This window comes from Ceratotherium simum, chromosome 30, assembly GCF_057802395.1.
Source record: "Ceratotherium simum simum isolate JZ-2026a chromosome 30, ASM5780239v1, whole genome shotgun sequence".
Taxonomy (NCBI): Eukaryota; Metazoa; Chordata; class Mammalia; order Perissodactyla; family Rhinocerotidae; genus Ceratotherium; species Ceratotherium simum.
In genome coordinates this window covers 2,258,195-2,401,116 of record NC_141929.1, presented here as the reverse complement: position 1 = coordinate 2,401,116, position 142,922 = coordinate 2,258,195, and positions in this window count along the sequence as shown.

Sequence of the window (142,922 nt, the reverse complement as noted above, 5' to 3'; positions counted from 1 at the left end):
AAATCTGTCCAGTGGACAGCACTTCAAGGGAGGGTTTGGATAAAGGGGCCCCTTTCTAATGGGAAGAAGGGAGTTCAAGGGCAGGGCTGGGTCAGGGACGAGGGCAAATTCCCCGGGGGCAGCTGGCGTCTGCTCAGGTGGGGAGGGTAAGGAGGCTTTTTCCTTTTGGGGAGGAGCTGAGTGGAAAGAGGTGGGGAGGGGGTGGCCGTGCTCTCCCCAAAAGGTCTGCAGGGCTCTGGACCAGCCTGGTGCCCTGCACATGGAGCGGGTTCTCTCTCCAGCACCCGGGGATGGCGCGGCCGAGGCTGCAACGTGCCTGTTGTGACTGTCATTTCTCATGGGGCTGGTGTCCATCGTCACCCCTAAGACCACGCCCAGAGAATTTCCCGTGTGTGTGCATGCGTCTGTGTGTGTGTGGCGGGGTGAGGGTTCTAAGCATCTTCCACCTTGTTAAAGTCCTGACTCTTTTTAGACAGTTGTTGTGGGTTGAACTGTGTCCCCCAAAGGACATGTTTGGTCCTAACCCCAACTGTGAATGTGACCTTGTTTGGAAATAGGGTCTTTGCAGATGTTCACATTTAGATGAGGTCGTTAGGGTGGGTCGTTTAAGAAGAGCAAATGAGACACGTGGAGGAGGCCACGTGGCGATAATGCCGGCGTCAGGGTGAGGCATCCACCAGCAAGGGCTGCTGGAGTTGCCAGAAGCTGGGACATGCAAGGAGCTGTTCTTCCCTCAGAGCCTCCAGAAGGAGCCAGCCTGCCCACACCTTGATTTCAGACCTCTGGCATCCAGACTGTGGAAGAAGAGATTTCTGTTGGTTAAGCTGTGCAGTCTGTGGGCCTTTGATACGGCTGCCCCAGGACTCTCCCAGGACAGTCCTTTCAGAAAAGCTGATGCCCCAGCTGGAGATGGTGTTAATTATCCATCGGGCCCTACGTGCCCCAGCGTCCTCCGTGGGTGAGGAGCTTGCGAGACAGCCCCCCCCCCCCCCCCCCGCTGTAGTCCGTGTCTTCTTGTTTACTTCTCTTTCTTTTGGCCCTTTGGTCATTTCACATTCTTATTTCTCACCTCTACTCACTTCACCTTGGAGTTCAGAAGTGTGGATTTCAAAGCAAAGGACATTTGGAAAATAATCACCCCGCAAGGATGCAAGTTGAAATCCCCGTCCTCCACACAAAACTGGGAGAGGAGTTCTCTCGCCGTCCAGACGTGCCTGGCCTCCCTCCTTCCTGGAGGCCCAAGCTTTGCGATTACTGCTCAGATGGCAGCAGCAAGATCTTCTCGTGGGTGTTTCTGAAACCCACTTGGCAGCCATGAGGATCCGTAAGGGCAGGAACTAGGCCTTGTTGACCCCAGGGCCTGGGACAGCGCCGGACACACGGCTGAGTTATGGACACGTCTGCAGAGGGAGGGAGGGAGGAGGAACAGATCTGTTCACAGCGTTCAGAGCTGAGCCTGGCTCTGGGCTCTCCCCATTCCTCTCTGTCTCCCCATACCAGGCCCAGGTGGCCGAATCAGGCCCCAGTACCCTCTCTAGTTCCTGCTCTGACCCTATTTTGGCATCTACAGGACCCAACCCCTCACTCACCAGATGCCCATAGGGGTTGAGAGCGGTTAATGTACCTGGGGCTGCCCGAACAAATGGCCAGTAACTGGGGGCTTAAAACCACAGAAATGTCTTCTCCAGAAATTCCAGAGGCAGAAGTCCAAACTCAGAATGTTGGCAGAGCTGGCTCCTTCCAGGTCTCCAAGAGAGAGTCCTTCCTGCCTCCCCAGCTCTGGTGGCCGTGTGAGCTGTCTGAAACCTCAGGCTGAGAGTCTCTGGGCCTTGTCTTCCTTGTCTGGAAATGGGGGCCACAGTGCCTATGTGGTAGGGCAACCGCGGGATTCCCTGTCCCTGGGCCCCAGCGGGGGCTCAGCAATGACTTGATTCTCCCTCTCCTGTGAGCTGGTTCAGCTGGTAGCATATTTTGGAGGCTGACCCTGAACTTTCTAAGCTTGCCACTTGTGTTTTTTGTAACACATTCTCATTCTAAGAAATTTGGAAAACACAGAAAAGTAGATAAGAGAGCAAAAAGATGCCTAAAGACAATGATTATTCGTGTTTCAGTGTATTTACCTTCAGTCTTTCTTTTGTTCCTATGAATGGTTTTAATAGTTGAGATTGACCCAGAGAACAGTTTTTACACAGCCCTTGGGAGGTGCAGCTGGGTCAGATATCCTACATGGGTTTTATTTTTAGTGAAGACACACATGTTTGGCAGCGAGTCCTGGTGTGCATCTGGCGACTGGTGGGCATGCGGGCTGGTGCGGAGCACCGTCCCGGCGCTGGCCTCCTGGTCTGGGGAGGGCCGAGCCACCTGCCTATACCCAGCCACTTCTCCAAGGAGGGCAGTCTTTTTTGAGACTTCAGACATAAACTATTTATTTTGCGTCTCACTAAAGCGAATCGACCAAAAGGAAAATAAAAAGCCAAAACCAGGACAAAGACACAAAATCCATGTAAATATTTTAACCAACATCTTCCTCATGAAGAAATGCCTGAAAGACTACAGGGGCCTTGACTGGGCAGTGTGTTTGCACTGAGGCCCCCACCTCCCCTGAGACCCTGGCCCGTCCACCAGGGAATAACTCACTTCTGGAGCAGGCAGGCCGTTGGCGGGAACCGCCCCGCTTCTGTGGACATGGCGAGGACACAATTCGCGGGCATTGGGAGGAAGGCAAGCAGGAGGTAGTTTGAGGCCGTGTGTTTCTGTCCCGGCGATGGCCACAAGGTGAGGTGAGGCCTTGTCCACAGGACCAGACGAGGCAGTGTTGATGCCGACATCAACTCAGCGGACGAGTCAGACAGCAGAATTCTTGCCACAAGAGCTCGTGGCATGTCGTGGCATATCGTGGCATGTCGTGGCATGTCGTGGCATGTCGTGGCGTGTGGAAGAGCTCCCGCTGTGGGTCCCGTTTCAACTCTTAGTTGTCTCTGAATGAAAGGGGTTCTTCCTGCATGAGCTATGAGCTGCAGTGGGGGGGCCAGGGCCCAGCACAGGGCTGGCGGGAGTCTCCACGTCGAGGGTGGGTCTCCTGTGATGCAGAGTTGTGTGCCGGAGAGAGTGTGTGTGTGTGGTGTGTGTGGAGTGCATGTGTGTGTGAGTGTGTCTGGTGTATGTGAGCATGTACGGTGTGTGCACAAGCGTGGTGTGCGTGACCATGTGTGGAGCATGTGCATGTGTGAGTGTCTGGTGTGTGTGTACATGTGCTGGTGTATGTACGTGTGTGGCATGTGCACATGTGCTGGTATGTGTGAGTGTGTGTGGCGTGTGCGCGTGTGTGGTGTGTGTGTGGCATGTGCACGTGTGCTGGTATGTGTGAGTGTGTGTGTGTGTGTGTGTGTACGTGTGCTGGTATGTGTGGCGTATGCACATATGCTGGTATGTGTGAGAGTGTGTGGCATGTGTGCATGTGTGGTGTGTATGATGCAGGACTTCGGTCTCTCCTCCCCTGGCCTCGCCAACACACTGCTTCCTGCAGCAATGGCATCTCTGTGTGTTTCTTCCTGCTGCTCTCTGGTGCCAAGGGGTCCTGTGATGGTCCAACCGCCCACACATCTCAGACCTGCTGGCCCCATGGGTCCCCAGTAGGATCGACAGGGTGGTTGGCCCATCTGGGGGCACTCTGCTTTGGAGAGCTCTGGGCTGTGTTGGTTGAGGCTGGGATCCGCAGCGACAGGTATCCTTCCTCGGGTCCTTTCCACTTCTGGTCCTGCTCTTTCCTCCATTTGGAAGGGCTCGTCATGCCTTGTGTCTCCAAGTTTGGGTGCCTCTAAGTTTCATTGATGACAGAATTGAGATTTTGGTTTCCAGCCCTGTTTACTGTTTTTCCCTGAGATTTCGGGGAGGAGCGGACAGCAGCACTGTCTTCACACTTTCAGCTGAAACTTGGAAGTGGTCAGGAGGGGCCCGTCCAAAGGTGCCATCACCTATTTGCAGAGAAAGCGCCATGGTGGTTTGTGTGGACTCGTAAGAATGCTCTCCTCGGCAGCTGTCTCTGGCACGTGCGGCAGTGTCGCCCAGAATGCAGCTGACGTGCTCCTGGGCGAGGTCATTGTGGTTTCCCTCTGGAGCCCTTGACCGCTTGGTGTTCCAAGCTGCTCCCAGGCTCCGAGCACGTCACGTACTGTGCCTAAGCCCTTCTTAGATCGGAGACAGCCAGGAGCGGGGGTGGATGAGGCCGTGGTCTGGCAGCAGAGCGGACCTGTGTGGCTGGCTGGGGCCCTCGCCCGCCCTCCTTCCTCCTGTCCTGCTGCGGAGCTCCCTCAGCCTCCTGCAGTCCCGCCCCTTCCAGCCGTCCGGGGAGGAGGCTTCCAGCCCTTGGGGACCTGAGCTGGCACCGCTGGAACGGGCCGCTCACAAACACTGCTGCACGCCTTGGGCCACAGCCTGGGTGAGCATCTTCCCCTGCCCGCAGCAGTCGACACCGTGGCTGCTTCCGAGTCTCCGCACCTGTAGCGGATTTCTGCTTCTCTTTTCTTCGTGTGGCTTGAGAGAAAACCCCTGACCTTCTCACCCGGTGACCCCGTGGAGGCCAACGGTCTGTTAGTTCCCTTCTCTGCCCTGCCTGCGTCCAGAGTCTGAGGCCGCATGGGTCCAAGGCCACTCGGGAGCCTGGACTGTGTGCTCTCTTCTTCAACTGGGTTGTGGAAATAGCCGCCTTGGATGTTCCCACGCTGTGGTGGGAGACACTGAATGCCCTGTTCTGGAGGTTTCCGCGGGAGGGAAGGCCTGCACACAGGCATCCAAATGCACGGCAGTTAGTCTCCCCAGCTTCAGGTGACTTGAAAGAGTTTGGTTTGATTCAAGAATTTGACTAAACTTAAAAGAATCCCACATGGCTGAGGTGCGGACTCGGAGCCCAGAGCGACAGCTTTGATCGGCCACCTGCTCCCAGGGGGGGCGCAGGCCTGCCGGGCAGCTCTGGCCTGGATGTGCCCAGATGCTCAGGAGACACAACCGCTCTCAGGGGAGCATCAGAGCCTCCATGTTGGGGGCTGTCCCCACAGGGAGAGGACGGCGCCTGGCATGCGTTGGTGTGGGAGGGTGCGCAGTTGGTTTTCGCTTTGACGGACCTTCCGCCTTCACAGCCTCTTCTCTGGCCGCGGGCACCGCCAGCGCCTGTTGCGAGGTTGAGCTTCGGTTTGGGGACTCAGCCCGCTTGTAAGTGGGTTTTCCATGTGTGGTTTCCGCAGGCACTTTTGCTGTTTAAGTGCTTTTTTGAAATATGAAATTATCTTTTTCCTATCCGGGTGAGCTCACTGGCTCTGGTGGGGGCTGGTTCATTGGGGGGGCTGTGCACTTCTGAACCCAGAGGAAGACGTGCCGGGGCACCGAGAGGCGGCAGGGTCTCCGGGACACCCACCCCTGTGGAACCTCTGACCTTCTGAGACCACTGTGGGTTCCTAATAAGGCCCTGAGGAGGGTTAGCATTCGGATGCTGCCAGTCCCCGCCTCCCTCTCAAGTGAGCCAAAGGGTTTAAGAACCGTCAATTTTAAGTATTAAAGATGGGCTGAGGTTACATCCCACAGCACCAGCCTTCCCAAGGGCTGAGGAACAGTGTGACTCTGGTGGGCGGGGAGGCCTTCTGCTCAGCAGGGCGCAGCCCTGGGTCATCCACCAGGGCTCCGGAGGCACTGGCCTGGGCCAGCCTGTGGGGCCGGGCGTCCTCTGCTGGGGTTAACAGCCTCCAAAGGGCCCCTCTGGGCCTATCCGTCTGGGGAGGTGGGACAGCACACCCCTGCACCGATGGCCATTGTTGGGCTCTTCGGCGCCTGTGTTTTCCGAGAGAGCGCAGCCCTCCCTTACCGGAATGTGGAGCCACATCATCGCTGCTGTTTATCTCTCCCGAGTCCTGAGGCCTCCCAACCCCACGTGGCTGTGAGCAGAGCCTCGTTCCAATCAGATAAGGGCCGGGATGGTCTGGACAGGATGCAGACTTATCCCGGCCTGACTCACGAGGAAGGTATAAAAACAGGAGTCTGGTCAGAAGTCGGGGTGCTTTCCTGGGCCCAGGGAAGCATGTGAGGGATTCACAGGCGATGCTGGGAGCCTGCACCACGGCCTTGTGTCTGCCCCACCTCTCTCCTCCTTCTGCAACTCTGTCCGTCTGAGGAAATGCCTGCCATGTGCCCAGGACTCTGGGGAAGGAAAGAAGCATCAGCCAAGGACTCAGGTCCCGAGGGGCAAGGCCTCCTGACACGGCGACCAGCCGTGTAGTCACACAGGCCCACGCAGGAGGGCCCCACGCTACCGGGACACTCTGCTGCACCATCTTGGACGTCTTGGTGCCTGTTGGCAAGAGGCCCACATGCTTGTCTGCACCACGAACGCTGTAGCTGGCCCCGCCTCGTCGTATGGAAACTCGGGAGCCCTCCCCAGTTCCTTGCTGTCTCTGCACACCCTCCTTCTCTATGGAACTTGGGGTATGAGCCCCCATTTCTTTCCTTTTAATAGCTCATTTCTTTGGGTTTTTGTCCTCTCAAGACTGGCTTCAGAGCAGACCTGGTCTCCCCAGGTCCCTGCTGTGAGTCGCCACCCCCACCCCCACAGCACACGCTGGGGCCTGGAATGGGGAGCACCAGCACACACTGGGCCCTCGCAGCCCTCCTCCCAGATGCCTCCCCCAGCCAGGCCCTGAGTTGGAGTCCTCGCATCTCCTGGTTCTTCCAAGGGTCAAATCTCCTTACCCCAAGCCAACCTGCAGACCTCGTTTGAAACCAGCCCTGTGGGACTCCAACACTATTTATCCTTCAACTATATCGGGGGGTCTTCAATAGAGGGAGAGGGACCTCTGAAGGGTGCTCCATCCCTCTCCTTGATTTCTGCCACCCGAGTTAGCATTCTGAAGGCAACGTTCCAAATAAACCTGGTGTCTGAGAAGAGAAAGACATCAAACCATTGTCTCCCGTTAGAACTTACAAAATGAATGGACTGTGGCTCAAACCACCATCCTTCTAATTTTTTTTTTAATTAATAGACTTTATTTTTTAAAGCAGCTTTAGTTTTCCAGAAAATGGAGCAGATAGTACAGAGAGTTACCATGTACTCTCTCTCGTTCCGCTTCGCCACCCTCCCCACTCTGTTTCCGCTGTTATTAACATCTTGCATTAGTGTGGTATTTTTGTTACAATGGATGAACCAATATTGACAGATTATTATTAACTGCAGTTCATAGTTTACATTAGTGTTCACTGTTGGTGTTGGACATGCCGTGAGTTTGGACAAACGTATAATGATATGTATCCACTGTTGTAGTATCATGCAGAGTAGTTTCACTGCCCTAAAAGTCCTCTGTGCTCCACCCGTTTGTCTCTCCCCTTAACCCCCAGCAACCACTGATGTTTGTACAGTCTCCATAGTTTTCCCTTTCCCAGAATGTCACAGAGTTGGAATCATACGGTATGTGGCCTTTCAGACTGGCTTCTTCCACTTGGTAATATGCGCTTAAGATTCCTCCAGGTCTTTTCATGGTTTGATAGCTCATTTCTTTTTAGTACAAATAATACTCCATTGTCTGGATGTAAACAGTTTATTTATCCACTCACCTACTGAAGGGCATCTTGGTTGCTTTCAGTTTTCGGCAATTATGAATAAATCTGTCCCTCTAATTTTCACCTGTCTGCTTCCCTGTGGCCCACATCAGACTGGGAGCTTCTGGGGGAGGGATCTCTGCGCTTTCGTGTCCACATGCCCAGCAGCTCCACTGAGAGTGATGTGGCTGCTGCTTCGTCCATATGTGTTGGACCAGATGGTGCGGAATTGCCGAGAGGGCAGATGCTGACGTGAGGAGGGAGAGAGGAGTGGGCCCCGTGCCCTCGTGTAGGGATGGAGAGCCACAGGAGTGACACCCATAGCGGGAGGCAGGAGGAGGGAGTCTCGAAGGGAGGGGCAGACCCTAAGTGTACGCCGGTGGATCCAGGCCCATCTCCAGCAGCTGCTGAAGCCTCTCAGCTCAGTGCCTCCCTTCTGATCTCTTGGGGTTTGAGGCTAGGGTTACAAATCTCCACTTAAGTTAAACTCTTTATAATGTACCTATTGGAGAACCATCAGGACCCAAGGGCAACAAAGTGAAGTCGATATTTTCCTGTTGGTCCACTTAAGACCACTTAGATCCCAATCTTCTCTAGGAATAGAGGGGCAGAGCCGGGGTCTGTGAACGTGATGTAGCCTTCACAGTTTCTAACTCACCGGAGCCTCCAGAAGCCCATTGTCCTGTGTCAAGAAAAGCAAAATCCTCTGCATTTTCAATCGTTGAATAAGGAACTAGTGGCTGAAGGTTCCTGTTCGTTAGTCTTCTACAGACCGGGGCACCATTCCCTTCTCGACCATTGCCCTCTGCTCCTCGTCGGGAGACAGGTCCAGCCTCGTTTGACAATCATCTCCCCTTTCTGACCTTCATTGATTCGGGGTCAAATGACGGATGAGTGATATGTTTCATCTTGCAAGTCAGCTGGGATTGATTGGTAATGGCTGCCTGGAATGCTGTGTGCACACTTTGTGGTAGATTAGACATGTCTGCCCTGGTGCAGGGGTGTGGAATGGAGTTGCGATCAAGACTCTGCCATGTGGTGCCCCGTGCTCTCAGGACTTTTTCTACGGGTCCTCCTGATTTTTGTTTATTTTACAATCCAGAATTGTAAGTTGGTTAAGTAGGCCAGGAAAAAATTGAAAAGTGGTTAATTTGATTTCATTTTATCCTCTGACATGGTTAAAAAGAAGATGAAGAAGATTCTTTACGTTTTTGACATTGACTTGTGAAAAAAGTGTCCAGAGGACTACAGGATTCTTTCATCTACTGCCTTTGGCTTTCGATAAGACCTGGAATGTGCCGATGCGATGCTTGGGAATTTCTGCCTTCTCGACGGCCACTGGCAGGCTTGGAGCCCTCCCTCCCTTATGTCATTTCAGGCTTGAGGTTACTCAGCGGTACTAGGAGGTCCTGATACAGAGTAGGCGGGTCGGCTGGACAGGCCAGGAGGAGGGCCTGTTCTGGAGCGTGGTCTTCCATTTCATCTCTCTGAGCCATTTGCCCCCCACGTGCAGTGGAGCGAAAGGCCTGTGCCCATGAGCTGCTGGCCCCACGCCTGGTGATGCCAGCTGCCCGTGACCATCTGAGGGACTCTCAGCACCTGGTCTGTCCGGCCTGTCCCCGTCAGCTAGGGGAGGTGTCGCAGGTGATCTGCTCCCAGTCGTTGCTGCTCCTGATGTTTAGAAATGACCCTCTTGAGGAACCTTAGGACAGATCCAAGTCATTCCTCTAATAATTGTGTTACGATGAGGAAGAGAGGGAGGTGAGGAGGGACAAGGGGGGGCGGTCATCTAGCAGCTGGCAGATGCAGGGTTGGGGGGCCAGGTTTTGCTACTCACGGCAGCCCTTGTGGACACGCTGACCACTCGGCCTCAAGGTCCGTTACAAACCCTCTGTGTGCCAGGACTGACGGGGACGGATAGTGACAAATACAGTGCAGAACTTGAGGTCCTTGGGGCTGTAGATGCGTCCACCAAAAAGTGCAGAGAGCATCGTCGGAGCTGGGTCAGCCAGGCCTGTGAAACCTGGGGCAGTGCAAAGGGGTCTCTGCGGACTCCAGAGCCTTGAGGAGGAGGCAATGAACCCTTCCTGGTGGAACGGGGCTCGTGGATGTTTTGGAGACAGGGCATCATCCAGCTGTCGTCTGCAGCCGTGCAGCTCCATCTGGCTGGTCTGGAGGCTTTGGAGAGAGAAGAGCACTTGTGGTGTAGAAAGCCCCCGTGTTCCTTGACCCAGGGCCCTCCCCTGTTTGCACCAGGGACCCTCAGTATGTCCAAGGCACGGCCACCGGCCTGCTTTCAGTGGCATGGGAGGGAGAGACGCACCAGCCACCTTCAGCCCTGGCCAACCCCGGGGGCTAGGCCAAACCTTCTCCTCCGGCAGACCCCAGAACAGCTGCTCACGTGCACATCTGCTCACACATACCTCTGCTCCCGTCTCGCACATGCATGTCTGCTCACACACACATCTGCTTACATCTCACACAAGTACATCTCCTAGTGCACATGTCATACACAGGCTCCCTGGCCATCTGCTCACAGGCACATCTGCTCACACACGTCACACATGCTCATCTGCTCACGTACACATCTGCACACCACATGTCAGCTCACACTCTCGACTGGTGAACCTCCCTTCACAGGGCAGTGGCGCAGCTGATGGTGCTTTCATTGCTTCCTAAGAGGTTTGTTTATTCGGCACCTGGGAGGCTCAGGAGAATGCGTGCAGACATCATGTGCCCTCTGCCTGTGGCTGACTCGCTGTTATTAGGGAGGTGGACTTGGGGCTCAGATGAGGGCCAGGGACATGGCCTGAAAGACGGACATCCCCGTTATGATGGTTATTTCTCTCCATTGCACACACAGCAGACTGAGGTCCGTGGCGGGTATGTGCCGAGCCCCTCGGGCAGGGAGAGGTCTCCCCAGGTTACCAGGCGTCCTTCTCATCTCGTGGCTGATGTCTCACCACGTCCTGCCGTGACACCGCGCAGGCTCTCTGATGTGCAGACCGGGACCTGGAGAGAAAGAGGCTGTTGCCAAGGTGGAGAGGAGGTGACAAGGAGCAAGTGCTGGGCCAGATAAGTGACTGGACAGGGGCTGAGTCCCCTTGTCTGCCCCTTGGGTGGCAGGCCAGGTAAGGGACCCGGGTCCTGGGATGCAGGCTGTGCCCCCTCCTCGCTTAGGAAGGTTGAGAGGTGTCTGCGAGGGTTCAGAGCAAATGCATCCAGACTGCTGGGAGGACAAGGCTGAGAGGAGAGGCCGTGAGGCCAGGGAGGAGAGGACGATGGTGACTTAATGTTCTAGAAATGCCTGGAAGTGTGGGATGCACAGGAGATGGGAGGAGCTGTTTCTCGCCATTGCTGTTGACAAGACAGGAGGAAGTGAGCTTAAGCTGCACCCCGCCTGGGGATTTGGGGAGATAAACTGAAGACCTTGTGCAAGGAGCCGCGTTCCTGGGGCTCCACACCTTGGACGGAGCTGGCGTGGGCCTCCCGAAGCAAAGGTGGACCTGGAGCCCCAGGGGACCTCTCCCCTGTCATCCCCAGAGAGCAGGCAGACGCCAGAGCCGTCCCAAGGGCCCGCTTTCAGGAATGGCTATGAGGAGCCGGGCCCTCTGCAACCCGTCTCTGGGTGGTGGGTCAAGGATGAGGAGCCTAGACCAGCTGGCTAGGGCGCTGGAGGCGCCGCGGCCACCTCGTCCTGGGGCTCTGCTCTGCGCTTCCCCCTCCACAGTGAAGGGGTTCACTTGGAGGCCCTCAGTGACATTCCATGAGCATCCCCGTGTTTCCCTGCAAGCCCACGACCGTCTGCACCCAGCAGACCAGAGGGAGGTGAACTCGGAGTCTTCCTCTCTGTCTCCCAGCCCGCACCCCGCACGTAGGGAGGCTGCTGGAATGTGGCTTCGATTGCGCAGCCGTGGGAATGGAACCTAAGTTCCCTATCTCTGCTGCTGCAGCCCAGACTGGGGAGAAGACCGGAGGCCAGGCCTGCTGCCCGGTCCCTGACCACAGGGCTGGCGCAGCAATGCCGCACATGGGACGCGAGCACCCTCTGTTCTCCCTTCTGGCCAGGACCTCCCTTGATGCTCAGATGCATTTGGATGGGACAGACCGTCTGCCCCAAAAGGGCTCCACAAGCCTTGGCAGTGTCTGCAGGCGTTTTGGTGGTTGTAACTTGTGGGGGCGGGGGGTTCTACTGGGATGTGGTGGGCAGCGGCCATCCCTGTGGCTGCCATAACAAATTAACACAAACGGGGGGGCTTAAAACAACAGAATTTATTGTCTCACAGTGTTGGAGGCAGAGTCTGAAATCCTAGTGTCCCAGGGCCGTGCTCCCTCCAAAGGCTCTGGAGGAGGATCCTTCCTGATTCTTCCGGCTTTGGGAGGCTCCAGGCGTCCCTTGGCTGTGACTGCGTCACTCCAGTCTCTGCCTCTGTTGTCACATGGTCTCTCCTCTGTGTGCGTCTGGCCAAATTTCCCTCTCTTTATAAGGACACCAGTCATTGGATTTAGGGCCCCCTGTAATTTAGTATGACCTCATCTTAATCACATCTGCAAAGACCCTCTTTCCAAATAAGGCCACACTCGCAGGTTCGGGGGTTAGGACTTGACTGTGTCTTTTTGGGGGACATAATTCAACCCATAACAGGCCCCAAATGTCAGCAGCACTGAGGTTGAGAAGCCCTGCCCCACATGAAAAACCTTGTTCCCCGTCTCTCCTGTCACAGATGGCCCATCTGTGCGTCCTGAGAGCCTGTCCATGGCGCTCCCCTCTCTGGTCCACAAACCCACTTCCCTGACCTGTCAGGCCTCTGCCACGGGGCCACCACCTGCAGCTCAGACCTGGCGTGGAGCATAAGACCCGTTGTCATCCTCACTCTGTGACTTTCCTCAAGGAGGGATAAATGGGAAGAACGAGTTTTTGCAGTTTTGTATTTTCTTTTGTGGCCTGTGATAGCGGTAGGTGGTGTTTTGGTGGAGAAGATGGGTAACAGTGAAGAAGATCCTTCAGTTCTCTTTCCAGAACTTCTAGCTCTGTCAGTGGGGGACTTCCCTAAAAGGGCAGCTGAGAGGAGCGGTGGCTGTGGCAGATGCCACGTGTGAGACAGAGCCTTCATGGGAAGCCAGTCTCTGTGCTTCTAGCTATTCGCCCCTGGTCCTGCACAATGCTGCTTCTGAGAGCAGAGTGCCAGGAGCTCCAGGTACCTAGACCCAAGGGGACAACAAGGAAAGCCAGGGAGTATGAGTCCCCCCAGAACACGGGGCAGACTGACACAGGCTGCTTCCTACCCGCACTCTCCATGTGGGTCTTCCGCCGGGCTGAGTCGCCCACCTGGGCCTCTCTGCTCCCCCATGGTTCCCCCTCTAGGGCTGTTGCGAAGGTAAAGATACACCCCCCCAGCATCTCCCCAGAGCTGGAGCACCAGGGGACGGGAGACTATCAGCCTCACCCAGTCGGGGCGATTTACCACCTGGTCGTGTGTGTGGTGAGGGGCCAGGAAGCTCCTGTCCCGGACACAGAGGAGGGAAGGATGCTGTATAAGTCAGCTCAGGCGGCCGTGACAAAGCACCACAGTCCAGGGCCTTAAACCTCAGACATTCATTCTCTTCCAGTCTTGGAGGCTGGACATCGGAGATCAAGGTGTCAGCAGATTGGTTTCTCCTGAGGCCTCTCCCCTTGGCCTGCAGATGGCCATCTTCTCCCTGTGTCCTCACGTGGTCATCCCTCTGTGCTTGTCTGTGTCCTAATCTCCTTTTCTTATAAAGACACCAATCCTAGTGGATTAGGGCCCGCCCTGATGACCTCATTTTAACTTAATCACGACTTCAAAGACCTTATCTCCAAATACAGCCGTGTTCTGAGGTCCTGGAAGTTAGGACTTCAACATATGCATTTTGAGGGGGACATGATTCAGCCCATAACAGACAGGAAAGAAGTGCTGGCACGGCCACCACCACCTTTCCCAGGCCAGGGTCCTCGACGGTTTGGTGCGGGGCAGACCTCTCCAACAGGGTCAGCCCAGTTCCCCCAGCGAGGATGCCAGCTATTGCCCAAAAGCAGGAGAAGTCTCCGACACGGGGTTTGGCAACCCATCTCTAAAAACCCAGGGTGTTTACACATTCCTGTAATGAAGGAAAAAACCCAAGCAGCAAAAACCAGAGCAATTATTCACTCTTGCTTTCTCAAGCAGCAGAAGGAGCCAGCTGGGAAATCATGAGTCAAGAGAAATCTTTCACGGAATGAGCAAAAACAGGAGGAACAAAAGCCACTTGACTCACTCACTGAGCACCCCCCACCCCCGCACCCAGGAGCCACTGACTGGAGCTGGGAGCCTTTCCCATCCCCACTGCCCCCCAGCTCGCTGCCCTGCCCTGCCCTGGCTGTCTGCATTCCCTGGTACCCACTGTCCAGATGCTTAAGTCACTGCTTATAATGGCACAAGATGTCAGGAGGGGGCCTCAGAGGCTGGAAAAACAGTGAAGTGTCCTCGGCCAGCAGCTGACTCATTGGCTCCACACAGAAGCTCTGTCCCAGGGCACCCGCCTGAGGTGGTCCGTGTTGGTTACGTGGACACCGGTGCTGGGCGGGTCTGTTCACAGCCTGCAAACACTCATTTGTGAGCCTGTCCATTCATTCATGCCTGTCCAGCTGAGCAGTTCTGTGCCCACATGGACAGAATCCAGGCCCTGTCTGCAAGTGGCTTCTGACCTCAGTTGGGATGCAAGGCATGCACAACCCCTTCTGGAGCTTTTCCTCAGTCCCTCCAGGCAGAGAGGGTACCCATTTGTTGTGTTCACACTGGCACTTGTCCCCTGCTCTGCTGCTGATGAACCGCCCAAAGACTGTGCTTCTCAAGGAGAGAGACATATCTCATCTAACCTGTGTTCCCAGGTGAGCATAGGCAATGGAGCATTTCATTCAACCCTTTGCTCTCAGTGTAGGTGTAGGGAGTGCCATAGAGTAGCTGCTTCATATGTGTTTTTTGGGTGGATGGGTGGATGGATGAATGGGTAGATGGGTGGAGGGGTGTATGGATGGATGGATGAATGAATGGTTGGCTGGAGGGATGGGTGGATGGGTGGGTGTTGTTGGGTGGATGAATAAGTGGTTGGACGGATGCATGGTGGATGGATGATTGTTGGGTGGGTAGTTGGATGGATGGATGGATGGATGGATGGATGGGTGGATAGATGGATGGATGGATGGATGAATAGGAGGTTGGATGGATGGATGCATGGTAGATAGATGATGGATGGGTAGATGGATGGTTGGGTGGATGCGTGGATGGGTGGGTGGATGGATGGATGGATGGGTGAGTGGATAGAAGGATGGATGGATGGTTGGGTGGAGGGGTGGATGATTATAAAGCAGTCACCTAACTGTGACAACCAGGCCATGTTATGTGCCCAGTGGTGTGGGTTAGAAAGCCTGTGATCTTTGAAAGCAGAAAAACTGACCATCCCCAGGAGACCTGGAATTTACTGCCAATGACAAGAAGAGATTCCTACCAACACATCACTGCTAAAGGGAAGACGATGAACCAATAAAAGGACTTTCCAGAAGACTAGACTTTGCCTTCAGTCCCAGGCATTTGGTCTCTGTGTGATATGGTCAGTTTCACTGAGAGTCCTCCCACTACAAGGGAGGAAAGGGAGAGGAGCGTGTTCTGAGGGGACTGCCACCCTTCCTGATGAGGATGTCCCTCTGGGATCTGCAGAGGCACAGTTGTGGGTACACGGTGCAGGCTCACTGCAGCATGAAGAACTCAGGGCAGACACAAGTAAGAACTTCAGGATGTGAGGATGAGTCAGTAGTGGGGAAGACCGTGACCAGTCTCTGCAGGCTGTGGAGGCCGGACCATTTCTCATGGTCCAGAAGAGTAGGGGAGAGGATGTGTCAGCTCCCGGCCTTTCCTACTGTGGACTGAGTCCTCCCACGGCTCCCTGCTGTCATCTCCTCTGTGGGTCCTGGAGATGTGTCCCAAGGCTGGGAGGTCAGCTGCCTGGGAAAAATCAAAGGCTGACGGGCAGTGGTCGCCTCCAAGAGTTCCCAGATGAGTCACCCGTGACAGTCACCTTCCTCATCCTCCACAAGCCCAAATAAGTCAGCTCCGAAGAGGGGAATTCTCATCCCCAAGTGTCCCTCCGCCTGTGAGTCAAGCCTCCTGGCCTATTTTTAGGCCGTTTCTCCGGATTGTCGTGGCCAGCAAGGCTTGTTTACCCTGGATCAGAGCTTCTCTGGGAACTCTCCATCCAACCACTGACTCCAAAACAAAGAGCAATGAGGAAGGATGAGGGCCATGTGCCCTGGTGACAATGGCAGCCTGGCCAGACCACGGGGGCTGGGGCTGGAGCAGCCACATGACACCTGGACATCCTCCAGCCCGCTCGCTGCCAGAATGATTGCTTTGGCTGGCCCAACAAAAGCAGATAGGAAGTGCCCGTCTGGGCGCAGTGCAAAGATCATTGACATGGAAGGGTCAACTGGTGCTCCTGGAACATCTACCTGCAGCCGTCAGCCCTGGGCCCTCAGCCCGTGAGGGCCCCATCTGTTTCTTCTCCCCATCCTGTGATGGCCTGAGAGTCATCTGAGGGTAGGAGCACCACCTTGTTCACGTTCATAACCCATTTCTCCCGGAAAAGGCTGGACAAAGTCTGTCTTCTTTCGCTTATTCATTCATTTAACATTGGTTATGGACCTGCTGTGCTAGGTCCAGGTTCCATCCTCACGCGATTTGCCCCTGGAGACAGGCACAGGAGGGACAAGCATCATGGTGGGGGGAGCACGAGGGCTGGGACAGGTAGTCATGGAAGGCTGCTGGGAGGAGGGGTGTCAAAGGCCAGTAGGCATCAACTGGCAGAGGTGCACGGGAGGAGATGTTCTGGCACATGTTTCCCACACTGGAACATGCATCTGAATCTGCCAGAGGGCTTGTTAAGCACAGGTGGCTGGGCCTTACCCCCAAGCTCCTGATTCATAGGTCAGGGTGAAGCCAAGAATTCACATTTCTAGTGAGTTTCCAGAGATGCTGATGCTGTGGGTTCAGGGACCTCATTTGAGAACCGCTGTTTAGGGAGACGGAGCAGTGTGTTCAAAGGATCAAGGTGACAGTATGGATGAAGGAATGAGTTCATGAACGTGCTGGAGTTGCCTTTCTTATGATGGAGTTTGGTCTACGTGGATGAATCGTCTCTCTCATATCCAATAGCCAAGGCCCTGTTTCTTAGGCTGGAGGCTGACGACCGTGTTAATCACACAACTGGAAGGAGAGGCTTGACTGGGTCTCCTGACCCCACAGCGAAGGCCGGGGGCAAGCTTCCCCGGCCAGGAGTAGAGAGGGTGAGCAAGCACGTCTATGACCCCCAGAGAGGAGGCCGTGTGGGTGACCCTCGAACCTGTGGCACCCCTCCCTGGGTCCCCCTCAGCCTGCCTCCAGCCCTGTTCATCAACACCTCCCTCCCCACACTCCTGACTTTCTGTGCCACCAGGTTCAAGGAACATTGTCATCAGCCACCCGGTAGAATCTGTGGAAACACTGCTGCTCCAGCTTCTGGAGAGCAGAGGCCATGCTGCTTCCCAAAGACACCAGTGCCCTCGCCCCAAGACAAAACGATGAAGACAGAGAGGCTCTGGTGGAGCCAGTAGTTAGGGGCCCCCCCGCCCCCGCCCCGGGTGAGTCAATCCAGGGTACTCCAAGTGCTCCAGGCCACAGGTTGTTGCTACTATCAAAATTCTTCAATTATTCCCACTGTAATCTCTGAAGCAGTTTCCCTCCGTGAGCTCCACAAGTTCCCAATCGAACCACTCAACAAAAATGGAGATTAAGTGCATTTCCGATGGTGAAGTCTGCATTGGCCTAAAATAAATGCTCATTTGGAAAACTGGAGGCAGAAGAATGTACCAGAACTTTTGTCCAATGGCTGTGTTGGGGCACTACCCACTTGTCCCCTCAGAACAACAGAGCTGCCGTCTTGATCATTGGCCATTCTCAGCGTCAGAAGCCGTCACAAAGCTGGGACAGGCGTCTGGGCAGAAGCCCCCCCCACCCTGCCAAGCTTCCGCATCTGCTAGAAGGGTTGGCTCGGAGCTGCTGCTGTGGGGCCTTTGTTTCTTCCAAGTTCATTTGACTCTGAAGGTCCCCAGAAGCAAAAGGGAGGCCCCTCAGTGGAGGAGGAGCTTCTCTTCTCTCTGGATGCCTTCACATCTGGACGGTGCACAGAGGTAACATAGGTTTGTTGAGCACTTGCTGTGTGCCAGGCACTGGGAATGCAGCAGCGACATATCTCTGCCCGAGTCATGCCGCTTACCTGCGGGCGAGTGCCGAGGAGAGCCGGAGAGTCACGCCGATCGCCGACTAACCGTAGCAATTACTGTGAGGTCCATGACATTTCGACAGGACCTCATTTGGGTTGTCAGGGTAAAGGATTTCGATATTGAAGCTGAGCCCTGGAGGAGGAGCAGGATGGGTGAAAAGCGGGGAGGAAGCAAGGTGGCAGCACCCAGCACGCTGGCGACTGTAGGAGAGAGTGGGTTTGGAGCTGGTGGGGAGGCAGCGTGTGGCCCGCATGCAGGGGAGATGGGGCAGTGTCTCAGGACGCTTTCCTCCAGAGCAAGTAAGAGGAAGCCGAGACTCAGCTGCCTACCCCAGGACAATGCTTTTGCCAGGCTTGGCTCATGCAGCAACAAGGGCCCGGGTCTGCACACCCTTCCCCTCACCTCCTGGCCTGCCAGCGCTGAGGTCAGGCCACCCCTGCTGACCCGAGGTGGCCGTCACGGTACAGACCCAGACCCCACCCTCTCCATCCAGGAGGAAACCTTTCTCCGGTGCCCCAGCGGGTTCCATCACCTCCCATTGGCCAAAAGTGTGTGGCATCCATACCACACTAGTCGCTGGCCGGGGGTTGAGGTTGACATGTGTGGATGATGGGGATTTACAAAACCAGAAATACATCGGGGGGAGGGGGTGACACCCAAACTACATCAGGACGCTGCTGGTGAAGAAGTGTGGGTGGCCAGGGGCTAGGCAGCCTGCGTGAGGGCCAGAGGGAAGGATGAGAGTTTATCCAGGGAGCGGGGAGTCCACGAGAAGTTTCTAATGAGGTTCAGTGGCAAAGCAATATCCACGGTGTATCGCTCCTTTGTGCTGCTGAGCGAGAGCGGAGGGTGGGTAAACCAGGAGGCTATGGCTGGTTTCAAACCTGTCACACCTTTGAGACACGGGTCTAGTCTGTGTCTGGGTCTTCTCCCCTTGAAACTGGAAGGGCGTGTGTCTTCTTCAGTCGAGTACGGCAGGAAAGATGCACCTGGACCTCTGAGGCTGGACATAAAGGGCTGGCTCCCTCCCTGTTTGCTGGAACTCTTTGCTGGGGCCTGGGCATCTGCATGAAAAGCCTGAAGCCGCCAGGCTCAGGAAGCCATGCCGTAAGGAAAGGCTGCGTGTGGGGAGGATGGATGTCCCCATCAGCTAGTCTAGTCTGTGGGCGGACTAGACCAGCCCAACTCCAGTCCCCAGAGAAGGAACTGCCCCACTGATTCCAGCCCCACAGGTAAGTCATCCCCAGACTCTCGTCTTCCCACTGAGGCCCCAGACGTCCACCTTCCTGACCTCCAGCATCCATGTGCATCGTTCCAAGGTGAGTCTAGCCTGTGAAGTAACCAGGACGACGGCTACCACAGCCGTCCAGCCTTGATCAATGGGGAGGCCACTTGCACTGCCCGGATAGAGCCAAATAGACTGCTCAACAGCTGAGTCCAAATCCGAATGAGGCCCGTCCCTGACTCCGGGGGTGTATGGACCAGCGGGATAGACAGCGAGAACATGATTGGCCACTCCTCAGGGACAGAGAAAGCACTGTCAGGGTGAGTGAACTTCACTGAGACATGGAGAGGCATTCAGAAGCCACTGTGGAAATTATCAAGAGAATATTTCATGGATGAATCAGGCCAGATACGGCCACATGTGAAAAAGTGGGTCAGCTGGCTCCGTTTCTGACAAAAGCCCTGAGCAGACAATTTCGGATTTTGCAATATCCCCAATTTTGCTCCAGTTTCTCTCTCAAAGAGTTGCAATACTCTTTAAAAACTCTCCCGAATTAATTTTAATGTACGTAGAATTTATAAAACTGAGGTATGCTAGCACAGTGCCGGGGAGAGGAGGTGACAGGCTAATTTGAAGTCAGAAGATAAAAGAGAAGGTGTTGTTCTAACACATTGACGAACTCAGTACAACAACACCCTGGAGCTGGAAACCTCTGCCATCATTATCTCGACACATGCACGTTACAGAAGGAAACTCAGGTCCCAGAGACATGGCTCCCGAGCAGGCAGACAGCCGAGCTATTACGGGGCCAGGTCTGGAGCTGGGCACCCTTCTCTCCGCAGTACAGGGTCTTGGGTCTGTTTCTCTCTGCTCCAGCCCCCAACATCTTGCCGGGGGCCCACCAGCACCCAGCCCTCTTTCCCTCTGTGTGTGTGTGTGTGTTTCTGTCCCTCTCCCTCTGTGTGTGTATGTGTGCGTATGTGTGCGTATAGGTGTGTATGTGTCTTAGTCCCTCTGTCTCTTTCTCTCTGTCTCTCTCTTTCTCTTTCTTTCTTAGGTCTTCAAAACATCGCAAACTAATTTGTGTACAGACTTAGGCAGAGGTTCAGTTTCTTCTATTTGGGTGTCCAATTGTCCCAGCACTATTTGTTGAAGGGACTTTCCTTTCCCCATTCAATTGCCATGACACCTTTTTAAAAAATCAATCAGTTGTATATGTGTGTGTTATTAATGGATTCTTTTTTCTGATTTTATTGAACTGTTTGCCTTGAACTATTTCCATACCCCATACAGTTGATTACCATAGAATTATAGTAAGACTTAGAGCCAGATAGTATAACTCCTCCAATTTGTTCTTTCTTAAGATCGTTTGGCTGTTCTAGATCCTTTGCATTTCCATATAACTTTTAGAAACAGTTTATCAATTTCTTCTAGAAAGAAAGTCTTCTGGATTTTTATTGGGACTGCTTTGAATCTATAGATAAATTTGGGGGAAGACTGACTGCCTTGAGTATTTGAATCCATGAACATGGTATGTCTCTCCATTTATTTAGGTCTTCTTAATTTCTTTCAATAATGTTTTGAGTTTCAATGTAGAATTCTTCAGCAGCTCCTTAAGACATAGACATGTAAGATATGGGCCCTGTTCTCAGGCTGTTAGGGTCTGGTACCAGAGAGAAGCCCAAAACTTGGCCATCCACCCCAAGCAATTGAAGGTCAGTTGTCACTCCCAGCTGAGTCTGGGCTGCTTTTGTCAGTATGTGGATGCAGGCTGTGCACGTTGTCCCATTCATTCCTCAAACATTCATCAAGCATCAACCCTGTGTCCAAACATGGAGATTATAATGCTGTTCCAGGTGCAGCCCCGTGGGGAAGGAACTGAATAATAACAGTAGTTAAATCCCATCCAACACTCCTTATGTGCCAAGCATTTTCCACATGCTCCCCCTGTGTTCCGTTGTTTAATCTCCACAACACCATAAAGCAAGGGGTGTTTTTATGCCCATTTGACAGATGAGGTTTTGGGACAAAGTTGTCCAGCTGATCAGCAAAGGAACCCAAAACTCTGCTTCTATCTGTAGGGCTCAGCTGGGCATAGCTTTATGGAAACTGAGCTTCCTATAAGACACCAGGGAAGGCTCTAGAATCTCTTCCCTATTTTAACACATGACCTTCCTGGACTCCAGAATGAGAAGAACAGAAGGGATGGCTCAGAAGCTTCCTTCTCAGTCTGCATTCTCTCATCACTGTTCTCAAATGCCACGAGGGCTCTGGTGCCCTCTACGGAATATAAGGAAACGCTCATAAAATAACTAAATGTGTAATTTTGCCCCAAGCAGAGGTTATTTCAATAGACTCTAATACAGACCAGTGGAAAGAGGCATTGACAGTGTACAGAAAAAATTGTGGGAGACAATCACAATAAACAAAGGTAATTTGTGTGTGTGGACTAGAACAGTGGCTCTCTTATCCCTTTCGGGGAACGTTGTCAAGGTCTCTGAATTGTTGGGTCACAGAGGAAGGGATTTCAAGACCATTTGGATGATGTTTGATTATTCTGTTCAAGGAAGGCTTCCTGGAAGGGAAGGGTCACTTCCACGTGACAGCACAGCTCAGCGGTCAGAATGCCTCACCTCGCCACCTGGGAGCTCCGTCCCACATCACCAATCAGCTTTCACGGTCAGGGCTGGGGGCCCTGCAGCCATCGGTTGGAGGAGGTCCAGCCCAGAAGTAGTCCAAGTTCATTCGAGGTTCTGGGCTTGAAGTTTCAGGTAGTAATGTGGGGGGCAGGCCTCCTTAGGGGCAGAGCTGGCTTCGGGGATGCGAAGCATTGTAGCATTTGGCATGAACCCTCTGTTTCTTTTAGAAACTTGAAGACTGAAGAGTTTGGGTTAATAATAACAACAGTAGTCATTGTGGTAGTGATGAAGCAGCTGACATTTCGGGGGGCTTTCAGCCATGAATGGAAACGACGTCAGCCGGCCCCATGGAGCTTGCGTCCCAGCAGAGGGAGCTGCATGAGTAAACGTCTCCCGTGACAATCCTCCAGCACACGGGTCCTCTTACACCTACTCTACACTCAAGAGACTGAGCCTCGGAGACGTCCCTAACGTGCCCATGTCACACAGCAGCTAACAGTGGAGCTGAGTTGGCAGCCCTGTCCTTGGGGCGAGCAGGGGTGCAGGCTGAGGACACACGCCCGCCCCTCCCAAACCACTTTGTTCCCGGGAGGGACTGAGCCATTGCTCCTTGACCAGCTTGCTCAGCCCTTATAAGGACCAGAGGATGGGACATTGGTTTCTTTCCCTTTCAGCAAACTTTTCCTAAAAACAAAGCCATGCCCACGAGGCAGAAGACAGTCTTGGGAATAAGCCTGTTTGAGTTTAGGCCTCATGGGCCCCACGGCCTGCAGAGAGGACACTTATGAGATCTCCTCTCAGGGGACAGCAAGCTGGCCTCTCCAGAGGATCTGCAGAGGTGTCCTCGGGTGGGGAAGGGTGTCGGGCTGCTGGCTGGCACCCTGGTCTTCCCCGCCTGCCCCGCACCCCACACCCCTTCTCCCTCCAGGAAGCCAGCCAGGGCAAGTGGGGAGTTTGCGAAACAAAATCGCCATTGTTTCCAGGCAAGCTGCGTTTAGGAAAAACAACAGGTTTTTCCACTTTTAGCCTTTATAGATTTAGACATACCGCGTGCTTTCTCCTTCACACGCAGAAAGTTGTGGTCTTTTGTCCATTTAGTGAGGAAATAGTCTTGGAACTTGGAACGACAGGGCCCCCAAAGTGTCCCAGGGCCACAGCAGCTGGGGCCCCTCCTACCTCCAAACAGCCCTGCTCCCCAACCCCCAAGATGACCACAGGACATGACCCTGTTCCCTGGACCCCCAGGATGACCTCAGGATCCCCGTGACCCCCAGCATGATCCCAGGATCCCCGTGACCCCCGGGATGACCCCAGGATCCCCGTGACCCCCGGGAGGACCCCAGGATCCCCGTGACCCCCGGGAGGACCCCAGGATCCCTGTGACCCTCAGGATGTGGGCCGCACCCTCAGCACTGTGCTCCCGTCCCCTCTGAGGCGTCCTCCCTCCTACCTGCCATCACTCGCTCCTCCCTGCTCACTCACTCTCTCCTTTGCTCACCCTCTGCTCACACCCACTCCCCAGGGTCCCCAAGCACAATCCTGCCTGAAGGGCCTCCCCAAACTCCTCCACATGCAAACACCATCCCCTCGGGCCATAGAGACATGTGTCCACAGCCTGAACCCCGTGGGTTTCCGGGGCCCACTGAGCGAGGCAGGAAAGGTGACCCTGGCTGTCGCTGTCACTGTTGTGAGGACATTGTGCCGACTGCCTCCTCCTCCCTCGCGCCCGGACTGTGCTCTGGGCTGCTGCCTGCGTGGAGTCAGTGCTCAAAAATACCCAGCTCCCCAGAGGATAATGCACATGTCCTGGAGACCAGCTGAGATCAGCAAATGATTGAACAAATAAACACATGGGGAGAAGAGACAGACCTCCTGTACAGAAGAATTCCAAAAGATGTAAGTAGTGTGCCCCCCAGGAGGTGCACATGACCCCAGCGCCAGGTGGGGCTGCGCAGAGTGACGTCCTTCCAAAGAGCAGAGGGGGGAGGGGGAAACTGTGACGTGACCGTGGAGAAACCTGACCAGCGCGACCTCAGCCAGGAGATCAAGGTCAGTCAGCAGTGAGGGGTCACGGTGACAGCTCGCACCCTGGCTGTGATGGGTGAGAAGGCGCTTCACCTCTGGGGTCCTCCTCCAAAACCCACAACCCCGGTCTAAGTGGGAGAAAGACATCAGACAGATCCCCACTGAGTGCATTCTACAAACGCCTGACCAGCCCGCCTCAGACGCCCAAGGTCTCCCAGGACGAGGCACGTCTGTGAGCTGTCCTGGCCCCGAGAAACCAGAGGAGCCATGACGACTGCATGCAACGTGGTGTCCTGGAAGAGAAAAGGGAAACTGAGGAAATCTGAGTAAAGCGTGGACTTGAGTTAATAATAACGTGTCGCTCTTGGTTCACAAGCTGAAACAAGTGTACCGCACCAGCCCACGATGTTAACAGTTGGGACGGGGTGAGGTGTGTGGGAACTTTCTGAACTAGCTGACAAGTTTTCTGTAAATCTAAAACCACTCTAAAATTTAAAGTTTATTAAAAAACCATTTGGCTAAACAAAGGATGGATGTTTCTGTCAAGCTCTGCCAATGGCCTTGGACGCAGAGTGTCCTCACCAGGCATCTGCTCCTGCTACCTGCTCGTAGCTGTATTTCTGACTGCTGGCTTCGCTGGCTTCTCACTGTCCCAGCTCCTCTGGTGGTCAGTGCCGCGCTCAGCATCTCCGACTCTGCCCTGTCTCAGGTCTCCCCAGACCACGGGGCCTTAGACCCAGAGGAGTGGAGAGGGCTCGAGGCCAGGCGAGGAGTGGAGAGGGCTCGAGGCCAGGCGAGGAGCTGGCCCTGGCCTCAGGCTGGCCACAGCTCTCTCTGGGGCCAGAGATCAGTTGCAGATGGGCCCTGGGGCCTTTCCTGCTCTGACGTGCTCTGGCGTTCTCTGGCGTTTAGCAAGACCTGGCCACAGCGGCCATGCTGTCCAGAAGGACACCCGACAGTCTGGCTTTGAGCCATCTCTCCTGGGGTCCATCCGGTTCTGAACCCCACACTGCGACCGTCTAAGATGGCACGCCCATTTGGGTGTGTACACTTGCCCGTTGAGTTTGAGGCTGGAAGGACATCTCAGAAAGCCGGCATCAGTAGACGGTGGTGGAGGGAGGGACAGTGCAATCTTTTCTGCATCCAGCATAGCAGCTTTCCTCAGATCCCATGGGAGTCTGGAATGGCCGAGGCTCCCCCAGGGAGCCCCCAGGGCTCTCTCCCCCCTTTACTCTTCCTGGAAAACCAGCGCCCTGCTGCTCGGAGGGGCGGCCCCTGTTTTTGTGAGACATTGGCTAGAATTGGAATAGAACAGAGAGACTGCAGTTTTTTATAAAATGTCTTGGTTTTTGACATTTTTCTTCTTAATAATGTGCAGTGGCCTCCTGTTTACTATAATATTGAGCTAAAAGCCATCATTTCTTTCCTCCATTATCAAACCCCAAACCACCTGTAATGGCCCCAAAGATCCCAGGTCCTAATCCTTGTGCGAATGTGACCTTATAAGAAAGAAGGGTCTTTGCAGATGTGATTGAGTTAAGGATCTTGAGATGGGAGGGGGGGTCCCTTATTAGAAGGAGATAGAGAGAGATTTGAGACACACGTGAAGACGAAGCCAAGCTGGAATGTTGTGGCCACAGGCCAAGGCTTGGCTGCAGCCTCTAGAAGCTGGAAGAGGCCATATTTGTCGGGATCCAGCTGGTAATGGGGGTCTTTGGCCAGCGTGTGGAGGGTCTCATGTCTGCAGGGCCTTCCTGGTTCTGTAAGCTGGGAGGTGATCTGGAGAGGTTTGAAGATGCTATGACCCAGGGGCCAATGGGAGTTCTCATGCATAGTGGGCAGGGAGGGGGCATAGGTGGGCCTTTTGGGGGCCATGGCAATAGAGGCAGTGGGGGATGCAGGGAATCCAGAAAGGTACATGTTTCACAGGGGTGCCTTTTTTCTGGTGAGAAAAGCCCTGGACCCCACCTCCCTCCCACCAGCACCTTCCCGCTCCCCCTGTGGCCAGCGTTCACCCACACCCTGGTCAGCGTGACCTCCACCGACTCCATTTTGGGGGGAGGGAGGCTTGCAGCACACAGCTAAGGGAGTGAGTGTGCATCCCCCAACCCTGCAGGGGGCTTCCTCACAGCCCACCGGGTGAGAGACAAGGTTGCCAGAGGCTTCAGGGCTCATCTGACCCCTCCCCTCATGAGTGAGTCACAGACGTTTGGAGAGAACCCCTTCCTGCCCCCACAGACGACCTGCCTCAGGTCACCCCAAGTCCTGGACCTTTTGGAATTCTGAACCTCCCATACAGGAAGGAGGCCGGGCAGTGCCCAACCCCACAGCACGGTCCTGGCCTCGAGACCGATTTTGACAGGACTGAAAGCACAGAGGAGTAAACTTAACGAGCCGAGTGCTCTGTCCACATGCCACCCCTCCCCACCCTTTGGGGGCCTTCTCGGGGAGGAGCCCCCTACTGCGTGCCCAGAAGGGAGAGAGTCTGTTTGGGGTGGGGGCTGCCTACGGATCGCATGCTGTTCCTTCGGCTGCAAACGGGACGCCGGAGCGGGCGCAGGGGCCAGGAGTTCCGCTTGGGTCTTTCTTGGAGGCTCCCTGCCAGCTGGGAAGGGGGTTTTGTGGGTGCCTCCAAAAGCAGTGGGTGCCTGCGGACTTGGGGGCTGTCCACTCTGTGAGCCAGGGGAAGGCCTCACACCCGAGAGAACCACGGAACAGAGGCCAAGACGCAGCTTCCAGCCCGACACCCACGTGCGGTGGCCTCTCGGCCCAACCAGCGCCCAGAGTCGCCAGGGCCGGTCCGTGGACGACGAGGCTTGTTGCAGCCACCATGCTGGGCAACCTCAGTGCTGTGCCAGCGTTTCCGACCACACACAGCCACCCACCCGCACATTCTTTTGGATCATATAGGCGATTTCTGCACCAAACCGCACTCGGCTTTGTTGGAATCTTGGGACCTCGGGAATCAGATGGAGGAGGCCTTTTCTGTACCGGCGGTAACAGGATGGAAATCTGTGCTGGAAATAAAACGACCTGAAATAACAAAAGAACTGGGCACGCTCCAAAGGCTTTTGGAGAAAACATTACACAAAGCGAGAAGGGGGCTGGTCGCTCAGAAGAGCCAAGGGGTGGAGCTCATGGGAGCCGGTCATAATCTCAGGGGCTGGAGAGGGCAGTTGCCCTGTCTCACGAGGCTGGGAGGTGGCTGGGCTCTAGTGGGGGTGGTGGGAGCAGACGCTCATCCTGAGCGTGTGTCAAAGTCAGGACTGGTTGCAAAGTTCCTCATATAGGATGGAGGAGAATGGGCCCCTTCCAGATAGCTGTCCAGGCCCAGAGCAGAACTCGTGTTCTGGAAAAGGCAGCCACATGCCTGTAGGGTCCCTGAGAGGCCTCCCCTCCACCCTGAGGGCAAGGCTCCGGTTTAGGGGCTCTTTCTTCAGGCCGTAGATCCCCACAGACCAAGGACAGGCTGACTATTTCACTGCCCAGCCAAGCTCCCCCAAGTGGGGATGGTGGGCGGGGCAGAAGCTTCCACGAGTTCTAAACACTCTTAGCGGATCAAAGATCCTCATAAACAAAGGCCTAAGTGCTTACAAAGAAACTCTTGAGGGTTTATCTTGGGAAATTATTCAAAGTGCAATAAAACGGAGACTTTTGGCCAACAAGGTCTGGTCGCGTGGTGGCATGACTGGCGTATGGAGCCCTGTGTGACCCAGCTCTGGCCCACGTAGGGGCCGGGTTAGTCAGGAGCACATTTCTTCAGAGACAGCTGGAGGACCGTTCTTCAGAAAACATAGGTGTGGCACCCTGAGAGACTCAGGCCCGAGAGAATACATTTCCGAATGGAAAAAAAAGGATCAGGACTGTGGAAGGGCTGAAGTCTTTTCAAGGATTCGCCGTGCACTCCCTGGGGGAGGGAGCTGGCTGCTCTGTCCCCCACCCCAAGTTTGCAGAGACCTGGGGTCCTCAGCCAGGGCATCTCCACTGCATTGAGCAGGACCCTTCCCTGGAGAAGGAGACGAGACGGATTCACTGGCTAATTCGACAGATGCGTATCACACACCTTTGTTGGCTGGACTCTGCCAGGGCGCTGCCTGGCACGAGAAGTCCTGTTTCAGGTTAGGGAGGGCTGCTACACATCTTCCCAGAGGGTGGCCCAGGCCTGGGTCCTGCTCAGTGAGTTGCCTGGGCACAGGGACATTTTCGGGCCACTGCATGGAGGACGGCGAGGTGGCCAGAGAGGAGGTGGGTGTGGTGGGAGCGTGGCCCGTGCGCACAGAGCCGGGGACATCCTGCAGTCCTAAGGCACTTGGCTTCCGTGGTGTCGGCAGCTGGGTTACTCAAGAGTTCAGGGAGCGAAGTGGACAGCTTAAAAATGGCCTCCCAGGAGCAGGTCTGGAATCTATCAGATGGCCTGTACCCCATCCAGCAGGGGTAGCAGATGGACACGAGGTGTCATCTCACACAGCGGAGGCTGAAACAAGGAGGGAGGAGGCCCCAGGACCAGATCCCAGAGCCCTGGCCACAGGAAAGTGACTTCTGCAGGAGCCTGGCGGAGCCCAGGCTTCCTCTCCAGAGAACCTGGACACAAAACTCTGGCCATGAGACTGGGGGTGCTTAGGGAAAGTTCTGGACCTTGGGAAGCCCTGGCCACACTCAGCAGCTTCCTCAGAAGTTCGTCCGCACACGTTTCACCCTGGAGCATTGCATTAGTTTGTCAGCGTGAGGAGCCGTGTTTTTCTCCAGAGCTTGGCAGCAGGTCAGCCTCCCTGATTCCCTGTCTTCTGCAATGAAGTGAGGTCCCTGTGGTTAGGGGTGGCTGCAGTTCCCGAGGGGGGAGGAGCGGCAGGGCCTGGGACCTGGCGCTAGGTGGACATGCACCAAGGCGGCGGGAGGACAGAGGACCCCGGGAGGGGCGCACGTGGGGAGGCCTGGCCCATCCAGAACCTTCCTGGTCCCCATAGAGCCTCCCGTCCTGCTAGCCTCCCTCTGATGAGGGCCCGGGGTTGATGCTGTGTTCTCCCAGAGCTCAGGCCCTACAGTGGGCTTTGCCTGGCCCGAGGCCCAAGGCCCTCTCCCAAGCTCTGGTACACCACCTGGGGACAATCTCCCCGGACCACACTGCTCCTGGCAATCCCAGTGCCCACAGGGCCCCCAGGTCCCTTTTCTTCCCAGGGAGAGCTCCCCCACTTCCCTCACAGAAATCCACCCCCTCCCTCCAGCCCCCTATGGGGCTCGTGGCACACGCTCTGCGTCTCCTGCTCTGGCCGCCTCCCCGCCTCCCCACTGCCTGTTGATCACCCCAGCCCCCAATTAAAGCCGCACCTTTCCCACCTCAAACTCACCACCTCCAGCCCGAGAGTCCTCTCTTGTCCTCTGCACAGGCCAGAGGCAACCGGACCTCGTCCCGCCCACATCCTTGAGGACAGGCTCTCGTCCCAGAGGCCTCCCTCTCTGACTCCAAACCCCCATTCATCCCGAGCCTTCTAGAACTTGGTGCACCGCTTTGCCTGGGCCTCAGGTCGCCTACCCAAGATGGCTCTGGCTCCTGCACCCTCGCCCCATACACACTGGTGCTCCATCGATGCTCTCTGGGCTGCATTTCCAGTGGGTTTATAGGAACTGGGTGCTCCAGGAGACTTTGGGGGCTGGGAAGCCTAGCCCAGGTGACAGGAGCCATGGGCCTCTCGTCCCTCCTTCCTCATCGGGGGACAGAGGGCAGAGTGGACCTTTCTGTCCACTCAAGACAGAACTCTCGCTCTCCTGTGAGGCTTTCCTCCAACACTGACCGGTCAGAGGGGTGAGGGTCAAGGGCTTGGGGAGGGGAGAGGAGACACTGCACACTTCAGCAACCACCGCCTCCATCCCTGCAGGGACATCTCAGGCCAGACACCGTTCTGGATTCCAGTGGAGCACTGAGGAGCTTCCCTGCTGGTGGGCCAGCCCCACCCCCATCTGGAAGCAGCCAGTCTCTCGTGCGGCTGAGTCACTGGCTTTGTCCTCCAACAAACCTTGCGTGTGACGTCACCCAGTTTGTCTTTGGGACCTGACATCCTCCCAAGAAAGAGACAATCGCCTAAGGATGAGGATCCACGTAGACTGGGAGCACACCAGGGGCATCTCGGGACCCTCCCAGATCCTAGTGCTCTGGGGAGACGCCCCCAACACCCGCCTGCCAGCAGACCAACCCCAGCCTCATGCCCGAGGGCAGGGGGAGCATTGCTCGAACTCAGCCCCTCTAAGCCTCAGGATTCCCATCCGAGAGGTGGGGCAATGAAACCCGCGCAGCCTGGCTCACGGGCCACTGTGAGCAGTGGTGCGCCGCAAAACTATGCACTACCACGGGTGTTGGGGAGGCGAGCACATCACCACCCAGCCCCACCGGGCGTACTGCAGCCAAGCTGGGTGGACCACCGCCTGGCATCTCTGCTTCCCACGCTGCATCCAGGCCTCCCAGAGGAAGATGTGTGTTCTCGGGTTTGGATGAAGTGAAGGTGCTTGTCTGCCAGTGATTTGCCCGGAGTCACACCTGTGGGTGTCCCTTCCCCAAGGCTGAGCTGCCACTCTCCCCGGTCAGGCAGGCCCCTCGGCGCCTCCTCCTGTCCAGGCCACCTTTTCTCCACCCAGGCATCAGCCGCCTCTGAGTCCCGGCCACATGGCAGCCCACGTTCACTGGCGATGCGGGTGTCTGCTGTGATCCCCCAGCCTGCGAGGAACTGGCCACTCATGACTTTCCGGCAGTGTTTGAGGTCAATGTGTCAGCCGGGGTGACGCACCTGATGAGGACGCGGTGGCCATTGGCGAGGACCGCCATTGACACTGACCACAGCAAGAACGGCACCCTGCAGCTGTGCAGTGGGGGAGCCCCAGGAGCAGAAAAAGCACACACAGTTTCCGCTGGCCAAGCTCCTCCCGCCTCCGAGCCCTGTGATGAGGGGCGCCTGCTCCAGGATGGTGGCGTTAGTCCGTTGTGCACAAGGAGAACCAGGCTCAGAGAAGCGCCCTAATTTCCCTGAGGACACACAGCCAGCTTGAACTCAGCGACGGCTGTGTCCTCCCACCTTCCACTCTGGGATCCCACGCAGACGCAGTTCACCGTTCCGTCAATAAACAGAGATTGGGCAGTTACTGCCTGCCAGCCACTGGGCTCTGGGGTTGTGGAGTTGGTGAGGAGCAATCCTGCCATCAAGGAGTGGTGGTAGTTTGACTCTTAGGATGGCGAGGTCAAGGAAAGAGGCGGGGGAGTGGATGGGGGTGGGTGTTGCCAGAGTCCTCGGGGCAGGGGGGAGCTGGCTCTCTCGGAATTCAAGCACAGGACTACAGAGCCCCCCAACGGGGCAGGGCAGGAGGTCCCGTGTCTCCAGGTTCTCAGGGACTCCTGGTGTGGCCCATCCTAGCCATCAGGGCTATTCTGGCAGGTGTGAGGTGGTGTCTCGTGTGCTTTAATTTGTGTTTCCTTGATGGTTAATTTTGTGTGCTTATTGCCATTCATATATCTTCTTTGGTGAAATGTCTTTCATGTCTTTTGCCCATTTTTTAAGAATAAATTTTTTATTTTGGAAGAATTTTAGATTTATAGAAAAGTCGCAACAACAGTACAGAGAGTTTCCTGGCTCTACTTTCCGTTGTTAACACCTCACAGCACCGTGGTCCGCTCCTGGAGACTCAGAGAACGACCTGGGTGCATTTGCTGTGCACCGAATGCCAGACTTTGTTCAGGTCTCAGGAGGTTCTCCACTAATGTCCTTTTCCTGCTCCAGGATCCCATTCAGGATCCCCTGTCATCTTAGAATCCTCGGCCTGCTCTGGGCTGTGACAGTGTCTCAGACTTCCCTTGTTTCTGAAGACCTTGGCAGTTGTGGGGAGCCCTGGTCAGGTACTTTGTAGAATGCCCCTCAGTTTGGGTTCGTCTGATGTTTTCCTCGTGGTAAGTGAGATTATGGGCTTTGGGAAGAAGACACAGGAGCCGAGTGCTCCGTCACGTCCTTGGGGGAGCTGCCAGCTCCAGGACTCCCGCCCTTGGCCCTGACCTTGACCACCCGGCTGCGCTCCTGTTTGCCAGGTTCCTCCACGTAAATTGCTCTATTTTTAGAAGAAGAAAGTCACTAACTCCAGGTGGCCCTCAATGTTGAGGAGGGGAAGGGGATTAAGCTCCACCTCCTAGAGGGGAGGGACCTACATAAATTATTCGGAATATTTTTGTGTAGGCCATGTGTGTCTTCTCTCCTGCATACTTATATATTCAGTTGCTTATTTATCTTGGTATGAACTCATGGGTGTTTACTTTGTACGTTGGACCCTAATCCCACGCCATCTATTCTGTTGCTCAGTTATTCCACCCTTGGCCACTGGCAGCTCATGGGCTCCAGTGTCCCTGTGACATGCCACATCTTTTTGTCTGTTGAGCACTTCCGCACTTTCTGGAGCTACAAGACGCCCCAGGCTCATCTTGTACATCCCTTTTATTGGAGAATGGTGCTAGAAACCACGGTCTGGGCACTGAGTGCATTCGTTGCTACTGGGATGTTGCTGTTTCTAGGCCTTCTGAGCAGACGGAGCCAGGGAGCGTGTATGTGTATGCTGACCCACAGGGACACACAGAGCTGTACTTATTTCTCTGTCTACCCACGTGTATCTCGATTAAGCTAAACACGACTTCATACTGATGTCTCTGACTAAGCCCCACGTGGACCATGCTAGCCTCTCCTCCTTGTATATCTCAACCTCCTACTCCAACAGGGCTACATGCGGCTCCCCCATCCACCACACATTCACTTATTTGTCCAACCCCATACCCATGTAAAACAGTTTGAAAACTAACCCACCTCCCTGCGAGAAGCAACTCGGCCAACTATAGTCTTGATGTGCATTCGGGTTCTTTGTCTCAGCATCAGCGTCCAGCCTTTAGTGTCCACTCTCCAAAGTTACTCTGGTCAGCTTCTTTCTTTCCTGCTCCACTCAGTGAGGTGGTGTCGAGGTTTGTAACACAGTTAGTGTCTCTGGTCGCAGTCTGTAGCCCATCCTGGGATCTCCCGCCATCTCAGTTGATTTATTTTTAATTTGCCTACATTAAAGTTCACTCTTTGTGGCATGAAGTTCTTTGGGTGATAAACACCTGGAGTCGTGTACCCACCCCACAGTGCACCCCCGGTGCATGCCTTCTGTAATCAACCACTGTCTTCTCCCCCAGCCGATCACCGATCTGGTTTCCACCCGTAGAGTTTCACCTTTTCCAGATGTCATAGGAATGGAATCATATAATACAGAGCATTGGGGTCTGGTTTCTTTCACTAAGCAAAATACACTTAAGATTCATCCATCTTGTTGTGAATCACTAACTTGTTCCTTTTTATCGCCAGATACTATTCCTCTGTGTGGATGTACCAAGCTCCTTTCTCTACAAACCTGTTGAAGGACATCTTGGTTACTTCTCGTTTGGGGTGATTATGCATAAAGCTGCTATAATAATTCACATACAAGTTTTTGTGTGAACATAAGTCTTCAGTTCGTTTGATTAAATGAATTAGGTGTGCGATGCCGGGTTGTATGGTGTGTCTACACGTAGTTTTGTAAGAAACGGCCAAACTGTCTTCCAAGTGTCTGTATCATTCCCCATTCCCACCAGCGACGAGGAGAGTTCCTGTTGCTCCTCATTCTCACCAGCATTTGGTGCCGTCAGTTTCTTGGATTTCAGCTATTCTGGTTTTTTCTGTTTTTCGGTGAGGAAGATTAGCCCTGAGCTAACATCTGTTGCCAATCCTCCTCTTTTTGCCGAGGAAGATTGGCCCTGGGCTGACATCTGTGCCCATCTTCCTCTACTTTATATGTGGGACGCCTGCCACAGCATGGCTTGATGAGCCGTATGTAGGTCTGTGCCCAGGATCCGAACCTGCAAACCCCGGGCTACCTAAGCAGAACACCCGAAGTTAACCGCTACGCCACCGGGCCGGCACCTCAGCCATTCTGATAGGTGTGTTGTCATATCTCCATGTTTCAGTTCACATTACCCTACTGATGAATGAGGCTCAACATCTTTTTGTTTGTCGTCTGTATATCTTCTGTGGTACGGTGTTCAGATCTTTTGCCAATTTTTAAATTGGCTTATTTATTTTCTTGTTGTTGAGTTTTAAAGTTCTTTGTGTTCTAGAAATGAGTCCTTTATCAGACATATGATTTGCACATATTTCCTCTTGGTCTGTGACTTGTCTTTTCATTCTCTTAACAGTGTCTTTCACAGAGCCAATTTTTAAAATTTTGATAAAATCCAATATATCAATTTTTTTCTTTCATGGATCGTGCTTTTGGTGTCACATCTAAAAACTCATTGAAGTTCAAGCAGATTTTCTCCCTTGTTTTCTTCTGGAAGGTCCCTACTTTGCATTACACGTTTGGGTGTGTGACCCATTTTGAGTTGCCTCTGCACCTTTGCCAGCATTCAGTTGACCCTGGATTGTACGGCTCTGTTCCTGGGCTCTATGTTCCGTTCTGTGGATCTCTGTATCTACTCTTTGCTGACACCACGCTGTCTGAATCACCGTAGATCTGCAGCTCAGAGATGGTGACCTGGCATTTCTTTTGCTAGGAGTGAGAGGAACATCTTTTTATCTGTTTGGGAGCCCAGGCTCCCAGGCTGACTCCCATCTGCTGTATCATTTGCCCCCTTTTCCACTCGGGATGCTTTTCTTATTGATTCTAGATGCTTTTTATATATAAAGGGAATACCTGTTATCTTTAGATTCAGGTAAATTCAGCAGCCCGTTATGAGGCTCCATGTCCTCCACAGTAATGTCACAGTGACTCAGTGTCAACTGTTTGCTCATCCAGCAGGTGCAGGACACAGGATGGACGAGAGTCTCACTTTGCAAAGAACACACATTGTTTGCCGACATAGTCTCTCTAGCCGAAAGCTTTCAAACATAGCATGTCCTTTATAAAAGCTGACACAGAGCACCAAAACATGAACACTGCTGCTGTCCCTATGCTGCCACGGGGAAATGGCGGCCACGGCCGTGTCTGCCCTCTCCACCCAGTGCTGGGTAGCAGACACCTAAGCGAGAGTCAGGCCAAGATTGGGGCAGTACCGCTGCGTCTCCCAGGCTGACTGTAGCGTCAGGCCCGGTGCAGAGGTGGACACAGGGACCCACAGGAAGCGGGGCCGTCTGGCTTTTGGCTTCAGCAGAACCCGTGGGGCTGAGGCCATTGGAGGCATCTGTCGAGTGAAGGCAGCGTGACAGACGTGTTTTCTCAAAGACTCAGTGGTGTCAGGGAGAGGTGTGACATGCCCCGTTCATGAGCGTGTGTGCCCTTCAACCCAGCTCAGCACCCAGCAGTGGGGCTTCTCCAAAGCAGCTCCGGGAAAGCTGAGCGAGGCCTGGGAGCTGGTTCTGCTCTGCTCTGAGTCCTGCCCCAGCCCCCACTGCCCTCCAGTAACCCCTGCCCACTGGCCACCTGCCCACTTCTGGGACCCCAGCCCCACCGCGCACACCCGGGCTCGCACTGCGGCTTCCTGGGGCACTCACACCCTCCAGACTAATTCGGGAAAGCCAGGAGAGGAAATGGCCGTGGCAAATAATTGTCGTACTAATTTTTTTAAACCAAATTGACCACTGGGCTTCAGGCCAGCTCAGCTACGGGGCGAGGGAGGAGGAGAGTAATTAAATGGAAGCGAGATCCAGAAGAGCCTCGCCTGTCCAGGACTGACATGCTCACTGGTCCCCGTTCCTCGGCTGCCAGGCCTTCCCGGTCCATTGTCCCTAAATAGCTCCACCTTTGGGGACCGGGCCCTGGGGTCCTGCTGGGGGCAGGCGATAGGGGAGTGTGTTGGACACAGGGGTAGTCTTGTGCGGCCTGAGCAGTAACGGGCGTCATGGGGAGTCCTAGGGAGGTGGGGTCCTTGGGGTTCCCAGGAGGGAGAGAGTGAGTGACTGCTCCAGGAGAGGGCAGCCCTCGGCCGCCTGCTGCCTCGCCAGCCCGACGCCCTGTCCGTCTGTGGAAGGGACTCCGTGCCTCACGCCAAGTCTGCCTTGTCTGAATCCTCTGAGTCTCCGCCTGGGGCCCCCGACCTCGGCAGGCTCCCGCCAGACTCTGGCTCCAGCGCTATTGGTGCTGCCTTCCAACAAAGGCCCTGCGTGGCTCTGCTGTGGTTCATCCAGCTGGGCCTCGAGGGTGCCTTTTAACTTGCTTCCTGTCTCGACTGTTTGAAAGGCTGCTGTTAGGTGACGAATCTTTGCAGCTCTGGCGTGTTTACTGTGCACCCCCCTGCCCTCACCTCCAGGGAGAAGGGCACGGTGACTCTCCCAGGGTCCTCGGCTTGGCGAGGTTTGGCAAGTGCCCTCACGCTTGAGTGATCCAGGTCTTATTGGCTTCCCAGACATAAAGCTGCCCAAGACCCCACCTCTGAGTCTGAGCGGGTTGGCCCCAGTCAACTTAGAGCCCATGGGCACATCTGTGCTGGGGACTGAGCAGCGGGGACCTACTGGGGATGAATGTCACACTGCACAGGCCTCTCCCCTCGACCTCCCTGGGTTTCAACTGTGGTTCATTTTTTTTTTCTTTTTCTTTCCAATCCTCATCCTTATTTTTATCTTTTCTTATCATCTTACCATGAAATTTTTCAAACATACAGACCCCTTGAAAGAACCACGCATTGAACGTCCATGCACCCACCACCCAGACTTGCCCATCACCACCGGGCAGTACCTGCTTTGTTGCTGGTCTGTAATCTCCACATTACCCTGTCCATCTGTCTGTCCACCCCTCAGTCCATCTTACCTTGGGATGCTTTTCTAAAATCATTTCTGTTACATTTATTCACTGACATTCTACTGTAAGGAAGAGCCAGCCTGTCTGCCCTCCCATTTACAGGATGGACTTGTGGGTCACTTTTGTCGGGGCATGTGATCCACTGCCATGCTCGCCTGGTGATTTGCTCAGACCCTGCCCGGCGCCTGGAGCACGGCCCTGCTTCCAGACACAGGTGCCCGGCTCCTCCTCCATGTTCCCTGCCCAGCCTGGAGGCAAGGTTCTCCACGCCCGTTTCTTTCTGCAGGATGTTTTCTAGAAACCAGGATCGGGGGTCTAGAATGCTCACGTGTATTTTTAAGTACGTTGCAGACATCAGTACGCTTCTACCCAATGACTTCGGCGTGCCCTTCGTCGAACCGTGGTCGGCATCTGTTAGTGGTTCTTTTCCTTCTATGGTGGTAAATTGAACATACAGGGAAATGCCAGATCTTAACGGTCCTGTTGGACAAGTTCTGACAAATAATACAACTGGATAACCTCTCCCCCATCGAGGTACACTGTCACTTCAGAACATTCTTCCAGTCCCCTTTAGAGACAGAGACCATTATTGCAGGAGGAGGCTGGCTGGGGCCCTGTCCCCTTCAGCCCCAGACCTCCGACCAAGTGCGGGAGGGAAGGACACCCCATCATCTCTCCCACACGAAGGCGGGAGGCTGGGCAGACACCCAGCTTCTCTTAAAACACACAGCTCGGACAGTGCCCTCGAGGGCATGTGGACACACAGACCAGGGCCGACCCTGGAGCCTCTCACTCGGAGGCAGCTCCGAGGCAGGGTCTCCTTTCCAGCAAGCTCTGCGGGAGGCTGGCGTGGTGGTGCTGGAAACCCACTTTGAGAACCATGGCTCTAAACAACAGCTCCTCTCTAGTATGAGTGGCAGAGGAGAGCCCCTGCTCAGAGGTGACCTGGACCCTAGAGAGAGAGAGCCCCCCTCCAGCCCACCCTGATGGGCCCACTGAGAAAGCACGGTCAGTGCACTGTGTCCCCACCCTCAGGTCCCCACCCTCATGTCCCTACCCTCATGTCCCCACCCTCAGGTCCCCATCCTCATGTCCCCACCCTCAGGTCCCCACCCTCATGTCCCCACCCTCAGGTCCCCACCCTCAGGTCCCCCACCCTCAGGTCCCCACCCTCAAGGTCCCACCCTCAGGTCCCCCCACCTCAGGTCCCCACTCCCAGAGTCCCCACCCTCAGGGTCCCACCCTCAGGTCCCCCCATCCTCAGGTCCCCACCCGCAGGGTCACACCCTCAGATGGGGAGGTGCCCAGCAGAGCGGAGGAGGGGGTGCACAGGTGTGCCTGCCCGGCCTCCTATCCCAGATGATTACACTTACATCATCTGTGGGCAGCCCAGCCTTTGGTTCTGCCTGGGGTGTGCCACAGCTGGCAGTCCGCAGAGAGTGCTGGGGATCCCTCACTGGATTATGGGGTTCTCCCCACACTCAACCTACCTCACCTCGTGGGTACAAAGTTCCTGTGCCTTGTTGATCCGGCTGGCCCAGCTGGAGTGGCCCCCAGAGCCCTCTAGCTCAGTGCAATCCTTCTACCCTGGGGGAGACTGGGGCCCAGCCAGGAAGGGTCTCCCCAGGCCGACCTGAGGCTCACACCCCAACCTCCCAACCTCCCGACCCTGGCCACGGCTCCTTCCCGAGGACAGATGCACTCTGTAACTGAGACAGACAGCGTGTGGGCCCTGGGAAGGCTCACAGCCACGGATCCCCCCTGCCTAGAGGCCCTGCAGGAAATGTGTGCTGATGGCTTTGCGATGTCCACGAGGACAGCCAGCTCCGGGAGCCCCGAGAACACGAATGTCCCTGGAGAGTGAGTGGAAAGCAGGGCGGCCACGGGCACAATCCAGGCTCCAGCGTCACGTGGGTGCCGGTTTATCGGGACGACTTCTCTGCGGCCTCCACGTGGCATGCTCCCGAGCAGCTCCAGACGCCAGTTCTTCCGTCCGCCTGCAGCAAGTGAAACAAAACACTTATCACACCCCGAAGTGTCTCCAACTGCACCCACACTCCAAATACCCAGAGCAATCACACTCGCTTCAGGGGAAATGTCGAGGCTGCTTTTCTCTGCTTGTTGTTTTTCTCTTGGCTTTTCCCTTCTTCTTATTGTTCCTTTATAGGAAGGAAGGTCTGGGTCCCTGGGCTGTATTGGAAGGCCCCCACTTAGTGGTAACTGCTGAGTCCTTCTGGCTTTGTGATCGGTGTTGTTTGCTTCAGCCTTCACTCATTCCTTCATCATTTATTCTGGTTTCTGGCTCAGGAACGTAGAGACCTTCAGGTGTGGTGTCCCCATCCGGGGCTGGCAGCCAATCTGGCATCGTGGAATCAGCTCTGTCACTTACTCGCTGTGTGGCTTAGGCCGAGTTGCTTTGCATCTCTGAGCCTCAGGGTCCTCATCTGTAAGACGGGATAATAACAGAACCAGCTTTCCAGGGCTGTTAGGAAGAGTCAGTGAGACACTGCACAGAATGTTCTGGTCCAGGGCTGGCTTCCTGCAGAGCTCAGCAACGTCAGCGACTATCATCTGTGTCTGCGTTAATAATAACAGACTCCTCAGTAAAGCTGCTGTGACAGGCTCAACAGAGCACACGGGAACGCAGGGACAGGTGTGGCTCATTGTCACCAGGGAGGGGGCAGCGAGGGGCTCAGACAGCTTCACGGGCTGTGGAGGGTGAGCTCACGTGGAAGGAGGCCCAATGGGAGCAGCACAGGCAGAGGTTCGAGGCCCGAGTGCCCCCAGCCCCTGAGGAGGGGTGTGAGTTCAGGGGTGGCGAGGCCCTCGAGTGCCCTGGGAGGGAGGCTTGTACAGCATGTGGAAAGGAAGCCCCTGGCGTGGCGGTTGGCACTGCTTGGTCTCAATTGTGTCTAAGGCCAGAGCAGCGGTTGGAGGACGAGGGGGTCTGTGTCAGGCTCTAGACATGGCAGATGCTCTTGACCACAGATGAATGAATGAATGAATGAATGAAGTTGCTAGAGGAAGCCATTTGCTGCTCCGCATGATGGTGTGTTAGGGAGAGAATAACCTTTGGAGAAAGACAGTCGCGGTTCTGTCCCTTACAGCCTTTTCTTGATCCATATTCATCCAAGAGGAACTTTATGCAGAAATGTATTTTTTAAAAACTCCTACAAACCAATAGGAAAAAGACAAATACCCAACAGAAAAATGGGCAAAAGCCTTGAACATATATTTCACAAAGAAGAAATCTAAATGAACAAGAAATACAGATGAACATGCTCAGTGTTATTAGCCATCAAGGCTAAGCAATCAAGTAATTAAACTCCCCACAAGATATGGCTGTCCATCGCCAGAGGGTCTCAGGTGAAAGTGCCTGAAGGTGCCAGTTGTCCAGAGAACATGAAGCCACTGGAAGGTGTGCACAGTAGGAGCATGTCAATGGGAAACCATTCAGCTATCTTTGCCCACAACCCGGCTAGTCCTCCTTGGTGGGAATGCTCACGTGTGTGCACAAAAGACACATCCTAGAACATTCTTCTAGCACTTTTCATGGTAGCCCCAAGCTGAAAACTACCTATATGCTTATCAGTCATAGATGGATAGATAAATTGTGTTCACACAATAGAATTTACACAAAAATGTGTACAAGTCTTGCACATGAAAAGCTGCTCAACGTCACTAATCATTAGGGAAATGCAAATCAAAACCACAATGAGATCCACCTCACACCCATTAGGATGGTTACTATCAAAATTAAAAAGAAAATCACAAGTCTTGGCAAGCATGTTGAAAAATTGGAACACTTGTACACTGTTGGTAGGAATGTAAACAGTACGACAGTTCCTCAAAGAACTAAAAATAGACTTACCATATGATCCAGCAATTCCACTTCTGAGTATACCCCCCAAAAAAGTGAAAACAGAGTCTTGAAGAGATATTTGCACACCCATGCTCAAGCAGCATTATTCACAATAGCCAAGACATGGAAACAACCCAAGTGTCCACCAGTGAATAAATGGATAAACAAAATTGGTATATACATACAATGGAATATTATTCAGCCTTAAAGAGGAAGGAAATTCTGACCCATGCTACAACATGGATGAACCTTGAGGACATTATGCTATAAGTGAAATAAGCCAGACACAGAAGGACAAATACTGAATGATTCCACTTATACGAGGTCCCTAGAGGAGTCAAATTCATAGAGACAAAAAGTAGGATGGTGAGCGCCAGGGGCTGGGGGAGGGGGATGGGGAGTGGTGTTTAATGGGAGCAGAGTTTCTGTTTGAGAAGATGAAGAGTTCTGAAATGAAAGGTGGGTATGGTTGCACAACAATGTAAATACACTTAATGCTACAAACTCTACACCTAAAAATGGTAAGGATGGTAAACTTGATGCTACATATGTTATACCACAATTAAAAATAAAAATATGATGAATCTCATAAATAGAGTGTTGAGTGAAAGAAGCCACACACTGTGATTCCACCAGTGAAAGTTAGCCCACCGACCAGCCCTCTGCTGTCAGAGTCAGGCCACGCTGGGCAAGCCCGAGAGAGGGTGCCACATCTGACTCTCACAGTGTTCTGCTTACAAGCATGTGCTCAGCGTGTGGTGGCCTAGTGAGCTGTATGCTTATGTGTTCCCTTTCCTGTGCATCTGTTATACTCCAGGAGAAGTTGTAACAATTTGAAAGGACTATCTTGGAAGAAAGACCTGTGCTCCGCGGGAACTTGCCGTCTTGCCTTCAGTCTCCGCGTCACCTGGGTCCCGAGCATTTCCTCGTGGCCCCGCCATGGCCCCAGACCCGCTGGAGAGGCTGGCTGATGGGCACCAGCAGCCCCAGAGGAACAGCCAGGCTCGTCTACAAGTGTGTGCACATGCATCCATGTGCACCAGTGCTCTCCAATTTAAAGATTAAAAAGGAACAAATGCACCTTAAAGAAAGAGTGAGCATAGGAGGCGTCTCCAAGAGCCTGTCAGCCCCACTTCTGCATCTGTGGGTTAGGGACACAACGGGGCCCAGATGTTGCCACAGGCCATGGCGACCCGGAAGCTGTTCATTAGACAGCAGATGAGACAGGAGCCTGTGGGGTATTTGGCCTCTGAAGGCCGCTACTTTTTATGTTTTGCTGACAGTCCAGATGATTCTAGATCAACCAGAGGGTGCAAGGAGCCGGAGGGCACCTGGAGAGGATGAACTCATGGGGTTCACGGCTGTGACTGTGAAGCCCCGTCCTAGGGAGCATTCTTTTTTAAATGTAAAGTGTCACTGGGGGGCAGGAAGACGTCTCTCTTGGGGACACTTCAGAGTGGCGAGAGTTAAGTCGGATAACGGGCACTGTGGGGGCGCAGAGAATTGAGACAACCATCCCGAGGATACCCGCAAGCCAGTAATTGCCACAGCCATTGGCAGCCTGCAGCCCTGACGACTGTGGGCGGGGAGACGCCTCCAGAGCCTGTTTTGCTCAGAGCTTCTCACGCCCTCGCAATTTCTTTTCATCTTTGTGACAATCCTGAGAGGGAAGCGTGAGTCTTTATCTTCGTCTCCTAAACAGACCAACCAAGGCTCCGAAAGACAGGGCAGGGCCCAGGGCCCCTCAGGAGTCAGCCCAGAGGCCCGGACACACCCAGTCCGTGACTCTGAATTCAGTGCCCTTTCTGAAGAGGTGTTTGTCACAAGTTCTGATTCTTTTCTTTGCCGAAAACCTACTGGGACTGTGGACGGGGACAAAGGGTCCTGGTTGGCATCCGGCTTCTTACCACTTTGGCTGTCTGGTGAAAAGGATGAGCAAGTTAACAGGCAGAGGACCAACCAAGAAGCCTGGGGGGGTTGGGCACGGGGAGGGGAAGGGAGCCCCAGACCACAAGCTGCTGGCCGATAGGTCCAAAGTGACACACAGAATCCTGGAGGATGAGGACAAGACAGGCTGGAGAAAGCGGCAATGGAGACCCAGGAAGACAGGGTTCCACTCCTAGGATCCCACAGGAGGGACCCACCAGGACCTCAGCATCCCAGCCCCTCCCAGGCAAGGTGCACAGGGCCGCAAGTGGATGCCTGTGGTTAGGGGGAGAAACAGAGTCACCCCCTCCCCTGAGTGACACCCCCTCCTCCCAGGGACACTGTGCAGTGACCAAAAAGAACACATTAGGATTCTACCCATTGACTTAGAGGAATTCCTGGGGGTACACAGGCTGAGAGAACTAAGGTAGATCATGCCATGGAAACCTGGTGGGCACGCCCAGAGATGACTGTGACCATGTACATCTGTGTATGACACGGGAATGTGGAGGGACGTGTACACACACACTGGAATGCTGACAGGGGTCTGGGTGCGTCACAGGGAGGGTGATCTGGGGGGAAGGGGTGGGAGGAGGGCATCAGGCAGGGACCTTCTCCTCCAGGTGGCCCAGTAGACACCCCCCCTACCCTCCATGCCTGGACCATGGTGGTTTCATGAGATGAGCAATGTCTTCTTGAGTGTTTCAGTCTAAATGCTCGTGTGTAATTTGCAGAGTCGGCCAGTGGCTGAGAGAGAAGAGCTGTGCGGAGGGTGGACCAGCGGGCAGACTGGCGCTTCCCCTGGAGTGGAGATAGCGGCCTGTGACAGGGATCGCCAAGGTAAGGGGCAGCTTCCTCTTCTCTTTGCAGTATGATTTGGCATCACATCCGGCCTTATTTTACTTATGCTTGTTGTCGCAGGCTATATTGTGCATGGGTGTGTGTGGCACCGAAGTTGGCGCATGGTTAGTATTGCACCAATGTTGCTGCATGGTTAGTGTTGAGGTGATGTTGGTACATGGGTTAGTATTGTATCGATGTTGGTGCATGGTTAGTTAGTGTTGCACCGATGTTAGTGCACAGTTAGCATTGAGATGACGTTGGGCTGTGGGTTAGTACTGCACCGATGTTGGTGCATGGTCAGTGGTGCACCGATGTTGGTGCACAGTTAGTACTGAGATGACATTGGGTCATGGGTTAGTATTGCATCGATGTTGCAGCATGGATAGTATTGAGGTGTCGGTGTATGGGTTAGTTTTGTATTCACATTGGTACATGTTACTATTGAGCTGATATTGGTGCGTGGTTTGGGGTGATTGTGGGTGAAGAGATGTGATCCAGGCATACAAGTGGTCCTCTGAATGGACCGAGGCAGGGAAATCGTCTTCAGCCAGGTCCATAGCGTTTGATAGGAAACGGCTGGTAGGGCAATGCTGGCTGTGTCACAGGAGGGCAGCAGCAGCCCTAGGTGAGCGTTGCATGCTGTACGTGGTGGTTAGAAATAGTGCCTCTGGGTCTGCATTTTCACCTGTGCCCCAGGCTGAAAAGTGGGGTCACATTGAAAGCCAGACCTGGGCCACGGATGGAGAAGCTCCCCAGGGCCATCTCTGGGCCCCTGGTGGCCACAGAGAGCAGGGCTGCATGTGGAGCATGCTCGTATCGCCCGTTGTACGCTGGCCCTCAGCCCCGCCTTCCGATTTTCCTCAGGAAGGGAATGATCTTCTGAGGTCCACACTGAAGATGCTATGGGAACATCGGGAGCCAGTGTGTGCGGTGGGAGCGTGTGTAACAGGCGCGGAGTGTTACCGCGTCTGAGCACAGCACACAGCCAGCACTCGTCCAGACGTCAGCTCTCCGACCCAGACCCCTGTCTGCAAGCTGGTCTTGAGCGACGGCCCGGGGTCTGTGGCTGAGCCCCACGAGAAAGGACCTGACCATAAACTTGTCAGGTTGTGCTGCCCACGATGGCAACCCCTATTTTGAGAACCAGCCACATCTCACGTTCCCCAGTGGGACAGACAGAGTTGTTTACTACGCCTATAAAACCTCGCCCTTGGAGAGCGGCTTCCTGGGCTTGTTTCTGACAAGGTTTGCAACGGGGTCGGGTGTTCCAGGAGTGCACCTGGTCCTGGCAGCCCTTGAGCTCTGCGAACAGGCATGCGGAGTCCAAAGCACCTTGACATTTGGCTTAAAGGGAACAGCAGGGCCGTGCAATTCCGTCCGGAATGTGGCCAACACGTTGCGTCATGAAATCTGCCAACCATTTTCCCACTGCTGATGATTCAAGACATTGCTGCACAAACTGTCCATTTTAGCCTTGGACACTATTGGAGCAAACATTTGATGGTGAGCAGTCGGCTGTGTCAGGGGCCGGGGCATTGACTGGGAGGGGGCACAAGGGGACTTTCTGGGGTGATGGAGACTGTCTGTATCTTGACAGGGTTGGACACAGGGGGGTGCCTTTGTCAAAACCCCCTGACAAATGTGTGCATTTCCCCGTATATAAATTTTCCCTAAAAAAAAACCCATGAGCAAACGCTGAACTCTAGTTCATGCAATGCATGCTGACGTATTCAGGGATGGTGCATGTGAATGTCTGCCGTTTCCTTTGAAATGCATCGAAAAATAAGATGAATGGAAGGATGGAGAGGTGGACAAATTTGGAATAAGGCAAACAGAGGAAGTGTGAGTAATTGTGAACCAAGGTGGTTAATCTACAGGTGTTTGCTGTGCCGTTCTTTCAGCTTTTCTGTGTGTTGAAAAGTTTTCCTAATAAAATGTTGGAGAAAAGTTCTGGGTGGGCATTATGGGTACATATCATGTTATTTCTAGCATTATATTATATTATTTCTATTATAACGTTGTATTATTTCTATATTACATACATATTTCTATAATATATCTATATTCCATATTTCTGCATTATATTATTTCTATTTTCTAGGCCTTTCCGTGCTTGTGAAATATTTGATGATCCACTGGGGTTCATGGGATTGGTGTGGGGTCTTGAGGCGAGCACTCTTCCCGACAGCCTGCCGAGGGAGCCGCGGCCCCAGGTTCACTGTGACTGCCGTGGCGAGGTGGCCCCTGAGTGCGCCCCGGTGCCCCGGGTTCCTTTATGCTTTGAAGACGCTGTGCAGCTCCACGCGCTGACAGAGCTCAGGCTAAACCCGAAAACTAGCTCCAGTGAAAACAAGCAGGAACTCGACCGCTGACAGTCCTGGGCGGGGGGCTCCAGAGCCAAGAACGTTGCTGGGCAGGCGCAGACCGGCGGGGAGGTCAGTGCCGCGGTGCCACCCTGACGGCATTTAGCAACGGGCCCAGCGTGGGGTGAGTCATCAGATGCTCGGGGGGCAGGAACTTGCAGCTCAACCAGGTGGACTGGGGCCTGGGCAAGGAGCCGTGCTCTGCATTGACCTTGGCCAGGTGGTCCAGGCAGGTGGATTCACAACCTAGAAACGCACAGACCCTTCCCCTCTGTGGTGGCACCTGGGTGGATCCACCCATCCCAGCTCCACATGTTTCATGCTGACTGGCCAAGTCTTTGTCCCCCCAGTAATGACTATCTGCAACCTAGAGGTGTGGTGAGCCCCCCAGCTGACTCTGTGAGGAAGGTTGAGGGTTACCTGGTCCCAAGTTTCAGATCCCGCTGGGATGAGGCATGGTGCCTGGCACCCAACCTGACAGGCTGCATCACAGCTCACTTGGCTGGAGAAGACGCTGTCTCCTGGCCTCAGGGCCCAGGGAGCCAAATTCTGTGACTGTGGAGTCATGTGGCTGCCACTGGGGCCAGAGGGCCACGGTTCTGGAAATAATTCTATTTCCTGCCCTTTTTTCTTTTCTTTATTGTCCTTTTCCAAATTCAAATAGGTTATTTTTGCAAACCCAGATAATCTCGTTCACAGGCTCTTAGGATTAGGAGGGATGGTGGTTATACCCACGGGACAATCCAAAGGCTGGTTGGAACAGAACTGGGCCCGGACTCTGACCTCCTGGCTTTGAGGCCAAGCATCTCAGCCAGGTCAACTTTGGGGATGAGTAACAGAAAGCCCACCTAGGTGACTTGGGCAACAAGAGAGTTTATTGACCCACATAAGTGAACTGCCCAAGTGCAGACGTTGCTGCATTCTGAGGCCAAGCAATGCATTCAGGGTTTGGTTCTTCTCCCTCATCTGCCCCTGAGCTTTGCTCGGGCCAGACATCACCACCACCCCAGGGCCAGTGGAGAGGGCCATGGGCCCATCCTTGAACCGACCTGAACCAGTGGCCGGGGTGGAGGGGCTGCCTGGCTGAGCTGAGGCCGGGTGCCTATTCCTGCATGTGGATGGGGTCTGCTGCACGCACCAGAGGGCCTGAGGGTCAGGCAGGGCTGCAGCCACAAGAGGGCCATGGCTGCAAGTGTCTATAGCAAAGACTCTAATCCAACAGATGAAGAGCTTCCTGCTGACTCGTAGGGAAGGCCCTGTGTTCCAGTGTCACCCTCCGGGGTCTCGCAGTGTGGAATGCCAGCATTTCATTTCTATTTCTGAACCGTCTGCATGTGTTAACACCCGGTGGTCTTGGTCTGTCTGCCAGGGATGGAACTCTTTTCCTGGGAGGGCCATGCCTGTGGTCCTTGGAGGTTCTGCTGATCTTCTCCCTCCTGGGATGGATGAACTTCTCAAAGCCACGGGCTTCCAGTTGCTCCTCTAAGAAGCCCCTGTCCTTCCCCATAGAACCCTTCACAAGTTAAGACTCAGGGTTCAGCCGTGGCACCCGCAGGGCAGAATCAACATGCTCCCAGGAGTCCCAGGGCATTGGTCCTGGTGGCAGGCATCTGCTGTTATCAGTGGGCTCAATCCCCAGGTGTGTTGGGGCTTTCTGCACCTGATGTTTGCTCTGAGCTCCTCTCCCTTCCCCTTCCTCTGCCCAGCACACCTGTCCACAGGAGCTGGTTCCCACATCCCGTCCTCTGGCCGCTGGGCACGTGGGGGCTGCTGATCTGGCTGCAGACGGCCGTGCTCTGGCCTGGGCCCCTGCCAGGGCTTTGTCTGGAGCAGTGTGGGAGGGAATGAGATGTCAGCACCCACAGGATGCCATCTCTCAGCTGGGGCTGAAAGGAAGAGGCTCCTGAAGCACAGGGGAACTTCTGTGAGCTCGGGAAGGAGAGACAGAATGCCTTCCCACTCCCCGTGGGGCACAGGCCCAGGGACTGGCTCTTTCAGCCCTCTCTGTTATAGTGTATTTGCTGCATTCAAGTGAGTATGTGCACCCGCCTCAGCTCTGTGGACATTGCCTGGCCTGCCCTGGCTTTGGCCCTGGGGAAGCTACACTCCTCCAGCTGCTCCTGGCCTCTGGCTCTTCTTTACAGTTTTACCGTGTACCAAGTGTCCCTAAACACTGCCGTTTGTCCTGCTTGTTTTTGAATTTTATTCATGTGGTGTCATCCAGGGTGTATTTTCTTCTGTGACTTGCTTTCTCCCACTGAACGTTCTGTGTCTAAGGTGCGTCTGTCCATAGGTGAGCGTCTCTTGTTTTAATTGCTGTATAGTCTTCCCTCATGTAAATGTGCCCCTATTTGTTTGCCCCATTCTCCTACCCATGGACACAGGGGGACATCCTGTGTTTTACCAACGAAGCCTCTATGAACATCCCAAGCCCCCGATGTGCAAAGGAGTCTCCAGGTGCGAGTGTGCACATGGATGCTGCGTGTAGAGGACGTGCATGCACAGCTGCAACAGCCAAGCCAGGCCTTTCCAAGGGGCTGCACCAGTGTCCACACCCTCCAGAGGGCAGCCCAGGCTCCAGGGGCCACCGCAACGCCGCTTACTGTAGTTAAATCTCCTCCTTTTCTTCAACAGTAGAGTGGCAGAAAAATTGTCTTTCACTTTTTATTTAGTTTATCTTTTTATCACAATTATAAATACACATCATTCAGAGCGTGGAATGGTTCTATAAACTTATGTGAGAAACAACGTCCCTCCCAGGTCCTCCATCCCCTTGGCACCAGGTCCTGTCCTCGCATAATTATGCTCAACTCATGGAGGATTCTCAGGGCCTTTGCCTCTGGCTCACTATGAGTATCCGTACGTTGCTACCTCTTGATGCTCGGGTTTAGACGTCATGTGTTCACCCTCCACTCAATTCTCCTGCACCGCCCTGGTTAGCTCCGCCGTCAGCGCGGACTTCGTGAGGATTGTATAGCTGCGATTCATAGTCGAGTCTTGTTGTAGACCATAATTTTCTTTTCTTTATTGCACGTATTGTTATAAGTGTCTTGGGCTTTTGTTGGTTGGTTCTGGTTGCCTGGCTTGCTCTTCTGTGCACTTATCACTAACTCCACCCCAAACTCTCTCCTAGCCGTGTGAATCTCCTCCCAATACTTTCCAGCACGTTAGATCATCTATCCTTCTCATCTCCGTGAAGAAATCTCTTCTGGAGCCTTCTGCTGCTCCAGTCTGGACTGGTGTCCTCCGTGGCTGGTGCCCAGCTGACGTTCTTGGCATCTCCTTTCTCTAACATCCCGAGAAGTGTCTTCACTTTGCTCTTGTGTTGGGTCCACTGCTTCCGAGATCCATATCTTTCACTTTCTTGGCTTACTCCCTTGTTTATCTGGAGCACATGCCCTGGTAGCTTCCTGAGAGACGGTGCTAGGGAGCACATTTGTTGAGAATGCATGTCTTCAGATGTATTTATTCGACTCTGTCGCTCAGGCTCCTAAGTGGCAGGACCTGTTGTTGATTCATCACGTGCACCTTTGTTCATTCCACTTCTCTTGCCTAGAACATCATCTGTCCCCTTCCACTCCTCCAAATCTTTATTAATCTTTAAGGCTAAACTCAACTGCCACCTCCTCCAAGAAGCCTTCCTATCTCCTCAGTCCTGAGTGATCGTGTCTTTCTCCTAACTCTCGTGATACTAGCTGTCTGCATCATGCCTTTGGCGTTTATACTCATCACATTTATTCACCAGTTCAGCACACGTTTTGTGAGCACCTACTATGTGTATTGGAGGACTTCACAATGAATCAAAAGCAAGCCTGGCCATCCAGGAGAATCCTAGAGTATTGAAGCTAGACGGGAACCCCGGTGCCATCCCACGTCATCCCCGCCACATAGATGGAGAGACTGAGACCCAGAGAATTACAGGACTTCCTTGTCCAGCAAGGACCTGACCCAGGCCCCCTCTTGTCCTCCCTACGATGACATCTATGAACAAATGCACCTGCATATAAAGATGACAGATACGTCGAGCCCCAGCCCCAGGCCATGAGGGAAGAGGAAAGTGAGCCAGAGAGAAAAGCAGCAGCCTGCGGGTGGTGGAGCCGGCCTAGCTCCAGGCAGTCAGGCTCCAGAGAGGCGCACGCTGCGAGGGTGCGCCGGAGCCCTCTCGGTCCATGGGCCTCAGGATCCTGAGAACAGACGTTAGAAACACACAACCCAGCGGACGTTCACGTTAGTGTTTATGGACCAAATACGCACCTTCCAGAGCCCGTGCCTGTTGCACAGTTTTTTTTTTATGTGGAGGGGAGGGGATCCCTTGCAACATTGCCTAACCAGGAAATAGCTGTCTCTGGCCAAGAAGACTCATTCTGTCGCTGAGGGCGATGGACATTCCTGAGTGTCCAGAGCCTGGGGCTGTGTCAGAGCACAGGGGAGACAGACTCTGTCTCGGCACTGCCTGTCCCCAGGCACACCGTGAAGGGCTCCCATGGAGCTCACATAGCAGCAGTGGACACAGGGACGGGCTGTCTACGGGTGGCTCCGTCCCAGAGAGATGAGGTATTTACCACAGACGGGAGCCTCCGCCACGGGCTTATTCACACCAGCAGGAACTAATATGTGCTCTGAGCTGCTGCCGAGCCATCTGCCTGGCTCTGGATTTCCTCTGCAGCTGATGGATTTTCAGATGAAAGGCAAAATTTCCTGTGCCCTTGATCTCAAAGTTGTCTCTTGGATACTTCCCACTTCCTCTGAAACTGTGTCCATAAAGAGGACATGAAGATAATTTTTTTGCAGAAAAGGGGTGGACGTTGGAAGTTCCTTGAACAGCCTGCATCCTGCACGGTAGGCAACGCCCCTTCCTCAAACAGACTTGTTACCACTGCAGCACTGGGGCCATGACATTTCAGGGCCACGTTCAGTTTCACGCAACAAGCTAGTGGGATTCGGTTCAAAGAGCCCCACCCAGCATCACATTCGAGGTGTGAGTCATTCCCTTCCTAGGGGATTCCTAAAAATTCTAGGGCTCTATCCTTTTATGCATGATTTCACATTAATAAATGTTGGGAATCTACGCAGTTCTCGCTCGGAGCGTTCCACAGTAAGTAGAATTGTTGATGTTGGTTCCTATCTAGATCTCCCCACTCCCAGGCCCAAACCGAACCACAGCAGACGCTCAACCAGGCCTGGTCTGGCATAGCTTCACAGTCATCACAGGGCTTTGCACCCTGTGGGGTTTTAATACACATCTGCTGAATGGATGATTGAATGAATGAATGAGTGAGTGAATGAAGTAACAGCAAGTAGGCACCCAGTTGTTCATGACACTGAGCAAAAATAACCTAGTGGACACCAAGCCAAACTTGTTTTCGGGACACAGCATTTCCCCTGGGTGCCCGTCTGGCGTGGGTGCAGAATCATATGTCTCCCACTGAACTGGACGCTCTCTGGGGTCCTGACCCCTGCTCCCTCCCTGATGCCCACGACAGTGCCTGCCCCACAGAGGGCACCCAGGAAATGCTTGTTGAGAGACTGAATGCGTTCCAGGTGTTTTTCCATCCAATGCACTTCTGTTTCTCTCTCAGAGAGAGGCACCGCGGGCTGGGCAGGCCAAAGCGTGCCAACCTCTCCTCTGTGAAAGGGGCTGATAGAACCCACCTCCCCGGGCTGTGGTGGGACAAAAGGGGGCTCACGCCCTTGACAGCGTGTAAGAAAGCACTGCGCAGAAAGTGAGACGCCATGAGGGGTCAACAGATGGACTGTATCTCAGTGAGGGCTTGGAGAAGGAAAAGAGTGATATGGAGAATTGGGGGTGGACGTGGGCATGCACAGGAGCCAGCAGGTCTCGGGGTGCACCGGTGGAGAGGTCAGACCCACTGCTGAGTTCTCTCCTGCTGCAGACCGCAGATTGCCACCGCTACCTGTCAGGGAGACATCCAGCTCTCCTGTCACCTCCCGAAGTCATTTTTTCCACATATTAGCTGCTTCCGGCCTGTATTATAAAATAAAATTGTTTTCTAGCCGAATTTAATTTGCATCTAACCTCCTCTGAATTTTAATTCCCCGGTCCTGGATCCTATATCCGACACTGGTCCACTAGACACAGTCTTTCTGAGGGGTAATGCCAACAGTTCCATCCCAAATGTCCTTGGGCAGAGACCCTGGTTTCTTCCTCATCCTTTACACAGAGCAATGGAGATCAATGGCAGGAGCCCCACCAGCAGCCAAAAACACGAACCCACTTCCCTTCCATTCTCCTTCATTGACTGAGGACTCTGGGTGGGTAGATGGAAGAATGGATTGATTGATGGATTGATCAATCAATTGATAGATTGATGAGTGGATCAATGGGTGGGTGGATTGATCAATTAATAGACCAGTACATGGATGGATGGTGGATGAATTGATGGGTGGATGGATGGATGGGTGGGTGGGTGGATGGATGGACTTATTCACTAAACACATGGGGAAATGATTATTTCCCCATCCTCCACCAAGCTTCTGGCCTTCGTCCAGGCATTCCACCTCAGATGCTCTGTACTGGCCATTTCTTCTCCCTAGAATACTACCCCCAAATCTTCATAAAGGTGTGTTGTTTCCTTCTCACCCTAAACGTCACCTCTTCTAAGAATTCCCTGATCCTGCAGGGAGACCAGCATTAAATAAATGACCCTTCAAACGCGTCAGCAGTGTGGAATCAAGAAGAGCGCATGGAGGAGACTAGGACTACAGGAGCACATGAACAGAGTTCTCAGGGAAGGCTTCTCTGAGCCTGGTCAAGGTCCTAAAGCAAGAGTCAGGCTAAGTGAGGAACAGGTGACCCTGGGAGGGCAACACCATACAGGAAGGCTGTGAGGCCTTAATCTGAAGGGAGAAAAACATTCAAGTGCCCTTCTCCTGTGGCTCAGAGCACTGGGACCTAGAGCCCTCCGGCCTTAGGTGGACAGAGGGAGCAGCTCCATGACTTCAGGCCGATGTGGGCAGAATCTCCCACGTTCTCCCAGGAAACCTCTGGCCCAAGTCCCTCTGGCCAAGACACGTGCCACTCATGGCTGAAACACCGTGGACAGTCACAAAGATCACCTGAAACTGTCCTGAGACTGAAATGCCAATCAGGATCGACCGTGCAGACCCTGTGCCACCTCGCCCCTGCCACTGACCAGGACAGTCTCCTGCCAGCTTGTGCTCTGCCCGTTTGGGCTCCTAAGACAAAGTCCAACATTTCCCTCCTCCCCGCTCCCTCCTTCCTTCCCTCCATCTTCCTTCCTGCCCTCCTTCCCTTCTTCCTTCCCTCCTTCCTTCCTTCCTTCCTTCCACAGGTATCTGCCTCGTGCTGTCTCACTGCTTCCTCTATGGTTTAGGGGGTGTAAACTTGGTCTTCCCGCGTCATGTTGCAGACGCTCTAGTCCAGCGTCCATCGAGTGCTTTTGCCCGGCACTCTGCTGGGTTCATGGTCCTGCCTCCAGAATGCCCGGTGTCGTCAAGGACCAGGAGAGACAACACAAACTTGCATTACTGGGCGGCACTATCTTTGAAGGAAGAGGCCACCCATCCATGAGCCTTTCCCCATGAAACTGACAGTTTTCCAGAGCATCTTTGAGTCCAGGCCCTAAAACAAACACGCCCACTTCTTCTAGATGGACAGTCGGCCCTAAGCCTGGATCTTGGCTATATCTGTAGACCAGTGCTTAATAAATACATGTTTATTCAATGAAGGCCAAGGGAGTGGTAAACGAGTAATGTATACTGAAGAGGTTCGTTTATGCAGGTCTCTCGACCCTGGGGTCATCACAGAAAAGACTGGGAATTCTCTCTTAAGGGTAGAAACATGGGGTCTTGGTAACAACTGAGGAGTGATTTACCATCAGGCACAGTCTGTGCCGTGGAGTCATCGTGGACACGGTGACCAGCGAGAGCCCTCCATCCCCGGGATCAGGATTGGCAGGGCTGAGGTCCGAGGAGTACACCAGCGGCTTTAGCTGACCCCCTGCTAACGAGGCGGGCTGTGGGGTTCTGCTGTTTGTGGGTTTTGATTGGCATTGCTGACTGAAAGCAATGATCTGCGACTGAGCTGTACAACCGTGTGCACTGATCCTGCTCCCAGTGCCCACACGAGGGACACACGCAGGGAGGGACCGACCCATGCCGGCGGGATCCACCTGGTCCATGGCTGTGCTCTGTGGTGCTGGAAGGGCTGAGTTCCAGAGGAGTCATTTCTCCGGGAGAGCTCTGTGAGGGCGTCCTGTACTGACCGTCTGTGCTGCCTGCACGCACGGCCACACAGCAGACGTGGATCGTGCTCGTCGATGCACACATGACGTTGGCACGGGTCCTGCAACCTGCGTTCAGCCAGCCCGGAAATATGGAGGCAGCTGTGCAGGTCGTAGGAAACGTCTGACTGCACGCCGCGCCGTCCCACTGGGGCGCCGCGTGGGTAAGCCTCCCCTCGGGCTCTGCTCTGCAGAGGATATTGCCTCTCGCGGGCGGGCGAGCAGGACGCGGCCTCCCTTCTCTCACAGATCCTTCCTCCGACAGGCAATTTCCCCTCGAGAGCGGCCCCACAGACCCCCACGTGTTGCAATAGCCTCGAGGCCGTGGAGCGGGGCCTCCGCTGACTGCTCCCAGACCCTGACGGCCGGAGTCCTTGGAGGGCCCATGGGTGGGGGCAGGGGGGCTCCAGCCATGTGGGGAGGGCAGGGTGGGCTGCTCTACCCCCAGGCAGAACAACGGCTCTGCTGTGGCTCCTCGTGCCACTATTTTGAGGTAGGGATGTTTGGTGCCTGTTGGGTCAGAAGTAAAGACGATGGCTGTGAAACCGGGTGATGTGTTCGACAGCATGTCTCCCAGACTCCAAAAACCCGTTTCTCCAGAAGATCTGGAGCAGACACCCAGTGCAGGACCGTGGCAGCCACAGCCCCGGGCGCCATCCTGCTCTTCCGCCTTCCCGCTGTGGAGGGCTGGCCGCCTGCGTCCAGTAGCTCCAGAAGACCGGAGGCGGCTGGGGCACGGGGTCAGCGACGGGTGAGATGGGGCGGGCCCCCTGAGGGTGTTCACCGCCCACATGCTGACGGCGTGTCTTCCGGTTCCCATCGGAACTCGCTTCGGTGCTGGGGGAGCTCCCGGGGTGCTCACCTGTGTGGCAGGCCCGCCGTCCGCACCTATTGTCCCCGCTTCTCCTCCCCAGCACATTGTTTTTGCGATCTGTCCTAACGCTCCCCCTGGGGCGCCTGTGTCTGCCTCCAGCGTGGCCTGGGGGTCACAGGCTCACCTGGGTCCCCAGCGCGTCGCCCGCGGCGTGCAGCGAGCTGGCAGTGAAAGCTGCTGAGGTGAGTGGCCCTCTGCCCTGCGCCCGACCCCGGTTTACACCCACCCGGGGAGACTTGGCACCCGCCCGAGGAGAAATAGGGGACGGGCTGGAGAGGAAGCGGGGCTCTGAACAGAGGGAGGAGGATGGAATCGCGGTGGGGCGGGCGGGGCACGCGGGGCCCGCAGCTCGGAAATCAAGTCCTCGTCTGTCTCCTCAGATTTATAAATGGTCCAAGTCCTTTAAAACCACAATTGCGAACATGACTCGACCAACTTCTTGACCGTTCCCACCGCCACCACAGCCCACAGGTGGAGGCCGGGGGCACCAGGCTCCAAACGCTTGAGTTCCGGCCCCTAGTCCTGTCACCATTCCTACTGCAGCTTTGAGGACGGGGCCTCTGGGCCGATGGCTGTCCACTGCCGAAGGCGGCGGCTGCCCACTGAGAGCCAGCCTTCCCCGGGGGACTGGCCGTCGGGGCGCCGACTGAGACTCTTCCTCGCAGCTCCTCCTCCTCCTGGTGTTGCCACACAGGCGCCTTTGGGAGATGGCCAAATCCAGCACACTGAGCCAAGTCTCACCGTGTCCAGCCACCGTGTTCCGACACGGCCCAATCCCTCTCCGCGTCCCCCACACAGGAAGTTCTGTTTGCAGCAAGGCCGGCGGAGCCACGGGTCCAGAGCAGCCCACACGGAAGCCATGGAAGGCGGAACCCGGAAATGTCTCCTGTTGTTTTTAGCTTTTCATGTTAGGAAAATGTAATGAAGCACACACGGGACGTGGAAACACTTGCGGTTCTTATTATTTCAGCTTTATGCACTCTGAGCTGTTGGTTGTGGCCCTGGAACTCAGAGGGAGGCAACCCTCTGAAAGGTCATGGTGCCCCACCACACTCCCCATGGCCAGACCTCCTCTATCCCACCCTCCTAAGTTCTCAGACCATATGTGAATTCCTTCTGAGGCAGAGAACTCTGCAGGCGGGAGAACATTCCGTCTGTAAATAGATAGGTCTGCTGGAACTTTCTTCCATCTTTGAAGCCAAACTCCTTGTCCCTGCAGGGTCCACCCACTGGGCCCTGTCTCTCCTTTGAGGGGCATTCCCTCTTCTGCATCATGGCAGCCCTTCCCACACTGGGCCTTTGACCGTGAGCTTCTCCAGAGCAAGCTGTGCAGCTGCGGGGGCGGACACAGACGCACAACAGGTGTTTGCTGAGTGGGAAGAACCAGGCCACCCTCCAGGAGTCTCCAACCTGCAAAGTAACAGGCAGACGAGCTAGAGTCGAGGTAGGGGAGCCCGGCGAGCTGGGGGCTTGGGTCCCCCAGGAGGCTTCATGAACGAGCCTGAGGGGTTCAGGAGCAAGGGGGCTGGAGCATGAGAGGATCACACAGGAGGGGGCGTGGTTCAAGGTGCTGGCAAAGATTGCTCTTTGGAGAAAGGAGGGAGAGTAACAGGGCCCAGACCCCGCAGCTCCAGCTGGCATGAAAAGGCAGCAAGGACCGTGTCTTTGTTGATCTGATGAAGGCTCGGCTTGAGGCGGCAGCTTTCTGGGGCCAGAAGCCGAACCGAGTGAGAATTTGCTGTGAGTTTAGATGGTGGGAGTCTGAGCAGAGGGTCCCAGAGGCCAGCAAGCAGAGCTCTCTGCTCCTGGGCAGTGGGTGTGTGTCAGGTCCTGCAGGAGCCCACCCAGCTGGGCGCCAACCCCTCCGGATGCGCTGGGCAGTCTCGGGGCTTTGGGTGGGCTGTGCCCAAGCCCCAAGGGGTCCCGCCAGCTCTCAGCGTGCTTCCCCTGGATGAGGAAGAACAGGCTGGAGGCCACAGGTCCTTCCCTCTGCTGGGGACCGGTGCCAGCGAGACGCCCAACTGCAAGCTGCACAGCCTCCTCCATCGGGGCCTGAGCGCGCTTGGAGCCCCCCTCACGGTGTGCATGGCCTGCACTGCCCAGGGCGGAGCTGCAGTGTCACCGGGTGTTTGTTTGAGAGCATCATATCTTTATGTGGCGGCTTTCACACAGTCCCTCTGCCAGATTTCTCGCAGTTGTGATGGAGACAGTGCGCCTCAGCAGACCATCAGGAACGGGGCGGGTCCCGGAGGCCTCAGAGCCCCGCGAGGAAGGCCCAGCTCCAGGCCGTCTGGTTTACGCCAGTTTTGGGTTGTTTGACCCGGGAAAAGAGGCTGGAGTTTCTCCACTCTCTGCGGTCGGATCGACTTCCCTTGGCCTGAGGTTGCTTTGATTTCAAGGAGGCTGATTCTACTCCAAGAGCCAGTGAGTCTTCTGGACACACGTCTACTGCTGTGCAGAACGGCCCTGCCTTTAGCACTGGGTGAAAGGTGTCTGTGGATGGGGCGAAGTGCAGAGCCAGGGTCCACCCCCGGGCTGGCCCTCTTACGTGTTTGGCCTGGGTTGTTGGAGATACGACGCCTTTTCTTCTGCTGCTGAGCCAGAACCCGCACAGAGCAGAGGGCATGCGCCCCTCAGGGAACTTCGACAGCACTGGAGGCTCAGCTTGATGGTGTGGCCGGATACTTCATTCACCCTGGGGTAACCTCCACCCACCATCAGGTGCTGTTTTCCCAGGGGACCCACCACGACACATGGGGGCTTTGGCAGTTGGCCGCAACTGGGTCTAACACTTGCAGGGAGGACTTAGGTCCCCTGGAATAATTAGCAGGTGAATCTGCAGTGGTCAGCCTTTGAAATCCCGGTCCCACAGGGGCCTCCACGTGACCCCTAAAACTCATTTAGAGCAGGGCCATGGGGAGCGAGCCTCATACAAGAGAGACCGGATGGTAACTCGAATGGGGTGGGGGATACAGACATGGCCCATGTAGTCGGGAAGATCGTCATTCGTAAGCGGGGCCTGCGCGCCGCGTGTGGAGAGTTCTGTGGTGGGGAGTTCCCAGGAGCGTCAGGAAGAACCTGTTAGGTGTCAGCCGTGAGTCAGGGTGGCATCCCCTCAGTGTCCCCAGGGCAAGGCTGGCTTTGTCTCTGCCGTCCCGTCTGTCACTTCTGTCTCTGTGTGTCTTTTTTGTGGGCTGGCAGGAAACAGGTCTCACTCTCTGCCTCCTGCCCCATCCAGGTCCTGCTTGGGGCTCAGCCTCCCAGGCGAGCAGGGGTTACTGTCAGGGTGAGAGCTGCTGCCACTTCCTAGGTCACCAGCTACATCCAGGCCCTCATCCTCACCATAGCACTTGTGATGTGGGCAGAATTGTGCTCACTTTAAAGACAAGGAATCTGAGGGTCAGAGAAGCCCAAGGCTCCACCTCGGCGGGGCTGAGCCCACCCCAAGCTCAAGACTTTCCAGGCGGCACCTGCGAAGAGCAAATGCCTGGACACCTCAGTCGAGAGGAGTCCTGGTTTTCCTGGGAAACGAGAGAACAGAAGTCGGCCACCTGCGGTCTGACCTGCTATCCTCGCAGCCCGGCGGCCCCAAGCTCTTAGGAAACAATCACATACGTGCCCAGACAATATTAATGGTAAAAATATTCATCTCTGAGTCTGGCTGATGGAGTCTCTCAAGATAAAGTCCATTCCTTCTTTGTTTTTAAGAGCAAATACATTTAAATATCGTACTTCCTGTGTCTTAAAAATCTGTTTCAGTGGTTGCTTCCTCTCGCCGAGTAAGCCCAGCCCAGCCTGCCTGATCCCCAGCGCTCCACTTCTCGGCTTTCGTCCGCTAGGAGGAAAACGCGTTCCCGCCACCTCCCTCTGCTCACAGCTGCTGGTGCTCACTTGGGTCTGCAGATGGGGAGATGCTCCATTGTCTTTCCGTTGGAGGAGACGCTGGGTCAGGGCTGTGCATACAGAAGGCGCTCCATAGAAGCGTGCTGGCTGAGAGTTAGGATCTTAGGGTGTGAGGAGGCGGACCCCGTCTTCTCTTCCCCAGCTCAGGCTAATGTTGTGTCTGGATTCCAAGGGCCCTGGCCTGCCTGCTGCTTCTCAGGCTCCCCATCTACCCACTTTCCAAAGACCCCAGCTCTCTGCCCTCCCACATTTCTCATCTGCCTCCCAGTTCAACTCTGTGCTGTAGGAGCCGGGAGTGGGGGACTCCACCGCAGAACCCTCCACCCCGGGCTGCTACGGGGCTGCCATGAGGGGAGGCCCAGCAACGATCCCAGAACACTGCAGAAAAAACAAATGGTGTGTGAAGGGTTTGGAACCCAACAGCACCAGCCACCTCTGGCCCCCCGTGCACTCCTGTTTCCAACACTGGCCTCAACGCAGCCTCCATATCATTGTCCTTACAGTTAAACTTGAACCTGAAGGTCAAAGGTGAGTTTCCTTATTCAATCCTTGGTGTCCGCTGGTCAAGCCAAAACTTCAATCTCCCCATGAGTTCTGGGCCTGATAATAAAGCATGAAATCGTGTCTGAGGATTCCGTGTTCCCAGGTTGTCATCATCCAAGTAGCCAGAGCTGTACTCTAAATGTGGCAGCCATGGGCCACATGTGGCTTCTTACATTTAAATGAGTTACAGTGAAATAAAGTTAAAAATTCACGTCCTCGGTCACACGAGCCACCTTTCGAGAGCTTGGTAGTGTAAGTTGGCTTGAGTGGCACTGCTGAGATCTTGGGGATGTGCGCTTTCCTGCTCTGTGCCTTTGTGAGTGCCGTCCGCTCCAGTGGGGCCCTTCCTGACCCCAAATCTCAGCCTGCAGCCCTGCACCCAGCTTTCCGGAGCCCCCAGTGCCCACCTCCTCCAAGCCGCACCCCCAGCCTCAGCTGCTTCCCCGCCTGCCTGGCGTGGAACTCCCCTGCGGCACGTTCTGCTCAGGCTTCTTCGCGGCATCTCAGAGGAAAATCTCAGAACCATGGAGCTGGGAAGGACCTCCAGAGGGCCTCAGGCTCAGCCGGTCTTCCCAGATGGATGTCTTCTGGTGGCATCTACAGCTGCCAGTCTGCCCTGAGCTGTTTTCTTTCTCCCTCACCTTCCCGGGCAGACTGCAAGCCCCTTGCAGACAGACACGGGATCCCTTTCCTTAAGAGCTTAGACCCTCTTGTCAAATCTCAAAGCTCCTCTTAGGGGCGGGGTTCCTCTTCTGGAGGGTGGGAACAAGGGCAGTCTCTATCTCGTGGGGATGTTGTGCTGTTTAGAGATGATGGTGGCTGACACTCGGTGTAGTTCACCCTTAGCAAAAGTTGCTGATGCCTTTGCAAGGAGCTTCCGGCCAGTGGGGCAGCTTTCCAGGGTGACGGGGTGACTCTGTGGCTCCAGAGCTGTTATGCGGGCTGGAGTGAGCCCAGGGAAGGCTTGTCGTGGGAGGGGTCTTCACAGGCCTTTGAGAGCAGGTGGGAACCCTTTCAGAAAGCCGGGGTGTGGGGAGAGGCCTGGGGAGGGGTGAGACAGCAGATCTTTGGCCCATTTACCTGGAGGTCACTGGTGCCCCGATAGCCCAGCGCCAGGGACAGGGTCCCACACCAGTGGGCAGGGGCGATGAGCCCACACCTCTCCCCACGCTGCTGGGCATGAGTCAGCACAATAGCTTGAAACTGTCCAAAAATGGGAAACTGCGAAGAGACAGGACAGAGGACCAGTGAGCCTGACCTCCGTCCGGAGCTCCCTTTCCGAAGAACCAGCGAGAGCAGCAGGGAGGGCATTGACTTACGGCTCCGGAGTACCCCCGTCCCCCGTGAACAGCGGAGCCAGCTAGTCCCCACATTCGTTAGACTCAACTTAGGAATGTGCGTGTCCAGATTGGGCCCAGCTGCTCTGGTCTCCATGGCATAATCAGCCTCAGGAGTTTGAAGCCAAGAAGCATAAAAGGCGAGCACCAGCCCAGCGCCTTCTTCCCGGCCTTGTTAGTGTTTTATTCCTCCCGAAGAGTGTCTGCTCCTGGATGTTGCAAAATCAGATTGTGTCTTTGGACTGATTCTTTGAGGAATCTGCTCTGTCTCATCCGGCAAAGGAGGAAAGTGTATCACGCATCAGCCATGGATGGGGGGACCCCAGTGCTGCCCGCACCCTGGAGGCCCTGCACTTGCTTCTCCTGCAGGGGTTTGGGTGTTGGGTCTGGTTCCCCTAGCAGAGGTTCTGAATCCCTGTTCCATTGAGGAGCCCTCCCACCAGCTGCTGGGTTGTTTAGGGGCCTCCTGGATGCCAGGGCAGCGTGGGCTAAGCTGGGGACAGGTCGGTCTCTGACATCTACACCAAGTGAACTCAGAGTAGTGAACATTAACAGGGGTGACGTCATGGTGGGAAACCTCAGTTCTTCTGGAAGCCTCTGATGTGCACACCTGGCCCAGAGCAGGCCAAGCGAAAGGGATTTCTGCACGTCCAGGAAATGAGAGTGCAGCACAGTCACACACACGCACTCACGCAAATACACACTTGCACACATACACTCATACACATGTGCACAATGCACACACATACACTCAAAAACATGCCCTCATACACATGTGCACATGCATGCACTCAAACGTATACACACACGCACACATGTACAGTGCACTCATGCACATATGCGCACTCACATACACACAAGCACACATACACATACACTCATACATATGCACACATGAACACACATGCTCGTACACACGCCTCATGTGTTAGTAACACACGTGCCGAAACACAGGCTCACAAGCATACACACACACGCACACACTCACGCACGTGTTCACACCCCCTCACACCCCATGCATTCGCATGTACATGAGTATGAATGTTATGCACCTTGTTTCCACTTCCACGTGGGAGGACCTGGGGACGCTGGGGTTGGAAGTTCCCACCAGACCTGCCCGGGCTGAAGGGAGCATCATGTCCATGGGTGCTGACTCTGTTGGGCGCCCACAGCATGCTGGGCATGGTGCTGTGCCTCGCTGCCAAGTGCTATGCATGCGTATTTCCCTGAGTGTCCACACACCCTGTGGGGAGGGGCTGTCTTTCTGTCTCCTTCACAGATAAGGGAACTGAAGAGTTATGGTAGGTGCCACGGTCTGGCCTCTTGTGGTTAGAGTTCTCAGACTGCTCTGTCGCTGTCTGCCCCTCGGGCTCTCCAGCAGTTGCTCTCTATAGATTAGACTGGCCACAAACCTCCCTCCAGCTCATGGGGTCTGTGGGTACCAGGTGGGTTTACAGCACAGCGTCCCACTTGGTCTCCATGACACCCTGGGAGGCCAGAGCCAAAAATTAAATGAAGGAGGTACAGTAAGGCCAAGCGCCACAGCAGCTGATGCGTGGGGAGCACTTGGGAGGATTCCACCTGCACCCCGGAGCATGGCGGGGTGCAGTCCCCACAGCCCTGCGGCCAGCCAGCCAGCACCAACAGCCTGAGGGCCCACAAGCTGCCCTACATCACTCAGCTGGTCCCAGGCAGGGTGGGTTACCGCTGGAACCCAGCTCCTCAGCCTCCAGGCTAGGCAAGGACGGGGCGACCCCAGGGCCCTGACCGGCCCCAGGATCTTTGCTCCAGAAACAAGTTAAAGGGCCTTTGGCCTTATTCCATCTTTACTCTGTTCCTTCTGCAGACAGAGTGGAGGGAGAGAGAAGTACGACTTTTTTCAAACAGCTTTGTTTAGACATAATTCATGTATCATACAATTCACCCTTTTAAAGTGTACAGTTCAGTGGGTTTTACTGTAGTCACAGGGTTGCGCAACTTTCACCACCATCTAATCCTAGAACACTTTCATCACCCCAAAAAGACACCCCGTACCCTTTAGCCATCACCCCTGTCCCTCCCCTCCACCTCCACCCCAGCCCTTGGCAACTTCTAATCTATTTTCTGTTTCTGTGGGTTTCGACATTTCACAGAAATGGAACTGTATAGTATGCGGCCTTTTGTGGCTGGCTTCTTTTGGTCAGCATAATGTTTTCAAGGTTCTTCCACGTTTTAGCCTGTGTCAGCACTGCTTTTAAGCTGAGAAATACTTCATTGTGTGGACAGACCACAATGTGTTTATCCATCCGTCTATTCGTAGATGTCTGGGTTGTTTCCACCTTTTGGCTATTGTGAATAATGCTGCTGTGAACATTCACAAACAAGTTTTTGTGTGGACAAAGGTCTTCATTTTTCTTGGATGTGTACCTATGAGTGGAATTGCTGGATTATATGATAACTCCATGTTAAACATTTTGAAGAACTGTGAGACTGTTTTCCAAAGTGGCTGCACCATTTTACATTCCCACCAGCAATATGAGGGCTCCACTTTTTCCACATTCTCGCCGACACTTGTTGCTTTCTGTTATTTTGACTCTAGCCATCCTAGTGGGTGTGAAGTGTATCTCATGTGGTTTTGCTTTGCATTTCCCTGATGATTAATGATGTTGAGCATCTTTTCATGTGTTTATTTGCCATTTGTAGATCTTCTTCAGAGAACTGTCTATTCAGATCCTTCGCCCAGTTTTTAATTGGATATTTTGCCTTTTTATTGTTGAGTTGCAAGAGTTCTTTATATATTCTAGATCCACGTCCCTTATCAGATATATGATTTGCAAAAATTTCCTCCCATTTTGTGGGTTGCCTTTTCACTTTCTTGATGATATCATTTGCACACAAAAGTTTTAATTTTGATGAAGATCTGTTTATTCTTTTGTTGATTTTTTTCTTTGGTCATTTGTTCTTTTGGTGTCACAGCTAAGAAATCGTTGCCTAACTCAAGGTCACAAAGATTTATTCCTGTTTTCTTCTAAGAGTCTCATGTTTCAGCTCTTATATTCAGGTTGTTGACCCTTTTTGAGTTAGTTTTGCATATGGTGTGAGGTAGGGATCCAACTTCATTCTTCTGCGTGTGCATGTCCAGTTGTCCTGGCACCATTTCTTGTAAAGATTATTCTTTCCCCATTGAACTGTCTTGGCACCCTGTCAAAATCAATTGGCTGTAAATGTGAGGGTTTATTTCTGGATTCTCAGTTCTATCCCATTCCATTAATCTATGGATCTCTTCTTATTCCAATACCACGCTGTCTCGATGACTGCAACTTTGTAATCAGTTTTGAAATAGGGACATGTGAGTCCTCCAACTTTGTTCCTCTTTTTCAAAATTGTTTTGGCTAATCTGGGTCCCTTGCATTTCCATATGAATTTTAAAATCAACTTGGCAATTTTGGCAAAAAAGACAGCTGGGATTGTGACAGGGATTGCCTTGAATGAGAAACGGGGCTTCAAAATTGTGTGATTCTTTGGGTGATTTTGGGGGGGGGGTACCTGGAGAATCTCTCCCCAATAATGGGTTAAAATTAAGAGGTCAATTCTTCTCATCTCCCAAAACACAACCCCTCATTTAATCCTCACAACCCCTTGGGGTGGGTGCTGCTGTCCCGTCTCAGAGCAGAGACAACGGAGGCCCCAAGAGGCCAAGCCAAGTGCCCATGGCCCATGGGTGCAAGGTGAAGGGGGACCACTGGGGACAAGTGGTGCCCACAGAGACAGACCCAGCAAGTGGTGGCCACTGCCATTTCCACCATCTTGGCCACGTGTGTGCCTGACACCTGGCTAGACTCTGCAGCGTGGCGCTCACCCCTCGACAAGGGGCGATGGAAGCTTCCATTTACTCTGCAGAGCCTACTCACCCCTATTGGCTCATTTTTATCCCCACTGTGACCAAGAGAGTGACCAAGGGAATTTACAGGTGAGGAAGCCAGGACCCAGAGGCTCTCAGGCTTTTCTGTGGCCACAGAAGGGCAGCCATTCCAGTGTGGGGATGTTTTCGTGGCTTCGAGCCTCCATGCTAAAATGCACAGCTGTGTGTCTCCCTGCGTGGAGGAGAGAGAGAGAAACGACCCTGGACTGGTGCTCAGCTCTAAAGATGCCAGGGTTCTAAAGGACGCCGGCCCCGCCTCTGGCCCGGGGAGTCAGGTGCCAGGCCGAGGGGAGAGGCCGGGCGTGGCGGGGTCCTTGGAGGAGGAGGGGTGGGGGATGTCGGGCAGAGGACGCAGGAGCAGCCGCTGGGCAGCCAGTTCTCCTAACCAGTAGCCTCCTCCTGAGCCACCGAGGGGACAGGTTAGGATCCTCTGGGTACAAGGGAACGTCCACACATGGCCTCCGCTGCCCCAGGCTGCCTGCTCCGGACATTCCAGAGGAGACCTCCAGGTGCACACGGAGTTGAGCTGAGCAAGGCTGCACCACCGGGGAGGCAGCGTCCAATCGGCCGTGCACCTGCAGCTCTGCAAACTCGTCACTTGGAGCAAGCCTGTCATCTGGGTGTGAGAGGAGGGCCACAGGCCACGCAGGCACTGCCCCAGGAAGCTGAGCCTGGCCCGGCATGGCTCCCAGCCACCGGGCCACCGGGACCAGGCCAGCCACTGTCCCTAACCCAGGCTGGGCCAGTGGGCAGAGATGGCAGAGACAAACACCCCTGCGGGCCCCCAACCTGACAAGCAGATGGCAGGTTCCACAGATCTGTCCTGCCCACGAGAATCTCCAGGGCAGTTTTGCTGTTTTATTGTTTAGCTCCCTGCCATCCTGAATCAGAACTGGCAGGGGTGGGCCTAGGAAGCTGGGCATATCTTTAAACCTTGGGCAAAAGTGACGCCAGCCTCTGGTTCTCTACCAGCATCTGGCGCCAGAGTGGGAGACCTGGGATGGGACGCAGCACTGCTCTCATGGGGGAGGACTCAGCTCTTGGGCCCCGCTCTCCTTTGCACAGTCCTTCCATCTTCTGCCTCCATCTTTCCTCATCCAGGAAACCAGGCTTAAGGCTATTTCGGGGGTTGTTGTCCGTGAAGGCGACGTGAGCAGAGACACAGAACACTCCAACAGCAGCTTGGACAGTTGCCTCAGCCAGCGAGTACGGGACGAGCGCGTTCTTGTAATGCCCCATTCCCCCTCACGCTAGGCCTGCTGAATGCTGGACCCTGTCCACGGAAGATGGTCATGTGCATAAAATCCCAAATCCCTCACGCTTCCAAGCCCCGAACTCAGAGCCTCTGGCCTGAGCCCTTTCCTCTGCAGCCAGTCTAGGAGGGGCAATGCTGAACCCAAATAAATAGCCCCTGAATGGCAGGTTTGGGGGCAGAGAAATGGGCTGGCGGGACAGAGACTTTAGGAGAAGTGGCCATGTAGACTGCCCCTTGCTCAGAACACGTGAGCAGCCCCTCGCTCCCAGTTTGATAGAATCAAATCAATCACAGCGCTGAAGCCCTTTTACTCACAGGCTGACCTGGCCGCTTACCAGTCGGGCAGGAGGCATCAGCAGAATTTCCCCCCTGGGGGGGAAATTGGTCAGCAGGAGCAGAGAGGCAAGGAGCAGTTCCTCAATTGCTCCTCCAACCTGGTAAACTCCTAGCCATATGTCAAAGCCCGTCAGGCATCGCCTTCTCTGTACAGCCTTCCTCTTCCTGCTTCCCAAGGTGGAGCACCCACAGCACCTGGCATGTTCCATTTTTCCCGTGTGTGAACCGTGGTATTAGAGGGTCCCTTTGTTTTTGCCTCCCCTACCCCAGCATGTCTTCATCTTTGCATATTTGGCTGACACAGGGTGGGGCCCTCAGGAGAGGTTGCAAGTGAGCTGTAGGCAGAGGTTTACACCCCTTAAAGCAGAGGGAAGAGCACAAGCCTGTGGCCTGCGGGACCTTCCCGGGGCCTTGGGTCTGTCCTCCCCCGACCTGGGGAAGAGGCGGCCCCCAGGATTCCCGGAGCGCACGGAGTGGGACGCAGGCACGTGGGGTTCACGGAGCAGCTCCCTTGCCAACGGCAGCCCTCACATGCCTTTCCTTCTAAGGGGCCTCTCAGGTCCCCGTGGTCAGTCTGCCTCTCTCCCCAACCCCAACCCCCCCATGCAGTGTCTTTGATCTTTCCCACTCCAATTTCCACCCACAAGTCTTTTCAGCCTCAGGAAGTCCATGTGCACATTTTCCTATCTCGTTCTCGTTGACCATTACCCCAGTCCCCAGGAACTCACAGGAACCTTCCAGAAATCTCCTTTATCTCGCCAAGCCCATCTGGTTCCATTTAAGGATTCACCATATTTCCTCCTGTTTTCTGAGCCGTTGAGCCCGGCCTGTGTCCGTGTTCGGCCGTCCTCCTCTTGGGGCTGCTAAGAGCCCAGACATCATGAGCTACGGTGGGGGCTGGGGGCTCCCTGTGCCTGCCTGTGCTGTGGGGACTTCCCTTCCCCAGATCGGCTGATCTGGTGGCCGTCCCAGCCCTGACCCCAATCTGCAACCTGTTCATCACAAGTGATTTATGGCTGAAGATTCCAGCATCAAAGGCATGTCTGCATGTGACAGGGGGGATCTTTACCCTGGACTCTTGGCTCTGGCCACTGTGGGTCTGGGAGACAGGGGGGCAACTACCTCCATCTAGGCAGGATCCCTTTTCCCCCAGAGCTGCTGGGCGGAGCCCAGACAGGAGGGACGCTGCCAGGGGACATTCGGTGGAGTTAGAGCTGCTCCCCCCTTTGAGGGTCAACACACTCCAGCTGCCTTCTCTCCACCGTGGCCACCACCTCCTCTACCTGACACTCTTCGGCCATCTGGCAAGCAGGGAGGAGCCTCGCCAGGCGGCAGGCCCTCCCACTGGCTTTGGGACTAGAAGTTGCATAATAGGAGCGGGTGACTTCTCCCCCAAGCCCTTTAGAAGGTCAAGAAGCAGTGGCTTCTGTTGGCAGATGGCTGGAGAATCCGGGAAGGGGACCTCTTTGTGTTCTGTTCTCATAAATGAGGACGCCCAGGCCTGTGTCACAGTCCCCTGGACTCGCTTTCCCATCTGCGTAGTGGACGGAACGAGACCAGGGTTTCAGAGTATAGTTGTGGTTCTGCCAGAGGAAGTGTCTGAGATGACAGCACCTAGAGAACGGAAGACAGTGTCCACACTGACAGCGTGCGAGGGAATCAACTCAAGGAGGACCCGAGCTCCAGGGGGGGCCACACACGGCTGCAAGGCTGCCGGTCTCACGGCAGACGGCCACACGCCCACATGGCTGTCGTCCTCGCGCAGGCTGCGGCACACCTCCAGATGCCAGGCGAGCAAAACCCGGTATACGCTCCCTCCTGTGGGGATACCAGGTCTAAGGAGAAGAGCAACTGTTTTGGCCTGTGGGGCCTAACCAGCCAGGCAGCCGGATGCTTCGGCGGATCTCACGGCTTGCAGTTTAATGCCAGGCTCGGGGCGGGGCCAGCACGCACTGGGGTGGGCGGGGTCAGTCTTAGCCGCTAGGGCTCCTTGTGGGGCACCTTGCCTGGGGCACTGCGATGCTGGATTTGGGGTCCAGGCTGCCCCCAGTCACAAGGGTAGAGGATCTGGGGCATCCAGACAGGGTGAGCATGTGGACCCACCCTCCCACAGGCTGAGAGCCTCTGCTACGCAGGGCCAGGTGGTCCTGAGCCTTCAGTAGGGAGACCTTGGGCATATGGCTCAGGAACGGGGGGCTCACTGTCCCTCACTCCAGTGAGGGGTGTGGGCAGGCTCTATCTGGGGTGGACTCCACCCAGTAATCACACCGGGGATCCCGTTGGCCTCACCTCTGATAGCGGCCCCTTAGAGATGGTGGGGCCTGGACCCCAGTGTTCTCTAAACAGATACACACAGGACCCCGTGGAGCTGAAGGAGGCTCTTTCTCTGCAGGGACGGGGAGTCCTCTGTGTGGAGCCACGTGGAAGGGGCAAGTGCTGGACCCTGTCCGGGGAGGAGGGCGGCCGTCTGAGGCCTCCCGAAGGAGGGTGACCAGCATGGACAGGGCGAGCACACAGTCCCAGTCCGCACCTGCTGTCCCGGGCATTGTCAGTTATCCACCTTCGCATCTGCAAAAGTTTCCAGCTCCAGTGAGAAGGGCACAGTCGCCCTTTCCAGGTGGCTCCCTCAGGCTCTCTCTTCCTTCTCATGTGCCCCATCTACCGCCTCCCATCCCACCTCCTCCCTGCCCAGTATTTCAGTCCCTCTTTATAAAAACTACCCCTCTGGGGTCCTGCACACCTTAGCACCTGAGTCGTCTGGCACCCCGAGGCTTCCTGCAACGGCCGTGGGGCTGTGGGACGATTTCACTCTGTGGAGGGGGACCCTGATGGCCTCAGATCCAGAGTCTGTCTGTGGGGCGGATCAAGGGTCAGAGGTGAACGCCCCCTAAGACTGTCCAGCAAGGCATTTGCTTGACAGACACAGAAATGTCAAAATCCTGTAAAGACCGATGGTACCATCGTTGCTAATCTTCATTGCTAACAAGTCCTAACTGTATGTAATAGAAAAGGAGTGTGCTAGCATATGTTCCGAGCAGCACTGTTTACAGGGTGACGGACAGGAGCCACCTCCATGTCCAGCGGTGTATTCAGTATAATTCACCATATTCAGGGGGTCACCTTGCACGGAATTTTACACGGTCATTCACAGGCAGGGTCGGGGGTGAGTGCAGCCAGCGCAATGGGAGACGCTTGTGACGGAGTGAGTTAAACAGCCTGAGGCTGCCTGACACATGTTCGCTAAGTGAATTAGTGGATCCATTTCATGGGCTCCAAAGGAAATTAAGGGTTTAAATGTCATTTTCAAAATGTTTCTGCTGTGATTATATTGCCCTCGTGATGGAAAGCATATGATTAACAATGATAATTTTTGTTCATAGTAATGCCATCCGTTTTCATGATCATTTTAAAAATGATGGCCCTGAGATTCTTTACAGAGCTCTGCTGGCCTTGAATTTGATGTGTTGGTTTGAGCCCTGATGGCCGCACGCACTTCCGTCCACGTTGCCTGAATGGAAGTCCCTGGCCTCAGGCTGGCTGGGAGCCACCCAATGGAGAGAAAGTGGTGAGGGCAAGGTCTTGCTAGTCCTACCTCTGGTATTCTTAGAAAAACAACAAAACAACGATGAAATGTTAACCAGCTGGTTAACCAATTAACCGACAAACACTCAGCCTGGAGATGTTGCCAGGCGGCCTTGGGTTTTACCCAAGGGAGCTGGGCTCACTCGTCTTTGATTTCGAGGGTGGTTCTGCCCAACATGAGTCAATAGAGGCCATGATTAGCCTCCAGGGCTTTGCAAATGGGAGGAGACTCCGTGACATGTCGCAAGTGTGCAGGCACGAGGGAAGGGAATGACTGCAGGGATGAGTGCAGGGATGAGTGCAGGAATGAGCGCAGGAATGAGTGCAGGGATGAGTGCAGGAACGAGTGCAGGAACGAGTGAAGGGAATGAGTGCAGGAACGAGTGAAGGGAATGAGTGCAGGAATGAGTGAAGGGATGAGTGCAGGAACGGGTGAAGGGAATGAGTGCAGGAACGAGTGAAGGGATGAGTGCAGGAATCAGTGAAGGGATGAGTGCAGGAACGAGTGAAGGGAATGAGTGCAGGAACGAGTGAAGGGATGAGTGCAGGAACGAGGGAAGGGAATGAGTGCAGGGATGAGTGCAGGGATGAGTGCAGGAATCAGTGAAGGGATGAGTGCAGGAATGAGTGCAGGGATAAGTGCAGGAATCAGTGAAGGGAACGAGTGCAGGGATGAGTGAAGGGATGAGTGCAGGAATGAGTGAAGGGATGAGTTCAGGGATGAGTGCAGGAATGAATGAAAGGAATGAGTGCAGGAATCAGTGAAGGGAATGAGTGCAGTAATGAGTGAAGGGATGAGTGCAGGAACGAGTGAAGGGAATGAGTGCAGGAAAGAGTGAAGGGATGAGTGCAGGAACGAGTGAAGGGAAGAGTGTAGAGATGAATGCAGGAATGAGTGAAGGGATGAGTGCAGGAACGAGTGAAGGGAATGAGTGAAGGGATGAGTGCAGAGATGAGTGCAGGAATGAGTGAAGGGATGAGTGCAGGGATGAGTGCAGGAATCAGTGAAGGGATGAGTGCAGGAACGAGTGAAGGGATGAGTGCAGGAACGAGTGAAGGGAATGAGTGAAGGGATGAGTGCAGAGATGAGTGCAGGAACGAGTGAAGGGATGAGTGCAGGAATGAGTGAAGGGATGAGTGCAGGAATGAGTGAAGGGATGAGTGCAGGGATGAGTGAAGGGATGAGTGCAGAGATGAGTGCAGGAACGAGTGAAGGGATGAGTGCAGGAACGAGTGAAGGGATGAGTGCAGGAACGAGTGAAGGGATGAGTGCAGGAACGAGTGAAGGGATGAGTGCAGGAACAAGTGAAGGGAATGAGTGAAGGAACGAGTGAAGGGAATGAGTGAAGGGAGACATTGAGACTGCCGCCTGAGGCTGCCTTGTGGTTCTCAAATGTTGGGGGTCCGGATGGGGGGCGTGAGAGTCCTCCCGGCTCTCTCCTGGATTGACCAGGCTGCAGAGTGGGGCCAGCCTCTCGGCCGTGCTTCCAAGGGACCTGGGCAGATGGGAGCATGGTCAGCGGGGAGAAGGGGGCCCCAGGTAGAGGCTGGGGACGTCCCTGTGCAGACCATCAGAAGGAGCTAGGAATGCGTGCTGGCAAGAAACGAAGATGCTTCCTGATTTTCAGACTTCACATTAACCTAACAAAGCTGACCTGAGACAGGCCTCGGTCAGGGAAAGAGGTGGGCTGATGCAAGCAGCCCCGAGGACAAAGCCAGCCCCGGGGGAAGTCACAGGGACAGATTTGTGTCCCTGCAAGCCCCAAGTCCATCGGGCAGGCTAGACCCTCCAGCAGGAGCTGACGCTGCTGTCTTGAGGCAGAATTTCTTCATCTCAGGGAAACTCTGTTTAGTTCTGAAGGCCTTCGCCTGATTGGGTGAGGCCCGCTTTTTCTTAGGGTCGACTGATAGTAGAAGTTATCCACATCTCCCAGATCCTTCACGGCAACCCCTGGACGAGCGCTGGACTGAATCACTGGGAACGACAGCCTGGTCAAGTTGACATAAAGCTGACCATCACACTCTGTGAGCCAGGATGGAGCCAACAGGCCTGCAGGTCACGGCCTCACAGGGCAGCAGCAAGAGCAGCCCTCTGACCCTCCCCGCGCCCTGAGCCTTTCCTTCCCAGCTTCTGGGTGTCATCTCCCTGCACAGACAGGGCCGCAGAGCTGGGGGGCCTTTAAGTACCACACCCACTTCACCTAAGAAAACCAAGGCCCCAGGAGGAGTGACCTGCCCCAGGCCCCACAGCCAGTTTCAGGTGGGCCTGGGCCAGCACCCACTGCAACCTCCCACATCACACGAGAGGTGGCACATGAGGCCAGCCTGGGGAAGCCGTTGATCGTTCGCTGGTTTCTGTGCATTAGCCAGTCCCCGCTCTCCCTCTCTCATGTGATTATTCCAGGCACATTGGTCCTGACAGCTTATGGCAGGAGCCGCCCACAGCTGCCCTCGTGAGCAGAGAATACCAATTGCCATGTTCTCCATCTCAGGCAGGACTCCGCGGCTGCGGGCTGGATGGCAGGAGCAGCAGCGGTCAAGTCCAGTCCTGCTGGGGAGGGCGCGTTTACAAGGAGGGTGTCTGCAGAGCAAGCAGAGACTGTCACCCCCTCTGGAGAGGGGCTCTGGAGCCCGCCCGAGTCACTCCCTCTGTGCACAATCTCCCACCGCCCCGGCTCCGTGGTGTGAAGGTCAGCTCAGCGACCACGATCCCCACCCCTCGGGAGAGAGCGGTCACAGGGCCACAGGGACGCCCACAGGCCCAGGAGGGGAGGCCAGGTTCAAACCTGCCCCAGGACCACTGTGGGTGGCGTGAACCCTCCAGAACCTGGGAGACCCGGCCCTGAGGAGCAGCAATCATAGCTCTTGGGGCTGGCGTCCCTCTGAGGATGGGAACACAGGACGAGCAGGGAGGCGCTCGCACACGCCACCTGGCCGCAGCCCACTAGCCGTTGGCTGCTGTGGACCAACTGGGCCCCTCATTGTTCCTCATCTGTAAAGTGGGGACAGTCATCAATAGAGCTGCCTTTCTTGGGGTTCCACACTGTGCAAGCAGGCGCTGGGCTACGTGACCCCCGCCACCTTTTATTCCTGCAGCCTGCCCCCTAGGCTCTCTGCGGGGCTCAGTGGAGATGGCCCCTAAGATCTTGTAAACTGTAAAGTGCCAAGCCACTGGGGGCTGAGGCCATCTCCTCCTTCGTTGCCGCAGCTGCGCTGTCTTCCCACATCCGCCCGCCATCCACACTAATCAGCCCGTTCCCCGGCCCCTGATACCCTTGCAGGCCTCTCAGTGGGTCAGTAGGGCCCTGTCATGGTAGGGCCACATCTGCTGCCTTAAATGTCAGCTGCTCGGGGCCAGGCTGGTGGCGCAAGCAGTTGGGTGCACGCGCTCCGCTGCGGCGGCCCAGGGTTCGCCGTTTCGGATCCCAGACGCGCACCGATGCACCACTTGTCAAACCATGCTGTGGCGGCGTCCCATGTAAAGTGGAGGAAGATGGGCATGGATGTTGGCCCCGGGCCAGTCTTCCTCAGCAAAAAAGGAGGAGGATTGGGAGATGTTAGCTCAGGGCCGATCCTCCTCACAAAAAATAAATAAATAAATAAATAAATAAATAAATAAATAAATAAATAAATAAATAATGTCAGCTGCTTAACTGACGAACTTGAACTGCCAACAACCGCTTCCCACTGTCCCCGCTCCCTGCTATGCTGGTGTCTGGAGAACCTCCCAGTCATGAGCGGCATGAGTCCCCGGGATCCCTGGGCGAGCCTGTGTGGGTGGGAGGGCACTGCCGTCACACACAGCCCAAGAACACGGGAAACCATGTGCCAGGAGCGCCCAGGACCTGGTGGGAGATGCACAGCTGGCCACCCCGCCCCCACCGTCCTGTGGATGGTGTGCAGGTGTGCGAGCACCCATGGTGGGAGGCGGGGTGAATGGGAGAACCCCTGGCCAGCCCCCGCCCATGGCCGGTGATGGCCGTGCGTGTGGACTGGGGGCCTGCTCTGCCCCGGGCACAGGCCAGACACCTGCCCACCTTCCCCCACTCCATCCCCCACCATCCTGCCCAGGGTGTGAATATTCCCATCCTGCAGATGAGGACAGTGAGGCTCAGAGGGGGCAGGCAACTTGTCCTGGGTCCCACAGCTAGCGTGATGGAGCCAGGGCGGGCCTGTGATCTTGGCGTCAGGGGCATCCACCCTTCCATCTGTCAGGTTCTCCATGCTGCGTGACAAACCACTCTGAAACTTAGTGGCTGAAAATAACAGTTCTTTATTTTGTTCACAAGTCTGCAGTTTGGGAAGGACTGGAGGGGACCAGGCCTTCTCTCTGCCATGAGGCGTTGATACAGGGAGCTGGGCAGGGGTTAGGGGTCCACTTGCAACATGGAACACCCACACGGCAGGCGGTGAGGGCACTGGCTGTCGGTGCCTCTCCGTGTGGGCCTCTCCTCGGCCGCTTGGGCCTCCTCACAAGGTGGGCTGGAGCCCAGGACAGGGGGCGCGGGAGCTGCCAGTTCCTTCAGACCCGGGCGCTGTCTCAGCATCTCTTCCGCCACACTGTGTTGTGGTCAAGAAGTCCAGATAGAGCGGTGGGCACGTCGACGCCGCGTAGACCTCCCTAAAGATGCGGGGCTGCATCTTCTGACCACTAACCTCCCAGTGCTCTCCAAGTGTAGACACCCACGCATGTAGCCAGAGGGACGGCTTGGCGTCTGTCCTGCTGTCCCGTCCTCAGCCACAATAGATTTGTGTGGTGTCAGTGCCACTTTCCCTCCCTGAGCCCCGGTTTCCTAGTCCATGAAATGGGAGTAGAGGGGCGGGCCCGCTGTTACCGACGTCTCTGGACCCCGCGTCTCCATGCCCTCCCCCCACCCTCTCACCCCTCCCAGGAAATGCTGCCTTCCGTGCTCCTGTGTGTTTCTCCTGCAGCAGTGAGCACTTTGGGTCTCAGCTAAGCAGATTGCCACATGCTTCAAGAAACAGTCAAGAACGCCAGGTGGCCTGGCTGACCACCTCCCAGGGCTGCTCTTGGGTCAGTTGTCCTCCCTGATGCCCCTCCACCCTGGGGGCCCTCCAGGGTGCTTCACTGTAAACCGAGAGGCCCTCCGCCGTGTCCGGCCCCGCAGAGATGAACTCGCAGGCTCCGGCTGACACTCCAGGGAGGGCACTCCAGAAACCCGCAATGAGCAGAGAGGTGACACGGAGCCTCGGGGGCAGGTGCAGCTGCCAGGAGCCTGTCTGGGGGTGGCCCCTCGTGTGGAAAGTTAGTGTAATTGTGAGGACAGAGCTCCGGGCTCATTCATGGCATGATTCCCAGCCCCGTGGTTTCTACAGGGTCTCTGAATAACTCCCTTTGTGGTTAGAGAGGGCACACCAGGTCTGTCGTTTAATGGGGATGTTTCCAGGGCTTGTCTCCACCCCAGGACCGACTGGCGGCACTCAGGGTGCCGGGAGGGTTGAGAGCCTGGGGGCATGGAGGCGTCCCTCGGGGTCACCAGCACCTGCTGCATGCCAGAACAGCGCCTCTGCCCACCCGCCGGCTGGTGACAGCCCGATGGTGATTGCCTGGACACAGGCTGCTGGGCCCTCGTGTCAGCTCCCAGCTCCCATTCAGTCATTTGTCACAATTTAAACATGAAATCACATTAGCAGAAGGCCTCGTGCCACAGCAACCAGCCACCGGACGGCCACGGCCTCCTCGCCAGCCCCGTTCCAGCAGACCCAGAGAGCAGGCCGTTCCAGGCCCAGGCAGCTCTGACCGCATGGGCACTCATTACCCGGTTCCCCAGCTACCGACCTCTGTGACACACATGCTCATCCAGGACATCTGGGGGTCAGTCAGGGCTGGGGTGGACGGCTCCATTTCACAGACAGGAGACAAAGTTTCCAACTCGCCCAAAGCCACTGTCTGTTGATGAGTAACCAATAAAATCCAACATTTGTCTTTTAGTTCTGCACGTGGTCTCCCACCTCCCCTGCTTGTCCTCCACCTCTGAGCCGTCCAGGGCCACCACCAGCCACACAGGCTCCTTAAACTTAAATTCACTAAACTTGATAACGTTGAAGATTTAGAGCCTCAGTCACCCCAGCCACATTGCAAGTAGCCACACGTGGCAGCCGCATTGGCCAGTGCAGACCTAGAACATTCCACCATTGCATGAAGTGCCATGTCTTGACCTTGGGAAATGCCCTTCTCACAGCTCCATCCTCCTCCCCCTCCCACTCACTGTGTCACATCATGACCTCGGTCCTCACAAGTGGGCTTCAGGTGGACACCACTGCCCGCATTCTAACACGGGGAGACTAAGGCCCAGCGGGGAGACTGAGGTCCAGCAAGGCCCGTGGCCGCCCCAGGTCACACTCCTAGGACTCAGGAGCCTGGGGTTCAGGCCCAGGACCTTCTCACCAGGCCATATGGGTCAGTGTCCAAGCGGAGGAGGCTCTTGGGGCCACAGTGGGAGGCACAGGCCTTTCTCTCAGAACACCTTTATTCTCAATCTATGCCCAAATGGCGAGGATGCACTTTCCTCACCAAACACGAGGGCCCAGGAGCCAAGGGGACCAGGAGAAGGTGCGGCCCCACCGCAGGCTGCCAGGGGGCACTAGGAGCAGTCACACCTGGTGGCCTCTGGCCAGGAGGGACCTAGGTCCCAGCTGTAGGAGCTGGAAGGTGCCTCCAAGGTCTGCTGGTCCTGTTGCAACGGGGAGGCCAGCGCTTCCCCCAGGCCACCCCGCAGATCTGCAGGGAGCCAGGACCACCCGGTCTAATGGGCCGCATCCATGCCCTTCCTGCTGGATGGTGCAAGGGCACCCTTGTCTTCCTCCTCCCCTCCCTCCTGCCCTCCCTGCCTCCTTCCCGCCTTCTACCCTCCTTCCTTCTTCAACACACCTGATGTCGCACTCCCAGGCAGGACTACAGAGGAGAAGGACGAGCTCTCTGCCCTCCCAGACTTTGAGGTTTCCTTGGCTGTAAATTGTACACAGTAATAGTGTCCCCCACCCTGTGAAAGTGGTTGTGATAACTGAATAAACAATTCTAGTCATGCAGCACAAGCCCTCAGCTGCCCAGCAGTGGCTGTTGCTCCTGCCATCACATCCCCTTCCCTGGTCCTCCCCCCCACAAGCATTGGAGCCACAGAGTGTCTCAGGGTCACAGAGATTCGGATGAGTGACCAGTATCTGCAGCATGTGTGCTGAGAGCAATTGGGCAACAGGGGCAGGGCTGCTAACCCTGAGGTCCCAGTTTTGGGGTGCAGGTAGGCCTTTCCCGCTGGGCCCCCACTCACACTCCTGTGAGGCTCTCCCCGGGAGGAGCCCATTAGCTCCCACGGACAGGGCCAGCTGGGGCTGCGGGCTTCTGATCCCTCCCTTTGCAAGCACAGCCCCAGCCCCTCTGCATGCCAGTGTGCCCTGGACTCCTAGCACTGGGCCAGCGGCCGGCAGGGAAGCCGTCACAGGGAGGGCCAAGGGGCTGTAGCCTTGTGCCCGGGGAGGCCCTCAGTGGCCTCCCCCACCTCCCAGAGGGACGTGACAAAGCAGCCGGGGCCAGTGGCTCCCCGGCGTGAACACCACCGATGGTTTCTGGCCTCTGCGTGGAGCAAAGGGCACGCCCTCCACACGACCCAACACCACCCCGGAGACTAGCCAGACGCCCCCGCCCACACACACTCCCTGTGCTGCCAGCCATGACCTGCGCACCCCGACGACCATGACAGGGAGCAGAGGGCTCTGACGCTGACCACGGGGCTGTGGTTCAGCACCCACGCTCCCTTTGTCCCCTCACATCACCCTCACAGTCCTGCGGAGGAGGCGGCCACCCCCCGACCCTAATGCGTGTCAACCCTGAGTGTGACGGGGACCCCGGTCTCCTGTGAGCGGACAGCTCAGCTTCCACAGGCTGAAGGTGACACACTAACGGCATGTCGTGCAGCCAATGGTACCTCGGCCTGGATGACCACGGGGTCCTCCCCCTTCACAGACAGAGAGGCTGGCACTGAGTGAGGGAGCCTGGCCTCAGGCAGCAGGAAGGCGGGTTCCCACCCAGGCACCCTCTTCTGCTTCTGCTGCCACCTCCTCCTCTCTCTACCTCGTCCCCCTTTCCACTCATTCATTCTTGAAGACCCAACTCTGATGCCACCTCCTCCAGGAAGCCTCCCATGATTGGCCCCTCTCCCCAGCAGTCAGTTCCCTTTCCTCCCTTTGGGCTTCCCCCGCTCCCTGGTCACCTTGCTGGCCTGGTGGTGCTGGGACCGTGTGTCACATGTCATGGGGCCACATATCACATGCCTGGGGCCCAATGGACAAGACCTGCCTGCTTGTGACCCGCCCTTTTCCTGACACACAGGGTCTCACCCAGCTGGCTGAGCACACTCTCGACCACCAGAACTGTGGTTCACTTGAGAGCACTGAAAAGTGAGCACCTTTCGGGAGTGTTCTGGGTTTGGGTTTTTTGGCAAAATACACATAACATAAAATTTAATATTTTAGGGCCAGCCCCGTGGCTTAGCGGTTAAGGGCGCGCGCTCCACTACTGGCAGCCCGGCTTCGGATCCCGGGCGTGCACAGACGCACCGCTTCTCCGGCCATGCTGAGGCCGCGTCCCACATACAGCAACTAGAAGGATGTGCAGCTATGACATACAACTGTCTACTGGGGCTTTGGGGAGAAAAAAAAAAAGGAGGAGGATTGGCAATAGATGTTAGCTCAGAGCCAGTCTTCCTCAGCAAAAAAAAAGAGGAGGATTCAGCATGGATGTTAGCTCAGGGCTGATCTTCCTCACAAAAAATAAATAAATAAATAAAAATAAATAAAAATAAAAAATAAAATTTAATATTTTAACTATTTTTAAGTGTGCAGTTCAGTGGTGTTAACTACCTTCACATTGTTGTGCAACCATCACCACCATCCATCTCCAGAACTTTCCATCTTCCCCAACTGACTCTGCCCTCGTTAAACACCCACTCCCCAGCCCCCTGCCCCAGCCCCTGGCACCACCATCCTACTTTCTGTCTCTACGATGTGACTCCTCTAGGGACATCCTATGAGTGGAATCATTCAGTATTTGTCCTTTTGTGACTGGCTTATCTCACTCAGCATGATGTGATCAGGTCCATCCATGTTGTAGCAGGTGTTGGGATGTCCTTCCTCTTTTTTTTTTTTTTTTTTTGTGAGGAAGATCAGCCCTGAGCTCACATCCATGCCAATCTTCCTCTTTTTGCCGAGGAAGACTGGCCCTGAGCTAACATCTATTGCCAGTCCTCCCCCGTTTTTTTTCCCTCCCCTTTTTCTCCCCAAAGCCCCAGTAGATAGTTGTATGTCACAGTTGCACATCCCTGTAGTTGCTGTATGTGGGACGCGGCCTCAGCATGGCCGGACAAGCAGTGTGTCAGTGCGCGCCCGGGATCCGAACCTGGGCCGCCAGCAGCGGAGCGCGCACTTAACCGCTGAGCCACGGGGCCAGCCCCAGGATGTCCTTCCTCTTTAAGGCTGAGTAATGATGTTCCATTGTGTGGATGGACCACGTGTTGTCTGTCCACCACCCGTCGACGGACGCTCGGGTATTCCACCTGTTGGCCGTTGTGGTGCTGTGAGCACGGTGCACACCTGTCTGTTGGAGTCCCTGCTGTCAGTGTTGGGGTACATTCCCAGGAGTGGAATTGCCGGGCCATAAGGTAGATCAGATGTAACCTGTTGAGGGGCTGCCACACTCTTCCCACAGCGGCTGCCAGCCTGCCGTCCCCACCCGTGGTGCACGAGGGCTCCAGTTTCTCCAGGTCCTCTCCAGCACTTGGGATTTTCTGGCGTTTGTGGGTGTGTTTTTTTAATAATTGCCATCGTAGAGGGTGTGAGGTGGTATCTCACTGGGGTTTTGGCTAGTGTTTCCCTAATACTAGTGATGTGGACACACTTGCTGGGAATGGGGATGTTTGTCCTTGGTCTTCCCACTTCCAGAAAGTTCCACTCTCCTCTGCTGTATCATCACCCACTCAGCTCTGCACATTCTGGCTGTTTTTGCCACCCCTTCATGTGCTCAAGTGCCCTCTGTGAAAGGCGGGTTCACGCCCATGACAAGACCAGCATGGAAATTCTGAGCCACTTCTAGAACTTTCTACAGCAGCCTGGCCATGTGGCTGTGACATGCTGCCACATGATTAGTGGGCTCGTCATGAGTAGGGCATATCCCCAGAGTGTTGGCTCATGGTGTGCGGACGTTTAAAAGGCCGATGCCACCCTGCACCCCCCATGGTCTGTGAAGCACAGTAGTGACTGAGTCAGGTCACTTGTCCACTCCGAGGCTCGTTAATACCCCCACCCCCAGAGCCTGGCACAGATCATCTCACTTGGTGGACACCTGGACAAACATGTGAACGAAGGCAGGAATGAATGAATGAATGAATGAACGAATGACTGCATGGGGCAAGCCGACAGCCTCTGATTTCTGTGGCCGAGGCCTGAGGAGCCTGCACTCTTGGTTCCCATGGCCACAGCCAGCAGTGGATCTGCCATGAAGCAGAGGCACCCTCGCCCCCACACGGCCTCATTTCCTGGGTGTTTGTACCAATTGGGGGAGCACTGCCCGCCCCCTCTCCCTTATCTTCCTATCCCACTCCATGTCAGCTTGCTGACGCTTGCGACTGGGGGTCGGCGGCCGCCTTCTCTGCCATCCTTGCTGCCAGCTTCCGCCTGCTTGGCAAAGGCTGCGGTCTCGGGTGGCTGGACTGTTAATTAAACAACAGACCCAGACGAGGAGGCGAGGCTGCGCTCATTTCCGCTCCCGGCGGACGGGCTTAATTAGATGGGACCCCGGGTGCAGCCCACGATGGCCATCTGGGGGCTGAGGGCACTCAGAGCCTGGTCAGAGAGCTCTGGAACCCATCAGAGAGGGTGCCTGATTCCCTCCTACAAGGGAGCCTGCAGGGGATGCAAGCCACCTGGAGCCAGAGAGACGGGGCTACACCTCATATCCGACCAGGACACGGCCCCCAGGAAGAGACCGGGCCCCGCCTCTGCTCGGAGCGCCAGTTTCCTCTGTTTGGTGATTAAAAGTCAGAGGGGTTGTCAGAAAGCAGGTTAGAGGGTCCTTCCTCTAGTCCACCAACAATGACCCAGCGTGGAGGACAGGGGAAAGCTCGTGTGGCTTTGCACTGTGACATACGAGACTCGACCCAAGTACCAGGCTTGCAGCGGTCAGCCCCTGAGCCTTGGCCCCGGACGGGGTGGGCATGTGGTGGTGGGGGCAGGAAATGTTTGGGAAGCTCAGACCCGTGGGTTGCACAGCCCAGCCCTCACAGGTGTGTCCTCTCCAGGCCTGACCCTGTCACCTCCCTGACTGCACCTGCCCGGGGTCATTGTGAAGCTCTCAGGAGGGGCTGGGTCCCCCACAGCTTGTACAGTACACGCCGTCACCACTGTCCCGATCATTTGACACTCATGAGCTGGCCGGGATTGGTAAATAGGATCGATCAGATTTGATGTGACCACTTAGGAGGAGGTGACAGGGGTGGGAGGGTCAGAAATTACCCAGAGCTGCTGGGCCACACCCCTTTAGCTGGCAGCTCTCCTTCCAGCCCCGTGTCCCTGGGAGGCTGCCCCACGGGTGAGAACCCGCTGAGGCCACAGAGCTCTGGGTTTGCTGGGGGTCCGGCAGCAGGAGGGTAAGAGGACCCGTACAGGGGAGGGAGGGATCTCCGAATCCCTCGTCCCCTCCTACTTTCTCCTGCAGGACAGGGCCATCCCCAGTCCCTGGGGCCGGGCCAGGGTGCTAAGAGTCCCCCAGGAACCCCCCTTTGGGGGTCATGGAGCATCCAGAAGTGCCTAGAGAAGAGGGCAAAGGGCAGGCATGTATTGAGCGCCTACAGTGTGCTGACTCAAGCTCACAGCCATCCTGGGAAGGGCAGCGGCACCCCCATATTACATCCACAGAGACGGGGCCTGGAGGGCCTGGGCTGTGGTAGGAGGGTCAGTATTTGAGCCCAGGGCCTCTGGATCCTGTGGTCTTCCCTGCATCCTGCTGCCACTGACTACTCCGTGGGTCCTGGGTCTCCATCAGGAGTTCAGCCAGGCAGGGACACAGAGGATGCTGGGACGTCTGGAGTCCCCAAGGGTCTGGGAAAGGTTGGAAGCTCGCCCTTCACGGTTGTCCAAGGCCAGGTGGGGGGCTTAGCTGAGCACACCCCACCACCCAGGACCCAGGCAAACGCCCACCATGTCTGCAACAGAGAGTCCCCCAGGGCCAGGCAGGGCAGTGAGGGGCCTGTGCTCAGCTGCCTGCAGCCTCTGAGGACAGCAAGCCCCCAGGACACCAGGGCTTGAGAGCCAATCAGAGAAAGAGCCAGAGGATAGTTGTCTCCACTGCCCTCCACACCAGGAATCCTCCAGAGGCTGTGGCTCTGCTGTTCCCATGCAGGCGCTGTCCCCATGCTGTGAAGAGCCCTGACGTCCTTTCCCAAGAGGACGGAGCTGCTGGGCTGGGGCTGCCCTCCGACCACCTTCCTCCAAGACCCTGGAGCTCAGCACCCAGAGGCCTTCAGGTGTTCGCATGGACTTTCCTGCCTCAGGGACTCCAGCCGGGAAAGCGCCTTAGAGACCTCGAACAACCTGGAGTCGGGGCGGAGGCACCCAGGCCTCCTCAGCCAGGCAGACTGTGCCCTGGAGCCCGGCTCTGGGCCCCCAGCACTTTCCTGACTCACCCCTTCGTCACCCACACGGACACCCAGGAGCGCAGCCAGTGCCCGCCATGTCTCTCTCTCTGTCCTCGCCTCCTCCTCTTCTCTCCATCTCTGGTTTGATGCCATCGGCCCAGGTGTCGAGGCCCCATAAGGACAGCTGTGTTGGGTGTGAGGCTGATGTCCAGGATGTCCTTCCTCCATCCCCAGCGTCCTCCCTGTGGGGTCTCCAGGATAAATGTCACTCTGCACCCCAAAAGTGGGATCCACCCTTCTCTCTGGTGGGAGGGCCCCAGGGCCCCAGCTGTGGCTGCCCCATCATGGAGACATGAGCAGTGTGTCTGGGGCACTGCAGGCAGCCCCACCACAGGGCACCTAGACCCCAAGTGAGACTGTTTTCCCCATAACAGGGCATTCAGGTAGACGGTCTGAGGTTCCCAGGGTGAATTCACGGAGAACAGGACTGTTCTGATTGGGTTTCCCCCTCGTCATCTCCTCACAGGGCAATCCGAAATGACCTGCCCCTCCTCAAACCATGCCTGGCCTGAGGCCATCAAGATCTGCCCCCAGTGGGGGTAGACCCATCCCTGAGCACTCGGCTGAGTGGGAGTTTGACCCCTGGACAAAACAGGGATTCTTAGGAGAGAGTAGGGAGAGTGGAGGTGCCAGGAAGTGCCAGGGCTGGGGCTGAGCTGGAGACCACCAGCTGTTGGCGGATCGCTGCCGGGGCTCTTCCTCCTGCCACAGGCGATCAGGCGCTTTCCCTCCCTCCAGCTCTCCCAGGGTGAGGGTCGCCGGGTCCTGGCTAGGTCGGTCACTCCCTGCCCCTCGAGGCAGGGCCAGGCCTTTGTGGGAGCTGAGTGTTCACACTGACGCCCGCAGAGCCAGCTGGGGCCACTCTCTATGCCATCATCTGAACAAGACGGCCGGTGTGGGAGGGGCTGTCCCGACATTTGCTCTGTGATCACCAGGACAGAGTGGGCCATGTCCTCCGTGACTCAGGGGGCTGAGCATCGCACCAGACCCGGCCCTCCTGCCTCCTCTCTGTGCTAGTGGTCGCCCTTCTCTCCCACCTTTCCTGCACACGTTCTGAAGACCGACAAGGAGGATCCGGCTCTGTGGTCAGCCCTGGGTTCACGGTTCTCCTTCTGGAAACAGCTGGAGCTGCCCGCAAGGCCATGGGAGCGCAGCTCAGAACAGCCGTTTAGAGGAACACCCATGTCCACGCTCAGCATTGGGCGCACACAACAGTTCATCACGGCCCCAAACCCAGCTGCCCACGTGCCGTCAACAGCAGAATGGGGGCATCTGCTGTGGGGGTGCTCACAGCAATGAAGACAGGCCAGGATGCATCTCCCAGACATGGAGCCCTCCTGCACAGCGTGATCCCACATCCCAGAGTCGGGAAGAGGTCGACCGAGCTGGTATGAGAAGCCAGGAGGGCGGTGCCGAGGGAGGGAGGGGAGCTGAGGGGAGGGGCAGCACGGGTGTCCCGGGGGCTCGGCACCTTGGGACAAGATGAGCTGTACACCGAAGGAAGGGTGCACCTCTCTGTCTCTATACTGTATTCTGATTTTAAAGATTCTTTTAAACGTTTTTCAAAAGAACGAAATTCTAGGGGCTGGCCCCGTGGTGTAGTGGTTAAGTTCAGCACACTCTGCTTCAGCGGCCCTGAATTTGATTCCCCGGAGCAGACCTACACCACGCGTTGGTGACCACTCTGTGGGGCGACCCATATACAAAAGAGAGGAAGACTGGCACAGATGTGAGCTCAGGGCTGATCTTCCTCACCAAAAAAAAAAAAGGACAAAATTCTCACCCTGCCATCGACCATTTGACCTTGGCTAAGCCACGTAACCTCTCCGAACCTCCACTTCCTTACCTGTGAAATGGGAATAATACTAGTGCCTTCTTCACAGCCCCTAAGAAAATGTCATTGGATCACTCAGACCAGGGCCTGGCCATGTCAGCTGATGCAAAGTTTCTGCTCCTGCTATCATAGCTCTCCGCGACTCCTCGAAAGCTGGGGCACAGGCAGAGGAGGACACTGCCTTGTGTCGCATACATCACTTCCACACACCAGCCAGGACTAGGCACAGCCACGTCAGGTTGCCAGTAAAACTGGGAGGGAGCATCTTCCTCTGCAGCCAAGTGCCCATGGAAAGTTCTAGCAGGAGAACATGGGCAACAATTGCACCACACTCCACCAGTGATGGCTGCCTCTGCTCCTGTGACAACCAGCACGTGGCAGGCACCAGACGAGAGAAAAATGAACCAGATAGAACGTTGGAGAGCTGGGGCCGGTGGGGGACCTGAGACACGCACGATGGCTGAGTGCAGGGCCGAGTGTTGTGAGTGGCGCTGGAGGCCAGCCAGGGCGTTTACTTCCAGCAGGAGCAAGCACATGTGCGTTTTGGCTGGAACTTAGACTCGTGGAGGAGGGTCAAGATTTCCAGAAAGAGAACAGCATGGATACAGCAGTGGAGGCAGACAGAGCGCAGCTTGGCTGAAGCAGCGAGGGCAGAGCAGGGAGGAGAGGCAGACGGAGCAGAGGGTCGAACGACTTGACAAGGCCTTCACGGCCACAGCGCAGGGTTCCGACGCTCGCCTGTAGCTGGAATCCTTCAAGGGAAGCTCGGAGACCATCCACCTCTGTATTGCCTCTGGTTTTTGTTAAAATGCAAGTTCCTGAGTCCTGCCTTGACCCACTGACTAGAAGCCCTGGCAGTGGGTCCAGGGCTCTCTGTGTTAACCGTTACTGTCAATAATAGGGAGCCATTGAAGGTTCAGGAGCTGAGGAGTGGCATGTTGATGCTGTCCCGGCCTGGGTGGGGAGGGGCTGTAGATAGGATGGTGAAGGGGCTCCCCAGGGCTTGACCCTGCTGGGCTCTGCTTCCTCATCTCTTGAGAACTCATAGAAACGCCACCAGAGGGAAAGGTCTGGGTTAGCCTCAGCCCAGATGTGGAGACAGCTGGCAGATAAGAAGGAAGGATGAACGTGATATGGTTTAGTTCCTTCCGCTAATGGCTGGTCACGACCCAGCAAGATCCTCGAGGAGCGCCCATGTGGCAGGGTTGGAGCAGAGCAGGCAGGGGGCGGCCAGGGCGCGGGGGCCTGAGCCTCAGGCTGCACGGGCCAGGTCGGAAGAGCGAACGAGGGTGCTCTGAGAGGGGACGCGGTGGCACCTGCCCCCGCATTCCTCAGAGGGCCTCATGCTCAGAGGCGAGTGTCAGTGACTCCAGGTCACATGTCCCAGGATGGGGTCCCCAGCTGAACCATGGACGAGCTGGAAGGTTGGTCACTGTGGCTGGGAATTGGCTGAAAAGGTGGGTCTCTCAGCTGTCCCAGGAGGAGTCAAGGAAGAAGTTCTTGGACGGCATTTGGGCTTACAATTTCACGGGGTCCAAAGCGGGGGCACTCTCAAGGCCGGGAAGGGTTCAGAGCTTACCCAGGACACTTTCAAAGCATATCACTAGCCAGAGGGTGGAGACAGTCCACATGGCTGTCCACGGGTGATAAACCACACTGTGCAATCTGACTCGACCATAAAAAGGAGTGCAGCACTGACGCAGGCCACAGCGTGGATGAACCTGGAAAACGTCAGGCTAAGTGGCAGAAGCTAGTACCAAAGGATCTCATGTTACGTGACTCCATTTACATGAAATGTCAGAGTGGGCAAATCCACAGAGATAGAAAGCAGAGCAGTGGAGGCCACTGGCTGGAGGTTGGTGGGGGAGTGACTGCCAATAGGAACAGGGTTTCTTTTTGGATGATGAAGAAGTTCTGGCATTCGATAGTGGTGATGGTTGCACAACATTGTAAATCGAAAAACCACTGAATTGGGCAGTTTGAAAGGGAGCATTTGACGGTATGTGAATCATATCTCAATAAAAAATAAACCAAAAAAATTAAAAAGTTAAAACCACAGGACTGCCGGATCTTGCAGGTCCTGGGGCTGCTCTCCCAGCCAGCCCTTTCCCTGGGACTCCCTGGGGCGACGGCAGGTGGGGACTGGGAGCTTCCTCCCCATGCCTCTCCTGGACCGCCCTGGGGCCACCAGGCTCAGCTCACGACATATGCAGCTGTCACAACCCAGGCCAGACCTGTTCCTTCCTGATCGTTCTCATGAGCACAGACTTCTTTTGTAATCAGCATGCGTTCAAGATTTTGAAAATTATACAAACTAAAATAATACTGATAAGCCCTAAATTGTTGACAGCAGTTCCATTTGGTAGGAGAGAAACATCCTTTTCCGTATGTGTGATGCTGTCTCGCACTGAGCAAGCATGACTTTGGTAATCTTTAAACTACAGAAGAAAGTGTACAAGTCCAGCAGAGGCCTGTGCCCCAGCCCTGGTGTCCGTCAGAGTGGGATCTGATGGGCAGCCCCACCCCTGGGGTGAACTGAGATGGTGGGTGCTGAGGCTGCCAAGGGAGGTGACAATGGAGGCCGTTCCCTCCCTTCCACTCTTTGCTTTGGCAAAAGAACTGGGAATTCTGCTGGAAGGAGTGAATTCAAAAAATTTAGGGATTTCCAATCCAGATTAGCTTTCACCTTGCCGGGTAGCTGGCCTGGCCGTTAGAAGCAGATCTGGCACGTGGGGCACTGTCAGGGGTGGGCTGCAGCTCCAGGTTCCAGAAGGGTGAGGGGCCGACCTTGGCCTGTCCCTGTGTCCCCTAGATGCCCTGGGAGGCCAGCTGTGCCCAGGGCTGTGCGGCCAGGTCTCCAAAGAGTCGGAGCCCACACGAAGGGCCATTTAGACGTCACCCCCATAACCAGGTTTGGCACCCCCAACCGGGGCCAAGGGAACAAGACCCCAAGTGCCCACTGCAGGGGAGGTTCCATGGGGGCTGTGATGGGACTCTGACCCCGGAGACTTGAGAGCCAGGGTTTGCCTGTGGGATCTCTTGTTTTCTTTCCTCCCTTCCGCCAGCGTGCGTTCAGCTCCTGCACCCGGCCCAGCACTTTGCAGACTGACCAGAGGCGCGGGGTGGGGCTTCTCGGACCAGCCCAGTGAGGGGCACTAGCCCGAGCCCAGGCCTCTCCCCACATGAGCACCGTCCTGGCGGTGGTTCCCCCGAAACAGGTGGCCAGGTGGTTGAGGTGGTGGGAGTGCTTTCCACGCTGTCTTCCTGGGCCAGCCTCGACTTCCCTTCCCCTCGCCCAGGACAGCCTCCCCCAGGCAGCCCTCCAGAAGGACTCTGTCAGCTGCTCTGGGACAGCCCACCCCGCCAGTGTTTGTGAGCTGGAGGAAAGCCCTGATCCGTCTCCCCAAAGTGATGACACTTCTGACAAGAACACTGGCTTGTGAGCACGTCCCAGGAGGGGCTGCTATTTGGGATTATGGCAGTCGTTTTCTTTTCAAAGGGACTGGGCTGGTCTGGTTATAAACTGATAGGAGAGTCCAGGACCCAGGAGATGGGCCGGATGAAGACTGATGGGCTGCATCGCTGGACCCCACAGCAGCTGGGACCTGGAAACACATATGCAAGGTCAATGCGAGGCCTGCACCGAGGAGACCATGGGCCCCTCGGTGTCTCTGAGATGTCTGGGGCGTCCCCCCGCCCCAGGCGGGCAGGCTGGGGGCATGAGGAATGCAGCAGGCACAGCTGTCGGGCAGGAGCAGGGGTGCTGGCCGTCAACCCCAGACCCTGGGCTGGCAGCCAGGCGGGGAGCACACAAGAGCCGAGAGCTCTCTGGACCTTCCGAGACACCAGTGGCACCTCCCCCACAGGGGCCCAGAGCTCGCAGCATCACCGAGAGGGTGTCCCGTGAGGCCTCCTCGGGCCTCCAGCAAAACTACACCAGCGGCTCAACAACGGTGCTTTCAAGGTTTCCTGAGACGAGCGTGGAGAGCAACTCAGGAATCAGGTTTCTTAGCAGCTCCCTAATGGCGGGTGTGACCACCCTGGTTCTGCGTCCGAGGTGGTGCTCCCCAGCTCTGCCCACCCTGGGACCAGTACCCGTGTCACCGTCTCACCCGGTGGCTCCCCGGCTCATGCTGACCTGCCTGGTTTGGGAGGGCTCCATATTCATCTCTCATGAGGCTAGAGCTCATCCGGCGGGGTCACTGCTTCCTCCAGGGGCCCAGGGGCTGCACAGACCCTCAGGAGCAGCTGGGCCTGAGCAAGGGGCCGACAGTCCTCCTCGCTCAGGACGCCAGGCAGCCAGGCCAACCACAAGGGCGGGCTGAACCATCCATGGTCTGGTCCCAACCCTTTAGCCAACAGACAGCCTCAGGAGGGTGTGAGGTGCCCAAAAGGGGTGCAAACCTGGACCACAGCCCCAGGAAACCAACCTTCCAGGTTAACACTGAAAATCCCATGTCCTGGGAACCTCCTCATCACGGGCACAGTGGGCCAGGCGGTCACCCAGACTCCGATTTCCAGACTCCCCCACCACCTGCCTGAGGGTGGGCCCACCAGGAGGCCTACTGCTCCCTCACCCGATGCCCAGGCTGGCCTTGCGGAGACACTGGGCCTCCCGCCATCGTGTCCTTCAAGACTGTGATCAAGGCCCCACTTGCCATCCCTGTAGTGCAAAATCCCAGCCTCCTGTACCTGCTGCCTCTCTGGTCCTCTCTGAATCCCCTCTCTGCTCCATCCCTCTGCTGTGGGAGTGGGGTCATGGGAGAGGGGCTGATGTTCCTGCTTAGGAATCTCTCCACCGTCTCCGGGGAGGGCACGGAGGGAGGCCCAGCTGGGGGAAGGTCCTCGGGCCTCTGCATTTACTGTGGATAGTCTCCATCTTTTCTCAACCATAATTTCTTCCCTCAGCCCCTCATTAAGAAGAGTTGGCAAAACCAGGGAGAAACAGGGATGGCGGTACCATTTACGGAGCCCGACATGCAGCCCTTCACACCCGCCCTCTGGCTCTATCCCTCACAGCCATCCCATGAAGCAGGGCTTGTCACAACCCATTTCATAGAGGGGTAAACCAAGGCTGGAGGCAAGCAAGGGGACCAAGACCTCGGGCTGTGAGCTCTGTGCATGCTCTCGTGTGCTCAGCAGGTCGGTTCATCTGTGCTAAGTTCAGCTCCTCTATCAGCATCTGCTTGTTCCATGCATTCATCCCCACCCACCAATGCCAGACATGATAATCGAGGCTAAGGACGCAGAGACACAGATGAGACTCAGGTCCTGCCCAAACAAGCCCGCATCCAAGGGAGACCCGGCCCTTCTCCTTCTGCAGAGAGAGTCACTGTGAACACTGGTGTGTAACGTTCTGGAACTTTCTATGCCTTGATGGGTGGACAGATATATAGTGTCTTTATTAATGGGATCTGAGGGCCTGTCTCTCACTTACTGCACCAGAGGACATTTCCCACAGCAGTGGGCAGTAGGCTAGCCTATGACTTAATGTCAGGAGCTTTCCACCGTGGAGACACCTTATAATGCATGTATCAAGGCCCTCGATGATGGACATTCAGGTCACTGCCTTTTCTTGCCATCACAAGCTGTCAGCTGCGAGCATCATTTGTACACATAAGTGTGCATACTCTTGTTAGCATTTCTGTAGGATCAATAGGGATCCTACAGACGTGAGACTGCTGGACGACAATGACACTGTATAAAATGTTCATGCTACAGCCAAGCCTTCTGAAAAGCTGGGCCAATCAGGCAACCACTGCAGAGCCTAGAGGGCTGTGTCCTCACTCCTTCATTAGCAATGCATGTCACCAATAGTTCCCATGTTTGAACAAAAATCAAGCCAAAATGACATCTCCTAGTTTCAGTCTGCATTTCTTTGGTTCCTCTGGGCTTCCACGTGGTAGGGAGTGGGGCTGAGGAAGAACCTCCCATCTTGCTTGCTGCCTCCAGAGATGAAGGCACAGCCTGCATCTGTGGCTGGGATCGGGGAACAGGGACTTGTGGCCCCAGGAAAGGGTCCAGTTCTTCTCCTGGCCCTCCCCTGCACTCCACTCCCAAAGCCACCTGCACAAGGGCTGCCCACTGAGAGGCGGCCAAACTGGCCATACCCTCACACCACTTGTTTGCTGCCCTGTGACCTTGGGCTTGCCCTTTCACTCATCTGAGACTCATCCATGAAAAGAGAGCTGCATTCCTTACATTGCAAACACAGACTGAACAAGAGAGTGTGTCTGAGAAAACATCTGGCTCCCAGTTGGTGCTCACTAAACATTGGGCAGCTGCATCATGACCATCATCACCACCATCACCATCATCATCATGATCACCATCACCACCACCATCATCATCACCATCACCATCATCACCACCATCATCACCATCAACGTCACCGTCACCATCATCACCATCTCAATCACCATCATCACCATCACTACCATCCCCATCACCATCATCACCACCATCCCCATCACCATCATCACCACCATCCCCATCACCATCATCACCATCATCATCACCACCACCATCATCACTATCACTATCACCATCACCATCACCAACATCACCATCATCACCATCATCACCATCACCATCGCCACCATCACCATCACCAACATCACCATCATCACCATCACCATCACCATCACCATCATCACCATCACCATCGTCACCATCACCATCACCATCACCAACATCACCATCACCATCACCAACATCACCATCACCATCATCACCATCACCATCGTCACCATCACCATCACCATCACCAACATCACCATCACCATCACAAGCATCACCATCACCATCACCATCACCAACATCACCATCACCATCACCAACATCACCATCACCATCACCAACATCACCATCATCACCATCACCATCGTCACCATCACCATCACCATCACCAGCATCACCATCACCATCACAATCGTCACCATCATCAACATCACCATCACCATCACCATCACCATCATCACCATCACCATCATCACCATCACCATCACCATCATCACCACCATCACCACCATCACCATCATCATCGTCCTCATCACCATCATCATCATGATCACCATCACCACCACCATCATCATCACCATCACCGTCACCGGCACCATCATCACCATCAACGTCACCGTCACCATCATCACCATCTCAATCACCATCATCACCATCACTACCATCCCCATCACCACCATCACCACCATCCCCATCACCATCATCACCATCGTCATCACCATCATCATCACCATCACCATCGTCACCGTCACCATCACCATCACTCATATTCCCCTCTGTGGAGACACCCATGTGTCCTTGAACCTTAGGACACAAGCATTGGGGATTGTCCCCTCTTTGTTCACAGGAAGACTGAGGCCAAGAGTGGGGCAGCTTGCTGTAGGTGCTATACTAAGAGCAGAATAGGGTCTAGCTCTGGCCGTTGGGTCACGGACCCACCCCCTGGGCGTGGGCCTTTGGAGCTCCAGAGTCTCCATCAGCAGACAGCTGTCCTCATGGTCTTGAGAACAGGCATGGTGGGACAGAGGACTCTTGCCACCTCTTCATGTGTGTTTAGTTGTCACCAGTAAAGCCACCAAGAGAATCTTTCAGAAATAAACAAAATTGCATTTTTTCACAGACGGAGGATGGAAAATGACTCATAGGAAACCACATTCCCAGTGTGCCGTCCCGTGAGGTATGAAGTGGGTCGAGTTTCAGCGTGGTGTCCAAGAATGCTGTGGCTCATTGCAAGAGGATGATGCCGTCTGTGTGGGGAGCCGGCGGGAGCGCCTGGGGCTGGAAGCACGCGTGGGAACCTTGATATGGCCATCAGCGCACGCTCTGTGCCCGTCCCCCCACCGGTGCTCTCGGCTGCTGGGGCACCTCCATGTGGGGGCACAGCCTCAGAACTGACACCAGCCATGAACAAGGGGTCCTCACAAGCACGGCTGGGGCTGGCATTGATCTGGTTCTGAATCGGAGACGTGGGCTGGGGGCTGTTTATAGAACAACCCGTTCGGTGCAGCCACCAGGCGAGGGCTGTAGCGGGGTGGGCAGCGGGAAGGCACCACTGAAGTGAGTGAGGTAAGGCCTCCCCACTGAACCCCAAATGTGTGAGATGAGAAGGGGCAGGTTGGAGGGAGGGGTGTCAGGGGACATGGTGAGATCCCCTCCAGTACCAACTGCCAGGACCATCACTTCACAGTTTGCAAGGGTCTTCCCACGGAAGGTCTACACCAACAACCTCTGAGGGGGTATTATTACCCCATCCCACAGATGAGAAGACTAAGGTCCCCGGCTGCCCCTTCATTCTGGGCACCTGAGACCCAAGGTCCTGCCTCCCAGCCTGTGGCCCTTCCCACCCCTCAGAGCCACTGAGGGGCTTACATCACGCCCCCAGCCACACTGTGGCCTTCATGGGCAACACAGGCATCCTCGAGTCCACGGTCCACCCGGGAGTCCTCGTTGCTCAGGGCCAACCTGGGGTAGAAACCAGGTCCTGGGGGCCAGCAGGCAGGGCCAGCTGAGAGAGGGCTCCAAATTTGCTGGTCTTGGACAAGGGGTCTGCGGGTGACTCACAGTGACGGTTAAAAATCGGGAGCAGTTCCGACCAGTCTGATGGAGATGGAGATGGGGACAGACGCAGAGGGAGAGAGATGTCTGGAGAACATGTTTTTGCCTGAATGCTCACAGCTACTACGCCCACCTTCCAAGAGGAAGGAGCTTCTATTCTTCCAGCAGGCACAGGCCAGGGAGGTTTGGTCTGTCACTAAAGATGATGAGGAAGATAGAAACAAACAGAGAGGCTGAGAGCCGACCCACACGGAGCATGGGAGAGTGTGTGACATTGGAGCGGTCGGGTGACGATGGAGGTAGTTTCATTGTGTGTGTGTGAAGGGATCACAGGACACTTACGAAGTATCACTGTGTTACAAACATTGCCCCCTTTTCCTAAGAAACTAGAGACAGATATCTTGCAGTTATCTTTCCAACGCTGCGCCCAGCTTCTGTTGACTGCCGTGGTGCCTGTCGCTTACCCGCATGACACAGGTGCAGACGTGCGGCGTGTGCATTTCACACCACGTCCACCGTCAGCACGTCTGCCAGGCCATGAAAAGTCGTTGTGGATAGGATTTCACTGGCTGCCTGACGCGTCACTGAAGAGTCTATGCCGTGGCTCCGCAGCATTGCCAGATGTGCACCTTCGTTGTTCCGAGGTCTGCCTGCGTAAAGCACTCTGCAGGGACATCTTTGGGGGTTAATTTCTGTGCACTTTGGATGTTTTCCTTAGTTTTCATTTCTGCAGGCGCAGTTCCTGCATCAAAGTGTTTGAATATCCACAGGTCTGGTAATGTCATTCCAGATGGCTTACACTAACAGGAACTCGACCTAGCTGTGGGGGATGCCTGTCGCCCCGCCCTGCCAGCATCTTTGGGGACACTCCTGAAGAAAGAAGTGTCAGAGGCTGGAACCATGCAGCCTGGGGGAGGCGAGACCCAGGATGTAAGTCAGGGTCTAAATTGGGCTAGTGGAATTTGAAAATATCACTCACATACAACCTGCTCCCCGGGGAGAAGGGAATGAAGGAGTCGGCTCAGTTTATCACATCCTCCCTCGGACCCCTCGGTTCCAGGCTCTGAGATAATTCTGAAGATATCATGGTAAATACAAGAGCCAAAGGGAGTGACAGCCTGCTGGTGGGGACCCCTCATCACCAAGTTGCCACAGGGAAGCATGAGAATCTAGGGTGTGCTCGGCTCACAGAGCCGGGAGTGGTTGACCTGTCCGGGAGCAGGTAGTGGGTTCAGTTGTGGCCCCTGCATATATGTCCACCTGGAACCTCAGAGTGTGACCTTATTTGGAAGAAGGGTCTTTACAGATATAATTAAGGCAAGGATCTTGAGATGACATCATCCTAGATTACATGGGCCCTAAATCCAATGACAAGTGTCCTTAGAGAAAGGCAGAGGGAGATTTGAGACAGACACGGGAGAGGCCACATGAGGACGGAGCAGAGATGGATCGGTGCGGCCACAAGCCCAGGGATGCCAGGAGCCCCCAGAGCTGGAAGAGGCAGGTAGAACCCTCTCCCGGAGCCTGTGGAAGGAGCACGACCCCGCGACACCTGGATTTTGGACTTCAGGTCTCCAGAACCCTGAGAGGATAAATTTCTATTAAGTTGCTAAGTTTGTGAAACTTTGTTGTGGCAGCCCCAGGACAGCTATGGGAGCGTCGGCTCATTCAGCTGGGGGCAGATGGCTGGTTCTGGGGATCCTCCTGCGTGCAGAGCAAGTTGGGGGTGCACAAGCCCCAAATGAGTCCCAGGACCAGGAAAACTGACTGAATTTGCCAGGAGACAACCAAGCCCAGAGCCCACCAAACATGGAGGCCGACTCCTAGAGGCCCTCGACTGCAGCCCGCGATTTCCCATGTGGACACGTTGCTGGGTTTTGTGGCTTTCGCTTCCCTTTGGGTGTTCCTCCAACAGTCCCCAACTCACCGCGAGGCTGCAGGCCCATCGACAGCCTCCACTATTTACTTAAACTTTCCCTCCTTCCGTCTGCTCAGGTCCCCAAGGCCTGACTGCTCCTCGGGGTTGAGTCCTCTGCGTCAGGACATCAGTCCCACCTCGCCGCCTCGGGCCTCACCCTGGAGGATGCGGCGTGTTTCTTGGTCCCGTTGGCTCGTTTCATCAGTCTCCCTCCTCAGCCAGCCGACAGGGTTTCCGTTCCGACAGCAGTGATGAAGTGTCTAGGTTTTCTGAGCCGAGATGGGGCAGTTGATAGACAATGGCTGTCGGACCCCCAAGCCTTCACACAGAGGGTGCGGCGAGTGAGGGGCTTCAGCACATAAACTGGGGGGGGGGGAGGGGATGCGCATGGTCCTGGAAAGCAGGACCCAGCCTCTCGCTCTCTCGTCACGTGTCACCGTATGGCCTTAGATCCCTGAGAAACAACCCAGTGGCTCCCTCGCTGCAGGGTCCCTGAGCCCCCAGCCCTCCTCCTTCCTCTGTGTTGTAGTAGAGATATTTCATGTACGTTTATTCTCTCCCAGCTCTGCAGGCTAGAGGTCTGAATCCAGGTGTTGCTGGGCCGCACCCCCTCTGAGGGCTCTACAGGAGGGTCCTTCCTGTGTCTCCGCCAGCAACTGGGGGCTGGCAGTCCTCGGGGAGCCTTGGCTCATGGCCAGCCTCGGCCCCGTCTCCCACAGCCTCCCCTCTGCATGTCTCCTCTTCTTGTAAGGACACCAGTCACATTGGATCAGGACCCACCCTGCTCCAGCAAGACCTCATCTTAACTAGATCACGTCTGCACGGGCCCTATTTGCAAATAACACCGTACTCACAGGTTCCAGGTGGATGTAAATTCTAGGGGGACACTACAGGTGCACAAGGGGTCTGGAAGAAAGCCAACCCAGAGCCGAAGCCTGACGGTCACTTGGTAATTCAGGCAGGACTGGACCAGACAAGCCTGGGACCCAGGACCCTGGCCCCAGGCTGAGCACTCTCCGGCACCACAGGCAACGCGCCTCCCTGCTCGGGCCGGGAAGCCAGAGGCCCAGGTGCAGGACGCAGACATGCCTCCGCTGGCTTCTGTGCCGCTGGTGTGCAGGGCGTGTCCTGCTGGGGGAGCAGAAGCTGGCTGGCCGTTGGCCTCCCTGCCCGCCCCCGGGGCTCTCGGGGCCTCCCTGGCCCGTCTGGGCTGCACTCAGGTCCGTCCTGGCAAAGTCATCAATCCGGGCTCGGCCGCCTCTGTTAACGATGATGCCTGACGCTGGCGGGTCACCTTACAAAGCACTTTCCCAGCCCTGCCTGCTCGGTCCTCACCCCCTCCCCGGGGCCCCTTCTCGTGGCCCCTCCCCACCAGGGCAAACCCAGCTGGTACCCCACGGGTGGTGCCTCAGCCCCCCCTCCCAGAGGACAATGACACAACCCAGGCTGTGCCCCCTCCTGGGGGGCTGGGGTGGACATAGCTGTGTTTTGTAGGAAGACAGGAAAGGCCTGAGTGCCTGACAGAGCCGTGGAACTGGATTACAATGGCCAACCCACCGAGTGAGGGGCAGGGGGCTGTCTCAGCGGGGGGAATGTTCCGGGCCCTCGAGTGATGCAGCCAAACATCTCTCCACCTGCTGGTAATCGTCTCCTCGGAGCCACTGCTGGAGCAGTCACAACTTCAGTGTTCCACATGATGTGGTTTTGGTTTCAGGTCCATGCTGGGCGTGGGGTGAGTCTACCTTGTCCACTCCGGTGGCCTGTCCATACCTCCACCAGCAAGGAAGGAAGGCTGGCAGTGGTCAGGTGCAGGTCGAGCTCTCTGCTGCTGTGTAACAAACACCCCAATACTTAGTGCTTACCAAGGCCTGTGTTGTTGTGTCCCCCGATCCCATGGGTCAGAAGCACGGGCAGGACATGCTGGGCGAGTCTTCAGTGCCACGTGGTATGGACAAAGGTCACTCTCGGTGGTCAGCACATGGACGGCCTGGTCTAGAAGACCCAGGACGGCTTTCCTCCCGTGGTGGGCACCTCGGCAGGGCCAGCTGGAAGGCTGGGCCAGCTGGGACTGTGGCTGGACCATCCCGATGGGGCCCCAGCACAGTGGTCTCAGGGTGGTCAGCCATCTTCCATGACAGCTCAGGGGCCTTCAGGTGGCCAGTCCTGGAACTTCCCTTCCCAGCACCTCATGCCCACCACAGCCCATGGCTCAAGCTCATCGACTCAGGGAGCGGAGTCAGGCAGAGGGGGAGCAGAGGACCTGCATCCATCTCCTTCTGCCCTTGAGATCTGTGGCACTGGAGGTGGGCTCAGGGCCCCTGTCTCTGCCTTTGCCTGGGTGACAACCAAGAGGACTTCTCAGTTCATCAAAAGAGAGATGAGATTGATGTGGTAAAGGGTCCAGAAGTCATGGGCCAGGTGTCAGAGCCAGGCATCATGGGCCAGGTGTCACAGGCCAAGTGCCAGGGCCAGGTGTCAGAACTGGGCCCCTCAAGTCCCACGGGTGCATCTCCTGTTCATGAAGCTGGGGGTGGTCCTTGAGCTGTGTGGGATCAGGGAATGAGGTCATTTGGAGTCGGAAAGTCCCCCAGAGAGGGCAAGTCTGGTCCACTAGCCAAGCACATGAAGAAACTGAGGCCCAGAGGGAGGAACACCCAGCTCCACAGCCTGAGCATGAGGGAGGGACCATGCAGGAGGAGCCCCCTGGAACTGAATCCACCAGCCTGGAGCAGGGGGGAGGCTGAACAAGGAGCTTGTCTACAGAACACGTGTTTGCTGGCAGACCAGCTCTGACCAGCCATGGAGAACACAGGGGCGGTGGGGCCCTCCAGAGAGAGAGCAGGGCCTGGGGGGGAAAGTGGGGGGACCCTCCAGAGAGAGAGCAGGGCCTAGGGGGGAGAGCGGACCCTCTAGAGAGACCAGGGCCTGGGGCTGGGGCTGTCCAGGCGGGGAGCACAGCTGCAGGGTTCCTGGCCACCACCCGAGGCCCCTCCCCTGCGGCCTGAGCGCTCAGCCCCAGCCTCCCTACCAGGGGTTGCAAACTTTTCCTGTAAAAGACCAAACAGTAAATCTTGTAGGCTTTGCAGGCCACATATGGTCTTTGTCACATCTTCCCCCTTTTCACATCTTCCCCCCCTTTTTTTTACAATCCTTTAAAAACGTAAAAGCCGTTCCTAGCTCATAGGCTGCACGGTTCTCTTTGGTGATCTTTCCCCCAGTGCCGGGGGGCTCAGTGCCTACTGGTGCATGCGAGCAGCTCCCAGCCCTTATCCCCACCCCTCCTCCCAAGGGGCAGGGAAAGTGACCCCACGCCCCACCAGCCTCTGACTGGGAAGATACGACAGTGGACTGAATCCTGCTCTTTGTCCTCTCTGGGACCTCTGTCTCCCCTGCTGGGATGGCTGGGGCACAGAGACCCACGTGCTTGTGGGAATTCCCGGCAAAGCTCCCCCCAGGGCATCACCACCGCAGGGACCCGTCTGAGCCCTCTGCGGCCTTTGATCCCCTTTGCCCCCAGCTCCAAGCCCCAGGCAGGGACCATACCTGGGCCACCAGTGACCCAGGGCCTGGTCACAAGAGGCTAAGTCACTGATGGTTCAAGTGAGCCCCTTCCTGCCTCAAACTCGACCACAGGGCAGTGACAATGGCCCTGAGACTTTCCTCCCCTGAGAGGGAGCAGACTCAGGGGAAGACCGCAGCCCCAGCCCCACATGAAGTTTACAGGGCCCGAGGGAGGGAAACGTGGGGCTGCATCCGAAGGTGTGGAGTCAGCCTTGCTCTGCACACGGTGTGGATGCAACATCTGCCCAACAACTCGTCAAAGGTCACTCGTCCACTCAGCAGACATGCAGCAGGCCCAGTGCTGGACACTGGGGTCGGACGCATCCGTGCAAACCCTTGAGCCAGCTTGATGCCTGCACACAGCAGTGGGAGAGTGCAGGCAACCTGGACAGCCAGAGAGGGGCCCTGGAAGGCTTCCTGGAGGAAGGGGCAAGTGGACAAGAAGCGGTAACTAAGGCCCCATTTCCCTGCTCCTCCTTCCTTCTACCACAGAGCTCGCTTCAGGTAGGACGTGGACACTCTGGCTGACTGCAGTGTGTCCCCTGTTTCTGGGCCTGTCTGCAGAACATTCCAGGCATCTACTGACCACGATGGGGCCCCTGAGGCCCAGGGAGGGATGATGACTCACCTGGGCCTTGTGGTCAGCACTGGCAGAGTTGCGGATGGGTTTGGGGCTCGCTGGCGGGAGGGTCTCTCTCTCACCACCCAGGAGTCTTGGGGCCGTCTCTGCCTTCCCGACTGGGCCTCTCATCCGGAGGGACTGGGGACAAGTGGGTACCTCGCACAGTCCTGGGCTCCTGGGCCAGCCTTCGCGCCCGGCACTGTGGACGGAGCTCCCGGCCTCCATCCCCTCTCAGCAGCGGGACCCCCGGGGGACGCGCCCAAGAACTGAGTCCCCAGACAAGCATGTTCCTTCCTCTGGGCTTCCTGCTGCCGTGATCAAGGAAAGAGCGGGTGACCCGAAGCTCGAGGTGAATGCATTTATTGTTATAGGAAAGCGTCAGTTCTTCCTCACAGGCGGAGAAGGGTGCGCAGTGCATGGGGTGCTGCTTTTCAGGGCTGTTCTCTTTGGGGTCTTGGCCCGGGCCACCCTCCTGGATCCCTCTGGGCTCTGACGCCATCCCTGTTTCCTTTCCCTCTGACTCACGTGCCTGGGGCCAGGACAGCAGACACCCACTGTGTTCCAGAGTGTTCTTAGCTCCCATTCTGGGCAGACACTACATGGTCAGAGTGGAGACGGAGCCAGGCTGGTGGCAGGGCCATCACACCAGTGAGAGGCTGCGGTGTGCGGTTTTGCCCTCCACTGGGCTGGGACCGCACGGCCACACAGCAGGGTGTGAGGATGAGCATCTGGGGATGGATGACTGCTGCCCGGGGGGCCGAGTGGGTGACTCGGGGACCAAGAGCATAACGGTGCCAGGGGGCAAGGGCCGACCCCCAGGGCTGCTGGCAATTCAAGAAGACGAGGGGAGGAGTGGGGCTGGGCGCTGGGGAGGTCAGCTCCGCGCTGACTTGTGGACCTCGAGACGCCTGGGGACATCCAGCTGGAGATGCAAGGTGGGAGGGGGGCGTGGGGTGGGAAGGACGTAGAGACAGGGCCTCGGGCTACGTGGGGACCTGGTCCTGGCAACGCACCAGCTGTCCTTAGACAGCCTGGACTGAGGGGGCTCCAGGCCCAGGAGCAAACAGCAATATTTGAGTGGCAGGTGAAGGTAAGGACCCGGCACAGGAGGCAGAGGAGGAATGGAGGAGAGGAGGGGAGGGCTCCCACTCAGGACCCTCACTCCACACGGCACCTCCAGCTCCTCCCTGAATAAGCATTTCTTCGATGTAAGAAGAAAGTGCCAAGCATCCAATGCCCCGCGGAACGATGCACTGTCCACAGAGGCCGTGATTCCTGTGCAGCCTCTATCCACACACGTTTACAGACGACACTCGTGTGCGGGGAGGAGGCCCTGGCAGGAGCCGTCCCTACTCACCTGGAGGGGCGGCGGGGGGCAGACAAGGCTGGGGCCCGAGTCCCCCCAGCCTCTGGATGAGCCCAGCCGGTGTCCCTCCAGGCTCCTCACTGTCCGGTGGTGGGTCAGCCCCTGGCAAGCCAGCAAGGAGGATGGGTGAGAGGTGGCCGGAGCGCAGGCAGACGGGGGCCTAGAGCAGTTGAAGGGGGAGGGGAGGGAGGAGGGAGGGGAGGTGGGGGCCTCAGTTCCCCTGTTATGAAAATGGGCTCCAGGAGGGGAGGGGGAGGTACTGACCTCCACGACTTTGGAGAGCGGCATTTTGACTGGACAAGGAAGGAGGCTAAGCCGGGTGCTCTGCTTGGGGACGTTGTTCCTCGGGGGCAAGGCAGCAATCCTGACACTGCTTTATGTGTTACTGGGTTGAACAAATCTGCACATGGATGGTGGATGGTGGGAGCCGGGGGTCTCGCTGTTGGAGGGGGAGGTTGGAGAGAGGCAAGGGGGCAGGCTCGAATGATCCATGTGGTGATGGATTGGAGGGGGAGCCATCTGTACGCAATGTGTTCAGGTTAAGATGGATACAGAGTAAGTCTAGACATGTGTGTGCACACGATTAGTACATGTGCACGTTCGCTAGCTTTCTGCTGAGACACCCCCACAGCAAGGAGCACACCCAGCTCCCAGGTCTTGGTTTCTAAGAATCTTCTCTTGTGAAAGGAACCAGGGATCCAGGAGAAATGGATGATTGTAGGGATGGAAGGAGAGTCCTTGGAGAGCCTGGAACACCTTCTAGTGCCAGAGAGTAGGAAATCGCTGTGAACATATGCACACGCACAGGCACACACACGCACATGCAAACGCACAGGCACACACACACAGACACACAGGCACACACACAGGCACATACACAGACACACACAGACATACACACAGGCAATGACACGCGTGTCAAGGGGAGCCCACTGAAACGGCTCCCAGTGGCTGAAGCTGGAATGATTTGAGCAAAAAAATAGAGCATAGTATTGGGTTATACCCAAAGTGTGAAATAAACACCATGAGTCCACAATAATACAAATAAATTATTGAAAAAATAAACAAATGGGGAAGAAGAGACAAATCTCCCCCAAATAATGTCCGTAGACATGCCCCGGGAGGTGCACATGATCCCACCGCCAAGTGGGGCTGCGCAGAGTGACGTCCTTCCAAAGAGCAGAGGGGGGAGGGGGAAACAGTGACGTGACAGTGGAGAAACCTGACCAGCGCGACCTCAGCCAGGAGATCAAGGTCAGTCAGCAGTGAGGGGTCACGGTGACGGCTCGCACCCTGGCTGTGATGGGTGAGAAGGCGCTTCACCTCTGGGGTCCTCCTCCAAAACCCACAACCCCGGTCTAAGTGGGAGAAAGATATCAGACAGATCCCCACTGAGTGCATTCTACAAACGCCTGACCAGCCCGCCTCAGACGCCCAAGGTCTCCCAGGACGAGGCACGTCTGCGAGCTGTCCCGGCCCCGAGAAACCTGAGGAGCCATGACGACTGCATGCGACATGGTGTCCTGGATGGGATCCTGGGACAGAAGAAGGACGTTAGGGAAACCGAGGAACTGCGAGCACAGTATGGACTTCTGCTTGTGACACTGTGTCGGTGTTGGCGCCTGGCCGTGACAAACATGCCACACTATTGCACAATGGAAACAATCGGGGACTCTCTACACTATCCTTGCCACATTTCATTAAATCCCAAACCTTGATAAAATTAAATGCTTATTTAACAGCCAGGGGCTGGGTCAGCCTCTGGCACACGGGCCGAAGTAGGCCCTCTGTGGAACAAAGTCCCCCCGGGCACAGGGTGGGGCCAGCGCGAGGAGGGGCGCTTTGGGACTGGGGACCCAGACAGCTGGCTGTGTGCGGGCTCTGCTGCTCGCCGCTGTGTGCCCTCAGGCAGTGCCCACACCCTCTCTGGGCCTCTGTGATCATAGCATGTAAGGACCATGGGACAGCTCTCCACATGGCTGTGATGGATTGAGGATGCAGCCGGAAGTTTCCCCAAAAAAGCCTGGGTTCCAAGGAGGGGCTGACCGGCCTTTGTGGATGTGCCTCCATCCTGGGCCAGAGTCGGGGCTTCCTCCCAAACCACCCACCTCGTACCCACACCTCACCCCGGGAACCCACGCTGGCTCAGGGCCCCGTGTCCCACCCACTCTGGTCACCCCACCGCCATCACCGGGCACCTGGGATTTCCTGGAACAGCCCAGATCTTGAACACGTGGCCCGACATCCTGGAGAGCACAGTCACGTCTCAGAACAGTTGCCCCGACTCTGGGCTCAGCCAACACGGCCCCCGAGGCCTGCAGCGAAGTTCTAGAAGGCCTGAGAACTTCCATCTTCCTCGTCACCTGTTGTACAGGGACAAGACTGAGGTAGGGGGTTGGGGGGACACTTATGCCCAGGTCTCAGAGCAAACTGGTGGCTGAGCCTGAGGTGGCCAGTTACCCTTCTCCCAGGGGTCAGATTGGCTGGTCTGAATCAATCCCCACATGGCACAGCCCACCAGAACTCCCGGACGCTGGGAATTTTCTGTGTCTGCTCTGGTACGGCAGCCACCAGCCACGTGTGGCCTTTGAGCACTTGAAATGTGGCTACTGTGATTGCAGAACTGTATTTGTAGCCTTATCTAATTTAATTCATTAAATTTAAATAGCCACAAGTCACCAGTGGCTGCCATCTTGGGCGGTACAGACGTAACGGATGAACACGTGCACTATGGGACACAGACGTGGGTTCAGATCCCTGCTCCACTACTTTCTGGCTGTGTGGCCTTGAGCAGGTCACTTTACCCATCTCAGCCTAAGTTTCCTCGTCTCAAAGTGGGGCAAACAGCAGTACCAACCTCCTAGCATTATTAAGAAGATAAAATAAAATTATCCTCATAAGTGCCTGCTACATTGAAAGCACGCTGCAGATTTTAGCTGCCCTCTTCCTACCTTCCCCCTGTCTTTACCAGATTTAAGCTATATCAGTCAGCTATGGCTGCATAACAAATAACCAAAAAGTCTCAGTGGCATATAGCAAAGACCATTTCTTTCTCGCTCACTCATCTGTGGGTCCGTGGGATATGTCTGATCTAGTCTGTGCTCAGCTGAACTTGGCTCAACGCTGTGGGTTCACATCAGGTCTGCCCCACATTCTTCCCTGTCCAGCGGGATGCCTGGGGCTTGCTCCTCTCATGGCCGAGGTCAGAATCTCCCAAGGGCAGGTGGAAGCACAGCTGCTTCTGAAGTACTGGGCTCAGCACTCATACATCACCTCATCCAGCTGCGTTTCATTGGCCAAGCCCAATGGCCATGGGACAGAGAAGTCGAATCCTACCACAGAGGTTGGGGAGGAGAGTGAGCCTTTGCTGACAAACCGAATCTTCCAGTCAAGCTTGTGTAGCCAGCTGTCACGGGGTTCCATTTCTTCATTATAAAGTTGATCCTAGTTCAGGGGGAACGCGGGACTAGGAGTGAGGAGACCTGAGTTAGGCCCCTCAGTGGTCACTTACCACCTGACTTGGGCACACAACCCCCTCTTGGCCTCAGGCTCCCCCTTGTAAAGCGAGGGGGTCACTCAGACAGCTCTGAGGACACTTCCACGCTGACATTTCAGAATCAAGTTCGGTTCTGGGCGTGCTGCACCTGCCCCCTCGGCCCACGGGGCCCCCTCCAGAGTCAGTTTATGTCAATTCACAGACAGCCTCACGACTGCAATGCAGCGAAGGGTCGTCTTCCAAGAGGCTTCTCTGGACCGTTGGCTCGGGTTCTCCCCATGCTGACGAAACTCGCAAGCCTGGAAGGCAGGCAGAGTTTGTGAGAGCCCGCGCCCCGGGCCTGGGCAATTCCACGCACCCGCCTCTGTGGCTCAGGGGTGACCTGCCGCGCTCCTCCTGCAGCCCTTGTCCCCCAGCCTGTCCTTCTTAATCGTGGACAGTCTTGCTCTGCTCCCTGCTCCAATGTCACTGTGACAACCTGGCAGCACGGCCTGGAGGGGCTGGAGGAAAATGGCGCCTTCTCTTCCCAGGATCCTTGGACGAGGCGGGAGCAGGCAAGGCGGGGTTTTGGCACAGGCCACGGTGGGAGCACTCTCTCAGATATCTGGCTGAAGTGCTGAACTTAGCAGCCGAGAGCATTAAAAAAGAATTTTTATTCCATTTCTACTCTTTCTTCGTTGGTGCCCAGCTGACATCTCTGGGGACAGGAATTCTTGGCTCCGTCCCAGGTGCATTTCTCCAGATGACTCTTCCCACCCCTGGTCCAGCACGCCTCCAGGATGCGGGCCTCCAGGATGCAGGATGGGCCAGCCGAGGAGCTGGGGGGGAGAAGCCGGCCTCCGTGGCTCGTTCACTTTGGGGGAGCCTCTGGTGAGATGGGAGCCTGTGTGGGCTAAAGGGCCAGCTCCCCTTGTCCTCTGGTCTCCAAACCGGAGCTCTTGGGCCCTGGCTGGGCTCAGCTTGCCGAGACCCCCTCTGTCAGACCTGGCCCGGGGCCCTTCACACAGCGTCGCCTCAAAGCCACAGGACAAACCCTCAGGGCAGGAACCAGAGTTCCCGCTTTTAAGAAGAAAGGACATGCCGCCGTGCCCACAGCTCTGCACGTGCCCTTCCCTCTACCCTCGTGCACTTCCAGTCCAGGCTCAAATTCCCTCCAGCCCAAGGGCCATCTCCAGCTCCCAGGACATGCCTGCCACGGACCTGCCTGCACTGCCCAGTCGTGCGCAGTCGCCGGCTGGGGGCGGCCTACAGCAGCCTGGCCTGGCAGAACATGGATGTGGATCTGGCGCCCCAGAGGGCAGCAGCAGGAGTGGTCAGTTCTGCTACCCAGGAGGGCCGAGCGGCGTTTTCCAGCCAGCCCACGTGCCCCTCCCACCTGTGTGGGTGTCCTGGGGCCACCGTAACAAAGTCCCACAGACTGGGGGGCTTAAGACAACAGGAATTTATTCCCTCACCGTCCTGGAGGCCAGACGTCCAAACTCCAGGTGTGTGCGGGGCCACGCTCCCTCTGGAGGCTTCAGGGAGGGTCCTTCCTGCCTCGTCCAGGTCCTGGGGGCCGCAGGCGTCCCTCAGCTTGTGGCCGCATCCCTCCATCTCTGCCTCCATCTTCACGTGGCCTCTCCTCTGTGTGTCTGCGTCCTAATCTCCTCCTCTTACAAACACACCAGTCACATCGGATCAGAGCTCCCCACTCCAGCCTGCCCTCCTCTGAACCTGACATCTGCACAGACCCTACTTCCACGTAAGGCCACGTTCACAGTAGAGGGTTAGGACGTGGGCATATCCTTCAGAGGCACCACCCCCCACTGCACCGTCCTGTCGCCCCCACACCCGCCGGAGACTGGAGCAACTTGCTGTTTGCCTCCTGCCTGTGCCAGGCTGTGGCCACAGGGGCGGGGACGGGGCAGCCTCCCCCTGGGTCGGTGAACGAGGGGCAAATCCTGTCCCAAGGACCAGGTCAAAGGTGAGGGACAGCGCTGAGCCGGGTCCGGGAGCAGGCGTGCTGACCCCAGCCCAGGGCCCTCTCCACACCCGAGGCCCAGGGTGGACGGATCCAGGGGTTCCTGATGGCATTTGGGGTCCAGGCCCCAGGTGGAGATGGGGAGCCTGTGAAAGCTGTTCTACCTGCCCTGGGACCCCAAGTCCCAGGTGAGGAGCTGCCAGGGACCCCTCCCTTTCAGCAGCCCCCTGGGGCTGTGTATATGTGTGTGTGCACATGTGTGTGTACATGGGCCTTCTCCAGGGACAGGGCCAGCCTGAGCAGAGGCCCCAGCTGTGAGCCTTCCGTCTCCTTCTCGCAGCCACGGGCCCAGGCAGAACGTCGGCCTCTCTGACCCCAGTTTCCATCACTTCACTCGGAAAGATCTGAAGGCTCTGCAGCACGCTGGGCCAGCACTGCTCCAGCCAGAAGGCAGAGAAGCTTCCAGCAACCTGGAAAAAGAAGCAGGGCGGCCACTCGCCCAGATCTTGCCAACAACATGATTCCAGATCATGGGCCAGGCAGTGGTACACGTCCCATGGGACAGATGAGGAAACTGAGGCTGAGAGACAGGATCCAGGTTTCACAGCCAGAGAGCTGCAGAGACACCCCTGGGCCTCAGTGCTCCTCAACACATGTACATCACACATACCACACACACCACACATGCTACACACACGCCACATGCCACACGCACACACCACACATGCTACACGCACACACCACACACACTACACACATGCCACATGCTATGCACACACACCACATGCTACACACACCACACATGCTACACACACACCACCTGCTACGTGCACACACCACACATGCTACATGCACAAACACCACACATGCTACACACACCACACATGCTACACACACCAAACGTGCTACACGCACCACACGTGCTACACGCACCACACATGCTACACGCACCACACGTGCTACACGCACCACACATGCTACACACATGCACCCCGTGCACACACACATGCCACACGCACACACACTCATGCACACACACACGCACGTGCACATCCTCCATGTCCCGTGCTGAGAGGCACTCTCTCAGCAGCAGCCTCTCCATAGCAAGCCCCATATTCCAGATTGTTCCCTCCCATTACCCCCACCTCGGGGCTGATGGTATAAACACAGAGCTGCTTTAGTTATTGAAGGAAAAATACTTTCCACATTTAGAGGGAAGACAGCCAGCAACAGCCCCTCCAAATCTGATTCTGCAAAGATCACTGCCGAGGGTGGCCTCCCTGCCAGGTCCCTCTCTCCAACCCGAGGGCGGCCCGGCCCTGCCCGCTGCCCCTCCTGTCATGCGTGAGGACCTGGGCAGGACCCAGCATGGGCTCTGGCGCAGGCTCACGTACCCCAGGGCAGGGCAGCACCCCCCGGCCAGGAGTGCTCTCAGGGAGGGCAGGGCAGCCCACCACCACGCCAACCTCACTGGGCCACTCTGCTGGGCAACTGGACAGCTCACCTCGCCTCTCTGAGCCTCAGTTTCCCCTTCTGTGAGATGGCCACTTGGAGGCCAGGCAGCCTGAGGTCAAAACCAGGCTCCCTGTGGTGGGCAGAATAACGGCCCCAAAGGTGCCCATGTCCTAATTCTGGAACCTGTGGATGTGTGACCTCACATGGCAGAGGGACTTTGCAGCTGTGATTAAGAGACAGACCTTGAGATGGGAAACGATCCTGAATTATCTGGGTGGGCCCGGTGTCCTCACAGCGTCCTTGTGAGGGGAGGCAGGAGGTCAGAGTCAGAGGAGGAGAGGGGATGACAGAACCAGAGGTGGGAGTGATGCAGGGCCACGAGCCAAGAGACTCGGGCCCCTCTAGATGCTGGAAAAGGCAAAGGAAGGATTCTCCCCTAGAGCCTCCGGAAGGAATCAGCCCTGCCACACCAGGACCTTGGTCACATCAGTGAGGCTGTTGCTGGACTTCCAACTTCCGAAACCGTAAGAGAATGAGTGTGCGCTCTGTTCAGCCACCTACGTGGTGATTTGTCACAGCTCCATGGGAACCTCCCTCGCCTGCCATGGCTGTGTGACCTTGGACACGCGGGTGACCTTGCTGGGCCCTGGCTCCTTGTCATCAGTGGGGAAGCAGCAGCCGCCCTCGTGGAGGTGGGGTTCAGCCAGGCCCTTGCACTGGGCGCTCAGAGGAGAGGCTGACAAGCGCTGGTCCACGCAGCCTCTCCCAGAGGCCGTGCACACTCGGGCCATCTAGCGGGCCTGACAAGACCGCGTGACAGAAAAGGGGGAGCCACAGGCCCAGACCACCGTCCCCGCCAGCTGCTGGTGCCAGCGCCCATTAGCACGTCATCGCAATGCTCTGGGCCTCAGTCGCCCCATCTGTAAAGTGGGGGCGATGATACAGTGATTTCCCTGGTCTCTCTGCCCCTCGGGCTCACTTGGCTTCCTCCCCAGGTTTGAGAGTCGTTGTCCAGAAAACTTCAATCAAAGGACGGGCCTCAATTTGCATAATACCCTCAATGTCCATCCATGTTGTCACATTGAGGGTATCATGCAAAGTGAAATAAGTCAGAGGGAGAAGGTCAAATACAGTATGATCTCACTCATTATGTAGTAGATAATAACAACAACAAACAAACACATAGAGACAGAGACTGGATTAGTGGTTACCAGAGGGGAAGCGGGGAGGGAGGAGGATGAAAGGGGTGATCAGGCACGTGTGTGTGGTGATGGATTGTCGTTAGTGTTTGGGTGGTGAACATGAGAACATGATGTAATCCACACAAAAATAGAAGTATAATGATGTATACCTGAAATTTATACAATGTTATAAACCAAGGTTACCGCAATAAACAAACAAAAAAAAACCGACAAAAATCAAAATAAATAAAATCTCCAAAAAAAAACAAAGGACAGGCCTCAGGACGGCCGGCCCCCATGGGCCGTGGCTCAGCTGGTGACCGTGATGTTCTGGCTTCCTAAGAAAGGTCGAGACGCACGCTGACGCTTGGTCAGCATTTGCAGAGCCCAGTGGGCTGTCTCTGTGCAGGGGCCCCCCAGGTGCTGCGGCCTGGCCCGAGATGGGGGTCTGTGGGAGGGCCTTCCGCTGGGGGGCTGGGAAGCTGCCCAGCGCCGAGGTCCCGGCCCAGCACCCAGGGGCTCCAGCCTGGGCCCCGCTCTGTCCCCCACTGCTCTCACCCGTCTTTCTTGTCTGTGTCGGGGAAGTGATGCTCGGCCTCACGCCCATGTTGACGTCCACAGGTGGGCTTCCAAACTGGGTCATCCGTTGGAAGCTGGAGCAACAAACATGACGTATCCATACAGTGAGATGCTATTCAGCCATAAAAAGGAGTGAAGCTCTGACACACACTGCCACATGGAGGAGCCGCAAAAACCCCGTGCACAGTGAAAGCAGCGGTCACAGAGGCCACATCGTGTGTGATCCCGTTCATAGGAAATGACAAGAACGGGCAAATCCATGGGACAGAGAGTACATTGGTGGTGGCCAGGGGTCGGAGGGGAGTTTAGGAGTGACTGCTGATGGGTTCAGGGTTTCCTTTTGGGGTGATAAAAATGTTCTGGAACTAGATAGAGGTGACGATTACACAACATTGTGGATGTACTTAAGGCCACCGAATTGTGCACTTTCAAATGGCTACAATAGGAAATGTTACGTATGTGTATTTTACCATAATAATAAAGTGGTTCTTGTCCCCTGCGTGTCCCGTTGGGCCGAGGGGCTGGGCGGTGGGGGGGCCGAGTGCTGGCCCAGCCTGGGGAAGATGGACTGAGGCAGGCTTTCAGGCCACGGGATCCTGGGGCTGTCCAGGCCAGGGGCTTGGGGCGCCCAGGCAGCCCTCCGACGGGGCTGAAGGAGCCGGCGAGGGAGGAACCAGGCTTCAGGCCAGGCACCTGAGACAGCACAGCGGGGCAGGGAGGGCGTCCTGCCGAGCAGCTGGAAATCCGGCGAGCTTTTGGGAGAGGATGGGAATGGCCGGGAAATACCAGGGCTCCTAGCAAACAGCCAGGCTGACGGTGTTCACACTCGAGGTCCCAAGTCTCACGGCAGGGAGAGCTCCCTGGGGCCCCTGGCTCCTTGTCCAGGAGACCGCCCTCCCAGCAGCTCCAGCCAGAGGGATCCTGACCTTTCAAAACCCCAGTTGATGGGGTTCTCCTCTGGTCAGACACCACGGATGGCTTCTCCCCTCCTCACTCGGAACACAAGCCAAGGGTCCTCCGATGCCTGTGACCAAGGGGGCCCCACAACCTGCACCGGCCTCCTCCCCGTCAGTCCTGCCAGCTTCCCCGCCGGTGCCTCCTTCACAGTGCTCTACGCAACCAGAGGGTCTGCCTCAGAGCCTTCGCACAGACTGTGCCCTCCACAGGGCTCACACGCTCCTCGCTCTCAGGCCTCAGCACAAGGTTGCCTTCTTGGAGAGGCCTTCCCTGCCCACCCCGTCTAAAGCAGCCCCCTCCCAGTCACTCCAGCCCCTTCCCTGCTTCTTCTTTCTTTGTAGTACTTGCCTCTTGTAGTGGGTTGAACAGTGTCCTCCAAAAATTCTTGTCCCCCTAGACCTCTGAAGATGACCTTATTTGGAAATAGAGTTTTTGCAGATGTACTTACTTAAGGATCAAAATGAGGTCATATTAGATTAGGGTGGGCCCTGAATCCAATGACCGGTGTCCTTATAAGAAGAGGAGAGGACACAGAGACACCCAGGGAGGAGACTGTGTGAGGACGGGGACAGAGACCGGAGTGATGCCACCACAGCCAAGGGGCGCCTGGAGCCCCCAGGAGCTGGAAGAGGCAGGAAGGAGGGAGCGCAGCCCTTCCCACACCTTGATTTTGGACTTTGGGCTTCTGGAACTGGGAGACAATACCTTTCTGTTGTTACAAGCCACACAGTTTGTGGTAATTTGTCATGGCGGCCACAGAGGACTGTGTATCACCCCGAGGTACGTTATGTCTACTTGCTCACGAGCCGCCCTCCTAGAATGTGAGGGCATGAAGTCAAGGACGCTGTCCATTGGTTGTGGCTGTATTCTCAGCATTTTCTCATCTTTATTAAGGTATGATTGACAAATAATTATGTATATATTTAAGGTGTATAACAGAATGTTTTGATGTATGTACACATTGTGAAATGACACCACCAACCAAGCTAATTAACCTGTCCATCACCGCACATAGTTACCTTTTCTTTTTTGTGGGTAGAACATTTAAGATCCACTCTCTCAGCAACTTCCAAGTGTCCAATACAGTATTGTTAATTCTAGTCATCATGCTGCACATTAGATCCCCAGAACTTACTCATCTTATGACTGGAAGTTTGTACTTTTCACCAACATCTCCCCTCTCCCCCACCCTGAGTCCCTGGCAACCACCAGTCTATTGTTTCTACAAGTCTGACCTTTTAGAGACCACGTATAGGTGAGATCATGCAGTATTTGTTCTTCTGTGTCTGGTTTATTTTACCTAGCATAGTGCCCTCCAGACTCATTCAGGTATGATGACAGCAAATGGTAGGATGTCCTTCTTTTTTATGGCTAATTGTCCCTTGTGTATACATACATATATATATATATGTAAACCATATCTTCTTTATCCATTCATCCATCAGCAGACAGGTTGTTTCCAAGTCTTGGCTATTGAGAATAATGCTGCAATGAGCATAGGGGTGCAGACATCTCTTCAAGACCCTGTTTTCATTTCCAGTGAATATATACCTAGAAGTGGGATTGCTGGATCATATAGTAATTCTATTTTTAATTTTATGAGGACCCTCCATACTGTTTCTATAGTGGCTGTTCCAATTTACACTCCCACCAACAGTGCATGAGTGTTCCCTTCACTCCACATCCTCACCAACACTTGTTATCTCTTGTCTTTTTGATAACAGACATTCTAACAGGTGTGAGGTGATAGCTCATTGTGGTTTTGATTTGCATTCCCTGATGATTAGTGATGTTGAGCACCTTTTCATGTACCTGTTGGCCATCTGTGTGTCTTCTTTGGAAAAATGTCTATTAAGGTCCTTTATCCATATTTTAATCAGGTTATTTGTTTTTTTGCTCATGAGTTACATGAGTTCCTTATATATTTTGGATCTTAACCTCTTATCAGATATATGGTTTGCAAATATTCTCTCCCATTCCATAGGCTGCCTTTTCATTTTGCTGCTTGTTTCTTCTGCTATTGAGAAGATTTTTAGTTGGATGTAGTTCCACTTGTTTATTTTTGCTTTTGTTGCCTGCGCTTTTGATGTCAGATCCAAAAAATCATCTCCAAGACTGATGTCAAGAAGCTTTTCTCCTATGTCTTCTTCTAGGATTTTAATGGTTTCATGTCTTACATTTAAGTCTTTCATCCATTTTGAGCTAATTTTTAGGTATGGCGTAAGATAGAGGTCCAGTTTCATTCTTTTGCATGTGGCTGTCCAATTTTCCCAACACCACTTATTGAAGAGACTATCCTTTCTCCATTGTGTATTCTTGGTGCCTTTGTCAAAGATTAGTTGACTGTATATGCATGGGTTTATTTCTGGGCTTTCCGTTCTGTTCCATTGATCTATGTGTCTGCTTTTTTTGGTTTTCTTCTTTTTTTTTTTTTGGTGAGGAAGCTTGGCCCTGAGCTAACATCTGTTGCCAATCTTCCTCTTTTTTGCTGAGGAAGATTGGCCCTGGGCTAACATCTGTGCCCATCTTTCTCTATTTTTTTGTATGTGGGATGCCGCCACAGCATGGCTTGACGAGTGGCATGTCAGTCCGCGCCTGGGATTCGAAACTGCGAACCCTGGGCCAACGAAGCGGAGCACACAAACTTAACCACTACACCACCCGGCTGGCCCCTATGTGTCTGTTTTTATGTCAGTACTATACTGTTTTGATTACTATAGCTTCGTAATATAGTTTGAAATCAGGAAGTGTGATGCCTCCAACTTTGTTCTTCTTTCTCAGGTTGCTTTGAATTTGGGGTCTTTTGTGATTCCACACAAATTTTAGGATTGTTTTTCCTATTCCTATAATAAATGCCATTGAAGTTTTGCTAGGAATTGCATTGAATTTGTAGATTTCTTTGGGAAGTATGGACATTTTAACAATATTAGTTCTTCCAATCCACATACACAGGATATCTTTCCAATTATTTGTGTCTTTGATTTCTTTCATCAATGTTTTATAGTTTTCAGTGTACAGATCTTTCACGTCCTTGGCTAAACTTATTCCTAAGCATGTCATTCTTTTTGATGCTATTGTAAATGGGATTGTTTTCGTAGTTTCTTTTTCAGATAGTTTGTTGTTAGTGTATAGAAATGTAACTGATATCTGTATGTTGACTTCATATCCTGCAAATTTACTGAACTTGTTTATTAGTTGTATCAGTTTTTTGGTGGAGTCTTTAGGATTTTCTATATATAACATCATGCCATATGTACACAGAGACAATTTTACTTCTTCCTTTCCAATTTTAATGACTTTTATTTCTTTTTCTTGCCTTATTGCTCTGGCTAGGACTTCAAGTACTGTGTGAATAGAAGTGTGAGGAGTGGGCATCCTTGTCATGGCCCTGATCTTAGAGGGAAAGATTTCAGTTATTCCTCATAGTGTATGATGCTCACTGTGGGCTTGTCACACGTGGGCTTGACTATATTGAAATACAATCCTTCTATACCTAATTTGTTGAATATTTGTATCATGAAAAGATGTTGAATTTTGTCAAATGCTTTTTCTGCATCTATTGAGACGATCATGTGATTTTTACTCTTCATTTTGTTAATGTGATGTATCACATTGATTGATTTGAGTATTTTGAACCATCCTTGCAACCCAGAGATAAATCCCACTTGATCATGGTGTATGACCCTTTTAATGTGCTGTTGAATTTGGTTTGCTAGTATTTGGGTGAGAACTTTTTATCTACATTCATCAGGGATATTGGCTTGTAGTTTTCTCTTCTGTAGTGTCCTTGTCTGGCTTTGGTGTGAGGGTAATGCTGGCCTTGTAAAATGTGTCTGGGAGTGCACCCTTCTCTTCAACTTTTTGGAAGAGTTGAGAAGGATTGGTATTATATTCTTTAAATGTTTCATAGAATTCACCAGTGAAGCCATCTGGTCCTGGACTTCCTTGTGCTGAGAGGTTTTTGATTAATCTCCTTACCAATGATTAGTTTGTTCAGATTTTCTATTTCCTCCTGATTCAGTCTTGGTAGGTGGTATGTTCCTAGGAATTTACTCATTTCTTCTGGATTGTCCAATTTGTAGGCATATAATTGTTCATGGTCATCTCTTATGATCCTGTGTATTTCTGTGGTATCAGTTGTCATGTCTCTTCTTTCATTTCCGATTTATTTGAATTTTCTCTCTTTTTTTCTTAGTCTAGCTAAAGGTTTGTCAATTTTGTTTATTCCTTCTTAATTTTGTTGATCTTTTCTTTTGCCTTTCTAGTCTCTACTTCACTTATTTCTGCTCTGATCTTTGTTATTTCCTTCCTTCTGAACACATCTGGGCACCTCGAAGACAGGGCTTGCCACGTAGTAGGCACTTAATGGACACTGCAGATTCACTTGTTGAATGAGTGGATTGAACAAACGAATCAAAAACCAGGACACCTCCCTGTGATGCCCCCCAACCCAAAAAATTCTCTTCTATGGGCAGAAAGTCAGCCCTCAGGGAGAGGCACGGGGAAACCCTGAGCTCTATACGAGGACTGCAGGACCTGCCACATCTGAATCCATGTCCCCAACTCCCCCTGGGGTTGAGGGAGAGGGAAGAGGTGGGGCGTCGTGTCCTGGGGGCAGGCTGCTGATGCCCCTGATGCTGGCAGCTCTCTGGGTGTCCTCTGGAGGCCAGGATGCAGGGGCTGGAGTGAGGGGTTGGTGAACGTGGACAGGGGGGCCAGCAGCCCGCACAGCGGTTTCGAGCTCGTCTCTGGGATTAGAAAGAGTCGGATCAGTGCTTGTTCTGCCCCTGGCCAGTGTGTAACTTCAGGCAGCCATGCAGCCATCCACACCTTGATGTCCCTTGTCCAGTGGGGTAATGAGACCTCCTTGAGAGCAGCATTTTGAGGAGTAAGTTAAGAAGATGTATGTGAAGAACTCTGCGCCGTGCCCGGCTGGTTGGCACAAAGGAAAGAGCAGCCGTTACTATCATGCACTGATTTATCTCAGCCCTCCTTGAATTTAATTTCCACTTTCCACCTAAACGGCCTCCCAAGGAGACCAGGTGCTCCACGCTTGCTCCCAGCCAGTTAAACAGTGCTCCTTTTGTGTGTCCTGGAACCAGCTCCATGGACCTCAAAGGGGCCTCTGAGCTCTAATGTTCCCGGGCGTGATGGGCAGCTGAGATCAAGCAGGGTGCTGCCAGGGAAGAGCTGGAGATGAGTGAAGTCCGGGGTTCTCGAGCAGAGGTCACCTGGGGGCTGGAAAGACTTTCCCATCCTCGGCTCCAGCCCTGTTTATCTGCTCCGGGCTCACGTCTCCCCACTGACATGCAGGGAATGTGGACACGCAGCCCTGTTTCCCGCGGGTCTCAGGCGGGCCAACGATAGGCAGGGGGCACAGGACGCTGGGCAGAACTAGATGCCAGGTCCACCTGGGCCCACCTGGCGAGCTGCTGACAACTCAGCGCCAACAAGCCTCGGTTTCTCAGTTGTGAAATGGGACCATCACACCTCCTTCACGGAATGCACGGTGCGAACCTGAACACCCACAGCCCATAGCTGCCCAGAGCTAGACAATCTGGTTTCCCTCTCCACCGCAGCAGTGTGACCCTGAGTAACCCCCTAACCTTCATGGCCTGGGTTTCCTCCGCTGCACAACACAGAAACTGAATGTGGGGTCCTTGCAGTAAACTCCAGCTCTGACCTCTGCAGCGCTGGTCCCTCCCATGTCCAGCCGTTCTCGTGGATGAAGCAGCTTCACGTCCATTTTCCCCTTGGCTCTGTACTGGCCTGAGGGACCAAGCTGAACACGAGAAAACCCTCCGTGACTCAGGCTCCTGCACCCTCTATGGTAGCTGCCACCAGCCCCGTGCGTAAGCCCACTCAGCCCACAGCCAGCCCACGGGTAGCTCTGCCACAAAACCCACTTCACAGGTGGGGAAGCCGAGGCCAGGCCCCCGCTCACAGAGGTCATCCTCAGGTCACCCCAGCTGCATTCCACAGGCAGGAGTCTGCCCTGTGAGTGGATGGCGTTTCCAGTAGCCAAGGGAGGCCCAAGGAGGCCCCAGACAGGCCTGCCCTTGAGGGGCAAGGAGTCGTGCAGAGGAGAGACCTGGGGCCCCAGCCTCTGCAGCGTGGTGATCATTCAGCAGAGCCACAAGCAGAAGCCATGGGGACTCGCAGGAGGGGACCCAGAGGAGGTGTTGGGCTGGCCCTGAAGGGCGCATGGGAATTCCCCAGCGAGTACAAGGACCAGACTCTGGGCTGCAGACATGCCCTCACCACCATTTCCTGGCGGGTCGGCCTCGGGCAGGCACTGTCACCCTGTGCCACGTGGAGCTGCCACAATGGCTGGCAGAGTAGGGGCTCAGGAAAAGCCTCTGGCCTCGCAGGGTCCCTGGTGGTCCTCCCAGGCGCAGCCATGTCGCCAAGCCTCTCCAGAAGGAGAGCACCGAGCCAGCTGGGACCACTGGTCTCATCATCTCTCTCAAATGTCAGCAAAACCGGCTGCCAGGCCCTCCGCCACTCCATTTTTATATCTTTGTGTGTTTTCACCAAAATCAGATCCACATGCTTGGTCCCTCACACACTCGGCTCGTGGCTAGAGTTCCTGGACTGGGGCTTCTCCCTGGAGCACGGGGGGCCTCCAAGGCCCCCAGGTGACCTGTGCCTACCCTGCCAGTTTACGGGGGTCAATGTGGGAGCTGTGGGTCGGAGATCAGAGGTCAGAGTGGAGTGGTGGGGGTCGGAGGCTCCGGGGTCAGATACCCAGTTCCGTGTGACGGGGTGTGCCTATGCCCTCTGAGCCACAGTGGGCTTCCAGGGAAAAGGGGATAAGCCCAGCCCCCACTCGTAGGGCTGCATGAGGAGTCCATGGAGCAGCCTCTGCCCCAGGAAGAGCTGCCCTTGACTGTGTGTGTGTGTGTGTGTGTGTGTGTGTGTGTGTGTGTACCCGTGTGGGTCTGTGTGTGTGTGCCTGCATGGATGTGTACCTGTGTGTGTTCTGGTGTGTTCCTGTGTGTGTGTGCGTATTCCCATGTGTGTGTACCTGTGTTTGTGTTCCTGTGTGTGTGTACTTGTGTACACACATCATTATTCTTGTCATCATCATCATTTTCTGCCAGCCGCCAGTGGATCCAGATCAGAATTTTCTGGAGAGACAAGTCAAGGAGTAGGGGGTTAATGAAGAAGGCCATGTGGCGGAAGGGAGCTGCCACTCTGCTCTGTGGCCTCGCGCCCCCACCCCACTCCCGTGCAGTGGACCAGTCCTGGGACAGCCGGGCAGGCTCCCCATCTGCTGTCGGGGAAACTCCTCAGGGCAGGAGTCACATCCAGCTCGGTGGAGATGGAGCGAGAAGCCCCAGGCCAGGGGTCAGCCAATTTGTGCTGAATGCCCACTCTCTTGCTAATAGCTGTGTAAGCTTGAGCAAGCACCAAAGAACCTTCTGGAAGCTCAGTTTACTCCGCTGTGTGATGGGGGTGGAGTTGCAGTTCTCAGCACCCCCTCACATGGGGGGCACCCAAACCATGCTTGGGAGGAGATGTGGGGTGCCCGGCCAGCCCCCGCTGCAGAACACCTCGCAGCTGCTCCTGGTGCCGGGAGCTCTCCAGGCTGCCCTCTCCTGGCAGGTGGTGGGTGGGGAAGGCTGTGGTGTGTCCCCAGGGCAGAGTGAGGGACACCAGGAGACAGCCCTGTGCTCCTTCTGGGACAAAGAAGACAGCCTGGGGTGGTGAGGGAGCATGACATGGAAGGCCTGGGTTCGATCCCACCTCCCCACCTGCCATCCCCTCAGTTCTCTCACCTGTAAGACGGACAGGTCCTGAGGACCAGAGGTCGTGAGGAGCTTTCAAAGCCACCAGAGGCAGGTCCTGCTGCCATTGCAGCCTGAGTGCCAAGCTCTGACCCGTGCAAACCCAGCGCCTCCCTCCCCTGCCAGTGGAGGCCCAATTCTTGAGCCCTGGAAATGGCCCCCAAGGAGCATCGGGAAGCTTAGGTTCGAGTCTCAGCCGGACCCCGAGCCCAGGAGGCCCTCTCTGTCCCTAGATCGCGGTGGCATCAACAGGCAAGTAAGAAGGCTGACCCTGAGGCCTCTCAGCCCCAGGGTCTGCGGTGCGCTGGCTCCACTTGGAGCACACGGTGGGGCTGGGCTCGGAGGCATAGCCGAGACAGCAAAGAAACGGGCGGATTCGGTTTGAGTTAGCTACAACCCAGCTTAAAAGCGTGCCAAGTCTATGCCGAGGCCGTGCGGAGTCATTTTATTTCCCATCCACATTTATGGGGATCATGATCCAACTAATCCCTTTGTCGCTCGTGCAGTGAAAAAAATGCGCAGCGTGCTTTAAATGTTTCCCAAACTGGAGTAGTTATTAAGTGAGTGACAGGCCAGGAGGTATAGACGAGGGGGACAGGAGGGAGCGGGCGGTGAGGACCCAGAATATGCAGAAGGAGATGGCGGAAACAAGAAGCCACCTCTCTCCAAGTCTCCTTCATGCCCCCTCGCGCTGCTCGGAGCAGCAGACTTTGCCCAAACAGGTCATTTGGCCCCGGAGGAAGCCGAAGCCCAGGGACGCAAGGCGGCGGTGAGGCACCAACGCATGCGCACGGGGCGGGAGGGCAGGCTGAGGTCTGAGCTCCGTCTGGGCTGCCCGAGGGGCGGGCTCCTTCCCCGCGCACGCGCACGGAGCATCTCGTCGTGTGCGCAGCCCTGCCCAGCTCCGCCGTGTGACGTGAGCCCGCGAAGAACAGAAGCGGGCGTTGTGAGGCGGCCAGCTAAGTAAACAGGCTCGGCCTGGTCTCCCCAGTCACCAGGGGCGCGGACCTCTGACCCCCAGGACCCCACCAGCTGGAAGGTCCATGTACCGGGGTGGGCCTGGCCTTCCCACCCAGCCTCCAGGGACCCGCCTCCGGCAGAGCACCACAAAATGAGCACTCTGTAGGCTGGGCGCATTTCCTGTAGGGTTATTGTAGAACCATTTACACACAGAAAACCGCACAACTCGAATGTTTGCAAAGTGAACCCAACCCCCCAGGTGACGACCGCCCAGATCCAGACATTCCAGCAGCCCCATCCTCCCAGCCGGACCCTTGCCAAAGGTACCCACTGTGCCCACCATCTGCCCCCATCACCAGAGGGCAACTCCTGAATTTGAACTTTATATACGTGGGAGCATTCAGAATGTACTCTTTTGTCTCTGACTTGTTTTTTAAACCAACATTATGTTTCTGAGATTCACCCACGTCCTGGGTGTGTCACGTCCCATTGTGTGAAGATACCACATTCTATTGCTGTTGGTGGACATTCAAGTTCTTTCCAGTTTAGGGCTGTTCTGACTTTCACTGCTATGAACATGCTTCAGCGTAGCTGTGGGGCACATGAGTCCGCCCGTTTCTGTTGGGACTGTCCCTGGAAGTAGAATCGCTGGGTCGTCGGATGGGTGTGTGCTCGGCCCTCTCAGAGGCCACCAAGCACACGTTCAGTCTCTTTGCAGCAGTTACACTTCCGCCCCCGTGCCTGAGCCTTCGCAGCTCTGTCTCCTGGTCACCACATGCTGTCGTCTGTGCGCATGCTTTGTTTGGTTATCTTCATGGTAGACCTGGTCTGTGTGTGAAGGGACACGTCATGTGTTTGGTCATCTTTGTGGTAGACCTGGTCTGTGTGTGAAGGGACACGTCATGTGTTTGGTCATCTTTGTGGTAGACCTGGTCTGCGTGTGAAGGGACACGTCATTTGTTTGGTCATCTTTGTGGTAGACCTGGTCTGTGTGTGAAGGGACACGTCATGTGTTTGGTCGTCTTCATCATAGTCCTGGTCTGTGTATGAAAGGACACGTCGGGTTTCGTTGACATTCCACTCTTGACTAAGGACGTTGAGAACTTCCAAACATCGTTGGCCAATGAAATGTCTTCTTTCATGATGTGTCTGCTCAAGTCTTTGTCACTCATCTAAGATGCTGTTGTCTTTTTCTTGTTGATTTTAGAAGTATTTAAAAATATTTTCTGGATACCAGTCTTTCTTGGAAAAAAAAATTGCATATGTGTTCTCTAACTCTGTAGCTTGCATTGTTTCTTCTTTTTTCCCAACATCTGATTATGAAAATGTTCAAACATCAAGAAAGCTTGAAAGGATTCTCCAGTGATCACTCATACATGCACCATGTGGATCCTGCAGTTGACTAGACTTTGCTTGATCGTATCTCTGCCATCTATTGATCCATCAATCCGTCTTATGTTTTGGATGCATTTCAGAATAAGTTGCAGACATTAGCACACATTGCCCCAAATTCTTCAGCGTGCATATCATTAACTAGCCGTCGGTATTTTGATTTTGGTTGTTGATTTTCTTTCAGGTAAACTTTACATGCAGTGAGATGCACAGATCTTGAGGATGCCATTCAATGAGTTCTAACAAATACAAGCCCAACTCTGGCAAGTTATAGAACCCCAGGCCGTGTCCTCACGCACCTTCCCAGACAACCCGTGTCCCTTAGCCTCCTTCAATCCACGACCGTCCCACAGTCTCTCATGACCCTGACACTTCTGAGAAGGGAGTATTGGCCGGTTATTTTGAGAACGTCCCTCGGTTTGTGTGTGTTTGATATTTTTCACGACGAGACTGTGGTCGTGCATTTGCAGGAATCTCACAGAGGTGAGGCTGCGTCCTGCTCAGGCACATGGTGCCTCTGGTCCCGTTCCCGGGGGTGGCCACTTTGACTGCTTGGTTAAGTGGTGCCACGTTTCTGGGCTATAAACTACTTTCTCTCTTTGTAATTAAGAGGTATCTTGTGGGAGGATACTTTGCGACTTTGTAAATGTTCCATTTCTCATCCCACTTTGGCTTGCTGACTTGAGCATCCATTGATGATTCTTGCTGACAACAGCCCTGCCGCGGTGTTTGATGAGCATGATTCCCGAGCTCACCATTATTCCCTCTGCGCTCACCACTCGGGATGTGCTATAAGAGGAGTCGTCTCGCCCCGTTTATGGGCTGAAGTGATGATGTATACCACATGGACTCATGGACGTTTATTTTATTCTGTTGGTCATAATCCATTACTGTCGTTACTAGTTTTGTTGCTGAAACTGTCCTGGACTCGCCTGGCCTTTTCACACCTTGAATGGGAACCATCAGAGCAGTTGTATGATGCTCAAAGGGAAAAGGACTTCTCCTTTCATGGGGGCATGAAGCTAACCAGCCCCCGCAGCCCATGACGGGGCCGTCTGTGCAGAGGACAAATCCCCGCTGTGGTCATGACTGGGGCTCTTACCCCCCAAAGGTGTGCTGTGACAATTGGAAAAGACACACAGGGCGGTCTTGGCGACAACATTCAGTTCCCAAAGGACATTGCAGGCAGGGGGGTCTGGAGGCACCACTTTTGGGTCCCCCAAACTGTGGGAGGCGCTGTCTCTTTCAAAATGGAAATGTGTCTTCTCTGTGACCACTCTCCGCCAAACCAGCCCTCACGTGTCCGGGTTGGGTTGGGCTGGGAGTCTCACAAGGCCAGGAGGCTGAGCATGCGTCTCCCAGCTGCCTGTTCACTGTCCGGGGAAGGCGCTGGGGGCGCTTACGCTACTCAGCCTCGAGAGGCCTTCGTGGCTTCCAGTGGCATGACCACAACCCCTGCCACGGGGATTCACGTGTTTCCCTTAGTTCAGTGTCCACTGAAGGAGGAGCATCCTAATGGAGGGGTTCCAGGCGCTGGCAAGGGGCGGTGTGGGGTAAGCGCCGTGCCCCACGGGGCTGGCAGCGGCCGGTTCAGAGGCTGAGCCGGGGTTCTCAGAGGCAGCGGAACCATCCCCTTGGGGCACTGTAGTTGTCCCAACGCCCAGGGGGCTGCTGGCCTTTGGGGGCAGGCTCTTCCACGGCCCGCCACGCACAAACCGGCCCACAGGATGAGGAAGTGTTGCATGACCCACCCACCATTGGAGCATCTTGCAGAATATTCAAGCAGGTGAAGTCTCCCCAGGAAACTCCATCTGGCTCCTGTTTTCGCTCAGTCACAGTTGTGCAGGATTTTAATGCACACTGAATTTTCCAGGAATGTGACTGTTGATTGAATCTAGAGAAGGTGACTGCGTGGTGCCCTTGGGACACCTTGTTGGTAAGGCCGTCCCGGACACCAAGTCCCTTCGTCCTGCAGGTGCATCTGCCCGTTCACTATGATTCTACAGACAGGAGCAAACAGGAGGGTCCCTGTCACGGGCCCTGGTCATTGCACCTGCACATGGACGTGTCTCTGAAATTGTGTGTTAACAGATCTTTACTTCTATCCTAGGATCATGAAGACACTTGTTATTACAAAGAAGTGGGGGAAGCCCTTGCGTGGGACAGGGTGGGAGCTGGGGCCCTGGTCGAACCCCTGGTTGGCAGTCCCTGGGCTCCTGGCTGGAGGAGTTTTCCCACTGCCCCCTCTCCACACGAGTCCCTGGATGAGCCCAGGAAGGGGTCAGGGAGCTGGCTCAGTGTGACCTGCACTCTGTAGGCTCTGAAAGAGGGGATCCTACTGGCAAAGTGCTGCAGAGAACTGGGGTGCAGTGGAGAAGCAGAGACCCAGGGAAGGGGCAAGTTGCCCAAAGTCACCCTGCATGCCGGTGGGTGCGAGCAAGAACCCAGGGCTCGAAACTCCCAAGGACTGCCTTCCGTCACATCCCCTCAGCCCTAAGCCAGCCCTTGAGGGCTGGGATCTGGGCCCCGGCAAGTGTTAGAAAACACTGCTGCCCAGCCCCACCCTCAGAGACTCTGGTGTTAACTGGTCTGGGGCAGCCTGGGAATTTGGATTTTTCCACGCTCCCCACGGGAGTTATATCAGCTTCCTGTGGCTGCTGTAACAAATTACCACAAACTGGGGGCTTAAAACAACAGAAACTTATTATCTCTCAGTTCTGGAGGACAAAGTCTGAAATCAAGGTGTCTCAGGGACATGCTTCCTCCAAAGGCTTTGGGGAAGGATCCTTCCTTGTCTCTTCCAGGTTCTGGGGGCTCCAGGTGTCCCTTGACTTATAACCAAATCACTCCAGTGTCTGCCTCTGTCTTCACATGGCCGTCTCTCTGTGTCTGTGTCTCAAATCTCTCTCCGCCTTTCTTCATAAGGACACCAGTCTTTGGATTCAGGACCCACTGAAATAACCTAGGGTTATCTCAGCTGGAGATCCTCAACTTGATTACATCTGCAAAGACCCTTTTTCCAAATAAGGTCGTATTCACAGGTTTCATGTGGCTATATCTTGTGGGGAGGGGGAGGCATAATTCACCACCATCACCAACATCATCCTCACCATCCTCATCACCATCATCACCATCATCACCTTCATCATCACCATCATCACCTTCATCATCACCATCATCATCATCACCTTCATCACCATCATCACCATCATCATCACCTTTATCATCACCATCACCATCACCTTCATCATCACCATCATCATCCGCACCATCATCACCGTCATCATCATCACCGCCATCATCACCATCACCATCACCACCATCATCATCATCATCACCATCATTACCATCATCATCATCACCTTCATCATCACCACCATCACCTTCATCATCACCATCACCATCATCACCTTCATCACCATCATCACCATCATCATCACCTTCATCATCACCATCACCATCACCTTCATCATCACCATCATCATCCGCACCATCATCACCGTCATCATCATCACCACCATCATCACCATCACCATCACCACCATCATCATCATCATCACCATCATTACCATCATCATCATCACCATCATCATCACCACCATCACCTTCATCATCACCATCACCATCACCTTCATCATCACCATCATCATCATCACCATCATCATCCTCACCATCATCACCATCACCTTCATCATCACCATCATCATCATCACCATCATCATCACCATCATCATCCTCATCACCATCATCCTCATCACCATCATCATCACCATCATCATCATCATCACCATCCTCATCATCACCACCATCCTCTCCTTCCTCATCTTATTTCACTTGAGGACAAGATGCATGTCATCTCCCTCTTTGTGTCTCCTTGGTGCCTACCGTAGGGCCTGCCTTCTGGTGGGTGCTCAGCAAATGTCTGTGGAGTAAAGGAAAGAGATTAGCTTATTAAGCTCCAACTGCATCCATGTCCTCCATTTTAATCATAATGGCATAGTGCATTGAGTTAGATGTTGGGCCCTCTGCTGTCTTATCTCGGTCCTCACAACAATGCTTCCAGGCCGGTATTTGGAGCCCATTTCACAGGTGAGGAAATCAAGACACAGGCGAGGTTCAGCCCCAGGCCCCAGAGCTAGTAGTGCATCTAGGATTTGAATGTAGTCACCCTCGGCACGGCGCTGACGCCTGCGCCTCATCCATACTAGGAAGCCCATGAAGAATGACCCTGTCCCTCCTCCCCACATGCTTAGGACACCAGAACCCTCTGTGTGATGACGGACACAGGAGGGCCTTGAGGACTTCAGGAGGAAGTGTGCATCCGGGCACCACCACGAACTACAGCAAGCGTTAGAAATGAAAGCAGAGCGCCCACAGCCACAGAGGAGGCTGTGTGAGCGCTCTCTGTGCTGGAGTCCACCCAGAGTGCACACTGACTGCCCACTACGCGCCAGGCACAGCCATCTCCCAGGGGGAGACTGCGTGAGCCAGACTCGCAGTTGGTCGCCAGCTAGTCACTGGCTCCCATCTCTGGGGTCTGGGGCTCATGGCCCCGTCTGGAACGCTAAACAATCCGACGAAGACACTAACTTTCCAAGAGACATATTTATGAAAAAACAGAAGCAGGCCTCTCGCAGAGCAGCCCCCACGTGGGTGGACGCGGAGAACCCAGCCGCACAGAGCCCTGCATTCTCATCCGCCACGCCGGGGGCAGCGCTAAGTCCCCGGTGCCCGCACATGAAAGCACCCATCCGGCTCAGTTCCGGACGAATGTCCTCCCTCCAAATTATGAGAGAGGAAATACAATATTATTTTAGGACTTGCCTTCGCATAATAGCTGGTGAGGGCAGAGAGAACAATCCAGCACTTATATCAAACACAAACAAGTGTGTCCGCTCACCCTGCCTTGGCCTCAGGAAGGGGGGTTGGCGTCGAGGGCCTGGGCCTTTCTGGACAGATGGCCGAGCCTCTGGGTCAGGCTGTGGAGCCGTCTCGGCCTCGGTGGAACCGAGGAGAGGGGAGGGAGAAGGGGGCTGCAGGCCCCAAGAAACCCTGCAGGCGTGGGAGTCTGCAGAGGGTTCTCCGGGGGGCTGGACAGGCCAGTCCTCTTTGCTGGTTTTCTAATGCTGTTGGCTGGGAGCAGCCCGGGGAGAGCACGGCCTGGAAAGCGTGGCCTCTGCAGTGGCTTTGTGCTCCTCGAACTCCTTCTCAAAGGAGAGCTGGGTGGCGTGTCCCTGCATTGTCCTCCTCTGGGGAGGGTGGGGAGCGGCCTGGCTTCAGGGTGGAGAGTGGACTGCTGACCTCCAGGGAGCTCTCGGCAGGGCTGCCCTCCCCCCAAGTAGAACGGAAGTCCAGCACAGGCCATCTCACCTGGAGCAAGGGCCACCTCCCGCTGACACCCTCAAACAAGTCACCCAGCCCTCTGAGCCTCAGTGGTACTTCCACCAAGAGGACCCGGTCCTGGCTGTCCCCACGCTGGTGGCAAGGATCCAGGAGCAAATACTGAGCCTGTGACATGCATCCCGCACACAGGCTGTAGTCGCACATCAGCTGAACTCGAGGGTCCCTCCCTGGCCGTATCACACCTGAGCCCACCTCCCAGGCTGTGCTCTGTGCCCATGCACATCAGGGGACCATGTCCCAGCCTGGCATGCAAATGACATGCAGATGACATGCACATCCACTCCCTTGGACCAAGGCCTGGTTGTGTCTTCTCTGAGCTCCTCCGCACTCCCCAGCGTGTCTGCTGAGCAAGTCTGTTCCTTGTGGTGTTCCGAATCAGCACGTGGCTGACCCAGGGGGTCCAATGGGGGCCACCCAGCAGAACAGGGGCCTATGAGGCCTACCACCCCACCTTTCTCCATGGTAGGAGGCAGCAAGCTATGTAGGAGAACATGGGAATTGAAGTCGGACACAACAGGGTTTAATGTCAGCCCACAGCCCATCGCTGTGTGACCTTGGGCAAGTCACTTGGCCTCTCTGAGCCAGGAGAAGCTAATGTCACAGCTGACACACGGAGCACTCCCCAAGCACGTGGACATTCCCATGGCAATTCCATGGGTGGCACTGTCCCACCACCCCGTCTCTCACGGGGCTGTGCAGAGACGAGCCAGGCGAGGCCGCATGAAGCTCAGTCACAGAGGCGGCCGCCCGACCCTCGGCCCCAGCTTACAGGGATGCCAGTGCAGTCACAACAACCTGCTCCCGCTGTGCCCTCGGAAACCACAGCCACCTGCTCCACCCCGTCCCGGCCCACTCCTCCCGGAGCACCTGCTGGCCCGGCCGCAGTGGCTTTGAGCCCTTGGGCTGGGGCCACTGCTTCTAATTGCATTGTTTTCCTTTCAAAAATAATACCTGTTCTTTACACAAAGTTTGGAAACTACACCAAAACCCAAACAGGAATTTCCAAATTCCCCTTGATTCTCTGGCCCAGGGGGGCCCCCAGCTGACTCCCACGGGCTCCCCATCCCCCGAAGTGTACCACTCTTTCTGCGACCTTTTTTTAAAATCAGCACCCCCCCCCCCCCCCCGTAAATAGCTTTTTTACGCAACAACTTCCGCGTCGACGGCGGGGTGACCCGCGTGCTCTCTGACCACAGTTAACAACCCTTTTCTGTTGTGGGCGAGGACGGAGATCGCTTCCAAATTTGTGTCATAAAGGGGGCAGTGGGGGACACCTCCTCACCCTGAAGCTGATTATTCCTCAGGGGGAATTCATAGAAATGGAGGAATGTTCCGGGAAATAGCATGGGTTTTGTTAGTGGGTTCTCCTTGTCCCACACCCTGGCCAGCCTCGGGGATCCACGTATTACATCTCTGACAGTTTGCTCAAGAGGAACGACTCCGTGTTAGGTAACTGGATGGGAGCCGCGTTTATCCGCGCTGGCCGCTGAGGTTTCTTGCTGTTTGTGTCCCCGGCCCATTTCCATGTCCCTGGGTACCTTAGTTTCCCGGGGCTGCCGTAACAAATTACCACAAATTAGGTGGGTTCAAACAAGAGAAATCTATCTTCTCACAGTTCTGGAGGCCAGAAGCCCAAAATCCAGGTGTCACAGGGCCGTGCTCCCTCCGGAGGCTCCAGGGGAGGGTCCCTCCCGCCTCGTCCAGTCCTGGGGGTCCAGGCGTCCCTGAACTCCAGTCTCTGCCTCCGTGGTCACGTGGCCTTTTTCCCTGAGTCTGTGTCCAAATTTCCCTCTTATAAGGACACCAGTCTTTGGATCAGGACCCGTCCTGGTCCAGCATGACCTCATCTTGACCTGACAACGTCTGCAAAGACCCTGTTTCCAGATAAGGCACGTTCACAGTAGGGGGTTAGAATCCGAACATGTCTTTTAGGGGGCATAGCTCAACCCACCACACTGTGCTTGTCTCTTGGTGAATGGAAAGAGAAGTTTCCACACAGCGATAACAGAGATCTCTTGAGGGCTGCTCTGTGCCAGGCTCTGTCAGCTCTGAGAAGGACTCAGAGAGGAGACCTGAGACCCCAGCTCTCTGGTGACCACAGGCTGAGGACCTCGGGGACCACCACTCCCAGGTCTCCACCTTCCTCCAGGAGAGAAGAGAGTGGACATTGGGGAGGTCAGCCCATGAGGACAGGGATCCCTTCTCGGCTGTGTCCCAGCACCTGGAATGGTGCTGGGCCCAAGGTGGGGTCCCCGAGTGTCTGCAGAGCCATGGGCTCTGCCTTGTCCCACGTGTCCTCAGCCCTCCTCGAGAGGTGGGGACAGTCACCCCGAGGAGGACACTAGGTCCAGGGAGTTCAGAATGTGCCCAAGGTCACCCAAGCCTAGAGTATTTAGCCCCACGGGACACACCGTGACCACCACCCCTAGTGCCCCTGACCCCACTCACTCCTCGTTCTGGAGATGGAGTGGCTTGCCCAGAGTGGCATAGCTGAGAAGCCTCAGGGCCAAGACTCCAGCCTTCCCCTGACCACAGCCTCTGTGTGAATTCATCTCCCTCCAAACCCAACGACCCACAACCAGCTCGAGACAGATCCGCTCTGCAAGCCGGTCCCCTGGACCCACAGCCCCTGCGGCCCGTCTCCACAGCCGCCTGCATGCAGGCCGGCCCAGCCAAGGAGCTGAGTGCTCGTGGGGTCCTCCCTGCCCCCTCAGCTTCCAGCTCACAGCTCCTGTGGCCGCTCCAATCATGCGTTTCTGCGTACATTCAAATATTTAGTCCCCTGCTCCAAAAAAAAAGCCATTGCCCCGGGCTGGAGCCAGCTCAGCATAATGCCACCTATGTCCTGCCCCGGGAGGCTCGGTGACAGAGGAACCCTCTGTGTGTTCTCAGGCGCCGGGACCCGCCACTCAGCCCCCGCCCATACACCCCGTCAGTGGGACCAGCTCACTCGGGGCCCTGGCCACAGGAAGACAGGCTGGGGGCAAGACAAGCTTCCTAGGGGACAGCCACACCAGCCCCCAGCCCTCACCCCCAACACTCACCCAGAGAACAGCGCGGGTGCAGGCTCCGGGCCTGTTTTAGAAGCATCTATTCTGATGGAGATAAAGCCACTTATGTCCCCTTGAAGACATCAGTGGTCCCAGTCTATTTTTTTAAGAAAAACATGTTCTTTGCTCTGTGTAGAATAACAATTAATAATAGTAATATTAATGAGAAGGAGAATAATTTATGCTCCTGTCATGTGCTGGGCGCTGGTCAACGTTACATCCCAGCCCCTCGACACAGCCCTCGGAGGAAGGTCCAGGATCAGAGATGCTGACTTATCCTAGATCCACACGCAGGTGTCCGCGGGTGCCATCAGGCTGACACTCACAAGCCCAGACGGTTCACAGAGGGCTTGGCGCACGTCCAGTGGTTTGATCCCCACAATAACCTTGTTACTGAGAGGCCAGGCAGGATGGATCATCGCCACGTGACAGAGGAGGAAACCTACACTCCAAGGGGTGGATGATTTGCTTAAAATCTCCAGCCACACTTCGTGGAGGCAGAATTCAAATCCACGTCATCTGGTTCTGTGTCGGAAAGTCATGCCGTGGCTGAAGTGCACTCACAGTCACCCGTGGAGCAGTGTGGCTTTGGGGACGTGGCGCTCCTGGTTCCTGCTCTTCCTAGGTTGTGTAACTATGAGTGAACATAGCCAGCTGCCCAGGATCCACAGTGGAGCCTGACTGCATGATCTCGGTGAAGTCTATGCATTTGCTGTGCTTTATGAGGGGATCTCAGAGGTGTCAGTATGTATTCTGGGATGTCAGGGATCTGCTGTGCTTGTGCACACGCGCATACACACACACATCACCTTGTCTACATGTATCTCTGCACATGTCAGATGCCTACTCGTTGCTGGATGTCTGGGAGAAGGCATGACCGACTCAGGCTTTGTTGAAACAATGGCACAAAATACCAACATGCAAAGGAGGAAGGAGGGCCCATCACTGAAAACCCACTTGATGTAATACAAAAACTGAGCATCAGGAAACCTTACACCCAGAAGGACCCTTTAAGTACCACCCAGTTCAACCCTGTTGTTTCACAGATGGGGAAAGCAGAGCCCAGGAGAGGAGGCGAAGTAGCTGACGTCACTCAGAACACGGGTGCCCAGTCTGTTCCTGCAGGTGAGCTCTCTCCCTTCACGCACACTCCCATACCTGCCGCCCACCCAGAGCTCAGCTTCTCTGTGAAGTTCTATGTCACAAACAAGGAAGGCAGGAAACAGGAGCAGTCTTTGAAGGAGAGAGTTTGGAAGTAGTGAAACACCATCATCACCATCATCATCACCATCACCATCAACATTACCACCATCATCACCATCATCACCATCATCATCATCATCACCACCATCATCATTACCACCGTCATCACCATCACCATCACCATCATCACCACCATCATCATTACCACCATCATCACCACCACCATCATCATCACCAGCATCATCACCATCATCACCATCACCATCATCACCACCAGCATCATCACCATCACCATCACCACCATCGTCATCACCACCATCATCACCATATCATCGCCATCACCGTCATCATCGTTACCATCATTGCATCAGCATCACATCATAATGATGGTCGCAGTCTACTGGCTCTGAGCCAGGCACTCGTTTAAGCAGTTTACATACATCATTTCCTTGAATCATCATGACAACCACTAACGGTAGTTTCCATATATTATCCCCACTTTTCAAAGAAGAAAACTGAGGCTCAGAGAGAAAATGCAACTTGTCCAAAATCACACAACTGGCAAGTGGCAGGGCTGCCCTCCTCCACTACCCACAGTCACAGTCTGCTGCAGACGCAGCAGCTCCTTGGTGTATAGATTGTAGGGGTGTCTCGTTGTGATGATGGGAATGTGTATGGAGGTTTAGGGGGGAGTAAAATGAAGCAAGGGCACCTGGAGAGCGAGCAGAGCAGGACAGGGGGTGTCAGCCTTGCCACCCTGCCTGGAGGTGGATGGGGAGGCCAAGCAGAGGGCTCCTCTGGGCCCCTTGGCCTCAACGCAGAACATGAGCCTCCGGAGGAAGCACGGCCCTGTGACACCTGGATTTTGGGCTTCTGGCCTCCAGAACTGTGAGAAGATAGATTTCTCTTGTTTGAACCCACCTAATTTGTGGTAATTTGTTACGGCAGCCCCGGGAAACTAAGGTACCCAGGGACATGGAAATGGGCCGGGGACACAAACAGCAAGAAACCTCAGCGGCCAGCGCGGATAAACGCGGCTCCCATCCAGTTACCTAACACGGAGTCGTTCCTCTTGAGCAAACTGTCAGAGATGTAATACGTGGATCCCCGAGGCTGGCCAGGGTGTGGGACAAGGAGAACCCACTAACAAAACCCATGCTATTTCCCGGAACATTCCTCCATTTCTATGAATTCCCCCTGAGGAATAATCAGCTTCAGGGTGAGGAGGTGTCCCCCACTGCCCCCTTTATGACACAAATTTGGAAGCGATCTCCGTCCTCGCCCACAACAGAAAAGGGTTGTTAACTGTGGTCAGAGAGCACGCGGGTCACCCCGCCGTCGACGCGGAAGTTGTTGCGTAAAAAAGCTATTTACGGGGGGGGGGGGGGGTGCTGATTTTAAAAAAAGGTCGCAGAAAGAGTGGCACACTTCGGGGGATGGGGAGCCCGTGGGAGTCAGCTGGGGGCCCCCCTGGGCCAGAGAATCAAGGGGAATTTGGAAATTCCTGTTTGGGTTTTGGTGTAGTTTCCAAACTTTGTGTAAAGAACAGGTATTATTTTTGAAAGGAAAACAATGCAATTAGAAGCAGTGGCCCCAGCCCAAGGGCTCAAAGCCACTGCGGCCGGGCCAGCAGGTGCTCCGGGAGGAGTGGGCCGGGACGGGGTGGAGCAGGTGGCTGTGGTTTCCGAGGGCACAGCGGGAGCAGGTTGTTGTGACTGCACTGGCATCCCTGTAAGCTGGGGCCGAGGGTCGGGCGGCCGCCTCTGTGACTGAGCTTCATGCGGCCTCGCCTGGCTCGTCTCTGCACAGCCCCGTGAGAGACGGGGTGGTGGGACAGTGCCACCCATGGAATTGCCATGGGAATGTCCACGTGCTTGGGGAGTGCTCCGTGTGTCAGCTGTGACATTAGCTTCTCCTGGCTCAGAGAGGCCAAGTGACTTGCCCAGACAGCGCGGGGGCCCCGAAAGTGCAGGAACCAGCTGCGTTCCCGCAAACCTCACGTGTGCAAAGGCACCAGGACCGTGCGCACAGGCAACGGTCAGTGCTCTGCGTTTCCAAGTGGGCCTGACGGGGTCTACAGTTCTTCCGAGGGCTTTAGCGAGGTGACAGCCTCGGCCCAGGTGTGAACAGGTGTCAGGTACCCTTCCCATCCGTGGAAGATTGCAGGGAGGCGCAGTTGAGAAGGACGGGGAGGTGTGAGGGCCGAGCTCCCGGGTGATTGGTGATGTCTGTCCTGGGCTCTGGGACGGAGTTCGGGCCTCGTGCTGCCTCTTCACTCGTTCTCTGTTCCCTCTGCCGCTGCCACTGAAAGGGATGGGGCCTCAAGGGACAAGGGCAGGGTCGTCGAGTAAAGTACAGAGGTCTTGCAGGTTTTCTGTTTTCTGTTTTCTTGCTGACTATACAAAATAAACCGGGAAGAGGAAATGATGCCATTGAACGAGATTCAATACTCAGAAATTTCTAGTGCCCATAACAGTTGCACCACACGGTGCGGTCTCTGAACAGCGGGTCCAAGAGCATTCCTGCAGCGGTGGAAGTGCGTTCTCTCCGTGACGTCCAGCGCAGCACTGCAAACCGCATGTGGCCACTGAACACTTGAAATGGGCGAGGACAGCTGGGGAATGGAATTTTTACTTTTATTTCATTTGAATGTAAACAGCCGCTGTGGCTACTGGCCAGCATGGTGGACAGCATGGCCTGGTTGGAGGAGGGCCGGGGATGCCCTCACTGCCAGCTGAGGCCAGAGCAAGGCCACTGTCCACACGGTTTGCTTTTCTCTTCGGAGGCTCCATGGTCCTCCAGGTCCTCCCTGAGGAAAGGGATGGCCTGGGGGGTGGGCTTTCAGACAAACTGTCCTGCTCGCTCCAGGGAAAGCGTGGTGTAGAAGCAGGAACAGGCATCGGGCAAGGGGGAGGGGCCAGGCTCACTGCTGCGGAGCGGTAGCAGGACGTGCAGGTGGGCCAGAGGCCAGTGGGCTGGACGTAGCAGAGAGATGAGTGCAGGAACCAGGAGGGGTGGGCACGTCAGAGTCCGCGGCTCAGAACCCAGGAGGACCAGGGAGTAAGGAGGAGCCTGGACGAGAGGACTTTTTGGGGTCAGGGCACAGTCGCCAACCATAAACCCACCGCCCCCTCCTCACTCCCACCTGGTGTCCAGTACAGATGTCAGGACAGAGCCTGTGGCCCCGAGGGTTTATTTGAGAGCTCAGAGAAGATCTCTCAGCCAACCCAAGGTGCCAGGCCTGCAGGATGCCCACAGAGTCCACCCTCCCAGCCACCACGCTTGTGCAGGCAGCCGGGAGAGCCTCCAGCCCTTCATGGGAATGTGTCCCCCCACGTGGCCTGAGGATCCTGGGGGACCAAGGCATGGACAAGCAGGAAGGGCTGGGGGCAATGCAGGAGACAAATTGATCTTCCTTGGGTCTTGTGACAAGTGTCTGCGGGGCTGGGACCCTGGGCCCCGCACATCACCACACGCTGAGCACCCTGTGGGGCGGGGGACCTCAGGCCCGGCCCAGCCAGGAGACCCGGTAGGTACAAGTCCCAGGAGGGACAGGCCCGGGCACTGTGGCGGACACGGAGGTGAGGCAGTGTTCTGATTATGATCCGTAAGTCTCGGCCACTACGGACACTTGTGGAAGTGTGGTGGGGAAAATAAGTCCACCAGGAAAGACACTGATGACAGTAGTCCATTAGATTCTGAGGGCTCGATGCCAGCCGCCATTAAGGGGACAGGGATGGGAAACTGAGGCACAGAGTGGGAAGGCCACTTGCCAAGGCCTGCCGGTAAGAGGCAGAGCTGGGATTTGAACCCAGGACTCTGCTACGCTGCCTCTCAGACCAGCCTCTGGGCCCCTCCCAGCTGGGGTGAGTTCCGAGGACAGAGGAAATTAAGCTCCTGCGGTCCTCGCAGTCCCTTCCCCACCCCTCCCGGGCTGTGGGGCCCACGGCTCCCAAACTGTCACCATCAGAGGCGCCGTCAGTGACACACGGTGTCACCATCTCTCACAGGGCTCCTTCCAGCGTCTTCCAGCTCCTTGTGTGCTCATGTCACAGGCACAAGCCTCTGTGTGCAGCCCCGGTGCAGGCACGGAGGGTGTGGCAGGAACAAGACAGAGTCCTGCCCTCGGCTCAGGGATCCTGCGTTCCCGAGGAAACAGGTCTGAAGACACACTCACACACAGACATGCACACACTCACATGTACACATGCACACTCTCGCACACACATACACTCTAACACATACGTGTACACACGTGTACACACTCAAGCACGCACGCACACACATTCACACAAACATTTACATATACCCGCACTCACATACATACATGCTTTCCCACACATGCATATACACACACTCACATACACACGTATGCACACACTAACACACATATGTATACACACATATTCATGGACATATATACACACTTACCCACGTACGCACTCTCATATGCGTGCTCTCTCACATGCATGTAAACACATATGTGCATACTCGTGTACGCACACACACCCTCTAACATCATATGCGCACACACAGCCACATCTATAAACACTGGCACACATGCACCCTCTCACACATACATGTACATGCACACACGTGTACACGTGCACACACATGCATCCACACACATGCAGAGTTGAGGTGAGGTCACCTATACATCGCTGTCCCCTCCCATCCTGGCATCGACGTTCTTCCTGGAGGAGGCATCTTTCTGGAAGGTGGAAGGAGGAGAGGCGGCATCCTGGTGGTGCCCGGCAGGGACCAGTGGGGACATCAAGGATGGCCTGTGCCCAGGCCCGGGGCTGTCTGAACATCCACTGACGTCCAGAATGGGACCGGGCACACTGGGCTGGTTCCAGACCCAGACCCGCCGGCTCTGTGCCCCGATGGGGGCCCCGTTCGCCTGGACCCGGGGCCGTCGGAACACAGAGCCCCATGGCCAGCCTGTCGACATCTCTTCAAAGACTCAGAGGGACGTCCGATTGCCAGCCCAGTCCTCGAGAAGTCAGAAGGGAGCTATTGTTGGGGTGTAGCAGCAGGTGGCAGAGACGGAAGCAGGATTTTTCTTTACTGTCGCCAAATGGAAGAAGAGCTGGCTTAGGTTTGGGCCGGAGCAGGATGGATAAGCCATTCAGAGAGAAAACGGCCCCAGGGAAGCTTGCCACATTTTTTCTAGAAGAATGTTGGAAGTTTCAGTAGCCAGGTATGGAAAAAGAAACTGTCCGTACACTGAAGTCATTCATGGCGCGCGGACGGAGGCGTTTACACAGGCCAGGTGGTGAGGGCGCCACTGCTCACAGGCCCCCGGCCTACAAGGGCCGGTTGTGTCCGCGCACCCTCACCGGTCACCCCGGCAACAGGAGAACACACATCAATGCGCCTTGTACAGCCGCGCCTTCCTCGCGGGCTCCGAGTAAGTGACCGAGCTGAGCAAAATGTAAATTTGTAGTTATCCCTGGGAGATATAATTATAGAAGAGAAACAAGGACAGCAGTGGCATTTGGACGGAGGACGGCTGGCCCCTTTCCTGCAGCCCAGCTCGGTGTCAGGGGGCGTCCAGGACACGGAGCGGGGGAGGCCAGGCCCAGAGACCCCGAGGCCCTGAGGCTGGAGCTGAAGGCCGCTGTCCCTCTCCTCCCTGCCCCGGGCCTGCCCCGGGCACTGCCATTCCTTGGGCCGAGTGCGGGCACCTCCACCCCAGGCCCTCGCTCTGCGGGCGTCCCATGAAAGGGCCCATTCATGCACAGGCCGCTGGCTTGGGTTACCGCTGCCTGTTTTCATTTCATTAGAAGGATTCCCATATTGAAGGCCCCCGAGAGGCTGAGGCCGGGATGCTTCGGATGAGAGTGTCAGGAGGTGGACAGCCGCCCACGGGCCCCGGCACATTCCAAAAGAGTCTGAGTTAGCACAGCAGATGGGGAAACTGAGGCTCAGGCCACGTGGCTGGCAGAAGGCAGAGTTAGGGTTTGGACCTGGGCCACTAGCTGCCTGCTGGCCCTGCTGGGAGGGGCTCAGGGAAGATGGGTCCTGAGCCAGTGTGCAGAGCAGGGAGGGCTTCCTGGAGGCGGGGGAGCTGGTGCTGGGAGGAGGGCACGAGGCTGGCTGTCAGTCCTGGGAAAGGTCTGCCTTGGGAAGTCCAGCATGCCCAGACCCTCTGCCAGGCTGTGGGCACCGTGGCCTGGGTTAGACTCAAGCTGCACCCTCCATGCATGCAGCCCACACGTGTGAGAGCATGTAAGTGTTCAAGGTGAGCAGTGGGACGGCATGTCTGTGTCTGAGACCCTCCTCGGGAAGGGCACCCCTTTCCTCTCCCTCTGTTTGCTCCCAAATGGGGCCATTTGGAAGACAGGAAGACAGGACAAGAAATAATCGTGCTTCGGGCCTCTGAGTCATGCGCCACCGTCAGCCTGGAATGTCTCTTTGGAAAGCGGCTCCCAGGGCCGGGCCCCACCCACTCGGCCCCTCTCAGGCGTCCCTCCCTTCCTCCTTCCACTCCTCTCCCTCTTCCCCACCTCCTCTTCCTCCTCCCTCAGCTCCTCCTCCTCCCCTCCCCCTCCTCCTTCGCCTCCTGCCCCCTCCCTCCTCCTCTTCCTCTTTCCCCTCCTCCCCCTCCTCCCCCTCTCCCTCCTTCCTCCTCCTCCTCCCCCTTCTTTCTCCTCCCCTTTCCTCCCCCTCCTCCTCCTCCCTCAGCTCCTTCTCCTCCCCCTCCCCCTCCCTCTCCCCGTCCCACCCTTCGCTGGTGAGCCCACCGCAGCACAGCAGACCCTGTGAAGCCCCCAGCCAGTGGTCGGATGCAGGTGCCCATGCCACTGTTCCGGAGGAGCTGCAGTCGCACGCAGAGGCCGACACTGTGCTGTGCAGGTGAAGGTGGATGGTTTCCATCAGTTCCTTCCCTTAATGCTCTGCAGCCAGGAGTTTTTTCCTGATACCCCGGCCCTGGCCAGGGTGCCTGAGGGGCGCAGGGGAGCGTCGGGGCCAGAGAGGGCTGCTGCGGGGACGGGCCCTTGTGTCCGTGGAACCACTTGCTCCCCCTCCCTCGCACACAACTATTATGTCCAGCTGCTTGGAGACCCCCAGCCACTGTCAGGAGGAGCTGGGGCTGCCCCGCCACACCTCGGGGGCCGGCTCTGCCCTCCCAGCCCCTCCAATACTCCCTGAGTGGTGGGCGTCACTACTGCCAACTCCCAGATGAGCAGGTGGAAACTCAGAGAGGTTGCTGACCTGCCCAAGGACATACAGCCGGCAGCTCACAGTGGGGAACGGAGGCTGGGCCTGCCTGTGCCAGGCTCCCTGAGTTCCTGGACTAAGTGGCCAATTCCGCCAATATTGACTGTGTTCCTAACGTGGGTTCCCTGAACCCCCTTTCTAGAAATTGGGGGCTGGTGCACAGATAGTGAGCTCTGGATGGGCCAGGTCACAGTTTCCCGGAGAGGCCTTGGGCTCCGCGCACTTGCGTATTTGCTGTCATCTGTGCTGAAGCACATCTTAATGTGACAGGAGCCCCCAAACCCACATGACCCTGACTGGCCAGAATGCCGGGGAGAAGCGGGAGGCCACCCCCAGGGCTCAGGCAGCCCCTGGCCACCATGCCCTCACCCTGGACTCGGCCAGGAGGCCAGAGAGAGGCAGAAGAGGAGGCAGTCAGCACGCGGGAAAGGCTCTACCACTAACTTCCACGACCTTAAGACAAGGTCCCTGCCTCCTCCAGCTTCAGTTTCCCCATCTGGCAAATGGGGCTAAGGAGCCTGAGGGAGCCCGCGAGGTCGCAGGCGAGACTTGCTGCAAAACCTCCAGGATTTAAACATCTGAAATCCCAAGTCACAGCCACAGGCCTGGTCTGAGGTCAGAGGTCTTGTCGCCCAGGGACAAGGGTCTTGTCGTTGGGGACCCCACTGGTTCTGGCAAGGAACCACATACCGGGCAGGGGTGGGACTTGCTTTCGAGGTGCAAGGCTGTCTGAACGGATGGGTGTCCACATGCCAAGGTACTGTCAGTGTCAGGCTGGAGCAGCCATGTGACACTATGCCCCTGGAATGTGCCAGAGGTTTCTCACCGCCCCCCCGCCCCCCCCCCCAGCTCTGGCTTTGGGTCCGCGGTTTCATTTTGACATCAGGCAAAAGTCGAGGGATGACTCAGGAGCTGACTGGCTCTCCCGGCACGCGCGGGGGACCCGGGGAGCCTCTGCCCCTTGAGGGCAGCCAGCAGCAGGCCTCGGGCCCCGGGCGGCGGGGGCTGGCCGGCAGCGGGAGACTGGCCTCCACATCTGTGACTTTGGACAAGTCGAGTCAGCACCCCCGCTGGGCCATATCCTCCTGGAGAGTAGAAGGTTAGCACAGCCGAGCACCTTCCAGCTCGGTTACTTCTCAGAGCAAACGGGCAGGAGCTGGGCCTCTGGGGCCAGACCCTGCAAGCCCACGCCCCCCTCCACAGTGCCCCCTGGGGTCTCGTGTTCAGCAGCTCCTCCCCAGAGGTGTAGGTGCGGGTTCATGTCCAGCTTTGGGAGCTGTGAAAAAGGCACTGCAGGGGTAGGCCGGAGGAGCACTGGGATCCAGAGGCCAGGACCACCACCCACCTCCAGGGGACCATGGACACTGGGGTTCTCACACCCAGCACTAGTGACATCTGGGGCTGGATAATTCTTTGTCACGGGGCTGTCCTGCGCATTGCAGGAGGTTTAGCAGCATCTCTGGTCTCTGCCTGCTAGATGCCATAGCAACTGCTTGGTTGTGCTAACCAGACATGTCTCCAGACATCGCTGATGTGCCCTGGGAGGCGGAGGTGCCCTGACTGAGAAGCGCTGGGCTTCATGCAGCAGGTGGGCGTGCAGGACTGGGGTGGGAGCTCAGGGGCTGTCCAGGGTCTCCGAACTGGGGGGCTGAGCTCGCAGCTCTGTGGGACGGTGGCCCTGGGGCTGGAGAGGCATGCCGTGTGGCCTCAGGCACCTTCTAACATCCTGTGAAATGGGAGTAGCAGTGACCCACCTCCCAGGGCTGTGGGAATCATTCAATGGCACAGTGTCAGGCCCAGGGTGGGCCGGGTGTCCCTCAGCTCTTAGGACAGTGGTCACGGGTGCCAACACCAAGTGAGGGCTTCTGTCACTTCCTCATGCTAGTGAGAGAGAGAGAGCTTCTTGCACCCAAGAGGCGCTCAGGGTGTACCACAGGCAGGACACACACGTGTGCACCCCTGCGCATGCGCGCGCGCGCGCACAGACACACACACACACACACACACACACACACACACACACACACACAGGTGAGCTCTGAAACTGTCGCCTTTCTTAGAAACAAAAATAGACCCAGTAGGAAGGATTAGGAAGGAAATACCTTCTGGGAACTTTGTCTGAGCCAGGGGACCCTGGCCCTGGAAACTCTAAGAAACCAACTCGATTGAAATACCAATTAACTCAAGGGGTTCTGAGCCCCTTCCCGGCTCGCCTTCCATGGAGAGGGCAATCCCAGGACCTGGAGGCCCAGAAGGATGCCCCGGAAACGTGAGCCGAGCAGGGCTCAGTGGGGCTGCTGAGCCCCAGGCCCCGTGTTCAATTCAGGTTTTCAAGTCAGCTGGCAGGAATTTCCAGAACCTTCTGCAGATGCTATAATGTACGGCCCCAGGAAAATGGGCCCTGGTTCGAGTGTGTTTCAGCTCATTGTAAATTGTACGTGGAGAGTGATGCGGACTCAGAAGGCCACAGGTGGGTGGGGCCGGGCCATTCACTCCTTTCCAAGCGCCTGTGCAGGATTTGGGGCGAAGGCCCTGGTTACCTATACCTTGCTTTACATGATAAAGGTGTTCCTAAGAAGGCGAGAAACTTGAACGTGTGTAAGTTACCGCACGCTCTCAAGGGAAACGTGGTTCAAAGGACTAATTCTGGAAGGCTGCCCTTCTGTAAAGTGCAGAGTGCCCCCACAACTTCACTTCTCAGAGGAGCCCTAAGTCCACTGTGCCACCCTCCCACCCCCATCTGTTTTTGAAGTGGGGGAGGGGCTGCATCTGTCAGCCGCTGCCTCCCACAAGAGTGTCTCCTGATCTTGAAGGAGACCCACATGTCCACACCAGGGACCAGCCTCTTGCTCCCACCTGTCCGAGAACAGCCGGTGTCACACGCACTGAGCTGTGTGGCCTTGGGCAGATCCCTTGCCTTCTCTGGGCCTCCATGTCCTCAGCTGTGAACAGATGACCTGTAAGTCCCCCAAGCCCACCCCCGGCTCTAGCGGCCTGCATGCTCCCAGGTGGCCACCATCCATGTTCCAGAATTCACCAGGATGGTCTGTGACAGGCCTGAGGCTGGATGAGGGGCCCCAAGCTAAGGTGCTAAGTCCCACCTTCGAAACACAAGACCTCCCTCCAGAGGGCCTTCCAAGTGCTGGGAGTCCCCCAGCAGGTGCCCAGCGCTGGGTGCAGCATGGCCCCCCCATCCTTCTGCCAGAAGCAGAGGGGAAATGTCCAGTGGGGGCTGGAGAGGAGGGGCCGGCGGGGATGGGGATGGAGGATGGAGTGGAAACCACAGGTACACCTATGCCAGCCAGTACTTTTGAGAGTCGTGCTAAATCCAGCTGTTTGCATCGGAGCCGCACAGCCCTGCGGGTTTGGGGGTGGGCTGGCCAGGGGGTGCGGCTCGGAGTTTGCTGGCTTACATCCCTTTCCATCAGGGACCCCCATCACTAGGATGGATCGCATGAAAAGAACACCTAGGAAGAGCGGTGCTAAAAATAGCCGGGGGCGGGGGCGGAGGACGAAGTCTGTAACCGAAGCCGGCCCTGGGCCTGGGGCGACCCCGCGGCTGCCAGGGGCTGGGCGGAGGGCCCTCCGGAGCGCCCGGCCGCTGCGAGGGCTTGCTTGGAGAGGACTCGGCCGGCTCGCGCGGGACCTGGGAAGCGGGTGGAGGGCTCCTCCCTGCACACCCCGCCCCGGAGGGGCAGAGCGCTGCGCGCGGCGGCGGGGCGGCTCGGTGCCCGGCGGGCGGGCGGCCCGTCTGCGCGGCCCGGGCGGGCCTGCGGTCAGGGATGAGGACTGCGCCTCCGCGCCGCAGAGCGCCGGGGCTGCGCGCGGGCCGGGCGCCGGCCGCCGCTGCCGTTCCGGGAGCTCGTTCGCATCCGCCAGCGCGGCGAACGGAGCGGGGCCCTCGGAGCCGGAGGTGAGTGTGGACGCGTCATGCCCCGCGGCTCCTGGGGCTCCCGGGGCAGGGCCACCGGCTCGAGCGCTTCCGGAGGGACTCCGGCTTGGCCCCCGGGGGTCACCTGGCTGCCCGCGCCCCGCCGCCTCCCCGGCCCGGCCCCCTCCACGGAGCTCTCGGCGGCGCGCCCCGGTGGGGCCGGTCGCACCCTCCCGGCCCGGCTCCCCCGACCTCGCCGGCCGGGCCGGGACGTGCAGCGCCGCGAACGCCAGGGCGCGCCGGGGGCTCGGCGGGGGCCGCGGCGGTCCGGCCCGGCCCAGCCCTGCCCAGCGCCGTTTGCGGAGCTCGGGCCCGTTCCGCGGGGCACTTTGCAAAGTGCAGCCCAACTGCTCGAAGCTGCGTGCCCGCCACGGCCGCCGAGCGGGGGGCTCCGAGGAAGGGGGCCGCCCGGCCGGACTGCGGGAAGCAGGGCACATGGCGGGGGGCTCTGGGGGAGCGGGGTGCGGGCCCGGGGCGCGCGCGGTCGCGGGCCTGCTCATTCATTGCGGATCGAAGCAGTTGGTCCCGGATCCGGGCCGCCGCCTCCTCCGGGACGCCCCCGGGCGAGCTGGCCCCGTGGTGCTCGGGCTCGGCGCGGGCTGGCTGGGCGGCGGCGGAGGCAGCACGCCGGGCGGGGTGGGGTCTTTCGGGCAGGCCGGGGGCTGCACGCCGCTGCGCTCCTGCCGGGGAGGCCACGCGGCGCCCCCACCCGGCCCGCGCCCCTTGCCGGTTCTGCGCGCTGAGGGAGTCGGGCTGGAGGGACCCGTGGGGACGCGGCGCCGCGCGGCGGCGGCCGGAAGGGAAGGCCAGCCGGGCTCGTGGGGACTTCCCGCGGCCACCCAGACCCTGCCCCTGCACCCTCGGCCCGGGCGGCAATGGGGTCGGAAGGATAGGCCCGTGGGCGCAACAGAGGCTGTGGGCAGCTCCGCTGCCCAGTGGCCTCCTGTGCCCTGGCGGCGGCTGAGGCGGTTAACTCCTTCGGACCGGCGCTTGAGCACTCTTACTATGTAGGGACTGTGCCACGTGTTACTGCGTTTAATCCTCCTATCATGAGATAGTGGTACCCCATATTCTAGATGAAGAAATTAAGGGTCAGAGAGGTTAGGTAACTGGGCCAACGCTGCAAAGCTAGTGAGCAACACATAGTCCACGTCTGCCTGTTGGTTGAACAAATGTGTATTGAGCCCTCTCTGTGCCCAGCACTGTCCCAGGCATTCTCCTCTCCCACCCAGCAAAGACCCCCGCCTTCCTGATGCAAATAAGACAAACAGGTAAACTGCCAGGATGGTGTGAGATGAGGAGGGTGGGAACTGGGGCAGTTACAGTTTTAGGAAGGGCGGCCAGGACAGCCTCTGAGAAGGTGGCCTGGGAGAGTGTGCCCTCGTGTGCTGTGTGCCCAGCCTGGCAGGTCCCAGAACCTCGGGCACAGCCTCACCTATGAGTGGGAAGAGGGATGAGGCGGTTCAAGGCAAATAGGAGGGCCAGGCCGTCTTGAGGGGAGACTGTGGCCCCTACAGTGACTTGGCCTGGGAAGCACAGGTGAAGGATACGTGGTCCCTGTGCCACAGCCCTGGGCATTGTGGAAGCCAGCAAGTCCCGGGATTTCAGAGTCAAAGAGAACTTAGAGGTCATGAACTTCAAGCCCCTCATCAGTGCTTCAATCCCCGCCAGACCCTGCCTCCAGGTTACTGACTCTGCTTGAATACCATCAGTGACGGGGAACTCACTCTCTGTCACAGCAGCCCATTCCATGATCCCACCCCTGGAACATGCTCAAGGGTTATGAGGAAGCTCTGCTGCAGGTTGATGGAGAAGCCTTTTGCCCGTGGGCCCTGTCACCTCTGGTCCCGTCCTCCTGGGGCAGTGCACAGCCGTCAAGTTACCTCTCACGCACGGCTGCCTTTGAAGAGTGTTAATAGAGCTTAGATCCCCTTTGAGCCTAATCTTTTCAGGTCCTGCGCCTCCTCTGACTTGACATTCCAGGTGAGGCACCATCTGGCCTCCCTCCCTGGGAGAAGTCAGGGGGTCTCTGGCCCATCCTCACATTTGCTGAACACCAGGGTAGCCTGGAAGCTGAGACCTGCTCTCACCTCCTTTCTTCTGGAGCCTCGCCACCCTTGATCGTGCCAAAGACGCATATGCTTCTTGACACTGGCTCGCTCTGTGGACCCTCCGGAGCCCCGAGGCTTCCGGGCCGAGCCCCACCCCCGCCCTTCTCCTGGATTTGAT